General features: G+C 40.7%; 1 protein-coding gene across 2 annotated transcripts; it reads right to left on the reverse strand.

Moving 5' to 3' along the window:
- Positions 1 to 43429: 43429 nt before the first annotated feature.
- Positions 43430 to 78066, reverse strand: APCDD1 (APC down-regulated 1). Of its 2 annotated transcripts, none has more exons than XM_033087322.1 (5): positions 78046 to 78066; positions 63249 to 63432; positions 59448 to 59979; positions 47005 to 47326; positions 43430 to 45534 (listed from the first exon to the last, which is right to left on the reverse strand). In XM_033087322.1, exons 2-5 carry the CDS (start codon positions 63326 to 63328, stop codon positions 45083 to 45085), a joined length of 1386 nt encoding a protein of 461 aa, XP_032943213.1. In that variant the 5' UTR covers positions 63329 to 63432; positions 78046 to 78066; the 3' UTR covers positions 43430 to 45082. The 2 variants fall into 2 exon arrangements, with proteins under 2 accessions (XP_032943213.1, XP_032943212.1); XM_033087321.1 differs by lacking the exon at positions 78046 to 78066 and adding an exon at positions 76696 to 76965.
- Positions 78067 to 144179: the final 66113 nt, after the last annotated feature.

Below are 144179 nucleotides of genomic sequence, written 5' to 3' on the forward strand. Positions count from 1 at the left end.
TTTTCAAAATGATTTCTTTAGCTTGTCAGCTGCTTCTATTTGCTGTGCTTTTTCCACAGTTCCCTGGGTCTCTCTTGATTAACCTTCTACAGAATCATTGTTTTTAAATACTTCATATTTTCAAAAGAATTTCAAACACAGACCAAGAAAGTGAGTGTGTGAAAATGGAGAAAGAGCTTCAGGGCCACCCACACATGCCAGCCTTCTTCCCTCAGCACAGGACAGCACAGACCAGCATAACCTAAACCAAGGCTGAGTTTCCAGTGGAGCCGCAGTCCCACCAGAGTGTCTGCTTCAGCAGGGAGGAGGTGAGTGACGGTGGTGCTGGGAGTGGACTCAGCACCGTTCAGCTTGCCTGACCATCCAGCCTCCTGGGGGAGGCCAGAAGCTAAGACCCTGATCCTGGGGACCTTGGCAGTTGTGAGACAAACAGCTATTGAGCAATTATCATTTGTCAGACACTCTGCTAAGTGTATTATGGGCACCCCTTTAGATAGACTATTATTATCACATTTCACATATAAGGAGACTGAGGCTCAAAGAAGCCAAGTAACTTGCCTAAGTTCTCACAGCCAGTAAATGGGAAGACAGGACTTGAACCCAGAACCATTTGACTCCAAAATCTATACTTGAGCCACTATAATAGACAGAAAAATGGTCTCCGTTTTGTAGTAGTTTAATTACAACTCACACAACATCCTTACTTAGCTTCATGAACCAATGATAGATTTTCAAATATTTTTTAAAGAAAAAAATATCATAGTACACTTTACTATGCACAGTACACTATTACCATTTTGAAATTTCACTAATGATGAAAAAATTAGACTTGGGAATTTATTATGTATGGCTTAAATAAGTTACCAAATGGTTGAGAAAGAAACATCCCTAACAGATAATGATAAACATATACTGAGAATGCATTAGCCACTAAGGCATCTTTCTGGGGTTCATTTCTTTGCCTGTAGTCTTGTATTTCTCCCTAGCAAACACACAGTGGCACCACTTGCACGTGCTTTTACAGCCACAAGAGATCCAAACAGAACTGATTGCTACTTTGGATTACAGTCAGATTCTGGAAACATTTTGCCTTCGTAACTGAATTTTCCACATCAAAGTGATACCTCTCACTATTTTGTACACAAAGATAAGCATTTTTCCCCAAGAGTTCAGAGTACAGTAAAGTTAAAAAGATCTGCAGTATTAATATGCTTAATAACAGGTCTCTTTTATATCCACTTTAACCAACACAATCGTTTTGATGAATACTACTTTTAAGAAGAGAGGAGATGTAGAACTTACTCTGCTAGTTATCTTTAAATAAAAGTTGTACCCAATGAACTGAATTGGCTTAGTGGTGTCCTACTGTATATTTTATTAGACAACATGCAGATAACCTACTTCTATCCTATAAGTGTTCTCTTTTTAAAACTATATCCCACATATATACCTATGAAGAGGACATTAGTCTTACATGGTAATAATTTAATTTTCCTGCCAGGAGAATATATTCATGTGATTACATTTTGTGCAAATATAAATTATGCAAATTTTAAATAATACAACATAAACTATTCATAATGCCCGAGTTTATCAATGAAAATTTAAAAATAACATGTGTATTGCACATTAAAAATTCCTCAAGAATTGTATAATTTGAAGCTGTCAGGAATAATAATTTGTGAATTGGGCTTATTTACTCTTTACTATTCACTCTTTAGGCATTCATTCAACAAATATTTATGGATAGAAGGCACTATTCCAGGCCCTGGGGATAGTGGAGCTCGTGGAGCTTACATACTAGGACAGGGGATGGTGCGGGTGCGGGAGTGAGGAACAAGCAGGAAATAAGTCAGTGCAGATGGAATGCTAGATTGTACCCACGCTTCAGGGAAAATAAAGCAGGAAAAGGAGCTGGGCAGCGCATGTGTGAGGGTAGGGGTCATTACCTCACTGAGCAGGTGACAATTGAATGAAGACATGCAGAAGTGATGGCCTGAGCCACGGGCTATCTGGACAAGGAGCATTGTAGATAAAGCACAGCACATGTTGGTGAGGCAGAGTGCACCTGGGCTATTCCAGGGTGCACAAGGGGGCCAGTGGGTCCACAGTGGAGCGAAAGAGACCAGCTCAGCAAGTGTGCCAAACTCTTCAGGAACACATCTCTTGCTTAAATACAGCTTCGTTCTACTTCTGTGATTAGAAATTAATACATGTTAATAAAAAAGCTAAGAAAGTGCTTATAGTTCTATGATACAGAGCTTACTCAAAAATGAAAGTGTCAAGCCACAAAGTACACTGGGATTGCAAAAGCAGCCACAGTACCCTTTTGTCAAGATTCTCGTGTAGCTGAGGAGATAGATAACAACACTATGGCAGGACACGTGCTAGAAAAGAGATTGAGAAGATCCAGAGAGGAACTGTGATCACAGTAACCCAGTGGGGCCTCTGAAATCCCTAATGAAACACTGCGGCCAGCCCCAAGCCCCCCTTTGTCCTGGCCTTTCCCTTTCCCCCCACTGAGTGGAGTGGTTGGCCCACAGATATGCTGGAGGAGGGCGTGGATTCAGAATTGCAGTCTCAGATAAGAATTTAGTACTGCTCACATTCTAGAAGAGACTTTCCAGATTTGGAAAAAGGAAGAAAAAAACAAAACAAAACAAAACGAAAACCAAAAAATCTCTTTTCTCCTCAGCCCCCAACACAATCAGAGATGAAAGAAGACAGTTTTAGCCTGGCATACAAGAAAATAAACAAGTGCTTGAAATGGATAAGTTTTTCTTTTTTAAATTTGTTTTTGTAAAGGGTTTTTCTTCCCTGAAAAACAAAATACTAAAATAGCAAGTTATGTTTTCATTTATAACTCCTTCTCAAGAGGAAATCTAATAATAACAAGGGGTTCCCATTGGATTCCAGCTTATTTCATAAAGTAAATATATTTGTATCCTCTGGGGAAAGAAACCTACACTGAGCCAGGTAGTTCGCATTTAAATTGGTGATTTTATTCATTGGTATTTTTCCTCTTCTTTTGCCTTGAACAACCTCTCAAACTGAAGAGAAGCTTTAGATTCTACAGCTGTATGTTAGACTGGACCTCTTCAGCTAGTGATGCAAAGTATGGAAATATGTTGGCAAAATGATTTCCTATGCTTTATTCTAAATCCTGTCAGAAAAGCAGTTTGCCCCTCACCAAGTTTTATCTTACTTGTATTTATACTAAATGTTTATAAGTTGAGAGAGCAGGGTTGTGTACTGGAAAAAGAAAAAGCCTATAGTTACTTTCTAAACTCAGCTGTGCTTCTTATAGGACTTAAATTATTTGGCCTCAGTTTCCTCTTCTATAAAATAAGAGTAAGTAATCATAATGTGATGGATTAAAAATGACTGTTACATCTCTGACACTCCTTGCATTGAGAGGTGAAGTGTATGTTCCCTCTCTGGAACCCCCCAGGGTAGAGAAAGTTCAGTTTCTGTGACTACTTTGGTCAACAGAACATGGAGGAAGCTATGTTGTTCCAGGGACCAGGTGTCAGAGCAAGGAAGCTCCCACCTCCTGTCACTGTTGGATCCCTGAACAATCCAACCACCCTGAGGCTGCCATGATGTGAAGAAGCCTAAGTTCACCAGGAGAGGGTCCGTGTATGGCGGGAGCGATGCCCAGCCAGCCCCAGTGCTTCCAGCGCCCCCGCCATTAGAGACATCCCAGTTGAAGGTGCAGATATCATGAAGCAAATGTGAGCTCTTCTGACTGCACCTTATCACACTATTAGGGGACACAATAATAACAATCTGTTGTTTTAAGCCATTGAACTGTGGAATAGTTTGTTACGCAGCAGTACATAAGTGCAGTGAGTGCCTATCTTGTGGAGCTATTGTCAGTTTTACAAATAACCCTCCAAAGCACTGGGCCCAGAACTGACACATAGTGAGTGGTCAGTACATTGTGACCATCGTCATTACTGTCCTTTGTATTTTCTTTTGATAGAGCAGTTTTTTAGAAATGTGGGCAGAGAATCCTCTCCGAGCTCACAGAAGACATTGAAATCCCTCGCACCTGACTCACGTGGGAGTGCACAGGCTTTGGGGATTGCAAATCCTCCCTAGTCTAAGCAAGTCAGGTGCAGGGAGAGCCACTAAGTCCAGCCATTGCTGGCACTTCCATTAAACACGTACTCTCTCAGTGAGCAAAACATGCTGGCCCTGCATTCCAGAGACATCACAGGCACGTACAGGGCTGCTCCACACTTGCCTTTTTTTCCTTCTGTAAATCTCTTTGACTACTTAATCTCAATAGGCAGCTAAACACAACTGAGTTTAAAGAAGAGAGCTTCTTTGGGTGTTGATACCCAGGCTTTATGGAGGAGTTAAGAACTCGCTAGCCAGGCTGAGAACCTCTCAAGCACTCATGGTCCCCATAGCCCCCAAGGGACCTTATCTTTTGGTCACAGATATTTAGGGGACAGTTACAATGATGACCTCTTGGGACCATCTAGGCACTGGTAATGTTAGGAAACACAATATTCTTAAGGCAGTGAACTTACAGAACTCAGAATTCCAGAAAACTGTATGTGCTGATTCTTTAATCTATCCTGTGTAGGTTCATTACTCTCCATCCCTGTTGCCAGTGGCACCATCTCTTGCCTAGAGTACTGGTCAGTCTGCTCTTACTGATTAGTCATCTGCCACCACTCTAACCCGTGTAGACTCCATCATCCACTCTGCAGCATAGCCTTCTTAAATCACAAATGTCACTGTGTGATCGCACCATTCCCTCTTTCAATAGCTTCAGTAGTTCCCATGGATAGAAGAAAATGTAGCAACTCCAGAGAGTGGGGTGGGGGGTCCAGTTTTCCTGGCCCAGAACCTGCATCTGCCCCCATCTGTTGTACTGAAAGCGAGGGGCCAATGCTTTGCCCCTCCCCAGAGAGGAGGGGGAATTGGGAAGAGTGGGGGATGAGGGTTGATGGAAGCAGACAAACCCAGCTTGGAGGTGAAGTGAGGATCTTTTGCTTAAGGACTTCATATTTCTCATAATTCACCTCTGGGAATCCTAACCTGGGACTCTCTAGATCAGTTCAAGTTACCAAGACTGGGACAAATAACGTCGGATGATATGCTTTCCCCATTGGTTCTTTGGAACTGCTTGGAGAAAGGAAATGACTAGCTGAAAGCAAAATGTACCAAAGCAAAATCTAAGAGGGGAGAGGTTTCAGCCAACACTCATGTGTCCCCAACAAAGCTGGGACCTGTACTTTAATTCTTGTGCTGAGGCTTCCAGACGCCTCTGTTTTCCAAGGACTGCGGCTCTGCCTTAGAGCTCCCACATAGCCATTGTGGCCTACTCAATCCCCACTTAGAAACAAAACTTCTATTCCTTGCTCTGCTCCCCATGATTGTATTGTTTTCCATGGTTCAGTTTTTTCCTGTCACTTCAGCTCATGTTTTTAGTTCCTTCTTCAAGTCGTAGCACACATTTTCAACCCCACAGACCTGACCCTGGCTTCTCCTGTTGACCTGGCGTACAGGTGCCAGCTCACTTCCATTCTCCCCACTTGCCTCATTACCTTTGGAAGGATACTTCTTGTATGGCTCCATGTTGTCCTTGGTTGGCTTTCTGCCACTCACCAAGTATTGTTCTGGGGACAGAAAGACAAGTGATCTGGAAATTTCCATCTAGTGGGCTACACATGTGACAGTGAGAGCTTCACAGACAGATGGGATGGTTCTGAGGCTGTAATGTGTTTGTGGACGGTTCTAGGAAGGTTTCTACATTAGCAATGACTTACTCTCTCTCTACGTCCTAGGATTTCGCTGACCCCACAGACAGAGAGAGAAAGGTCCTATGCCTATGGTCAGTGTGAATAGATGGCAGCAATCCAGCTGAGCAAGTAGATCTCCTCAAAGTGCTTCTAAAACATCAGGTTTAGAGCCACTCTTCAAAAGCTGTAGTATTTTCCATTGAAGAACTTTAATTTTATGGTTCTCACTTGTAAACCCAAGACTGAATCTATAAGTTAGGTAAGCATCAACCAGCAGGTGGCTTACACTTTAAAATAAAGTGTTAAGTCTTTGATATTCAAAATTGGCTCTCAAGTAAATTCTGAATTATAATCTCTTATATATTATTTTTTAATACAAATTTATAAAAATGAAAAAAACTTAGCAGCATTAACTATCCCCGTATGAATTTATTACCTCTTTGGTTGTTGTTAGAAGCCCTACTGTAAGCATGGTTTCCCACCTTGGACTGGCTCTGTATCAAATTTGGCCAAGTTGAGGCTCTTGGTTCCCAGAGACCAGCTTTGGCTGCCCTGCTCTTCAGGAAATGAACAGAAAAGACAGAGATCTTCTCACTTGTCGCTGGGACTATTTGTGTGTAATTTTTCCAGACAAGATTTCTTTTTTCTGCCTCCAGAGTAAAGAATTCCCTTTCTGTTTCTTAGACAAGCATTGAATATCTTTGCATAGAGGAGCACTTACAATTAACTTTGCTCTTGACCATAGTTTTGGATAGAGAGTTAGAGTAACATAGCCAAACATTCCGAACTGAATCAAAAGATAGTTGTTTTGTTTTGTTTTTTAAGCTAGAGTTCTGCTGACTTTGTTGCCAGAGCTATGATGAAATCTGTTTACCCTATTTTAAATTTTGTAATATTCTATTACTTTGAATTCTGTTGGGGCTGTTTTTGTTTTTAATGAAACTAGGCTTTATGGTTGTTGGTGGTAATGAAGTAGCACATTCAATGTTTACTTACTCATCCAGAAGATATTTGCAAAGTACTGAGGTCCATGATGTGCACAGAGCATGGGCAAGTTATGCATGGCCCCTTCCCTTGAGGAGCTCACTCTGCAGCAAAAGTGACAGATATTAAATGACATTTTTAAAATTTACAAATATGGAAAGTGCTGCCAAGGAAGTGGAACCTGTCTAAGGGTGGGGGTGGGGTGAGTTAGGGAGGGATGAGCATGAGTGCAATCACAAACAGCTCAGGAAAAAGTTTGAGATATGAGATTCTAAGGAAGAGGATACATGGATTGTTAAGCCAGCTACTGAGACTGGCATCCTGGTGTCCATGAGCTCTACTTATAGTTTAGGTATGAATGAGGACTAATGAATGACCAGGCACTCAACACTTACCAACTTAATTAAGTAATGCTTCATCAGCGTGTTACAGATTTCAGCTCAAATCCTGAAAAGTTGGCAGAAAAGTTTAAGGAATAATAATATAAGAATTGAGGCAAAAAATATCAGGTAAACCTGGTATTTTTCACATTTGAAGGTTGTTCTTTAGAATGGTGTTTGAATGATCAGTGATTTGTATGTGGTTTTTGTAATTATATGAAGACGAACTGAGGAAACACTTTAATTGGGAGAAGGGAATGGAAGAAGAAAGATGACTGGAAATAGAAAAAGAGCCTAATTTGGGTTGACTCTTGACTTGTAAGCAATTCCAGAAAAGGGTTAAATGCTTCTTAATGCTACAGTAAAATAAATAAATAAATAAATAAATAAATAATAATAATAGTGCTTCCTTCCTGTGACGAAATCCACCCCAGCTCATGCTGGTGTGAAAGGTGAATATGATGTGTAGGACTCTCTTTTTAAGTTATTTCGAACTCATTTAAGGGCCACTGCCTTTCCCTCCTGTTTGGGAGCAGGCTGTGACCCAGCCAAGAAGGAACTTTCCATTAAAGTCCAGGACATAGCTTGTAAAACAAACGAAAAGCTTTGTGATGCAAAACACACACAGGCACATACACACACAGACACACATGCATGTAAAAACATAATTCTCTTAGGGAGAGCAGGGAATTCCAAGAGAAGAAGTTGCTTGGATTGAGGACTTAAAAAAAAAAAAAAGAAAAGAAAAGAAAAGAAAAGAAAAGAAAAGAAAAGAAAAGAAACCTTCCTGCAAGAAAATGGAGAAAGAAAGAGAAGTCAGGAGAGACAGCATGCATCTGAGGGACTCAGCTCTGGAAGGCCCATCACCTATGGGATAGTACAAGGGGATAATAATTTGTGATCTAGTAAAATAAGAATTCTATCCTCAGTATTTCTGATATTAGCCATGGCTCTGAGATCCAGTTGACTCTTCATGAAGAGATATCATCAAATTCTGATATAATTGATCAGGAGTAGACTATCAAGGCAGAGGGATACGGAGAAAAATAATTCTCCGATACCAACCATTTTGTGAGAGATCTGGGATAAAGGAGTATGACACTTTCATCCGTCAGTTAAATCTAATTAACAAAATCAACTGAAGGAATGACCCATAAAAGTAAGATGTTATTTTGTGTTAATGAAAGGCCGGTAGAGAAAGGAGACCCATGAGGCTGGCCACATCAAGACCTGCCTGTGGTGGGGACAGTGAGATGAACACTCTGATTGCCACCGCACTCTCACGCCTCCCTCCACAATAGTTTATCCAAGAACCTCCTCGGATATATATATATATATATCTCCATCCACACACATACATGCAAGGGGCCTTCTACCTGGAGGTTGCACAGTAAATGGTTTTACTATAAAGAAGTGGAGCAGTTTAGGGATTTAAACTTGGATAATCGATATTTAACAAAAACCATCATGTCAAATATTTGGTAGAATGTATTCTGCATGCAATCTGCATGTTTGGGCATTTATTGACACCTGAGAATAGTGTATCATTACTATGAGAACACTCTGGAGACAGATAATTAAGACACTTTGATGGGAATGCAATCTTGTGTTTATGACTTACGTAACTGGGAGACAACATGCCTTTCATTAACACATAATAATGTCTTATTTTTATGGGATGTTCCTTCAGTTGATTTTCTTAATTAGATTTAACTGAAGGATGAAAGTCAACTTTTGCTACACAAAGCCCTGGAAAGGAAGGCCACTGTGTTTAATATAGTAATTGAACATGGAAGCCACAAACATCAAAGGTACACACAAATAAGAGGATTATATTTTCTAAAGATCCCTGGACCAGTGAAGGCTAGTTTCAGATGGACCCAGGGTTTTAAATTTAAGTGAAAACTTTCATACTGGGAGTAAATGTGGGGCAGAACTAGAATATGCACACAGGTATCATTACTACATTTTCTAAAAAATGCACACATGGCATACAACTCAGTAGGTAGCATGCAAAGATTATTTAGTTCCATATGCCTGAATGGGAGTGTACTAGAATAAGAAATAAATAGGTGGGGTCTTCTTTATTAAATAATTCTCCCAAAGAAGAATCTCTCTCCGATGTCAGAAATAGTTTTTGGTTTTTTCCTAAGCAAATAATTTGTTCAAGTCATGTGAAATTTTAAGTCATATTACAACTTTGGCTTCTACAAAACCTGACTTTAAATATGGCTCCCCTCTAGCGAGGATCTAAGATTTGCCAGCACATCCTGAGAATACCCAGGTCACGTCTGGATTGTTTTTATTTTTGTAGACCTACATTCTGTTTGCCCAGAATCACTCAGGTATTTTTATAATCTACTTGATATTGCTGAATTGTAGGAATTTCCATAAGCTGCCTTGAATCATTTTTAGAATAAATTGGGATATAGATAAGTAAATAAACATTGATTGCAAACTAAAGAACTCAAACAATTTAGCCATATTAAACTAATGCAGGAAGATCTAAATTAATGCAGTAAGATCAAAAGCAAGCATACAGATCAACCATTCAAAAGCACAAACAATAAAGCACTAATACTGTGTTTCCCCAAAAACAAGACTGGGTCTTATATTAATTTTTGCTCCAAAAGATGCATTAGGGCTTATGTTCAGGGGATGTCATCCTGAAAAATCATGCTAGGGCTTATTTTACGGTTAGGTCTTATTTTCAGGGAAACATGGTATAAGCAAAAGTAGAAATTTATAACCACTGCTGTACTCCAACTATGGCCCCTTGCTATCAGATCAAGGTAATGTTCCCTATTTTATCTTTCCCTGAAAAGACATCAAACTCTTAAAACTTTTTGGTCTTTTATGGAAATGAAACCCAGTTGTCCTGCCTCCAGTGATTCCCAAACATGCTCTAATGACTTGCCCGGCAGACGGACCCTGTTCTTCCGTTGTAATTAAGTATCTTCTGTGGGCTTTGATAAACACTGAATTTTAACAACTATCTTTTTGCAGAATCTGTATTTTGTGGATTATATACGATACATACGTTAGATGCCAGACATGAGGGAGGTAAAGTTGATGTTACATAGGAATAGCTTCCAGACACAATAAATACATACATAAATTATTTATTTATAAAAACTCTGAATCTTCTCAAGGTCTTGAGAAGATTTATTTCTACATCATGCAACATAATTTATTTCTACATCATGCAACATAAAAGAAATAACTTTAGCTTCTAAATCTTTAAAGACACCAATGCCAAAAATCAACGTCTTGTTTTTAAAACTATAACTTATTGATTACAAAGAATGGACTAGAGTAAGGGAAGCAGTAGTACTAATACAGAACTGGGGCCATGGGTGGAAGCAGACTGATTTCATCCCAGTATCAGAAAGAATTTTTAAAAAATTATGAATACTCAGAAATGGAATGACATGCCTCGGAGATTTCAGCCATGTCTCTGGAAACGTTCAAGCTGACACTGGTCGTCCTCCTCACTTACAGCACTGAGGGGAACACCACTTCATTGGGTATGTGGCAGGGCTAGATATTCAAAGGTTCTTTGAATGTAAACTCCTCTATTTGTGGCAACATACTTCTTATTCCTTAATGATGGAAGGGCATAGCCTAATAATAGGTTTACTTAATGTTGTTCATGTAAAAATAAATAAATATAAATAAATAGTTGAGCCTCAGAATACTCGATTTAAGTCATGCCACGTAGGATGAGCTGACCCGCATGCAGCACTGTGTCATAGCATGACTCCTAGTAAAAAGTAGTGAGGCTTTGTAATTAATTAGCATGAAGGAAGATAATGGGACTTCACAGACCTAACAAAAACAGGCTGAATAACTGTTTTTAATCTTCTTTATTAACTGTTGGTCACATGTGTGGCAGAATTCTGCAGGAGAGCTCCTTTCATCTTACCACAGTGCCTGGTAATAAGATGGCAGAATCACACATTGTGGGCAAGATTGTGAATTCACAGGTCATCCAACTGTACCAAAAATAATCTGAAATTATAAAGAGCCAAGTCCCCATTCCCAACATCATTCTTGAGTCTTTTGTAAGAGACAGAACATGATAAAACAGTATTAGTCTCCACCTTGTTGTTCATAAACAGCACTGCTTTACAGAGCTAGATCCTAAAATTTATTAGAAGAAAGGAAGACAAGTTTTAAAGACATTGTCAAGAAATGAATAGATTTTGCTTTGAGGCAATCAAGGACATAATAGAATATGGAGTAGATCTTACTTCAGTGCTCATCAAGAAAATATTTAAAGAAAATCTGAATTGGAGATTTAGCAAGATCATGGACTTTCAGCACAGAGATCTTTCCTGGGATCAATATAAATTGTAGTATTAAATACAAAACATGAATAATAGTTGTAGAAAATTTTAGGTTAAAACATTATTATGTGACTGAAAACGGTACCATAGGGAACTCCAAAACTGCCTTCATCGCTAAAACAATCCTTAAGCTAGCAAAATCTGCCATGAATTAACTATTTTTGATTTCTGAAATCTAATTTTAAAACTTACAACAACCAAGAGAATGCTTAAAGCAGAAAGAAGCTGCTGAAATTTAGTAAGATATAATTGTGGAAGGTTGACTTCCCTACCCATGATAGGCCCCACCTCAGCGAGCAGGAGCCTGAGCCAGGGAGAGCAGTGTGGATCTTTTTCTCAGAGAATTGTGTTTGTGGGCATGAATCTGTCTGGTGTCTCCCTGATGGATGAGCCCAGGGGCATAACCTTGGTTTTCCCACCTTGGAGCTTTCTCAGGGCTGGACGGCCTACTGAGGAATATTTCCCAAATGCATCTAAAGTCAAATATACTAGCATTAGCCACCAAAGGGCAAGCAGCAGACAAATGAAACAGCCAGGGAAGAAACAAGTAGAGAAGGAGACCCGTGGGGGAACAAGGGCTTAAAAAAGCTCCCATATATACCAGGGACTCTAGAAGGTCATGCACATGTCCAGGGCTAAATATATGTTCAGAAAAGACCTAAGAAGAGCCTGAGTTTTCAACTCTGACTGACCTTAAATGCTTGGGATAAGCAGGAAGTGAAGGGAAAGACAAAATTGTTAAAAGCCTGGCTACACATGAAAGAGTGTCCCAACAGGAGCCAGTCTGTAAACTTGGAAACATACTTTTATTCCTTTATATCCAGACATTTAAGGAAATCTCTCTGTAATGACAAAGCTAACAGAACTGAGACATCAATGACCATGAGGGACAAATAATACAGTCTTCAAAATAATAACTTACATAAGTCACTCTCAGTAACAAGACCCAAGGCAGCAGGGTAAATCTGATTTCTAGAATTATTATATTATAAAATTAAGAATACCCCATTTGCACAAAAATATGAACCATGAAAAGGAAAAAAAAATTGGGACCATTCATGACAAAAATTGAATTTAATAAAACTGTCCTTAATAAAACACAAACATTAAACATACGAGAAAAAGACTTTGAATCAACTGCCTTAAATATGCTCAAATAGCTAAAGTAAATCTTGGGCAAAGAACTAAAAAACAAAACAAAACAAAACAAAACCAAAAAACATAACCATAAGCACAAAATAAAAACGATGAAGAAGCAGCTCCTTTCTCCGACCCTACCCACTCTCACCATCTTGAGAGTATACTGTCCTTCTTTAATAAAGTTACTGCTTGTTTGGGCTTATTCAGTTAAAAAAAAAGACTATAAATAAAAAGGTGAAAATTATAAAAAGGAAACAAATATTCTCAAATTTAAAAATATAATTATAAAAATGAAAACATCATGAGTAAAGTACAATATATTAAAAGAGTAAAAACAAATTGAAGATGTCAGTTGAAATTATCCAGTTTTAGGAAAAAAGGTAAAAAAGAAAAAATAGAATAGAACAGAGCTGACCGACATAGGGGACAACATTAAACACACCAATAAATACATTTAAAAAGTCTTTAAAAAACACAAAATAAACACACAGAGAGAATATTAGCCAAAAACTCCCATAATAAGATAAAGCCAGCTCGCTCAAGGATTACTGTTACGTAGACCAAACTAAGAAATTTAGACTCACACAATGCAAAAAGACAACCAACTTTCCAACTTCTAGAAAGCTGAGACATACAAAAGGGGAGAAAGAGAAAAGCCAGACAAGGTGCAGGAGAAGGTTTCTACCAGCCTCAAAGCTCCTAAATGGAATGTCAAACCTCTCTTGGGAGAAGAAGCCTGCAGGCTTCCTCCTAGAAGTGGAGGAGGCAGATACGGAGGAAGAGGAGGAATGCCAGCCGCCTACCGTGTCTTTTGAGGCATACCTCAACTACGACCAGTCCCCGAGGAAAAAAAAAAACTTATGAAGATGCCATCCACCGTTCTCTGGGTAAGGACTCAAGGAGAAAAGGGATCCCAAAGGTGCTAGGGACAACTTGAACGCCATGCAGGAATTACCTAAGGTGAAGATGAACAAGTCTGAAAAGCTGCAGCCATCCAGAGCCAGTGGGGACAAGCTGATAGAGGTCCCCGCAGACTCAGCACCAGGGTGGCCAGACCTCGGGTTTCCCGGGCTGCAGCCGGGTTGCTGTCCACCTCCTGCCTCTGAATGGATACCCTCCTTTCAAGCCAAGCCCAGAGCACTGTCCTCACCTCAGGAGGGCAGAGGAAGCTGGATTGAGCGGACGCAGAATGAACTCAAAGATGTGGGTCTTCACTGGTTCCAAGAGAGCCTGTCTCCCCAAAATGACGACCTTGCAGCAGCAGTGCATCCGTGTCCTTTGAAATAACTTCAGTTCACTCTTTCAGGTGGGAGGAGTTGCGTATTTTGTTGTGGAACCCGTTCTGAAGATATGTATGCCTGATCAGCTACATCGCATAGAGAAATGCAATGGTATGCCGGTGGAAGCAACCGATCAACGATGGAAAATGCACTGTCACCGCCACTTTCAGAAAGAAAGGCCGCAAGAGCTTGAGCCGTGGCATGAGATGTGCCAGCGGCTCCAAGATGCCCAAGAGCCGCGGCTACAACTAATGACGCTGAAGATCCGATCTTCACATGCCAACCCGCGCAAAGTCTAACAGGCCAAGATGATCCTTTTGGAGGCTTTGGAAAGAGAAGGAGCGTCAGTCCCAGTGAAAGTGGAGGTCAAGCCAAACCCACGGCCCATGGGGTACAGCTGTGCTCCCTGTGGCATTGCGGCCGGCTGGCGGCAGCTCTGACTCCGCCCCTCAGAAGCTGGCCTACCAAGGCTGCAGCCTCACCAGTGCCCGCTGGGCGAGACTGGTCAGCAGCACCAAGCCTGCAAAGCTGATTGCCCAGATAATGACCAAGACCGCTAAAGACCTCAAGACCAGATTCTTCCGCCCGATGATAAACCCGGGCTGGCCTTGGAATGAGAGGGTGGGAGACGAGGTATGTGGGGTGTGGGGTATGGGCGTGGAGAGGAACACAGGACAGTTTGGGGGTGGGATGGTATTTCCACAGGAGACTGCAGTCCTGGACTTTGTGGACTCTAACCCCTGTATTTGTACAGTGTTATATCTGTGACCCTCAGTGCCACAGCCGCTGTCTGCCTGCCTGCCTGGAAAATGTATGTGCCTGCGTGCATGTGTATGTGTATGCCCATGGAAATGGATCTGGGATAATACACGGATATAGGCGAAGGATCACCCTTAGTGTATCCGGCTGGTGGGGATGTGGGTTTTCCGCTGTGTTGACTCTGAGTGTTACCCGTCGTTAATTTCAACTGGATAAGGTGGTAACCCATCGTGGCGTACAGGGCCACCGAATGAATATACTCCTGAGAAGATTGATTGCAATCATGGCTGTCGGGGATTCCTTGATCTAATAAATGCCAAGCTTTGGGATGTCATCCCAACCCAGAACGAAGGGAACAATACTTATATGGTCTCCTCGATACATCAGGCGAAGATAACTGGCTCCCGCTTTCACCCAGTGTCGCCCCAATGAAACGTCACACAGCTACTGCCTCCTTGCTTGGACAGCGAGTGTGCCTGTGTGCGTGGATACACGCATAGACCCGGAGTGGGGCGTGGGGGCTGGGGCTGGGTAGCTGCAGGGATATGTGCTAAGGTTCACCGGGGGTGAACACCTTCACGTATGGGACGGGGTGTGTGGGGGGCGGTGAAGGGGACATGTGGGGTTTTTGACTTTCTCTGTTGGTTACCGGCCACTTCTGGAAGCTGGATTGGTGATGGTGACAGTCATCTGTAGGCAAATCCCTTTCTCTGTCTAGCGCAGCCCCTCAGCCCCTTCAGAGATGTGTGGGTGGGCAGAGCTCACAGAGAACCTAAACTCCTTAGATTCAAATGGCAGCTTGCCCTCTTCCTGTCAAGTGACCGCATGAAGGTCACTTGGATGCCCCTAGGCCTTGGGTCCCTCATTTGGGAAAACTGGGGACACTGTAGGGGACTCCATGTCCCGGTCCCGCCCGCGCGGGGACGGGGCAGGCCCTCCACGGCCCAGGGGTGTGCTTAGCTCTCCGCAGGGAGGCCAGTTTAGCACCAAGGGGCGCAGGGGCGGGGGGCTCTCCTGGCCCCAACCCCGACCCTTAACAGCTGGGTTATAGTTCAAGAGACTCTCCGTCTCGCCTGTCTCCGTGGCCCTTCCAGTGGAGAAGGGTGACACAATCGGTCGCCTGCCTAAATGCCAGCATGTCGGATGCCCAGCTAGGGACCCGATGGCCCCATGCAAGAGGTTGGCTCCTGTGAAAGGACACCCTGAGGCTGACAGAAGGGACTCTGGGAACAGCAATTCCCCCCGGCGCCCAGCAGCTCTTTTCAGAAGAAGGAGGAGACAGATCGGCAACAGCAAGCACCCTACAGAGCTTCCAGCGGTGGATCGCAGGGCCCACAGCGAAGGCAGAGAGAGCACAGAGCGTCCTCAGAGCTCCATCGGCCCCAGCCACTGCCCCACGGTCGTGAGTGGAGAGAGGGGAAGAGGCCCTGCTCCCAAGTTTCACCGGTTGGCTCTTTAGGGCGAGACACTTCTGGCATAGGCCAGGCCGCCCCTCTCCGCTGGTGGGTCTTCATCAAGTGTCCTGGGACCCATGGAGGAGCCCAGCCCAGGCCCACACGGCACACCGGCAGCCTGGGGAAGGCCTCTTTGATGCCTCTTGGGACCCACAGGGGCTCTGCCAGGAATAACACTGGCAGACACCCCATAAAAGGGGGGCCGTGAGTCCAAGTCAGCAACACCCCACAAGGACAAGTGCCCCGTGGGTAACAGAGGATCTGAGAAGTCTCCTGCTTTGACCCTCCGGAGACCGCAGCATGCTGTCTCCAGAAAAGAAGGCACCAAAATTGATTTTGTGTTTGGGTTCTCAGTCATATAAGCGGTTCTTTTCTTTGAAATTTTTTTGGTCTGTATGGCCTGCGGAACAATTTTCATCAAATGAACTTTGAGGCAAATGTACTATCATCATACATTAAAGAGACTGCAGCAGTTAGAACATGAAACCTAGGGAGGTTAAGTCAAGAACTTCACGTGAGGTTGAACAATCACCAGGAAATCTAGGAGCCCAAACTCATGCCAAAACATAGATATATGTTTATAGAAGCCCTGAGGAGACCCTAAGGTTTCACCTTTGATAGGCCGTTAGGCTTCCCATATGCTAGACATGAAAGTTAAGACATAATTGTCAACAGCCTGGCTGTGATAAGAGTGTCCCAAACTAAGCCAATCTGTGAACCCAGGAATGTTTTGTTTCTGTTTTTGTTTTTTTCTCTAGACCTTTAAAGAAATCTCTGACCAATGAGAAATTAATGAGACATCAGTGGCCATTTGTTACAATGAATACAGTCTTTACAACAATAATTTAGAAAAATCATTAAATAGGCTAGTCCAAGACACAACATGAAGAACAACAAACCCTGGGCAGGTGGATGAATCTGATTTACAGTGTAATGAGATTATAGCATTCAAATATCCAATTTGCAATGAAAATTCATGAGGTATGTAAAGGAACAACAGAATAAGGCTCATTTAAAAGAAAAACTGTTAAAAGCCAGAGACAAAGAAACAATATTTAAAGCAGTCAGAGAGAAGCGAATCTTCACATTCAGGTTAATCCTCAATAAGGTTAACAATTTACTTCTCATCAGAAACCATGTATGCCAGAAAGCAGTTAGATGATATGTTTAAATTCTGAAAGAAAAATGATCGTGTTTTGCCTGATAGGTGGTCTGAGCCAGACTCCTTACAGATGAGTCTGGGACATGGGGCTTCTGGCACCCAGAATACCCAGGTTTCTCTCATCCCAGGACTCCCCTGACAACTCCCCTAAACTCTTAAGATCCTGTGAGTTGGCCTTCCTCTGGGAAATGCCGTCATTGGTACAGCATCTGGGACCTGATTCTGCCATTGTCTGAGCCACTCCTGACACTCAGCCCATCTCATCCATTTTATTTCTGGCTTCCATCAGGACCCACACTTACTTCCCCATACACTCGAAGTCACATACCATACCCTGCAACTGCACCCTGTTGCTTTCTTGGGAAACCCAACCCTCCACCTACCTCGAGCTAAAAGAAAATTTGATAAAGAAAGGGTCAATCCATCAAGAAGATATTATCATCATATATATAGCCTCACTTAACAATAGGCCTTCATAATATCTGATGCAAACATTGATGGAAATGAAGAGAAAAATAGATGATTCTATTGGAGATTTTAATACCTCACTTTTAATAATGGATGGGACAATTACACAAAAGATCAACAAGGAAACAGAAGACTTGAACAACACTATAAATCAACTAGATCTAACAAACATTTATAGAACACTTTACCCAACAATAGCAGAATACACATTCTTCTCAAGTACAAAAAGGACATTCTCCAGGGTGGCCATATGTTTGGCCACAAATAGCTATCAATAAATTTTAAGATATTGAAATCATACAAATTATCGTCCATGACCACAATGGAATAAAAGTAGAAATCAATAATGGAAGTAAAACTAGAAAATGTACAAATATATGAAAATTAAACAACACACTCTTAAAATCCAATGGATCAAAGAAGAAATTGCAAGAGAAAATAAGAAAATACTTTGATACAAATGAAAACAGAAACACAACATACTAAAATTTATGAGGTGAAGTGAAAGCAGTGCTCAGGGGGAAATTTATACCTGTGAATGGCAACGTTAAAAACAAGGAAGATCTCAAACTGAAAGTTAACTATGCACCTTTAGGAACTAGAAAAAGAAGAGCAAACTAAAACCAAAGCTAACAGAGAAAAAAATTAGTGTAGAGCTAAATGAAATAGAAAAACAAATAGAGTGAAAGTTCTTTGAGAAGACCTGCAAAATTGAAAAGCTAAGAAAAAAAGAGAGAAGATTCAAATTACTGAAATCAGAAAGTACCAACCTTACATAAATAAAAAGGAGTATAAGACAATAATATGAAAACTTGTACATGACAAATTAGATAACCTAGATGAAATGAACAAATTCATAGAAACAACAAACTACCAAAGCTGACTGAAGAAGAAATAGAAAAATCTCATGACCTATAAATTAGTAAAAACCTTGAATTAGTAATCAAAAACCTGGCAGCAAAGAAAAGCCTAAGACCAGTTGACTTCACTGCTGAATTCAACCAAATAATAAAAAAATTGAAACTAAACTTTATTAAACTCTTTAAAAAAATAGAAGGGGATGGAATACTTCTTAACTCATTTTATGAGGCCAGCATTACCCAATACCAAAGTCAGAAAAGGGCATTATAAGAAAAAAAAAAAAATAGTCCAACATCCCTGATGAATATAGATACAGAAATCCTCAACAAAATACTATCAACTGAACCCAACAGTATGTTAAACATATTATACACCGTTATCAAGTGGAATTTATCCCAGAAATGTAAAATTGTAAAATAAAAAATTGTAAAGAAAAAAAACACACACACACACGATCATTTCAATTGATGGAGCAAAAGCATTTGACAAAATCTAACACGCTTTCATGATAAAAACACTTAGTGAGCTATAAGTAGAAGGATACTTCCTCTTAAGATAAAGGGTATTTATGAAAAAAACCCACAACTAACATCATACTGATGAAAAACTGAAAAATTTCCTCCTAATATCAGGAACAAGACAGGGATGCCTACTTTTGCCACTTATATCCAAAATTTTACTAACTGTTTTATCCAGAACAATTAAGAAATAAAATGAATCCAAATTGTAAAGAAAAAAATAAAACTATCTTTATTCAAAGATGACATGATCTTATATATAAAAAATGTTTAAAAATTCTCTTAGAAAGTATTAGAGCTAATAAATGAATTCAGCAAGTTGCAGGGCACTAGATCAACACACAAAACTTTAACTGTATTTCTATACACTAGCAATGAACAATATGAAAGTAAATTAAGAAATTAATTGCATTTACAATAGCTTTAAAAAGAATAAAATAGTACAGAATAAACTTAACTGAGACAGTGAAAGATTTATACACTAAAAACCAGAAGATATTGTTGAAAGAAATTAAAGACCTAAATAAATGGAAATGCATCCTTTCTTCACAGACCAAAATACTTAATATTGTTAAGATGGCAATACTCCCCTAAGCAAATTTACAGATTCAGTGCAAAGCTATTAAAATTCCAATAGGTTTTTTTTTGTTTTGTTTTGTTTTGTTTTTGTTTTTTTGTTTTTTGCAGAAATGGAAAAGCCAATCCTGCAGTTCACATGAAATTGCAGGGGACCCTAAATAGCCAAAACAATATTGAAAAGGAAGAGCAAAGTTGCAGTACTTATATTTCCCAATTGCAAAACTTACGAGGGGTTTCCAGTCAAGATGGCGCAGTAGGTAAACACTGTGCTTACTTTCTCTGATGACCACATCAAAATTTCAACTAAACTACAAAACAACCATCATTAAGAATTGCCAAAAATCTTGCTGAATCAAACCCTACAACTAAGGACATGCTGAAGCCACCTTGAGACTGGTAGGAGGGGCAGAGACACAGAATGGACTGGTCTCACAACCAAGAGTGACCATTAAAAATTGGGAGGGATATCTCAGCTACGGAGATCCCCTTGGAGGAGTGAGGGTCCCCAGCCCTTCCCCAGCCCAGGGTTCCAGTGCCGGGGAGAAAGTTCCCCATAATTTCTGGCTGTGAAAACCAGTGCAGAAAACCAGTGCAAACCAGTGACTGAGTGAGATGGAAGGCGATGCACACCGGGGAGCTCCTCTTGAAGGGACAATGTGCACATTTACCCACCGACAGAATCACTAGCTCTGAATCTAGCACTGGGGCAGCTGTTAGAGAAGAAGCAGGGGGAGGGGGTTAGGGGAAATGCAGGGTTAGGGGAACTGAGTTATCTGGCTTCAAGACAGGGGCTGGAGGGGTGTTCTCCTGGATGGAAGAGCTGTGGAAGCCATTGTTTCTTTGTTGAGCCCTTCCCCTTCCCTGTGTGCAGATGCAGGCAGATGCCATGTCTGAGTCTCCATCAAGCTCGTTAACACCAATGGTGATTTGGTCATGACCTGGTGATTTGAGACCCCACCCCACCCAACTTTCAGGCACACCCAAGCCACTTCCAGTGGCTTTTTGTACAAATGGCCTGCCTTGGCTCATGCTCAAACTTTCGTAAAGTCTCTCAAAGATTCGCGGAACCCAGACAGGCAGCATCTAGCTTGAACATGTCCTACACCTCTGGTTGAGTCGCCCTACACCCAGCACTAGTAGAAGCGGGCTTGATTTGTAGCTGGGCCTCTCAAGTCACTATTGAGCATGGCACAGGCAGTGGCCATCTTCAGATTTCTTTGTGGCTTCTGCTGGGTGGCCCTGGGTGGGACACAGGCTGCAGCTGAAGTTGACCTGCAATGGGTCCCCTCCCAGGCTTCAAAATAAGCTAGATCACCCAGTCACCTCCAAGTATAACACACCCAAGGGGCAGACTATACAGGCACCAAAGCATTGCTGAGCAGATGCTTCTCTGTAGAGTCAGCCCCTGCACCACAACTCCTTCACTGTAGTTAAGGCCAGTCATCACAACCGGTGAACCCAAGGGTCAGTCCTTCCCATTGATGTGCAAATAGCAACCAATGCTCAACTACAAGAGGAGGGCACACACAAACCACACAAGGGAAACACCTGGAGTGTGTGGCTCAAGTGACAAAGAAGACTGTGCCACTGAGCCCCACAGCATACCTACTACATAAGGCCACTCTACTAAGACCAGGACATATCAGCCCTACCTAATATGCAGAAAAAAACACAGGGAGGCAGCCAAAATGGGGAAAAAAGAAACATGTCCCAAATAAAAGAGTAGAACAAAGCTCCAGAAAAGGAACTAAACAAAATGTAAACAAGTAATCTACCAGACGCAGAGTTCCAAACACTGGTTATAAGGATGCTCAATGACCTCAGGGAGAACTTCAACAAAGAGACAGGAGACATAAAAATGGAGCTAGAGAACATAATTAAGAACCAGTAAGAAATAAAGAATACAATAACGGAAATGAAGAATACATTACAGGGAATAAGCAGATTATGTGAAACAGAATCAAAACAGTGATTTAGAAGATAAGGTAACAGAAAATACCCAATCAGAAGAGCAAAAAGAAAAAAGAACCCTCAAAACTGAGGAGAGTTCAAGGGGCCTTTGGGACAACCTCAAACATACCAACATTTGCATTATAGGGCTACCAGAAGGAGAAGAGAGAGAGCAAGGAATTAAAACTTATTTGAAGGAATAATGATGGGAAACTTCCCGAACCTGGTGAAGGAAATATATATACAAGCCCAGGATGCACAGAGAATCCCAAACAAGATGAACCCAAACAGGGCAACAGCAAGACATATCAAAATTAAAATGCCAAAGGTAAAAGACAAAGAGAAAATCTTAAAAGCAGCAAGAGAAAAGCAGTTAGTTACTTACAAGGGAGCGACCGTAAGACTATCAAATGATTTCTCAACAGAAACTTTTCAGGCCAGAAAGGATTGGCACAAAACATTCAATGTGATGAAAAGCAAGGATCTACCAGGTTGGATAATTAAGTTCGTGAACTCATCCTAGAAAAAGTGCTACATACTTCATTGCTGAATATCACTATGGTCACCTTTGAAGTACTCCCCTTGGGAATCTATGCACCAATGCCAGCACCTAGCCCACCCTTCAAAGCAATTTTGCAACTCTTTCTGGAATGGTCATCAGAATTGTCATCATATTCCACTTGATGTCCTGAATGTCATAAAAATTTCTTCCTTTGAACATTTCCTTTATCTTGGGGTAAGAAAAAAGTCATTTGGGGGCCAGATCAGGTGAGTAGGGAGGGTGTTCCAATACAGTTATTTGTTTACTGGCTAAAAACTCCCTCACAGACAGTGCCTTGTGAGCTGGTGCATTGCCGTGATGCAAGAGCCATGAATTGCTGGTGAAAAGTTCAGGTCGTCTAACTTTTTCACGCAGCCTTTTAAGCACTTCCAAATAAACTTGGTTAACTGTTTGTCCAGTTGGTACAAATTTGTAATGAATAATCCATCCAATATCAAAAAGCTTATCAACATTGTTGCAACAAATTTGCAAACTTAATTGTCAGACCTCATAAAACCAAGACTACACTACCCAGTAAGGCTATCATTTAAAATCAAAGGACAGATAAAGAGCTTCCCAGACAAGAAAAAACTAAAGGAGTTCATCACCACCAAACCAGTATTATAAGGAATCTTAGAGGGACTTCTAAAACAAAAAGTAATGATAATAATAGCAATAAAAATTTGAATAATAAAATAGCAATAACTACATACCTATCAACAATTACTTTCGGAGAGTGACATCATAGGAATGGCAGCAGCGAGGTGGTCTTCTTGAGTTCTCCTCCAGAACTTACCACAAATTGAACATCTATAACCCATCAAAGAACTGCTCATCACACAGAACAGCTAACAGACTCGTACAAGGATTACTTGATGGTGGGCAAACTGGGCGGAGCAGGGGAAGAGGGACGGGAGGAGAGTGGAGACGAGGCCGGCCTCTGTGGTTGCGGAGATGCAGCGGGTCCCAGGACAGAACAGCGATCACAAGAGCCAGGAGGTGGGCTCTTTCCCTGTGTCCCACAGCTGATCTCTCCTGCTGAGAGAGCAGCATATCCAGTGGTTAGAGGCAGTAACTTCAACTGAGACCTCCAAGTGGGCCCTAGGTCAGACAGAGGATGTAAACACATTACCTGGGCCCCTCCCCCCACTCTCCCAATTCTACCCTCACTCTTCCAGAGACTCAAGGAGAAGTAGTGTCAGATTACAGAGGAGCAGTAGTGCTCAGGGTCTGGGAAGATCCGGTTTGCAGCTGCTGTGACCCAGGGAAGAGGCTGGGAAGAGTGTGACATGGCTGGGCTGGGAGAGAGAAGACTTCTCCATCCCCAACCTCCACCCTTTTGACCTGCTTAGGGCAGGGCAATTACAACTTCAGAGACACACCCAGAGGTCAGCAGCAGGTGGTAGAGGCAGCTCGGGGCTTTCAGCAGCTCAGAAATCTCACGCCCTACACACACACACACACACACACACACACACACACACGGAAGAAATGCTCTAAGACTCAGGAGACCTGGGCACAGTGCTGGCTCTGGTACTCTCAGTGCAAATATGTGCAGGCAAGAACAGAAACTGCACTGACTTTGTAAAAACTACCATCCATACCCCATAGCTCCACTCATCTAGAACTCAGTCCCACGGTCACTCTGGGTACCAGGTGACCTGCTCTGCCTGCATAAAACACAGAGGACTCTTTGGTATAGCAGAGGACAGCCTGGAGATTACTTGGTGGGCTTAAGCCAAGACTGGTGCTGCTTTTTCTGTTTTGTTTTGTTTTTTGTATTTATGATATTTTTGCCTGTGTTGAGTGTGGGTTATTGGTTGTTTTTACATGTGAGTGTATTTGGTGTTTTATTTGTTGTTGTTGTTGTTGTTGTTGTTGTGCTTGGTGATTTGCTTTGTTCTGAAATTTCCCTACACCAGGGCCCAGCCCAAGAGGCACAAGATTTAACACACCTAGAGGCCAACTCCAGACCAAACCAGAGCATTACCAGGTTTGACCTACAAGTCAATTTCCAGAGGAAATTCTCTACAGGCACAAGAGCCCACAGCCAGATGGACCAGATGGCTTTACAGGTGAATTTTACAAAACATTCAAAAAAGAATTATCATCTATTCTCTTCAAACCATTCCAAAAAATCCAGAAGGAGGGAAGGCTCCCAAACACTTTTTATGAGGCCACTATCACCCTGATCCCAAAAATCAGACAAAGACATTGTAAAAAAAGAAAACTACAGACTGATATCCTTAATGAACATAGATGCAAAAATCCTCAACAAAATATTAGCAAACAGATTTCAGCAATACATTGAAAAGATGATACACGTGATCAAGTGTGATTCATTCCTGGTATACAAAGGTAGTTCAACATCTGCAAATCAATTAATGTGATACACTACATTAACAAAATCAAAAGTAAAATCATATGATTATATCAATAGATGCAGAAAAAGCATTTGAGAAAATCCAGCAGCCATTTATGATAAAAACTCTTAAGAAAGTGGGAATAGAGGGACCATATCTCAACATAATACAGGCCATATATGATAAACCCACAGCCAACGTCATACTCAATGTGGAAAAGCTAAAGCCATTCTCCTTGAGATGAGGAACAAGGCAAGGTTGCCCATTTTCTCCACTTCTATCCAACATAGTGCTGGAAGTTCTAGCCACAGCAATCAGACAAGAAAAATAAATAAAAGGCATCCAAATTGTTAACGAGGAAGTAAAACTGTCATTATATGCAGATGACATGGTACTATATGTAGAGAACCCTAAGGACTCCACCAAAAAACTATGAGAACTGATAAACGAATTTAGTAAAGTACCAGGATACAAAATTAATATTCAGAAATCAGTTGCATATGTATATACCAATAATAAAATATCAGAAGGAGAAATTAAGAAAACAATCTCATTTACAATTGCTTCCAAGACTATAAAATACCTGGAAATAAATTTAACCAAAGAAGTAAAAAATCTGTGCTCAGAAAATTATAAGTCACTGAAGAGAGAAATGAAAGAAGATACAAATAGATGGAAACACATACCATGCTCATGGATAGGAAGAATTAATATAGTTAAAATGTCCATATGGCCTAAGGCAATATACATGTTCAATGCAATTCCTATCAAACTACCAACGATGTTTTTCACAGAAATAGAACATACAATCCTAAAATTTATATGGAACAATAAAAGATCCCGGATAGCCTCTGCAATCTTGAGAAATAAGAACAAAGTGGGAGGGATAATGATACCTGACATCAAATTATACTACAAGGCTACAGTAATCAAAACAGCATGGTACTGGCATAAAATCAGACACATAGATCAATGGAACAGAATAGAGAGCCCAGAAATAAGTCCATGCCTATATGGTCATTTAATCTACGACAATGGAAGCAAGAATTTACAGTGGGATAAAGACAGTTTATTCAATAAATGGTGCTGGGAAACCTGGACAGACACATGCAAAAAAATAAAGCTGGACCACCTCCTTGCACCATATACAAGAATAAATTCAAAATGGATTAAAGCTTCAATGTAATATCTGAAACCATAAAACTCCTACAAGAAAATATAGGAAGAAAGTTTACAGACATTACCTGGAGTAAGATTTTTACTGATGTATTCCCTCGGGCAAGGGAAGTAAGAGAAAAAAATAAACCTGTGGGATTACATAAAACTAAAAAGTTTTTTCACAGCAAAGGAAACCATCCATAAAACAAAAAGGGATACTACTGAATGGGAAAAGATTATTTGCCAGTGATATATCTGATAAGGGATTAATATCTAAAATTTATAAAAAACTCACGCTACTCAACTCCAAAAAACAAACAACCCAATTAAAAAATGGGCAGAGGACATGAAGAGACATTTTTCTAAAGAAGACATACAGATGGCAAACAGACATATGAAAAAATGCTCAACCTCACTAATCATTAGAGAAATGCAAATAAAAACCACAGTGAGATACCACCTCACCCCAGTCAAAATGGCTATCATCAATAAATCAACAAACAAGTGCTGGCGAGGATGTGAAGAAAAGGGAACCCTTGTGCACTCTTGGTGGGATTGCAGATTGGTGCAACCACTATGGAAAACAGTATGGAGGTATCTCAAAATCTGAAAATGGAACTACCTTATGACCCAGCAGTTCCACTCCTAGGTATCTATCTGGAGAAATCCAAAACTCTAATTCAAAAAAAATTTATGCACCCTTATGTGTCTTGCAGCACTATACACAATAGCTAAGACATGGAGACAACCGAAATGCCCACGGGTAGACAACTAGTTTAAGAAACTGTGGTACATTTATACAATGGAGTATTACGCAGCTGTGAATAAGAAGAAAATCTTATCATTTGCAACAATATGGATGGACCTAGAGAACATTATGTTAAGTGAAATAAGTCAGTTAGACAAAGGCAAATACCATATGATCTCACTTATATGTGGAATCTAAAGAAAAGAATAAATGAATGAACTAGTCAAAAACAGTCTCAGAGATATAGAGGAAAAACTAGGGTTGCTAGAGGGAGGATGGGTGGGGACAACGGGAAGGCGAGGGGATTAGAAAGCACAGTCGGTAACCACAAGATTGCCATGGAGATACAAAAGTCAATTTGGGGAATGTAATCAATAATGTTGTAAAGATTTGTAGGGTACCCGATGGACACTTGTCTCATTAGGGAGACCACCTCAGGGATGATGTAGATGCCTGACCACTGCACTGTACACCTGAAGCTGAAGCTGAACAATAATGAATGTCAACTACAAGTTTGTATGTATGTGTGTGTGTGTGTGTGTGTGTGTGTATATATATATATATATATGTATATACATATATATATATATTTGCAAGAAGTAGAGTATAGCATTAGGAATAGAGGCAGTGGAAATGTAATGGCTATATGCAAAGTCAGTGGGGTAGTAGATGGGGGAAGGGGGTTATCTCTGTGTGAGGGATATAAATGATAAATGTCTATTACATTGTTTTGTACAGCTGAAACTATTTTTTTAAATGTTTAAAAAATACCTAAAAAAAAATATTACTCTCAATGTAAATGGACTTAATGCTTCAATCAAAAGATAGGGGAGCTGAATGGATAAGAAAACTAGACCCTTACATATATGCTGCTTACAAGATACTCACTTCAGATTGAAAGACACACACAGACTGAAAGTAAAGGGATAGAAAAAGATATTTCATGAAAATGGAAACAAACAAAGAAACAGCTCAGGCATCAATAGTTATATCAGACAAAACAGACTTTAAACAAAGACTGTAACAAGAGACAAAGAAGGACCTAGGAATCCTACTTCTGGGTATTTATCTGAACAAACCCAAAATGCTACTTCGAGAGGATATGCTCATCCATATGTTCATTGCAGCATTATTTACATAAGCCAAGATATGAAGGCAACCTGGGTGTCCCTGGATGGATGAATGGATAAAGTAGAGGTGGTACATATATACAGTGGAATATTATTCAGCCATGAAAAAAAATCTTGCCATTTGCAACAACATGGATGGACCTACAGAGTATTGTGCTGAGTGTAGTAAGTCAGACAGTGAAAGACAAATATCATATGATTTCATTTGTAAGTGTAATCTAGAGAACAAAATAAACAAACAAAACAGAAACAAACTCATAGATACAGAGAACATTTTAATGGTTGCCAGATGGGAGGGGGGTTGGGGTAGGTGAAAGGGAAAGGATTAAGAAGTCCAAATTGGTTGTTACACAGTAGTCATGGGGATGTAGAGTATAGCATAAGAAATATAGTCAATAATATTGTAATAATTATGTATGGTGTCAGATCGGTACTAGATCTATCAGGGTGATAGATGGGAATGGGGTTGGGAGCAGTGTGAAAAGGTGCAGGGATTAAGAAATACAAACTGGTAGTTACAAAATAGTCACGGAGATGTAAAGTATAGGGAATACGATCAATAATATGGTACTAACTATGTATAGTGCCAGGTAGGTACTAATCAGGGGGATCACTTCCTAAATTATATAAATGTCAAACCACAATGCTGTACACCTGAAACTAATATAAAATAATATTAAATGTCAACTCTAATTGAAAAATTAAAATGGGGAGGAAAAGATAAAGAAGAATAAGAGGTTCAAAGTTCCAGGTATAAAACAAGTCTTGGTGATGTAATATACAGCATAGAAATACAGTTAATAACATTGTGATAGCATGGTACAGTGTCAGATGGTTGCTGGACTTATCCTGGTGATCACTTCTTTCACATAGGGCACATAATCAATAAGGTGGTAATAACTCTGTATAGTGCCAGATGGGTATTATTGGATAACTATGATGTACACCTGAAACTAATATAACATTGTTTGTTAGCTATGTTTTAATAAAAATCTTTTAAAAATACTTATTACAAAGCGAAAGTAATCAAAATCAGATGATGTTGGCATAAAAATATACCACAAAGAAAGGTAGGTATATGTGAAATTGTATACATATAGATCATGGAAGAGAATTAGATTTTATAAATAAATCTATATATCTATAGTCACTTTATTTCAAGAAGTTTTTCAAGACCATTCAATAGGAAAGAATAGTCTCTTCAAAAAACAGTGCTGGGACAACTGGATATCCATATATGAAAGAAGAAAGTCAAAACTTTATCTCATACTAGATACAAAAATTAACTCAAAAAAGTCTGAAAACCTAAATGTAAGAGTTAAACTATAAAACTCTTTGAAGAAAAGATAGGAGTAAATCTTTATGTGCATGTGTTTGGCAATGGTTTCTTACATATAGTATCAAAATTACAAGCAAGAACAGAAAAGTACAGATAAATCAGACTTCATCAAAATTAAAAACTTGTGCATCAAATGACACAATCAAGAAGAAAAGAAAACCACAGAATCAGAGAAAATATTTGCAAATCATATACAGGCATACCTCATTTTATTGTGCTTCGCTTTATTGTGCTTGCCAAATACCATATTTTCATCAAAATTGAGGCAAGACCCTCTACTAACAAAAAGATTATGACTTGCTGAAGGCTTAAATGATGGTTAACACTTTTTGGCAAAAAGTATTTTTAAATTAAGGTATGTATATTGATTTTTAGATATAATGCTATTGTATACTCAATAGACTACAGTATGGTGTAAACATAACTTTTATATGCACTCGGAAACCAAAAAATTCATGTGACTAACTCTTTTGTGATATTGACTTCATGCAGTGTTCTAGAACTGAAAATCTTTAAGGTATGCCTATATTTGATAAGGGCCTAGGATCTAGAATGTATAAAGAAGTTTTATAATCCAACAACTAAAAGACTAAACAACCCAATTCAAAATTGGTGAAGGACTAGAATAGACATTTCTCTAAAGAATGATCATGAAGCACATGAAAAGGTGCTCAACATTGATAGTTCTTTAGGGAAATGCAAATCAAACTACAATGAGAAACAAATTCACAACCACTACGATAGCTATAACTCAAAAAAAAAAAAGGAAAATAATAAGTGTTGACAAGGATGTAGAGAAATTGGAACCCTCATACACTGCTGGTGGGAGTGTAAAATAATGCAGCTGTTTCTTAATAAGTTACTTTATGACCTAGCAACTCCACTGCTAGGTATATACCCCAAAGAATTGAAAAGAGATGTTCAAACAAAAACCTGTACGTGAACGTTAATAACAGCACCATTTGCAATACTCCCAAAATGAAAACAACCCAAATGTCCATAAGTTAGTGAATAAATAAACAAATGTGGTATACAGTAGAATATTATTCAACCATAAAAAGTAATAAAGTACTGATAAATGCTGCAACATGGATGAACCTAAAGAACATGCTAAGTGAAGAAGCCAGGCAGAAAAAGCAACATATTGCATGATTCCATTGAATGAAATATCCAGAATAAGCAAATCCATAGAGAACAAAAAGCAGAGCAGTGATTGCCTGGGACAGGGGGAAAGGGTTATGGGAGTGACTGCTTAAATGGTCTGTCCCCTTTGGGGGTGATGAAAATGTTCCAGAACCAGATAGAGGTGATGTTTACATAACACTGTGAAAGTACTAAATGCCACTGAACTGCACACTTTAAAAAGGTTAAAATGGTGAATTTTAGGTTATGTGGCTTTCAACAATAAAAATCATTATTCAAATGGCTGTTTATAGACATTATCTCTGTCTACACCTCACTGTGTGTCAAATATTTCTGAAAGTGACTATCAAAATGCACAGATAGCACCTTGTCTTAAACAATTATTATTTCTGTTACCTTGTCAATATTCAACTGCAAACCCTTGGAAGCCAAAGTCAGTGTACTAATCTCTTTGTATTGTCGCAGTGCCACTTTCAACATCTTACATATAATAGTCCTTAATGTATTGGTTGGTGCAAAAGTAATTGCGGTTTTGGACCATGAATTTTTAAATCATTATAACTAGGCTCAAATACATCTTTATTAATCAAAATTGGAACTATTACAATCAACACATTTTTGCTAATGAGAAATAAGTTTTTTTATTTCCGTAGCATAAAATTCCTTGCTTCGGGATTCAAGGAACTCTTGGAAAGCATTTTCTGCATCCTGCTGGTTGTGGAAGCATTTTCCCTGAAAAAAGTTGGCGAGAGGTCAGGTGAATATGGCGGATGAGACAAAACTTTGTAGCCCAATTCATTCAACTTTTGAAGCATTGGTTGTGCGATGTGTCATCGGGCATTGCCATGGAGAAGAATTGGGCCCTTTCTGTTGGCCAATGCCGGCTTCAGGTGTTGCAGTTTTCAGTGCATCGCATTGATTTGCTAAGCATGCTTCTCAGATGTAATGGTTTTGCCGGGATGCAGAAAGCTGTAGTGGATCAGACTGGCAGCAGATTACCAAACAGTCACCATGACCTTTTTTTGGTGCAAGTTTGGTTTAGAGAAGTGCTTTGGAGCTTCTCTTGGTCCACCACTGAGCTGGTCATTGCTGGTTGTGGTATAAAGTCACACGTCACAATCCGATTGAGAAATGATTCATTGTTGTTGTGTAGAATAAGAGAAGACGACATTTCAAAACAATTTTTTTGATTTTCAGTCAGCTCATGAGGCACCCACTTATCGAGAGTTTTCACCTTTCCAATTTGCTTCAAATGCCAAACGACCATAGAATGGTCAACGTTGAATTCTTTGGCAACTTCTTATATAGTTGTAAGAGGATCAGCTTCGCTGATTTCTCTCAATTGGTCATTGTCAACTTCTGATGGCTGGCCATTAAGCTCCTCATCTTCAAGGCCCTCGTCTCCTTTGCAAAACTTCTTGAACCACCACTGCACTGTACATTCGTTAGCAGTTCCTGGGCCAAATGCGTCGTTGATGTTGCGAGTTGTCTCAGCTGGTTTATGACCCATTTTGAACTCGAATAAGAAAATCACTTGAATTTGCTTTTTGTCTAACATCATTTCCATAGTCTAAAATAAATATAAAATAAACAGCAAGTAATAAGTCATTAGCAAAAAAACATAAAGCAAGAAATGCACATTAAAATGATGTATGACATAACCACATTTAAGAATGTATTCCAATATCAAACGGCAAATTTCAACAATGCAAAAACCTCAATTACTTTTGCACCAACCTAATGCCTCACAGGGAGGAGTTAAGCCCCCAAAATGTATCAAAGCCCCAAAGCTCTAAGATGCACAATAATAAGCAGCATAAACACCCTCTAATAACTTTCCTGGATCACCTATTCTGAACCATGCTCATTCATAATTTCTAATCTTTTCAACAATCCTGCAAGGTGAGTACCTCAAGGTACTATGTACCACAAGGACAGATAGCTGTTTAGCTAATACCAAGAATTAGTTAAAGTGAAAATATCATAGACAATAATTCAAATGAACTTTAAATAATTTATTTTAATTAAAAACATATAAACATCCATTTACTCATCAATCTTTTCTTAAGGAACCAGGGACTTTCTCTGCCCATTCGTTCACCAATATCACATGCAACTCACTTATAATGCATAGGCTACAATTTCCAGTTTTGGTTTCTTTACTGAGAAGGAAGAACTTAGAAATGTTTGTGAAATCATTAAAGCCCTGATTCCTTCTATATTTTTATGTCCCCTATCACAACCACTAACTTACAGTTCTCTTATTTATACCTCACTCAGCAGCAACATTTTTAGTCATGTTTTATATTGCCTCCCGAACACATTTAACTTGGGTTTCATGGAGACAACTCTCTTTTTAAATTTTTTAATAATTATTTTGTTTATTAATTTTTCTATATTTTTAAAAATCAACTTTGAAATTATTTATATAATTACAACAAAAAGAACAGCCAACATAAATAAGTTTGGGAATTAAAACAACTTACGGTTAATGGGTATACAACTCAGATGGTGGCAGCAGAAATGCTGGGAGTATAGGGAGTAGTCACACCTTTCAAAGTTTGGTGTGTACAAGAATCAGAGAGAGAGAGAGAGAGAGAGAGAGAGAGACCTTATTGAAATGCAGATTCTGATTCTGCAAGTCTGGAAATAGGGCCTGGGATTGCGCATTTCTAACAAACTCGCTTGGTGATGCAGTGCTGACGGTCTATGGTCCACATTCCTGGAGCAAGGAGCTAAAAGCAGGCCATGGGCATCAGCCAGTATATTTTCCTGAAGAAACAGGAGAGTCAATGAATCTAGGGCACTGGCAAATATGAAAGCTTCTATTCTACTAAGTTATGATTCTCATCACATCAGTGAGGAAGCTGAGCACAAAGAAGCTGAAGGACTTACCCAAAGAGGCGCAGAAGGGAGTGGGCAAGCAGGAATTCAAACACAGGTCTGTTTGGCTCCAAAGCCCATACTCTTTTTATTGTAGGTGTAAGACAAAACTAAAAGACAGAGCACAAGGCACCTATGGAAGGCTGTAGGAAATGATGGCAGCTCTGCTTAACCTGCTCGGAGAAAATACCAAAATGAAAAAGCAGTTTCCAGGGCAAGATCTGTGTCTTTCCGGATTTCTTACACATCAGTAGAAGGGTTAGCTAAAGTAAGAGACTTCACATTCTCTTTCTTAAATTTATGTATTGTCACAAGAACTTTGGGCTTCCAAAGTTCCAATCACTGTTTCTTTTTACCACCATCATTTCCTCCAACATCCTGGTGCTCTTCAAGTGAATTAAAACTGAAAAAGTAAACGTACTGGCTCTCTGTTGTCTGAAAAAATGATCAGAAACCAGGCACAAGTAAAGAATTGGGCACAATATAATACAGCACAGTACAGCCTACATCATTCCTTAGGAGAACGGTTGCTGCAGAAATAGAAAGTTGTTTTTTTATTTTTTAATCAGACTGCTCATTTGAATTCATATTCACTGCTTTATTATGCTGAAAATTGCACATGACTTTTTCAGATCTTTGGCTCAATAATCACTTTGATGTTTTATTTATTGATGCAAAAAAGGACTTGTCTTTCAAGTTTGTTATCTCTCATTTCAATGGAATTTTTCAAAGTATTTAGAAACTAGCTCCATAGTACTGTCTACTCAGTTTGAAATTGGCACAGGATTCTGAAGTATTATTGGTGCCCCTGGGTGTTTCCTGCCATTTAGTTTCAAGCTAATAAGGAAATGCAGAGGTTGGCTAGAGTTTGCTATGAATACTGTAGATAGACATTTGTGCTGGAACACACTCAAAGAAGATTCTTTAGAGAATGCATTTTATCATACCAGGGACTTTGTTTTCTTGGCTATTGAAATTATTTATATTTGGAAATCAGAGCTATTTCTCATCTTTGACCAACTCTTTTGTGAAATCTCAACTTCCATGTTTATGCAATCCATCTGTGACATCATCCAGTTGTTTCCATGGCAAAAAAAAAAGTAATATCCAAGGAAGAGACAATATAAAATGTAAATTTTTTCTTTTTTCTTTTTTTGAGAAAGGTCTATTCCATTCCTTTACCCATTTTTAAATCGAAGTTTGTTTGTTGGATATTGTATTTTCTATTGAGTTGTAAGAATTCCTTATATATACTTTGGATACTAACCCTTTACCAGATATGATTTGCAATATATCTTCTCATTCCATAGGCTGCTTTTTTATTTTATTGTTTCCTTTGCTGTGCAGAAGATTTTTGTTTTAATATAGTCCCACTTGTTTAGTTTTGCTTCTGTTGCCTGTGCTTTTGGAGTCTTATCCAAGAAATCATTGCCAAGACTAATGTCATGAAGCCTTTCTCCTGTGTTTTCTTCTTAGGAGTTTTACAGCTTCAGTTCTCCAAATATAAGCCTTTAACCCATTTTGATTTGATTTTTGTGTATACTGTAAGAGTCAGATTATACTTTTTTTTTTTTTATCTAGATATCCAGTTTTTGTTGAAGAGACTATCTTTGTGCATTTTGGCACTCTTGTGTGAACAGTTCACCATATAACTGTGGGTTTATTTCTGGTCTTTCTGTACTGTTCCATTGGTCTGTATGTCTGTCTTTATGCCAGACCATTATAACATACTGGTTTATAACATGCGATTTTAATTATTATGGCTTTGCAATATATTTTGAAATCAGAAAGTGTGATGCCTAAAGCTATCTTGGGATCTTTTGTGTTTCCATATAAATTTTGGGGTTATTTTTTCTTTTTCTGCAAAAAAAGCCATTGATATTTTGATTGAAATTACATTGACTCTTTATATCTCTCTGGTTAATATGGGCATTTTAATAATATTCTTCCAATACATGAACATGGGATGTCTTTCCATTTATTTGTGTCTTCTTTAATTTCTTTCATCAGTGTTTTATAGTCTTCAGTGTACAAAAATTTCACCTCCTTATTTAAGTTTACTCCTAGTGTGAAAAAGCAACCTATGGAATTGAATAAAATATTTGCAAACTGCATATCTGACAAGGGATTAATATTCAAAATATGTAAGGAACTTTCACAACTCAATAGAAAAAACAAACAGACAAATAATCTGATTAAAAATGAGCAAAGATAAAAAGAATTATACACCACGACTAAGTGAGATTTATTCCAGGTGTGCAAGACTGGTTCAACATTTAAAAAAATCAATTAATGCATCATCACATCAATAGGCTAAAAAAGAAAAATCACGTGATAATTTCAATGATGCAGAAAAAACAGTTGTCAAAATTCAACATCCATTCATGATTAAAAACTCTCAGTAAACTATGAATAGAAAACTTGACAAAGTCCTCAACTTGATAAAGACTACAAAAACTTTACAGCTAACATCACACTTAATGATGAGAAACTTGAAGATTTTCCACTAAAATCAAGTACAAGGCAAAGATACTGTCTCACTATTCCTTTTCAACATCATACTGGAAGTTCTAGCTAATGCAACAAGGTAAGAAAAAGAAATAAAATGTACATAGATTGTGAAGGAAGAAATAAAACTCCGTTTGTTCGCAGATTACATGATCACCTATGTAGAAAATCTGAAAGAATCAACAATAAAACCCCTGGAACTAATAAGCAATTATAGCAAGACTACTGGATGCAAGGTTAATATATAAGTCACTTACTTTCCTATATACTAACAATGAACAAATGGAATTTGAAATTAAAAGCACATGCCATTTACATCAGCACCCTAAAAATTAAATATTTAGCTCTAAATCTAAATATGTACAAGATCTATATAGGAAAACTACAAAATGAACTATTTTAAAAAAATGACCAAATAAACATTCCATATTCATGGATAGAAAGACTCAATATTGTTAATAGGGCAGTGCATACCTACTTAATCTATAGTTTCAGTGTAATCCCAATAAAAATCCCAGCAAGTTTGTTTTGCAGGTCTCAACAAACGGATTCTAAACTTATTTAGAGAGCCAAAGACCCAGAGTAGTCAACACAATATTGAAGGAGAACAAGGTTGTAGGACTGACACTACCCAACTTCAAGACTTACTTTAAAGCTACAGTAAAAAAGACAGTGTGGTATAGGAGAAATAATAGACAAATAGATAAATGGAAAAGAATAGAAATCCCAAAATACACACACACACAAATAAAGAGGGTGCCCACAAAATGTATACACATTTTAAGAAAGGAAAAAACTATTAAAACTGTAATAATATATATCGACAACAAAAGATGAACACAAGTCACGTCTGACTTCTGCAATTACAAGAGGTGCTCAAAGTGGTTACCATCAGCGTCCAGACACTTCTGATTATGGCGAACTACTGCTTGAGCAATGTTGACCAAAGTCTCTACTTGTATACATTTTTTTGGCACTCTCAGTATATATATTATACATATACTCAACTAATCTTTGACAGAGTAACAAGGGTTATACAATGGGGCAACAAATGGTGCTGGAAAAACTGGATATTCATGTGAAAAAAAAAATGAATCTAGACACTGACCTTTCACTCCTCACAAAAATTAACTCAGAATAGATCACAGACCTAAACGTAAATGTAAAACACAAAACTACAAAACTAGAAGATAACACAGGAAAAAACCCAGGTGAATTTGTGCATAGTGATATCTTTTTAGATACAAACCAAAGACATGATCTATAAAAGAAATAATTGATAAGTTGGAATTCACTAAAATTAAAAACTTCTGCTCTGTGAAAGACAATATCAAGAGAATGAGAAGACAAGCTGAAGACTGGGAGAAAATGTTTGCAAAAGACATTTTTATAAAGGACTGTCACCCAAAACATACAAATAACTCTTAAAACTCAACAATAAGAAAACAAACAGCCTAATTAAAAACAGGCCAAAGACCTTAACAGACATCTCATCAAAGATATACAGGTGGCAAGTAAGCATATGAAAAGATGCTCCACATCATATGTCATGAGGGAAATGTGAATTAAAACAATAATGAGATACCGCTAGGCACCAATTGGAATGGCCAACATCCAGAACTCTGACAACACCAAATGCTGGTGAGGATGTGGAGCAACAGGAACTCCCACTCATTGCTGGTGAAATGCAAAATTGTACAGCCATTGTGCGAGATAGTTTGGCAGTTTCTTACAAAACTAAACTTACTCTTACCATACGATCCAGCTATCCTAATCCTTGGTATTTACCCACAGGAGTTGAAAATGTATATCTACATAAAATCTGCCCATGGATGTTTATAACAGTTTTATTCATAATTGCCAAAAAATTGGAAACAACCAAGATGTTTTTCAGTAGGTGAATGGATAAATAACTATAGTATATCCAGTTCAGCATTAAAAAGAAATGATCTATCAAGCCACAGAAAACAATGGAACTTAAATGCATAGTACTAAGTGAAAGAAGCCAATCTGTATCGTTCCAACCATGTGACATTCTGGAAAAGGTAAAACTATGGAGACAGTAAAAAGATCAGTAGTTGCCATGTGTTGGCAGTGGGGAGAAGGAAAGGAAGGGAAGATAAATAGGCAGAGCGAAAGAATTTTTAGGGCAATGAAAATACTCTGTGTAATATCATAATTACGGATACATGTCCAAATTCATAGACTGTACACCGAGAGTGAACTGTAATGGACTTTGTGTGCTTATGTGTCAATGCAGTTTCATCATTTCTAAAAGATGCAGCACTCTGGTGAGGGAAATTGATAATGGGTGCATTATTCATGGGGGTGTAACCAGAGGCATATAGAAAATCTTTTTACCTTCCCCTCAATTTTGCTGTGAACCTTACTTAAACTGTTCTGAAAAAATAGTCTTAATTTTTAAATGGGTGAAAGACTCAAATAGACATTTATTCGAAGAAGATATACAAATGGCCAACAGGTATGCTAAAATCATCAGGGAAATGCAAATCAAGGCCACAATGAGGTATCACCTTATACATACTATATAGCTATTATTAAAAAACAAACGATAGCAAGTGTTGGAAAGGATATGGAGAAATTAGAACACTTACATACTTGTTGAGAATGTAAAATGGTGCAACCGAGATGGAAGATGATATGGTGGTGCCTCAAAAAATTGAAAATAGACCTACCATCTGATCCAGCAATCCCATTTCTGAGTATTTATCTGAAATAATTGAAATCAGTGTATTTCCACATTTATTTAAGCATTATTCCTAATAGCCAAGAAATAGAAACAACCTAAATGTTCGTTTGTGGATAAATGGGAAAACAAAATGTGGTATAAGCATACAATTGAATATTATTCACCCTTTAAAAATAAGGAAATCCTACAAAGTGCAACAATATGGATGAACCAGAAGGATATTTATTAAGTGAAATAAGCTTGTCACAGAAAGACAAATATTGTATGATTCCATTTATATGTGGTATCTAAAACAAACAAACTCATAGAACCAGAGAGTAGAATGGTGGTTGCCAGGGACTTCAGGGAGAGGGAAATGGCGAGCTATTCTTCAATGAGCATCAAGATTCAGTTATACAAGATGAGTAAGTCCTAGATATCTGCTGTACAACACCATGCCCATAGTTAACAATACTATATTGCACACTTAAAAATTTGTTAAAAGGGTAGACCTCATGTCAAATGTTCTTACTACAACAAAAAACATATAACATATTGGTTTAACACACTGCATGCCTTGGCACTGAACTTTTAATATTGAAATAAGAGTATTCATTGGTTCAAAGTCATAGTGACTAAGTCAGTCATCTATGGGAAGATTAATAGAGATTGGAGACAAATAGATAAGCCAGGGCCAAGATGAAAATTGAGTACTAGAATGATAATTCACTGAATTATCATTGGCAGCCAGAAAGAATGCAGACACCAGTGCACATACTTCCACCCAGAGGATCCCTCACACTGCATACCCGATAGGCTTCTTCTAAGGAGTTTTATTGAGTGCACCAAATCTCTCTCCTGCTTGACCTGAGTTGCTCAGATATCTGCCACTTGAACTTGAAGTGTGTGCTAATGTGTGCAAGAACCTATCTTGAAGGCATTCACTCACTGACCTGGAGAACTTGGACCAAAAAAGAATTGTGGAAGGAATCCTTTTTGGGCTGACTGAACTCAAGCCCAAGGATGTTTGGAAGTTGAAATTGTCCACATGTTGCAAAGAGGACACTTACTGTTCTGTCTGGGTGGTTCCTAAAGCCTTCTGGAAAAAAAAAGACGCTCCCTTGGCTTTCCTAAGCCTGATCAAGGGGGTAGGGATTGTGGGGTCCCACTGTAAAACTTAACAGCAGAAACCAATGCCTCATTAGTTTTTACTTTATCTCTCCTGAAGTTAACAATGAAACATATGCTTTGTAAGTTTTGCTCTGTCTACAGATGTTCTGGAAGGGTCAGTGATAAAGGTGTTTGTAGGGAATTAGAACGAGCACTCAGCAAACCATAACTAGATTTTTTTCAGTAAGAATTCAAAACTGTAACATACCATGGAAGATTGTTGTGAAGATTAAACAATACACTATATCTAAAGAACCAAGTGTGATGCCATATATTTTAGTGTCCATTCAAGAAATGGCTATTGTTGAGAAAGTCAGGCTGAAGTTCTGAAGCACAAAAAGGAGATCAGTTCAATAAAAACTCTTTGGTCCCCTAATCCTTAACCTCAGAGAGGTTTACTCTTACCATCTATAAAATCAGATTAATAATATCTTCTTGATCTTCTCTAGAGTTGGTTAAAATTTCCAAGGAATTTAATGCTCTATTCACTAACCTTATTTTAATGAACATTTAACCACTGATCAAATTTCTTGGGCAACGTAATCTGGAACATGTAGTGAGGAAGAATTGATTTGTACATGAGCAAAATATACATATAATTAAAAAACAATAAGATCACATTGATAAAGTGCTGAAAAAGTAATGAAAATGGATAAAGGTGTACACTGAAATTAGATACTGATTGCTTCTCTTTCTACATAAATGGCTGAGAACTCTATAAAGAATGTTATTGCTGTTTAATAGACCATAAGTACTTGCATTGCTATACTCTCCATTTGAATTAGGAAGAGAATTAATTTCAATAAAGCTTAGTACTGCAAAGAACTTTTAGGGCCAACCAGCCTTATGTGTTACTAAGGTGCTGTTTATTTCCAGGTATTGCAAGGCAGCAAGAGTGGAGGAGAGCTCTCTTCTTGTTATACTTCTCTTTCGCGGAATTGTTGCCTACCTGAGTTTACCCTAATATAACGCAATATACTCTCTTTTGCTTTGAGACTCATTGGAGACTGTAGCCTCTTTTCAGGAATGTATTTATAGTGCTCTTTTTAGGAGCTATGAGTTAAGGATGTTATGAGGCTATTTTCTTCCACATCAGCAATGCTAAAACCTAGATATAATATAGCTTCACTTCCCAAATAAGTTGGAGGATAAACCCACAACATGCAACACGTATCTGAATTTTTCAATCTATATAAACTGATTCTAGGGCATGTATATTACGCTGGGCCCAACCTGTGAGAACCTGGATTCTTTTATTTAGGGGACAAGAAGACATTCTGTTAAGGAGCTCTCTTAATACACAGTGGCCCTCACTTGTTTACAACAACCTTGATTTTCTGAAGGTCATAGCCTCTCAATTGTCTTACATATTTTGCCCCATCAAATATTTCTGCCCCAGCTTACATATTTCTGCCCCAGCTGCAGAAAGGACTGGGCTTCAAATGGCTGAAGTTCTTGGAAAATATAATTCCCAGCCTTTTGAGGATCTTTCTCAGCCTTTAATATCAACTGAGAAAAAGTGACTTCATGAGAAATAGAAAGGCTGGAGCAGTTCTTTAGAGGCTGACAAAAGTGCCAGTTGTTCTTCCAGCTTAGGAGGATGAAGACTGAGGTAGTATGGTGACCAACAGAGCTTTAGAGGCCCAAGGCTGCAAAGTGCAGCTCTCTGTGCTCACAAACTCTGCCCAAACTCTCATGTAATGGCTACATGAGATTCATTAAATAAAGGAGAAATGGAAATGGTGGTATTCAAGTATGGGGGTTAGGGAGGTGGTGGTACAACAGGTGTCAGAAACTCAGAGACCAAAATGAACCCATAGAAATCACAGCCTTGTTCTTAGAATGGGAGGCCACCAGTCAGACCCTGACCTGCTTTCTAGTGGGACACTGCATTTGAGTAAAGATGTGTGTTTGTCCAGTCTCACATCCGTGGTGGCATACAACTTGGTGTCAGGTCTCCCCTGAAGTGATGTGACCATGTTGTCAATGTCATCACATCTTAGCCAATGGGGAAGTTGAAGGCCTTAATTTCCTCAATATTTTTTTCTCATGACAGTGTTACTTATGCCAATTGAAACTCCAGGGAATTGAAGTTGTGATAAATAAAACAGGGGCCTTACTGTATATTCAGAGATTGTTTATCCTGCAAGCCAGAAACACTCTTGGATCATCACAGGGATTTGAAGAATTCAATTAGTATTTTAGGACATATGATTCTCTTATTGGTAAAAAAACGCGTACTTACCCATTTTTTCATGAATCTAAAAATCAGGAGGAAACATTTATCCAGGTTACCTTTATTTTTTCCTGATGCAGATGAATCTTATGCAAGATGTTTGAACTCATGAAAGTTCAGATGTCTCAAAAAGGCCAGAAAAGTCTGTGTGGGTTAGAGAAGTTCTCTCCATTAGAGTAGATCCAATCTCCCTCTATCTGCACCCACTACCCCTTCTTCCATTACCCCACTTCAGGAGGTTCAGCATTGTCCTTTGAGGACAGTGTCCTGAAATGCCTAATTAGATACTGTCTGTTGCTTTCTATATTCCATTGCCAGGTACCAATAACATTTTAAAATAAAACACTGCAGTATCTCCAGACTGCTATGAACATCATCTTTGTTTTCAGGATATATTTAAAGAGCTGGGGGAATAGAGAATGATGGTTTGATATATTATTCTTAAAACTTTCCCTTCAACCAGGACCCCCAGTCTTACAGTCCAGTCATTTCCATAAGGTGTGTGTGAGGTTCTATCGAGGAGGCCCTCGACTGCTAGCCTCTCTAACAGGGATCCTTTGTATAGGACGCTGAGAATTACCCTAGGGGGCTGCCGTAGCACTGGAACACTGTGAAGGGCTGTTTAGGATGATCATCACCCAGGTGTCATGGACACTGTGTATAATGAGTGTTGTTACTCTACAACACCTGACCCAACTTGTCGGATCTGAACAAACTACCTTTGGTCTGAATTGGGTAGACTTGGGACTCTAGGAAGCTCCTTTTTGAGTCCAGGGTCAACTTGGATTTTATAGTTTGAAGCCTAGATCACAACAAATTTTATAGCTGTCCAAGGAACAACTTTCTGACCCTGACTATTATCAGCCTGCTACCTAGGAAGAGAAGTCTAGTTCCAGCAGGCCATTGATGTCTACAAGAGTCATCCTTTATTTATTTACTACATTCCCTAAACCTGGTATTCACAAGTAGAACTATCTGCTCCTAACTTAAGAGTAGACTTGCCAACACCTGAGTGCATAATATGGAGTATTTTAAGCTTGTTACAGAATATTCCAGATTTAGTCACACCCTCCCCAGAGATATCATCTTGGTCTTAAGTTAAAATTTCTGACTTTCAGGGCCGGCCCAGTGGCTCAGGCATTGGAGCTCTGTGCTCCTAACTCTGAAGGCTGCCAGTTCGATTCCCACACGGGCCAGTGGGCTCTCAATCACAAGGTTGCTGGTTCGACTCCTTGACTCCTGCAGAGATGGTGGGCTGCGCCCTGTGCAACTAACAGCAACTGGACCTGGAGCTGAACTGTACCCTCCACAACTACGATTGAAAGGACAACAACTTGACTTGGAAAAAATCCTGGAAGTACACTGTTCCCCAGTGAAGTCCTGTTCCCCTTCCCCACCGCCAAAAAAAAAAAAAAGAAATTCTGACTCAAATCTGAATGACTCTTAAAGATAGATTGCTATGATTCTTCAAGGTAATGGGAAATCACTTGGACTGAAGATCTGCATGGGATACATGGGGCTTACTTTTACAGACACTTATAGTCAACATGACACAAGCAAGACAAGATGTGATATATGTGGGTGATAAAGCAAGCTACAGGCACACATCTAATTGTGTCACCAATTTATGAATAAAATATATTGGTCATTCTCTAAATTTCATGTCATCCCTAAGATTTTATATATATACATATCGTACATTGTGTACATGTTAATATCTAAATATTTAGGTTTACGTACATATGTGTGTTTATACTCTTATGTAGTATAATTTTTAAAAGTGTGAGAAGCTACGTTTAGGTGAGTGGCTATGACTTAAGTGACTATCAAGCTACTACTTTTACAGTAAATCACTGAGGGATTCTTTAGCAGTGAACATAGTTTTTCACATAATTTTATTATATCCTTTAAAGATAGCATTAGTATTAATTAAATAGATCCACAGGTAAAATGTTATTTTGCGGGAGTATTTTTGACATCTTTGTTTATTAAACTTGGCAGACATTAAGTTAGTATTTCCATTTGAATCACCCCCCTCAGTATGCACCACACTTAAAATATAATCTGAAATAAAGCACTTTGGTGCTGCACGCCATCCTTATAACTTAACACCACATCGAATGCTATAGCATTTCATAAATTTATTTCTTAAATACAAGTATGACTCTTGACCTTGATCTTGGTTTCCATGTTCACTTTTAGTTACATCTAAGATACTCACCATTTCCCTCCATCAGTCTCTACTGGCAGTAACACTTGGTGTTCAGATAGCACCATTTGTAATAATCCAAAGTAATGGGCAGACACGACTCATGCACCCTCCTGATGTCTGTGAGAAAGAAGTTCACTTGGTCTGCTTAAGGTGACCCTAAGACTGCAGCGACAGAGCCAATGCAATGGCAGGACAGAAACTGAGTCAGGCAGGCATGTCCAATGGTAAGGAGACTGTACACAAAGCCTGGGTTTCATGCAAGCTGAGGGCCAATGGAAGAACGTAGCTTGGTCGCCCCCACTGCACTCTTTGAGTAGCCAGGCCCTTACACACCAAAGGGTGGTCTCTGAGTATTCATCTGCGAAGGTGGCAGAACTGCCAGTGCTGCTCACCCCTGACCAGATACAGCTTAAGTTAGGACGAGAGTCCCATGGAGAGAAAACTAAGGCATCAAGGGCACTAAGGGGACTCTCATTCATGTGTAACACAGGTCATCATGCCATGTATCACTGCTCCTACCTATCTGGTAACAAGACTGCTTTTCATATTTGCTTGGCCACACTTGTCTCCAGAGCAGGTAGGAAAGCAGCAGGCATTCCCCAACCACCCAGAAACCAGCATCTAACCACCATCTCTTTTCCCAACAAGCTAAAACAACAAGTTTAAATTACTTTGAAACTTTAATTACAGGTACTATTCCACTCAACATTTGAAAGTTTGGATTCTCTCCTTTTTTGCATAAAGGCTGTTAAGGTGGTTATGCTAACCCGGGTGTCTTTTCCTATGTACATATCTATACCCAACTCTCTTCTTTATTAATAAACGGTGTCTTGATCACAGTTTCAAACCAACTCTGCACTGAATTCCAGGTTGTAAAACTCAGAGAACAAAACAGTTTCAAAGGAGGACAGGAAGCAACCACAGTAAAATGGCAGGAAAAGCTGTAGCTTGTTATTTGTTTCTTCTAAGTTCAACTCAGAAATATAATAATTAAGAGGAAGAAAAGAAGAGGACCTAACTCTCACCCTGCTCCCTCTACCAAACACACTAGACCAAAACACACTGTGGTCTTAAAGTGCAATTACTATTGTGAAGGTGCCCAGGCCAGGGATCTGACTGGACAGAGTTCAAGGCAGAAACTTCAAACAGAGCTGCCCATGACTCAGGCCGGGAGGGAGGGGCAAGGCAGAGAAGAAAAGGAACGACAGTTCTTGGGCACTCGAGTGCACCAAAAGAAGAAGTGTCCTTTCTTTTCGTAAGGAAAAATCTGTAAATTGTAAGGAATCCTGTTTTGGAAATATATAACTTTTAAAAAATTTCTATCTGAGGACATTCCAGTGCAGCAGAGTCAAAAGGCAGGTGAGTGCAGCAAGGAGCTGGGGACACGGGCTCCTCCCAGATGCCTGGCTCCCATATCGGTGAGCCCTGTGGTCCTCAGAGAAGTCCTCAGCTCGGGGCACAGAGGAGGCGCACTGGACTAAGGGCATCTGGTAGGATGTGGCTCTCTTCTCGGGCCTGTCCGGACTGGACCCATCACTGGGCCTCTGGCCATTGAACAGCAGATAGCGGCCACGGGCATCCTGTTCCATTTTGAAGATCTCATATTCTGTGTGAGGTAGTTTGATTCCCAGAGCCACGCAGCCATTGGTGTGTGTCACATCCTGCTGGACGCCCACCTGCCAGGAGCCCTCGGCCCCGCACTCGTTCCCATTGAAGACATTGAGGAGCGAGGCGGTGGCTGCATCCATGGGGGTGACCTTCATGTGATTCACTGCAAAGGAGAGAGGACAGAAGCATGACTGAGGGAGTGAGCGTGCAGTGCAGAAGGCCACAGGGCAACTGTTGGCAGCACTCCACCGCCACAAGGCTTTCGGTTCTAACAATAACCCTTCTACCCACGCCTCTGACTCCACCCTACGTAAACGCATTCTCAGGTGGAAAGATCAATGTGTTGCTCTGAATGACTATCACATGCCGGTGTGATAAGAATGAACCTACTACTTTGGCATCTAAATGCTGAGCCCAGATTGCAAGTGATTGCACTTGTTAGAATGAAATTAACCTTTCACACTAAGTGTCTCCAAGAAGGCACCTTTGGTGACACTCTTTGGGATGGACAAAATACTCAATAAAACTAGAATTTTGTGTTTATGAAAAGGTTTTGAGGTTTTTAAATAGATTTGGTGTCAAACACCTATACTAGTTAGAAATCTTATAAATTGATACTGGCCCATAAATCAGGCAACAAACATAAATTAGGATGCAAGCAAGAAACAGATGAGGAGATATATTAAGTGCAAATCCAAGCACTTGTAGGCCTTTTGAAGGCCCTCCCAGGGGACTGTGTTCTGTGTATACCACAAGAGCTTTGGGATTGAATCAGATAAATATGGCTGTTCTCTTGGCTACAGCTATCAAATTTCATTCTTCCTGGAGCAAATCTTCCTTCCTAAGAGGAGGACTAAGGTGCCTTAGGACTGATGTGGGTTAGCATAAATACTTTATATTCAATAGACTGAACCATGGAATGGTATCCTGGAAGCGATCACACCTCGTGTCCAGGCCGACCATCTTGGCCATGACAGGGCTGACACCACCTTATAAAGATGTACAAGTTTAAAAAAGAAAAAAAAGAAAACAAAGCATGACATAGATACCACAAGACCTCCCTTCCTGATAATAGCTCAGCAAATACTCATCCCTTACCTTCCTCGCTCATTGTGCATCCTAAACCTCCCACCTTCGAGCACCTGTCAACTTCTCAGTGCAGGACAACTTTGGCATGGGGAATGACAATTCTGAGGTATAATTAACACCGGCTCTTTATTGCCCGCTAAAGAAAGCACGGTGCATGCAGTACCTGTGATGTTACCACAGGGGTAGTTCAGAATCGACCAGGAGCTGTACACAAAAAGGAAACGTGTAGACTTGAGATTTCATTCCTAGGAACATAGTCCTGGACACATCTGACACTGTTCACAGCGGCGTGGGCTCTCTAGCACCACAGCCTGCAGGCTGAGCCGTCTACCCTGGCTGGCCCAGTTCTGAGCAGAGTGGACCTCAGAGGCTGTTGTCAATGACAACCCTGGGGTAGAAAGCGTTCCCAATACTCTTCCCCAACATCTCTAGCAGAAAAGAGGCCCTTTCCCTCAGGTTCTGCCTCAACAAAAAATGTCAAAAAACTGCTCGGTGTCCTTCACCCGTTGGGCTGCTATGTTAGGACCTGAGGCAGGAGCCCTACCTTTGAACACAAATTCCGTTCCTCCCAGGACTCTGGAGGAGTGCACGCCCCGGCTGTAGCGGCCCTTGGCATAGATGGTGAAGGTGGGATGCTTGCAGACAGGGTCGGAGTAGTGGTAGTAATGCCCTTCCCAGGTGTTATTGTTGTCGTGGAAGATGAAGTGGCGCGTGAGGAAGAGGACTTCGGGCCGGACCTCACAGCGCTGGCTCACCCACTCGCCATGCAGACCAACAGTCAGGTCAGCTTTGGGGGGCAGAAGGGGTGGGCGGTGCTCATCTGACCGGTGAATGATGCGACAGGCTATGCAGGCATGGTCGTGGTTCTGCAGTCCAGAAACAAACACAAGTGGAGTCCTGTTTTCATGGAAGAGCAGTGTATACACGCTTTCTGCAAACGGGGCTCACCACAGCAGGGCTCGGGGAGGACCCTGGGCACTATCACTTGTGACCTGGGGACCCAAGAGACACCTGGAGCCACACTAGGAGCCACAGATGGTGTGCATGCGTGTGCGTGCACGGGCACGCACTCACAAGTGCACACGTGTTTGGCTGACATTAGAAACTTGCCTAAGTATTTCAGCTACGATGTGGACTCTCTTTAGAATCCTATTACATTTTCAGATCACAAGTGCTGGACACTCTTTCAAAAAGAAGGGCTGGCATCAACTCATAGTAGTATGGCTACTGTAAAAACAAATCACAAAAAACCCAGAAACTAAGTTGTTGACAAGGATGTGGAGAACCCTTGAGCAGGCACTGCGGATGGGAATGCAAAATGGTGCAGCTGCTCTGGAAAAGAATTACTCTGTGGTCCAGCAACTTCACTTCTGATTTATACCCAAAAGAATTGCAACCAGGGTCTCAAAGAGGTATTTTTTCACCCATGTTCATAGCAGCATTATTTACAATAGCCAAAACATGGAAACAACCCAATGGATATAGACAAATGGATAAACAAAACGTGGTTTATCCATATAATGAAATATTATTCCATCTAAAAAGAAGGCAATTCTGACAGATACTACAACATGGATGACCCTAGAAGACATTAGGCTGAGTGAAAACCAGACACAAAGGGTCAAATACTGTGTGATACCACTTAGATGAGGGACTTAGAGTAGTCAAATTCATAGGGATAGGAAGTAGAATGGTTGTTGCCAAGGGCTGGGGGGAGGAGAAATGAGGAGTTAGTGTTTAATGAGTACAGAGTTTCAGTTTTGGATAAATGAAAGCGTTCTGTGGACGGATGACAGTAATGGTTTCACAAGAATATCGACGCACTCAATACCACTGAACTGTACACTTAAAAATAGTTAAGATGGTAAATTTTATGTTATATGTATTTTACCACAATTAGATTTTTTTCATTAAAAACAACATGAAACACATAAAATTAAAAAAAAAATAAAAAGACAGCATCCAATTGCTGTGGAAAGAAAGGGAGCTGTCTAGTAAAGGGGTCCTTTCAAAGGAGGAAGTGAAGGAGGAGACCCGAAATAAGGCAAGAGCAAAGCCTCTGAGAAGTGGGCAGACACACCTGTCTTCCATTTGTGGCTGCTGGCCTCAAGGTTTAGAAGGTTTATGGACTCTTAATATGCTTCCTGCTTTATAGCTTTAAGCCATTTAATGAGTGCAAGAAGCTGCGGCTGTGTCTTTCAGGAGCGCCTCTCTTGGTGAGACTGCTTTATAACACTAACACAGATGCTGGAACAAGGGCTGTCTAGGTTTGTGGCTCAGAAAACCTCCTAAGAGTAGGATGGCCAGAGGCTATTAGTCACATAAACGCGGGTGGCCTGGAAAGCTCAGCGCTCACAGAAAAAATAAATAAATAAAATAAAATAAATAAAGCTGAAGTCAAGAGGACAGGAGTGCGGGGTTCTTGGCCATACCTGTCATTGCCCAGCTGTTTGATCGAAGTCACAGGATACTTGGAGCCAGGGCCTGCCTTCCCTGGATGTGGGGACCATCGATCTCTCTGCTATTCTCCCTCTCACACAGAGGGCTGTCGAGCTGGCTGGGCTAACAGGCATTGGCCAGGCTAGAAACGTGACTCAAATCTGATCAGTGCTATCAGATTTGTAGCAATGACAGCTGAGGTAGCAATGACAGCTGAGGCTCAGTGTTCAGGTGGACAGCATTTGAACCCCAGTCCTGCGCTCCTCTGCCCAGGGGACCATATGGTGCAGCAGCTTGCTGGAGGGCAGGCACTCTGGGTTTGCATGCATTTGTTTTCTAAAGTCAGGAATCCAAACTTCCAGGGTCTTTTCATCTCTAGCATTGACTCAGTGTGATGTTGCTGTGGCCGCTGTTCAGTGAAATGTTTGACCATCTCTGAGAGCGGTGGAGTATCGGAGGTGAAGAGGGCCTTCCAGCTGCCAGCCCCCTACATTCTCCTCCAAGGAGAACTCAATGCTCACTCACTTGTTGCCATGTTCATTAGGTGAGTGGAGAGTCATAATTCATGAGAGAGAAGGCTTCCTTCCTAGCAATGTTTACAGCTTATAGACGATGAGATCAAATGGACAGCTGCAGAGTGAGATGAAGACAGAGGACTCACTGTCCTAGGTCCCAATGCATTTGTGGGCCTATGATTTCCTACAAAGGGCTCTGGGGGCACACAGGAGATACTGCCCAGCAGCCTGTGGTCAGCAGCAAGCTGCTGTCTGAAAGTTACAGTGAGAAAACGCAGAGGGAAGAACACCTGCACATTAGGGCTGTGCTTAACTGCACAGAAAGATGGTTCTGGCCAGGTCCTGAAAACCATGCTTTCAGACTTGACTGCCACTTATCAGCTGGTGACCTTGGGCAAGCTGTTAATCTCTATGTTTCAATGTGCTCATATATAAAACGGGGATTGTTACACTTGCATAACTATTGTAAGAAACGAGCAGCAGATAACGGTGGTTCCTGCTCAGTGCACCCAGAACCACTGTGGGGAGAGGTTTCTCAGTGAGGGAACAGGAAGTGGGATCAGATGTATGCACGACACTTGGAGGAAGACTAAATAAATGTCATGTCTCTCGGTATATGCGCCACTATCTTTCAAATGCACATTAGGGTAAATAAGATACCAATTTAGTTAAAAGAAAGCATTACTGAATTCAGTAATTTTACCTTTATGTATTTTCTTAGTAAACCACCAAGAGGTGAAGGTTCCAAACTTTTTACCGTAAAAGTGGGTTCTGACAGTCAAAATCTGGGATGGGACGTAAATACGATTTACGTATAACATCATAGACAAGAAACAGGCTTGGTGAGGGGAGGTGGGCACAGTTATCAGGCCCAGGCTGTTCCAGAAAGGTGCCACACCCAGCAAGGTAGCACCTGATGTTCACATGGTACTTCCCTTTAAGAACAACAGGGCAGGGGCCCTGAGCTCTAACATGAACTGTGGTTGCTTCAGGTGAATGACGGTCCTGAGCTGAAGTGTTTCTGTTCTTCAGCAGACAAAAGCAGGTCAGGTAATTCTGGGGGAGCTTGCAGTCCGTCAGTTGGGCAATGTGAGAATTTAGGTAGGGAGGAACCTAGCCATGAGGTATTGGTCTTTCCAAATTCCTACACTAGTTACGTTATTTTATTGCAGTAAAATATACATAATGTAAAACTTACCACCGTAACCATCTTAAGTGCATAGTTCAGTGGTACAAAGTACATTCACATTGCAAGAACCTCCACCATCCATCTCCAGAACTTTCTCATCTTCCCAAACTGAAATTCAGTACTCATTAAACACGAACTCCTCTCCCACCCCCGCCACCACCACTCAGGCCTTGCCAACCACCACTCTGCTTTCCGGCTCTATGACTTACGACTATGCTAGGTACCGTATGTAAGTGGGATCATACAATACTTGTCCTCTTTGTGACTGGCTTGTTTCACTGAGCATAATGTCCTTGAGGTTCATCCATTTTGTAGTCTGTTGCAGGATTTCCTTCCTTTTTAAGGCTGAATAATATTGTACTGCATGTATACACCACATTTTGTTTATTCATTCATCTGTTGATGGACACTTGGGTTGCTTCCACTTTTTGGCTATTGTGAACAATACTATGAGCATGGGTATACAATCTATTCTAAACCCAGCTTTCAATTCTTTTGGGTATATACCCAGAAGTGGAATTGCTGGATCAAATGGTGATTCTATGTTTAACTTTCTGAGGAACTGCCATACTGTTTTCCACAGGAGCTGCACCATTTTACAGTCCCACCAGCAATGCACAAGGGTTCCAACTTCTCTATGTTCTTGCCAACAACTGTTATTTTTCCTTCTAATAGCCATTAGTGGGTATAAGGTGGTATTTGTAGTTTTGATGTACATTTCCCTAATGCTGAGTGATGATGTTGAGCCTCTCTTCATGGGCTTCTGGGTTCTTTGTGTATCTTCTTTGGAGAAATGGCTATTCAAGTCCTTTGCCCATTGGTTAATGGGATTGTTGCTGTTGAGCTGACTAGACACTTTTTAAAACAACTCTTTAGCTGGCATTAAGAAACCAAAGATGTCATAAATCAGGGTGGGCTTTTGGCCCCCTAGATACTGTCAACAAGGGCATGCGTTAGCTATGGTTGGATAAGGGGAACGCCTCTCTGTTCCTCTCTGTTTTGCAGACATATTTTTTTTTAATTTAATTTATGCTCTAATTCCCACTATCCTTGGCTTGAATAAAACACAAAATACCTATAGGAACAACTATGGGAAGCAGAAATTAAAACCTATATACGGTATTGGCTCTAACGTTTCTCTTTTCCAAGATGCTTTTCTTAAATAGTAAGGAGCCTTTCAAGATTAATAAACGGGAAGTTTTTCAACATGAAGAGTGATTTATGCTATGAAATATCATCTGCTTTATGAAGTTACTCTCTCTTTTTTTTTTTTTTGGTCCCTGCTCTGACACATGATTGTCATCTGAGAAGCTGTCCGCTCCCAGGCTTTCCAATCAGGCTTCCACATCACTCCCTTCCCCTGACTCTCAGAAAGTGCTATTTTAAAGTCAGGGTTTCTGTACACGGAAGCTCTGAAGGTTAAAGCAGAGGGACCAAAATGTGTTTCCTTGTTGCTATTCTTTACACCAACTATAAAAAGCTTTAATTCCAAAGGGGGAGGGGAAGAGTAAAAGATCCTTAGACAATCTCTTGGGTGGAAAATCAAGCTTATTCTAAAAGTGAAAAAAAATCATCCTTAAACTTTATAAGTGAGCAATGTTCTAGGCAAAGAGTGGGGTTTTGCCCACTCTCCTTTCGGATTCCTGCCCAGAGCCCTGGCAACATGTTAAATAACCACAGCTTGCATGGACAGGGCATTTGATTCTGAGGAAGTTCAAGTACATCGTCTCCTTAAGCTTTACAGCCTCCAAAAGAGACCATATGTACACTTTACAGATGAGACCACCAAGGCACAGACTGAGAGAATAACGTGGCCCAGATTACTTTATAAGCCAAAAGTAGAAACTGGAAACATAATTTGGTTCTGAGGCTTGCTGAGTGCTACTTCCTGGCCCCAGGCTGCCTCTTAGGCTGAGGTCCTGCAAGGAACACAAGTATCCCTATGAAGGACTCCAGTCCCTGGAAAAGATCTTCTCTGGCTGATGACTGATAGGGATTCTCCAGGATTTCTCCTGTTCTCTGCCAACATTTATTTCTGGACAGTTGGTTTGTCAACAACATTTGCTGACAGTATCCACTTGTTTCCAGCATCTTCCCAGAATGGAAGAAATTACTTGATATAATCTTGTGAATAGATCAACTAGAGAAGAAGGCTGAATAAAACATTTCTTGGGCTAAAAGTTTGTTCAAGGAGGAGGAGAAACGGGAATAGATGATAGAAAGTTCCTTTCACAGTTTGTTCCATGGGATAAAGAACACATTAGTGTTTCTCAGGAAGAAAACTGCCACGACTAATGATAAACATTGAAAGCTTATTTTACAACTGTAATTCACCATGTGTTTAATGAAATTTCTATGAAGGAATTCCTACACATATATCCTTCCCGTATCTTCTCCATTTCATTGTAAGTTCTTTGAGGCCGAGACCAATGTGCTCTCTCTTTTTCATATTTCCCATGATATCTAGGAGAGTGCAATGTGTATAATAAAGGTTCTGAACCGACAGACTAATTGATAGAAACATGTCGTTGGATATTTAAAAATATGAACAGAGTAGGGCAGCATTTATCACAAATGATGAGAGTTGACCAGCCTAGTGGGAGGGGCCTCTTGGGGTGCTTTACAGATCTGGGAGCCTGAGAGTTTATGATCTCAGGCTCATTTTGACCACCTAAAGGGATTATGATGATTCCACATTCCGAAGAAGTAGGGTGAATAACCATGGCCATACATGTTGGGTCTCTTTGAACTATAGCTTGAAATAATGCAGCTAACTTTGGCCACCTCCAGAAACTGGTAGTCTGTCTGCCCTCAGGAGCAGCACTGCATTTCCAGAAATGGGCTTTCTAAGAAGTTTAGAACCTAAGAAGTTAGCTCACAAAGGCCTTTTTTGTTTTATGAGCATCAGCAAATCACACAAAAGATAAATTTGCCTCCACCTTGCCTGTATATACACACTATGTACAGACTCAACAGCTAGATAAAAAGATACATAACAAACTGGTTCTTTAATAGAAATGTCTTTAAAACGGTTCCAGAAGAAAAATTTTATTTATGTTTTTTACTTGTTTCTTTTCCTATTAGTTTAAAGTCATATAGTTAAAAATAGTCTCATTTTAATAACTAAATATGCTGTACATGCAGCAGACTCCACAGTTTGGCCTGTTTCTCCTCGTCCTCTCTCCATAGTGTGTAGCCAGTACTCCCACAGAATAGGGACTTAATATCGCCTTTTTAAATGCTTGACTTCCTGATTGCTCAGCTTTCACTCTGTCCTCTCAGCTTTCTCGCCTTTTAAGGGATGAAATGTTTACCACTTACATTGTCCCTGACAACAAGTATTTCCTGGTCTGCTAACTCCTTAAATAAAGCAACTTTGCATGTCTGTGTATTTACTGAAATACTCTGGAATCAAGAAATACAAAAACTTATTTCTGCACTAAAAGCGTATGCCAGCATCTGCGTAATGCAGCAATTGTGTGACACTGCATGCGCTGGCCCACATAAAATGCCCACACAAGCAAGCCTTTCAGAGTCAAGACCCCATCATACGACCCCAATTTCACGTAACAAGCAACATTTGCTGACATACAGTTAAAACACCCAGCCCCAGCGAACTCCTAAGGATGACCGTTTCCTTAGGAGTCATCCTTAACGTAAGATGGGCACCTGAAACCATTTTAGCTCAAGACTCCCTGAACTTCCTCGTCCTCTACCACCTCTTCCATCTCCCATCACCTCTGCAACCCCCTGTCCTTCCCCTACACTGGCAGAAAGAGAAGGGACACGAATTCTTCCATGATCACCTGGTTCCTTCCACTGTTACTCCTGCGACACCCACTTGCCCTCCCACCCAGGAGCCAAGCACATGCCTAAGAGGGGCCCCTTCCTGCTGCAAACTTGTCTGCTGGAGCTGGGCTGAAAAGTATCCTGCCCGTGGCCACCTGGTCCAAAGTCTTTCTGATGTCACAGATATCAGAAAGTCTCACAGTGTTTTTCATATACTCTGAAAAGACTTGGAAAGACAAGATCCCTCAGAAACCAGTGCTCGTTCGTTCACAGTCTAAGTTTCTACAGAATTCAAGAGAGAACACGCACAAGTACCGTGTTTCCCCAAAAATAAGACCTCGCCAGACCATCAGCTCTATTGTGGCTTTTAGAGCAAAAATTAATATAAGACGTGGTATTATATTATATTATATTACCCAGTCTTATATTATAGTAAAATAAGACTGGATCTTATATTAATTTTTCCTCCAAAAGACGTATTAGAGCTGATTGTCAGGCTAGGTCTTATTTTCGGGAAATACGGTAATTTCTTTTTCAGCTATAGTGCCCAGCTACTCCTAAAAATATTCGGTGCTTTTCTTCCTCCAAAGTGTAGCCCCACTGCTGTTAGCGTGCTGGGGGAGAATATTTAAGATACATGACTTGGGGAAAATTGTCTGGTTTTCTGACAAACCCTTTGATTTACGACCGTGTGGCTAACTCAGTGCAGGATTTTGGAGAAAGACCAATTCTATTTGCCTACAAGTCTGATCCTGAGGCTTTGGTGTTGCCAACGTTCCCAGCAATCATTCGCTTTTAATTACTATTTAATTCTACCACGGGAAAAAATGCGCCTCGCTAACCCTCCAACTGCACAAGAATCTAGGCAGAGGATAATGGTTGACCAAATGTTAAACTCAATTTAGGCAAAATGTCTTCTCTCAAGGTTATTTTAGGTGGCCTTGACTTTTTTAAAATGAAGAGTAGCCAATTTCATCCTGAGAGAATCCTCCCAGCACACCTGATTCCCTTCAAACATAATTTATTTGCCAAAGGACTCTGAACCTCACAGCAAAGCTGTATAAAGCTTAGAAAAACAAGATGATTTAAAGTTTCTATTTTTACATGGTGTCCCATTTCCAGAGGGGCTGAGACTGGTGGTTTCAAACTCAATTTAGCATTTAAACTAATTTTCAGCCAGGTCTCTATGGACTGGCAATTAGGGAAGGCAAGGAGTTCAAAGAGGAGGGTGGCGGGGCGTGTGGTCTTTCCGGAGGAGCTCCCAGCCCCCACTCCTTCCCATTGGCCCAGCAGGCAAGGAGCACCTGGGGCTTTGCATTGAGTGTCTGGAAAGACAACAAGGGCCAAGTCCATTTATTCCTTCTCATAGCTGTCCTACGGAAGGATCTAAAAAACTTCCTGAAGACTCTGCTGCACACTGCAGGCCAAGATGTACAATGCCAGGGACAACAAGAGAAGAACGGGCCCTTTCAGCTCCCACAGCCATGCAGACCTCAGGGCCTGGCCTTCGAAGGACCCCCTCAGCCACCCCAGCTGGCAGTCCAGGTGGTGGAGAGCACATGCCCAGCCTTGGACGCCTGCCTGTGTCCTCCTCCAGTCCCGCTGCCATCTTCATCTGTGGCCATAGCCCTCCTCTGAGCCTTAGAGCCCTAGCTTTCTAAAATTTATTTTAATTTCGTGTGGCGATTATATTTAGGTAACATAAGATCATGGCATAAATTGCAAAAGGTAGAAAAAGCTATACAGTGACAAGTCTCTGTCTGACTGTCCCCAAGCTACTCAGTCCCCTTCCTCAGAGGCAATCATCATGTTTCCTATGCACCCTTCCAGAAATACTGATTCCTTTGTAAGCTTATCTTCTTTTATGATTAGTTTTACACAATGGTAGCATACTTTTCATGTTATGCTATACCTTCCTTTTTTTTTGTTTAACAGTACATCTTAAATAATATCTAAGATTCAAGATTCTTCTTTCCACCATTGATATTTCTTGAATGAAGGAATCAGGCCTAGGGTTTAAAGAGTTTACTTCTTAAATGGGGTAAATCTTCCCACAACTGCCTTAGCAGAGGAAGGAGGAGAAAATGGGAGGAAAAGTTTTATAGCTAGGTATCAGTAAATACTTTGATGACCAGGAGGTCAACTGTCATTCTTATTCCTCTGGGAGCCATACGCCCAGAAGGGTTACTTACTCTAGGACAGGGGAAAAGGGAGCTCTGCGGAGGGACCCTTTCCAGACGCAGACAGTATTCTGCACATTAACCCAACCGATTCTTCTATTTTTATCAACTGATTCTTTTATTTTTACCATTTTATTGAAAAGAAAAACTAAGGGTTCAAGAGGTCAGATAACACTACCAATGGCCCACAGCTGACGACCACAGGAGAACTGGATTCCAGGACTGACCACCATCTCTAAGTCTATATTCTTGCCAATTTATGCAGACAGTGTTTAAAAAAACAAAAAAGAACCTCTTCAGCTTTTTTGTGTATAAAAATTCTAAGAAGGTCAGCCTTATAACTCTCATCCTTAATCCCCACGCCAATGTTAATAACTCACTTTCAAGACACTTTTCCTCCTGGAGCCACAACAGTATGCCTTTGCTCTCCCAACAGACAGGCTCTGTTTCGTGAGGGATGCTGACCAGAAGGAGAACTCCCTCCCACAGAAGCAGGGGAGAGAGTAAGAGAGAATCACCCGGAGCTACAAGTCTTAGGAATGTGCGTTTTGCCTTTCAGACTTTCTGAAGAGCCATACCACTAGAAGTACAGCAGTGAGTTTGAGGCAGAAGTGACAAAGGTGAGAAAATGGTTATAGTTAACAGGGTTTTTTTTAGAGCCCTCAAAAGAGCTTAAGAGATCAAAGAGCCTACGTGAGCATCTGCAGGTGAGGAAACATAATCGGCACTTGAGTGTGTGCAAACCACCAGCCCAAGGTCAGGTATGGAGCAGGCGAAAGGGCTCCTGACTACAGTCCAGGTTCCAGAGCTATACCCTGCGTCCTCCTGGAGCAACTTGGCCTCCTTTCTCCTTCTTCCTTCCTCAGCCCCTTGCCTCACTGTTTCGCTACTCATTAGTGTCTCCCCTGCAGGGTGAGCAGGAATAAAAAAGGACTCTGCTGGCTTAGCAGATCTTCATAAAGGTACAGGGTGAGACGGGTTGGTGATCTTGGCTCGCATGAGTTTTCTGGATTATCTGTGGACCATTTTTATTCATGACATTCTTAACTCCTATCACCAGAGATAATTTAAAAGTTGGCTAGACAGTACTCAGAGGAAGCCAAATGTACATATCAAAATCCCCTTTCCCCCGCTGCTATCACACACCAGAGATTTTAACAGAAGTGCTACTTAGCTGCAGCATTCAACACGGACTCTGGATAACACTACCAACTGGAAAGGTCCCACGATGGAACTAAAAACCCATTACTACTTTCAGTTTTTCCAGAAACTAGGCCCGTGCCCAGGAGCCACTCTGTGGAAGAGTCTCCTCTTGATGTCTTTGTGTCAATGTGTAGAACAGGCAGAGCTTTGGCTCCCCCACCTTGCCCGTCCTGAAAGCACATCCGGAAGCAGGCATAAACAGCGTCCTCTTGCTCACCTTTTCCTCCTCAGCACCTCTGAGCATAGTGGACCTGGCTCCTGTTCTCCACTAGAACTACACCCAGTAGCATTGGGAGCCGTGCTGGTGAGCCACCAGAGTGCAGGAGCCCAGGAGCACCTGGTCTAGGTCCCTCAACCCTCGGTCAGCCTCACCTCACACACAAGACCATCCCTGACCCGCCATGTCCAGAGGAAGCAGCCTCCGCCAAGCCGGCTTCCTCAGCAGATTTCCCACAATTATAGTGGGACAATTATAAGAGGGACTTTCATTACACGAGCTCACAATAACTCAGCTAAAAACAAGATAACACTGAGTGGTCTTTGGCAGGGGAAGTACTTTGTGATCTCTCCACCAGTCATGAATAAGCTCAAAGGACTAAGAAGGAAAAAAAGATTAAAAAAAATTAATAAACTGCCGAACAAAAGTCAAACAGGTCCTGGCTATTAGAATTGCTGTTCTAGAGAGAATTCCAGAAAAGCCAATCTGATATTGGGGAGCCACTCTAGAGAAAACTGCCTGCCACCCTGGCTCATCGTGCTCAGAGCCCTGTATGCCCTCCCTGCCTCGAGCTTCTCTAACTGCTGCAGTGGAAGCGACTGCGTTACATGTTGACACGAATTCTGAGCCTGTGGGAAGGAAATGCTTTGTGAATTCCAAATACAATTATTGGACTATCATTCAAGAAAAGAACATTATAAGGTTTTAATTGTTTCCTGCCCCCCTCTATCCTCCCTTCTGATCACAGTGACTTTACATTTCATTTAGTAGAAATGTGGGGTCCAGAATAACAGACTTGGGGACAAGTTCTGGCACTGAAACTAACCAGGTGACCTTGGGCAGGAGTAGCTTTGAACCTTAGCTGCCTCTTCTGCCTAAGAGGATGGTAATATCTGCCTCAGAAGGTCACTTTGAAGACTGAAAGCAGTAAGGTGGGTGGGAGATATTCATGGAGTCTACAGCCCCATGCGAACAGCACTGTCGCTTTCCCTTCCGGGGCCTCCCCACCTCCTCTAAGGCTGGGATCACTGCTCTGTTTGCATGTATTTCCCAAGTGTGGTTAGAACATTTTCATATTTTCTCATGCTTTCCTCATAGAATCACAGAAGAGGTTCCTAGAGCTTTAAAGCTGAAAGGAGCCTTAGGAATTTTCTAGGACAACCAACCACCCGAGCCCCTACTACACCACCCACTCCACTACCACCACCCATGTCATATAGGAAAGTCGGGGCCCCACACCACAGAGCAAACTGGTGGCCAACCCAGATCTCCCGACCCTGGCTATGTGTCCCTCCCCCAGAAGTCCTCTGGGACTCCTGTCACCTCCCAGCAACCCCTCCCTCTCACTCTCATGGGTTCCCTTTAACCCCATTGACACAACAGGTCTTTAGGTCCCTCATGTTATTTCATAAAGAGAAGGTCTCAGGGCCCTGAGGGCAGTCAGCGGCAGGGTACCTTGGCATTCTGCAGGGGAGGCTGGTAACTGGATGGCCGGTAGAAAGTCCTCTGGGAGGCATCAGTGTGGATATCACCAAGGAAGAGCTCCTCCACCAGGCGGTCCAGGTGGTGCTGCAGGTACTGCTTCTCCACCCGGAGGAGCTGCAGCTCATGCATGGCGAAGTTCACGGCCCTGGTGCACTCACAGCCATCCTCCTCCCGCCAGAGGTCGTAGGGCACATCCTGCACCCAGGCACCCCCGGCAGGGATGAAGCCAGGGCATGTGCGGTTTACCAGCTGGCTCAGCTTCTCGGCGACTGCCTCCGTGTGGCAGATGACCTGGACATTATGCAGCTGGTAGTCGGCTTCCGTGCCCCCACGGATGATCCAGGAGGCCTGGCGCAGGCGGATCTTGCCCCGGATGATGAGGGTGTAGGTGGGGCTTGTGCAGCGGTTGCCAGCATAATAGAACTGGTAGGCCTTGAAGGTATTATTGTGGTAGAATCTATAAGACCTTGTGATGAACTCTGGGCCTGACCTCACTTCACAGCTGAAGAAGAAAAGGTAAAGGAAGATTTTTTTAAGCCCAAAAGTATGGGAAAGAGATTCATTACAGTGTTAAGAAATTACAGTAATAATAATAAAATGCTTACATTGTTCTAAGTCCTCTATAGGTACCAGTTAATTGAATCTTCACAACAAGCTATGAGTCAGGTAGGTATTTTTATTGTCCATATTTTACAGATGGGGAAACAGAGGCACAAGAGATTAGAAAACACGGCTAAGGTCACAATCAGCCAGCATCAAAGCCAGACCATGAACCAGAACAGTGTGGCTCCAGAGCCTGTGAGCCTAATGGATTACACCACAAAGCCTTTCGTTCACTTTATGAACAAGCCAGGAGAGCAGACACCTGCCATCCTCAGTTTCATCCATGGGCATAACTCACAGAGAAACTTCTTCCTTTCTGGTAGGAAAAAGGAAGCAGAGTATATTTATGCTAGTTCAGAAATGGTTCATTTCCTGACCACTTCTGTTTTATGGACCTTGTCTAGAACAGGCACGTGCTCGATGTCCATCATCCTGAAATGGAATCTAGTATTGGGGAAACGTCACAGAGGCAATCAGAAATTCACCCTCCCATCCAGTCAAATTAATTTTCCCTCTCGCAGTAAAATAAAGAGGCAATTAGTGAAATAAAGCTAACATAACAACAGAAATACGCATTCTTTTCATTTTGTGCTGTTGACAATGACAAAGGTGTGTGTGTGTTTTTTGCTGTGGCATCAGATAAATACTGGATACCTAAGCCAGGAATACTTGGCCTAGGTCTACAGAGCACAAATGACTCCGTAGGTTTTAACTCAGGTATGTTCCTCACACTGCTTTAATTGTAATCAATTCACATACACGCAACACAATCTACAGGAGGCAAATGGTGGAGGTTTTCTTCAAAGGGTTGGCCAAAGAATTCGTCTTTTGGTATATATAGCCTTTCGCTACATAGATCCTAGTCTCAGTTACATCATGATTTTTATGTCATCAATTTTGGCCTTGTAACTCTGCTCATGTCTAATATATAAATAAATACATAAATAAATACACACGGTGCAAAAAAATGTATATATATTTTAAGAAAGGAAAAAACTATTAAAATTACGCTGATGGTAACTACTTTGAGCAACTCTTGTAACTGCAGAATTCAAACGTGACTTGTATTCATCTTTTGTTATTGGTACAATAATGAGTATTACAATTTTAATACAGTTTCTTCTTTCTTAAAATGTGTATGGAATCCTCTGTATATATAATTATATTATGTATATTATATATTGTATATACTCTGGTTTGGCCTTATAACTCTGCTCATCTCTATAATACAGATATTATATATTATATATGTTATGCATTATATTATATACGTATATATTATACACAATAATTGTGGTTGGAGCTGACTCAACTTTGCCAAATTAAACAATGGGGCTGAAATCCCAAAGTCCAGTGGTTTTCAAAAGTGCTAACATTTCCATTTTTTTAGTTAATAAACTGGTAAAAGATAAATAGTTTTGAAGTGGGTACCTTTCACTAAGTAAAGATTAGTCAATTGTTGTCAAATAACATCATATGAACATAAAACTCTCAGCAGTACTTCGAGCATCCATCATCTAGAGAAGACCCGAGATTTCTTCTCCATGGAAAGAAAAGTTTAATGTGAGCAGTGGTTCGTATCCCTTGAGGTTTAGCTAAGATGACCACTTCTTTTCAATATTTTATCTAAGTATTGATGATCTGCTGATTTGGCCTCCGGAGCTCAGCCTATCTCAAGTCGATTCACTTCTCTGTCAGCCCTGTTACCATCCTTGCCTGAGCCTCCTTCATCTCCAGTAGGAACTGTTGCAAGTCTTTTCATTGGTCATCCCCAGATCACTTTTTCTACCATCCATTTGCCACACAGCAGCCAGAATGCCAGAGTTGAATCATGTCTTAAGCATGGCCCTTGTTGAAAACTCTTCAAATGACTTCCCAGTTCTCTTAGATTAAAAAGCTAAACTCAAGAGAGGAGACCTGGCCTGCAAGGTGCCCTGGCAGCGGGCCCCACCTTCCTCAGCAGCCTCATTTGGGGCTGTTCTCCCTGGTTTACCACACCCAGGTTACGAGTGCTCTGAGTCAGTGCTTTCTCCAACCCAGCGTTTGTTAGTTCTTCCACATGGAAAGCGCTTCCCTCAGTCTTTGCATAGCCAACCACATCTCAACTCAAGTGTCCTGTTCTTTGCTAGCCTTTCTTGACCCCACCCCATCCTAAAATAGGGCCCATGCTATTCTCCTTTAGCACCTGTTGTTTTTTCCCTCATCATAGTACTTCTTTGTATATTTATTTGTAAAATTCCTGAAGATAGGGACCATGTCTATTTTGTTCACTGATATAAACACAAAATCTACAATAATGCTTGGCACACAGTAAATGTTTGTGCACTCAATAAATATTTATTAAATAAAATAATAAATTGTTTAAAAGTACATCACATTAAGAATGTGCAAATATTTATCATGTATTTATTTTGAGAAACGCTATTTTTACGGAAAAAACCCACAAAACCTCTGGGTCTTCATCATCTTATAAAATTCTTCTTTCTTCTTCTCTGTATTTATTTGATCCCTCCCCAAGGTACCCAGTGGCTGCAGGGGAGAAGCGATCAGATCCCAGAGTTAGCCTTGTTAATTCTCAACAATTTAATGGGTAGGAGAAAAATTGCAGGTCTGCCTCTAGGCTATTTTTAAAAGCTCTAATGGAAGATAAGCCAGAGCTCAAACTGGGATAAATCTCAGCTCCACAGCCTGGAAAAGAATCCAAGAACTACGCCCCAGCTAGTAGAGGTAGCATGAGTACCTTTTAACTTACTCTTAGAACCCTGAAGCCATATATTAAATTACCAGAATATGGCTGGAATATTTAGACCATCAGAAGCTTGCAAGTCATGTTTCACGGTTGGGGAAACACAGACTCCTAATTTCACTTGCTAATGGTTTCTTTTTATACACAAGTGGTCCCACAGAGGGACCTATTCACTCACACCCTGTGGTTAGCAGTGGTACAATATCATCTATACTTTAGCTAAGATTTCTACAGTACTTAGCTCTGTTTCTTTACCTATCAAGAGTTTCAAAACATTGTTTGGCTCTTAGTTAGAATTTAGACAACACCTAAATCATTCTACATTATATAAAGTCTCTATGTATCTGAGAAACCTTAAGGGCCTTCCATACAAGTGTGCTCCGGGGTCTCTCCCTGCACCCCTCCTGCCCTGGCCCTCTTACCCAGTGGACACCCAGTGGCCCTCGATCGCTGGTGGCATCTGCACAGTGATCCTTGCACCGTTGTGGAGATGTTTGAGCATGTGATGACATTGTGATTCCTTGAATGCCCTCCAGGCACTTTTTTCTAAGGACCTAGGATGTGATCTGCTGTCTGGATGAAGGAGGGCAGAACCCTCTCCCAGCCCTGAAAAAGAATAGTGGAAGTTAGAGGAAAGGAGGGCTAACAGCAGACATGAACCAGGCAGAAGACCCACCTCTGTGGCAGGGAGATCACTGCAAGTGGAAACGCACATCAGCCTCGACCCCACCAAGCGGTATCACTGCCTCTGCTCTCATAAATACAGATTCCAGAGTGTGAAGTGTCCTGGGAAATCATTTCCCAGGTGAGAAAACTGAGGGCCATGGAGATAACACACATGGACTTACATGAGGTCATTCGGCTAGTTCCCGGCAAAGCCTGAGCTCAAATCCATGCCTTCATGAAATGGCAATGCATCTAAATGCATCTAAAGCCATGCATCTAAATGAGCAGTTGTGCAGTGCACACAAATGAATGTCACAGGGGTTATAGAGGAGAGAAATGACATGAGCCACCAAAGAGAAGGATATGGAATTGAAGGGAGAGGTAGAGAAGGATCAACAGGAAAGGTGACATGTGCAGTGACACATTTACTTGAGGAAGGAAAGGAGCAAGGAGACCAGCCTCAGAGAAAAGAGAATTTTGATGGAATGGAGAAAGGCCCAGGGAACAGTTCCAAAGACTCCCAACTGTGATCTGTGGCGTGGCTCCCATCTGCTCACACACCAAGTCAAGCATCTTCTGGTTCTCTCAGTCTCCAATGGATGCCCTCTCGGTGGAGTGAAGTCATATGCCTGCCCTACAATGGAGTCAGGGCATGACATTTTTCTCCAATTATCTACCAAGGGGTCCCTCCTCACCCCCACAAAGTTAGTGACTAAATATACTATATAGAGTTTAAAATTAAGAGTAATTACAAGAAGATTGCACAGTTTTTATTTTCCATGGGTAAAGGAATACCAGGACTAAATTCATCTTCAGTACAAATAGTTTATCTTATAGACGGAAATAAACTTTCACCAGCTTAGTGTTCAGAATGAAGCAATGAAAACAGAATTATAACCTGAAAGCCCACTGTTTCTTTTGAGACTCACTCTTGAACTATCAAATCAATACGTCTTTATTGTGTACCTACTATGTTTTCTGACTATGTTAGAAAAGAAGATACTAGTTAGACAAATGTAGAAAAGTAAAAATATATGCAAAATAGATAAATGCACCTCTTAGAATGCTACCTGTGAGGAGGCAATTACATATTTTTAATCAATACCTGAAAAGCTTCATAAAGAAACTATGGTTTATCACAGATCATTTGAAAATAAAAGGTTAGACACAGAAAACAGCAACTTGCACCAACGTGATGAAAATCTACTGGAGAAACTCAGACCCATAGGTTGATAACATACACGTACAGACATTTGTAAAACATACAGATATTTTCCATGATTCCGAGGGTTGACCTATGTAATCTTCTATCGAAAGCCCTGAGAAGACAAATCTCCACATGGGAACTCTCAAGGTTTTCCTCTGAGTAGAATGCTTTCCTGGGATGGAACAACAGACTCAGATTGTTCTTGCAGATATTAAACAAAGTGAAAGGCAACGAGGCAAAGACACCTATTGGTATGATTCAACTAAATGAAAATTGTGAAAAGCAGTTGTAAAATAACGTGATGGTGTCCTGTTCAAATTAAATGCAACCTCACCACCAACCAATCCTGTTTGGCCAAACCAAGTGATTCAGACCTGAGCTAGAATGAGAGAAACACTAAAACTCAGAAATCTATGCCCAGTGGTGTTGATACTAGTGCTTGTGGCAATGAAAGGAGGACCTCCTTTCTTGTGGCCTCCTGCTTCCATCCAAGGGAAAGCATTTCCACTAGCGAGAACTCTTGGGTGGTCCTCCCTATCCCTCATTTAACCCTCCCCTAGTGACGTGGTGTGTGCGTGTGATGGAGGAGGAAACAAATGTGTTTTACTCAGTCATTTTCCTCTTTCTCTTTTCAAAATCAGCCTGTTTTCAAAATACCGTGTTTCCCCAAAAATAAGACCTAGCCGGACGATCAGCTCTAATGCATCTTTTGGAGCAAAACTTAATATAAGACCGGTCTTGTATTACATTATATTAAATAAGACTGGGTCTTATAGTAAAATAAGACCGGGTGTTATATTAATTTTTGCTCCAAAAGACGCGTTAGAGCTGATTGTCCGGCTAGGTCTTATTTTCGGGGAAACACGGTACACGCATGTTGATCAGCCACCCACCTTGTAGTAAGGCCCCCTCTTTCAGTTGTTGGGCTGTGGCCCTGTGCCAGGTGGAAAGTCTGAACAATCCGGGGATCAACTATCAGCAATCCTACCATGGACATGCTTCTATACTGTGTCTTCTGATCGAATGTTTATCATGATTCTAATGTTTTCATCCCCATTTGTCTGACGCCTGTGTTCATTTTTCAGTTAGCTTTGAACTAGAATAGGGAGAGGGGGACTAGTCGTTGTACCTCCACCCACCCCAATAGTTTTAATTATCCTGATGATAGGAAGCATTTCTTGAACTCCCTGTCGGGCATTCAAGGAATGAAACATAGTACAACTTGCTCTCTAGTTATCAGTTATGATGTAGCCAACTTAAAAGCGATTTGAATTCAAGTCATGAGGCATTGAGAGCTGGGAAAAATGCTACTTTAAATATGACATAAGCAGTCGGTAAAGACACCATCATCTCACTATCAATCAAGCTATGTTCTAAACATTGATTTGTAAACCCCTTTACATTCAGCAAAAACTTATTTTTTTTTCCTGTAAAGATAAAAAGCCTGGAGGGTAGTGGATATGGGTGAAATCTTTAGAGCTAGGCTGCTTGAATTTGAAACTGGATCTGCCACTTAAAGGATTTCATCGAATCCGAGACTTCAATGATTGTTAAGACGAATCATTATTTTATTACCAGTGGCAAAAACACTTGCATTTGAACAACGACACAATGCTTTAACAACAGTCCTGAGATACCTATGAATCATGCACAGCAGCCTCTGGTGACTTTATTTCTTTTATCTATTCAGAGATGTGGCAATGTCTTCTGCCTTTAGTTGCATTTTTTTCACGTGACAAGTAATCCCTTTACTCTGCATGTATCTCAGTAACAAAACACAAACACAATCTCATCTTTTTGTGTGGGTCTTTCTTTCCAAGCAATTGCTTTCCAAGCAATGTCTCTGTGAGAAAATATGGAATTGTAGTTATTCCTCCAGTCATCAATATTTGCTCCACTAATGTCAAACGACATTCCGTTACTGTCAAGAGGCCTGTCTGATTTTCACAGTCACTTTTCTTCTCTGCTGAGAGTGTACTTTATAAGTTATGGAGAAAAAAGCAAGCACACTTGGCTCAAATGTTTACTGTTTTAAAAACCAGCCTATTTGCAACTAAATTCAAGATACACAGTACCAAGGCTGCACATAAATGAAGTGAGTGATGTGAGGACAGTATGAGCAGCTGTGTCCAGGTTGACATGGGCAAAGACAGTGTCACCTCTTCCTAACTGCTGCCTGCAGGCTAACAGGGACTGGAACCCACATCACCCGGAAGATGCACATCCACTGCAAAGGTCTTAAAATATGAAACATACATGTACCTCACCATCAATGCAACACACTATTAGCATTATGACCTTCAATCACTTAACCTCTCCAAGCTTCAGGCTACTCATCTGTAAACAGGGAATATCATTACTCATCTCTTAAGGTTGATCTTAGAATTAACTGTTTTCTTTAATATAGGACCTGGCACATAGTTCATTATTAAATGTTAGCTGAGGTTATTTTAAATAATGATTAGGATCTTAGATGGCCTTCAAAAAGTCCTTCATAACTAATAATACAGTTAAAACAATGGCACTTCACCTAGAGACAGGCTCACTCTGAACTCTGAGAAGGACAGAATCCTCAGAGTAAACACACAGGGCTCCAGGCAGTTAGCTAGTGACTCTGATGTAGAAGAGGGTGGGACCCAAAGCGCCAGGCTCTGTAGTTGTTGGTAAGTTCCACACAGTTTAACAGACACCTATTCACTATTACTTTGTATATTTTGGAGGCCTGAAGCATGAAGGAGAATAAAGATAAGCTTTTCTGACCTTGAGGCTCTTAAGGTCCCACTGGCATGGATGTCAGAGAACAAGGGAAGAGATGATGAAGGAGGCTCTGAGAAGAAAGTTGGGAGTTCAAAGGCAGAGGAAGAGAGGGTGAGGTCAGGATTTGCATGGGTCATTCGTAAGGCTAGAGTCACACAGAAAGGGAGCCTACAATTATGCTTTTTAACCAAGGTTGGAAGAAATAAAATCCAAGATTGACCAATATGCAATCATTAGAAAGGCAAAAGAATAAATCACTCAGGGTTTCTAGGGTCAAATCTCCATTTCACTATCACTCTTATAGGACAATGAGCAAAGCTACGAATGTGGCAAGGCCATCAGGGCAGAAGAGTGCCAGAGTGAGCAGTCAGACGGCGAAGAACTCTACAGTTAGCACCGTCCCCTCAGGACACAATGATTTCGGGTTCACACTCTAGGGTGATATTGTATTTTTAGGGTGGAAAAAAGTGGGGTTGGTATTCTTCCCTTTTTATCTTTTCCCTTTGAAGTACCCACCACCTTGATTATTCTTAGGGAACAAAATTAAATGGGTCAAGTGAAAGCAGGAGTTGCTATAAGGTAGAAGAAACTGTCTCTTACGTCTGACAGTGGTCTCCAATAATTACTTGGCTCATCTGGTGTGGAAAATGTGGACAGCCTTTTTGTGAGTGCTACTTGTTTAAACAACTGGGAATTAAAAGGTCATCTGAAGCACCAAGTTCAGCTGCAAGAGAGGCCAAGGGGAATAGCTACATCTTTATACCCTAAGACTTCCTTCTCAGTATCAGCCCTGGTGTGCCCTCTAGAGAGACCAGCCTTCGTCTTCTGGTCAACCCAGAGAACTGTGTTCGTTGCGTGAGGCTGGAGTATGTCAACTACAATGTGGAACTGAAATTAGCAACTCACTCATTCATTCTAACAGTCAGAAAGGCTCGGAAGGGCCAGGCATTGAAAGCTCCACGGTACGCTCCACGGTAGTCTCAACTGGGCAAGAAACCAGGCCCCAGATGGGCTTGTAGAGGGACTCATAGGGACAGAGGGAGCAGGCTCTGAATTCGTCCTTGTGGGGGTTCATGGAGGGGCAGGACTTGAGGACTGAATAGAAGTGGTCTAGGTAGAGTATACAGCACAAACAAGGAGGCAGAGATTTGTGTCGAAGGAACTGGAGAAGGCTCAGGGAGGGGAGATCACAGGATGTCCCAGCACAGAGAAGCAGCAAAAGAGGGGCAAGGCCATAATCAAGATGCCATATGTGTCATCTTATGAGTGTGGATTTAACTGGAAAGGTGAAGAGAAACCGCCAAAAGATTTTAACCAATGTAATGGCATGTTATGAATTTAACTTGAAAAGATCACTTTTCCCTTTTTTGTAGGGGTGGGAAGCAGAATCATGAAGCTTCTACAATAGTTCAGTGTATCATTTTTGACTGAATAAATGAGAAAGAGAAGGGAACTACTTTCAACAAATAGAACTAAATACTTTATATAGACTTACCCGGAAAATAAGTCCTAGTATGATCTTTCAGGATGACAACCCCTGAACATAAGCCCTAATGTGTCTTCTGGAGCAAAAATTAATACAAGACCCGGTCTTATTTTCGGGGAAACACGATACTGATTATTTTTTGCATGTTGTGGGGAGAGGTATTACCAAAAAGTTATATTAAAAGAAAGGAAATAGGGAGGGAGGGAAAGAGGGAAGGAGGAAAGTAGGAACCAACTTCTACTAATTTGGCACTACATCTGAAGAGAAAATTGTGCAAAACATTTATATGTCCTACTGTAATACATTTTAAATTGTGTAAATCAGTCACACTGGTACTTAGCAATGCAGTACTCAAGTATGTCAACTATAATGATAGTTCCTGTCTGAGTACCTATTATTTATAATAAATGTGCTCATTACATGTAACTTTTTAAAACCTCTACTTCATTGGATTATTTGCTTAATTGGACATGTTGGCTAATCACAGTATTTGGTTGTTGAAAATTCTGCCATTGTATGTTGAATGCAGTTGACATTATGATCTTTCTCTAATAAGTCAGATTCTTAAAGTGGCTCAGGGTCATTATTAAGAACATTAGTGTCCATTGGATGGTACTTTACAGTGCAGTGAACAGGTAACAGCCCTGTGTAAGCCATGAAAGTTTCCTCCACCCCTTTATTTTTGTAGAATGATAAAGGGTGTGTGTGTGTGTGTGTGTGTGTGTGTGCGCGCGCGCACACACACACACACAAATAACATCAACATGTTCATTAACTGAGGGTTCTAGATATTTTGGTTAATTGAGAAAACTACTTAATTGGGTTCCCGTTCATTAAGATTTTGCTGTAAATTAATCCAAGGGAAAGATTATCTCAAAGGATTAAACAACTATAATTAAGAAAGTTTTCAGTCTTTAAGGTGGCTTTGGGTAAGTCATCTAATATGTGCCTTTTTTCCCCTGTATAAAGTAAAAATCATAATAATGGTGATAACTAAAGTTTGCATAACACTTGACAATCCACTTTATGCACATTTTATCTCATTTAGAAATGGCAGTCACTATACATGTATAGAAAGAAGTAAGTAGAGAACCACACTTTAATGTGAAGTATTATATAAACAGCCAGTCCATGAGACCAAATAAACTGGAAGTTGTCCACAGCACTGTTCCCAGTCCAGTGGAATTCTGAATAAGGACGTTATCAAAATGTCCTTATATGTCCACTATAAAATGTCTCCAACATCAGGGGTCCATGGCCAGGGCCCAGATAAAGTTATGACAAATAATAATATGACAAGTGTGGGAGAAAAAAAGTTGTCTGGAAGGAAACTGTTCACCTGTTAAAAACAAATTAATTCCTGAAGGCTATAGGATACAATTTCATAGATTACCACTTCCAGAGAACTAAATGAGATCCTGGAGCTCTGGAGGATTTATTCACGTGCACACACATGTGCACGTGTGTATATTTGTGTATGTGTATATGCATGAGTGATTTACTCCCAAGGAATAAATTACTCCACAACAGCAATCCTAAATGATGTAGAATGATCTTAATGACTACCACAATTGCAATAATTTACTGTTCAGAGAGTGAAAACTCCCAATGATATCAAATATAAAACCAGAATTCCCGAAATGAAGAGAAGCATAGGGTTGGTATTTACACAGAGATTTACACCCTAAATACATGTGTGACCAGGTGACTGTTTACATCACTGACTTCATCAGCTAATGCATTCAGAATGCAGTCCTTAGCAGTTTTCAAAGGGAACAAATACAGTACTTCTACTACAGTCATCCACAGCAAAGCTCATCCCTAAATCCATGGTGCCCTTAAAAAGCAAGCCAGTCTGTTGAAGAGACCAAACAGAAGGGTGAAGGGGATGGAACAGGGAGGAGGTGCAGTGACTGCTTTGCCTTTTGAAAGTCAATATTCCTTCATTCAAATAGTTGAGAGCCTACCATGTGTGAGGTTACCTCTTAGGCATGGACCTAAGAGGTATATATGAAGAAAAAAAAAAAAAATATATATATATATATATATGAAAAGTGAAAGGACAGTATATTCCATTGTTTATATATATGAAAAGTGAAAGGACAGTATATTGTTTATATATGTTTATATATATGAAAAGTGAAAGGACAGTATATTCCATGTCCAAGTCCCTGATTTTTTAAATAACATTTTAAAAATCTGAATTATCTAGATATATTCTGCAGTTTTTCACCTGCCTGTCTAGATTGAGAGTCAAAAGTGCCAAACCAGGTTACATGTAACAAAATGTAAAATTAGTCGGGAAGGAAACAATTTTCAAGCACACTTGGGACTGAACATTATCTTTGATTAGGTTAGTCTCTATATATGTACTTTAATGCTCCAAAAAACAATTTTTAAAAAGGCTAAATAACGTCAAAATATTAACAATGGTTGTCTCTATGTAGAGGGTTTTGAATGATTCTTTTCTTGCTCATTTTGCATATTTCTGTACTTTATCTAATGTGACATGTATTCCTTTGATAATCAGAGTGAGAAAGTATTCTCAAGTTAGAACTGGTGTGATACGTAAACTTGAAGCAGATAAAATGGGACTGATTAGATTAAATGCAGGTAATTACTTAGCCATGAAATTGCCCTGACCAATTAAATAAGCAGTCATTACTGTAAATGTGTGCTTTGAAGTGGAAACTGCTAGAAAAACTCTAGCAGTTTTTCATGTTTTAGAATAAAAGCATACTGGATTTTACTACCATACCTGGGCTTACCAAGCTGTTGTTTTTATTTCCAGTTTTTGTTTTTTGAGATAAAACCAAGAGAGCTGTTTTTCCCAATCTTTAAATCTTCATGTCTATAAGTATTTTTCCCTTTATGAGAAGTATAATGAATTCAAGATTTCAAATTCTTGGCTCCATTTGACTTTAGTTGAACATGAGGTAATTTTCTATGTCTTTTTTTCTTCTGCTGCCTCAGTCCCCAGGCTAGACATTGGGGTTGAAAGACAGCGTGCTAAATGTGCATGTTGGGTCTGTAGCTGACTACTGCTGCCACACCACACACGCCACTCTTCAGAAGGGTCGTGTGCATGTGTGGTGTGTGTGTACATAATTGTGTGCGTGTATGGTGTGCTGCAGGTTAAGGAAGGCAAAATGCTCCAGTCGACGACAGGGCACCATCCTCGAAGCTCTGGGGCTCTGCAATAAGCTTTTCTTCTTCACCCCTAGGTATTCTTCAGTACTCTTCAGGAAAGGGGGACTGGTCCTCCTCACAACCCCTGTCCCTAGCAAGCAGTGGCACTTGGTATGGAGTAGGCGCCCATAAATGTACTTGTTGAATGAATAGTTAGCTGAATGAATGAAACTGGAAAACCCTCATAGAACAGAATACCGTTAATATTTTGGGACGATACCATAGCCTTTTTCTAACCTAGGTAACTTATCATGTGACTTTCAGAATAATTTTATTAGCCAATTGGAGAGAACTAAATGAATTGTACACATAACATCTTGACACAGTAAGAAGTCACACTTGGACGATGATGGCAGGTTTTTATTGAAGTTTTCTCTGTAATCACATCAACTCTATATGCAGTCTATGGAAGACATGTCCTGCTATGGAAGGTTTCAGCAGATGTATACAATCAATAACCTATCTTTTTATATTTCTAGTCTTAAACTTTTTATGCTTTACTTTAATTGATTACAGGAAGTTGTTGTAAGTCTGTTCCTGAACAGTATATTATTACACAGTCATATCATCCACTTATGTTTAGTTCTTTTCTCATTTTGTGAGAAAAAGAATGAACGTGGCAATTATAGATCGGCTTAGCCATATGTTCGAAGCAAGTCAATTTATTTCACAAAATAGTATTTAACATCTGGCTAAGACCCTTGCCCCATTGTGTACAGATGAGTCATATTCCTTTTTTCACATTTCATTTTTTGACTAAGTGGGAAAAGGTGCAGGAAAGACAATGTTTCCTTGGTTACAAAAACTGTCTTCAGAAAAATGGTATTTAAAAATTCTTTTTTTACCCTATTTAAATGTTTCCTCGAGTTGTATTGGTTAAGCTATCATTTGGTAAACTACAGTTTTTAAACGTTTTGAAAGAATATGCTTGAATGAAAGGAAATAGCTCAAAAGTGGCTTCCTCTTTTAGAAAAGTAAAGGAATTCTACAATAGTTAACAGCATTGGAGAATGAGACCATCTCTCCCAACATCAGCTTCAAAACATAAAATCAAACGTTTCCATTAGCAAAGAGAATTAGCACTTTGCTGTGCATTAAAGCACCACTTATTCTGGAATACCTCATGCTAATCTGTGTTTTTGGAGCTGAATGATTTTTGTGGCTTTTCATCTAAGCAAAGAAAACAGTGATAATGGACAGCTTCCAGCTGCATACCTTCATGACATTCAATAGGTTTTATTTGGATTAAGAAATGCAATTGTTTTCAGAAGTTGAGGGAGAGGAAAGTAACACTGACATGTATACTTTTATGCCAACGACTTTTGAACTTGAGTCTTATACTACATTTACAGTTTTAAAAAACAGCAAAAGTAAACAACGGACTTGAGTCTTGCCAGAGCTTAATTTACTTACCAAGAGGATCTAAAGGTGATTTATAACTTGCAATGAGTTGAAATAAAAGTAACCAAAAAACTAATAAAGATTGGATGCCAAACATAATAGCATCCTCACACAGAATCTTCATGAAGGTCTTGTGCAGTTTTTAATCGTATTCATGTGACATATTAGTGTAACAAATAATCTATAAATGATGTCTGAAACTAGATCTGTTAATGTTTGTCACAAATATATTTATAATCACAGAAAATATGTTTTTACCTACTAATTGCCACCACAAATAGGCAAATGGTGTCCTATGGTTAGCAAACTAAAATGCTTATTTATCAGGAAAAATATCATTAATCCATTCTAAGGAGATTTCAGGTAATTTCCTTTAGACTTATAAAGTCTATTAAAATATATGATCATGTGCCATCTATTACTACAGAATTTTTAAACGCTTTCAAAACCCCTAACTATATATCTAGTACGACACAGCCATTCTCTTGGATTAGGTTGATTAATACCTATGTCCTATTAAAACTACGTCAATCAAGTAAATATCAGGCCGAAAAGGGGGAACTGGGGAATACCCCATTCTTTCCTGGTGTTTTACATTATCCTAATGAATTACGACAAGGCTTTCTTAAATCCCAAGGATTTATATATTGAACAACTATTCCCTGTTTATTTCCTTCACTAGAGTCCAACACGCCCTGCAGGATCTAAGTAGATCTTTGGGGGACTTCAGGGTTAATGACTTTGCCATTGTAGATTCACTTTGAAATTGGATAACTTTTTTAAATTAAATTTATTGGGGTGACATTGGTTAATAAAATTATATAGGTTTCAAGTGTACATTTCTATAATACATAAGCTCTATATTGACATCGTGTGTTCACCAACCAAAGTCAAATCTGTCACCATACACTGGATCCCATCTACCCTCTTCTACACCCCCCTTCCCCTCTGGTAAGCACTAAACTGTTGTCTGTATCTATGAGATTTTTGTTTGTTTGTTTGGATCTTGAGATTATCATGCTAAGCAAAATAAGTCAGACAGCAAAAGTCCAGAACCATATGATTTCACTCATATGTGGGATATAAAACTGAAAGCAAGAAACGAACAAGACAAATGAAATTGGATAACTTTTTGTAGGGTTATCCATGCCATCCAATTCAACTTTGCAAACTTTTTTATCTTTTATCCTTTGCCCTACACACACGTGCACACAGTGTGTGCCATGCACACACAAGCATTGGGTCTGGCCCCACCTTCCTCCTATTTACATTCAGATGGTCCCCTCCTTACTCTCTCCCTCCAGACTGTTCTCCTCCCAGCACAGCTGGATCTGAGTAATCCCTGATCCCAAGGAGTTTAGGTCAACTCAGATTCAAATTTGGAGATTTGGGGTTATACAGAACCTCACTAAGGATATATGTGGACTCTTGTTATCTGCCAGCTATTAGAATCCCAGCTTGTACCAGTGGGGTATGAAGTATAATTACAACACCCACCCCTCAGAGGAGGAAGAAAATTCTCAGTACAAACTGGCCCACGCTGCATCTCTGAGGATCGTTTTTTTCAGTCCGAAAGTCAATGGTTTTATCCAAAAAAAAAAAAAAGTTATGTTTGCCAAATGTCAACTAATTTTTCATTTTGAAGTGATTTGATCATACTATCTTTTCTCTTCAGAGATATTACAACAGATTTTTTTAAGGGGACAATTTTCTCTGTTTCATCTCTCTCGCCCTCTTTTTTTCTGGTGTGTGTGGCAGCTGCTGTTTGATCTGTTCATTGGCTCTGATTTGTTTCATGTTTCAGCCAAAGATTAAAACTGCTCTGTAATTCTAAGCAGATGGGCCTAGGAGTGCAACCCTATAATTATACCTTCTCTCTTTGGCCCTTGAATTTCAAGCCCTCCATCCTGACGTTTAAAGTCTGGGATCACTGGAGTTCAGAGCACACCTTGGCAATCAGGCAGGTCTGGCCCAGCCCAACATGTTTGCAAGGCCTATGGGGCTATGCTGCCTCAGCCCCCTGCCCCAAGCAGGACTACAAAGAAAACAGCCATGTACAGCTTGAAGGTTAACCTTCCTAGATCTTCTGGGGAGGTCACAGCCTGATTTCCAGTGCTGGCTACAATGCATTCTGAAACTCCATCCAGCCGCAGGTCCTGTTCAGAACTTAGAGCGTCCTTGAGGATGCTGATCTGATCTGCAGAGATTTGCGGTGGTGGTGGTGGGTTCTGAGGAAGGAGAGCCAAGCTCCTGGTGGAGACACTGCTGAAACCTCAGGTGTCCACCGTTAGGGAAAGTGCGCTCAGGACATCTGAATCTGCACAATGCATGCTGCCACTGTCTGTCCTGATGCTCAACACCAGTCTACCATAAAGTATGCCTTAGTGACCCGCAGGCAATTCCGTCTTATTTTTCTCAGTGCAATTCCTGGAACTTAGCAGTGATGTTCTCTGGGTAAGGGTTTACTAGAGCTCCTGAGAAAATGTGGCACATGAAGCCAGAAACAAAATGATCAAGAGCAAGCACGAGGGAAATAAGGTCAAGTTCCAGAGAACTCAGAAGACTGGTTTTAATTATTACACCTTGGCTGTCACAAGTCCCCTGCTCCTTGAAATAGCATCCAATCTACTTGCGAGACAACCCCATCACCAACCAGCCTTTCAACTAACACTACTCCAAGGAAGGGAACACAGAAACACCCGCAAGCTGTTTTTCCGCTTAAATGACCATAGTTTTTCTTTACGTCCCATAAAAACTTGGACCACATCAAGAGCCCTTCCTGAGCTCTGACACTTTGGAAACAGGATCGCAAAGCCTGCAATTTCCTGACAGTCTACGGTTTAAAAATCAACACTGGATAATACTTTTCCCTAGGGCCTGAGGCAATTGATTCAGGAGATAAAACGTGTCTCTGTGCGAGAGCTCTGCACCCTTCCAGAAAGAAAACTCGAGCCGCCAAAGGGCTCTGGGAGCCGCCAGGGGAGAGGGGCTCAGCGCCTAGGAAACGCCGAGTCCCTCTCCGGGGTGAGCGAGAGGAAGCATGGGCTCCACTAGGCTGGCGCGGAGACAGGGGGCTGCCCCGAAGGACACTGCTCCGCGGAGAGGTTTCTGCCGGCTCCGGGGTTTCCAGCACCCGCCTCCACCCCTCCCCCTCGGAACTCACCGAGAAGCAGGAGGGCCAGGAACAGGTAGGTGAGCTGGAGGCGGTACAGACAGGACATCTCCAGTCCTCCTCCGGGACCTCCCGTGCGCCCCGAACCGCTCGAGCCGCTCGCCGTCCTGGGCCCCTGCTCCGGGGACCAGCCGCGGCGCCGCGCGCACTCTACCCTCCCGCCTCCGGCCCGGGACAGCGCGACGAGGCGGCAGCGCCGAGCGGGGCGAGCACTCCCGCGCAGAGGCACCGGGGCCACTCCGCTTCTCGGCCCCAGCCCGCGTGCGGCCGGGCCAAGCCCGCGATCAGGCGGCCGCAGCGCGGGGCCCCATACCCGGGGAACGCAGCGCGGGGGCCGCGGGGCGCGCTTCCTCCGAGCCGCTGGGCACCGCGTGCCCGAGCCGGGCGTCTCCGCGCTCCGGTCCTTCCTGCGCCGGACCCCGCCGCCTCCCGCCCGGGCCGCCACCGCCTAGCGCGCCGCTCCGAGCTGTAGTGGCCGCCACCGCCGCCGCAGCTGCAGCGTCTCTTCATATTTCCCGAGCGCCGCCGGCGGGGCGGCCGGGCCGCGGGGCGGAGGAGGGGCCGGGGGAGGGGTCGGAGAGGCGACGGGGGAGGCGACGCCGCGCCACCGCCCCCTCTCACCCCACCCCGGGCCGCCTTGGGGGATGGAGGCGCGGAGACTTGAAAGGGCGCGTCCGGCAACGCCTCTCCCTCCTCCCGCCTCCCACTCCAACCTCCTCCCCTCCTCCCCTCCTCCCCACTTCCTCCTCTCTCTCTTCTCCCCTCGCCTCCCACTCCTTTCTCCCATCCCTCACGTACCCCTCTACCTCCCTTCCTTACCCTCATCATTCCCAACCCCCTCTCCGCCCGCAAGTGCCCTATCTCCTCCTCCCGGGCTCTGCGCACCCCTTTCCCTCCTCCTCCTCAGCTGCCTACTCCGTGGGAGCTTCCTCCTGCAAGGGGCTTAGAGCCCTCGGCACCGCCGGCAAGGAAAGAAAGTGTGCCCTTCACCTCCCTGCCCACACCGCGGGCATCTCGGGACCCTTTTTCTTCCCTCCACAGGGGTGGATGCACCCTTGTGAAAGGTGTTCCGAAAGGACTGGCGGGGGCGCGCTGCGAGGCTGGGTTCTCAAGTGGGGTCTGAGATGGCTTGCAAAGACAGGGGTGTGTGTGTGTGTGTGTGTGTGTGTGTGTGTGTGTCAGAGAGAGAGAGACAGAGAGACAGAGAGAGAGAGAGGAAAGAGGAGGGGAGGAGAGGACAGGAGCGAGGGAAAGAGGAGAGAAGAGGAGTGGAGTTTGGGAAAATTGCTCCGGTTGTGGGGATGCTGCAGTGCCCCACTCCCTCAGGAGTGCATGTCTTACCTGAAACTCTCCGCCATAGGTCAGTACCTGGGCTCCCCTGCTGAGCACGGGAGCCTTGTCACAGGCCCCAACCTGTGAAGGGAATGGTGTAGGCAGCAGGAACCCTTTTTGTTTTTCCTCCCCCATCCGGGAGGCAAAGGACTTGTTGAAACACAGGAGAAATCTCAGAGAAACACTCCCTGTGAGTCCCCAAGAAAATGCACCCAGACCCCTTATGGGATTCCTCCTCTCTTTCAGGCCAGGTCTTGATTTTTATTTACATTTTTGGGTCTGTAGAGGGTATATTCAATTTTACACTGGTTTTAAGACCCAAAGGCAGGAACAATTTTCACTCTATTCCCCAGGGCACTGGAAGGTACAAGCTGCTTTCTGTGTCTAGAAGTCTCTCCTCTGCAAAGATTCTCCAGGGGCCATTCTCTGGCCCCCAGGAGGAGGTTTATCCAATGTCTTAGACTGAATGTCACCTCCTCAAACTGGGCTAAGGAGCAGCTAGATGACTAGATGGAATCAAGAGAATGTTTCTTGACTCAACTCTGCTGGTGTTTTTCACAAATAAAAAAGAATGCCTGACTTCCCAAGAGAGTGTTCTGCCCCTTTGAACAATGTAATAATGAAACTCCTATACCTTTCAAACGAGTCATAGACTTTTAAAACTAGTCATGCCTTAGCTTTGGTGTGAAACTTAGTAAAATAGATGAGAGTATATTTGACAGTTTCCACTTTTCCTTTTTTTTTTTCCCTGAGAAAGCCATGAGTCTTTTGATGTGATGGAGCTGATACTGTTTGATGTGCTTTAATTTTTATTATCATCATTATCATGTTTCCATCTTTAATATGGGGGATCATAACAGGTACCACCTGCCTAGCTCATAAGGATGTTGTGAGGATTAAAGTGCCAGTGTTTGCAAATCTGGAAGATGAAAGACTCCCTGCATGTGAAAAAGGGAAGCTTGTCATAATAATGCCTGTGAGCAGGGGCGTTATTCTGAGTTGGGCTTGTTCTGCAAGCATCTCTCTGGGCCAGCTTTGTTCCTGACAGCTTGATTGTCCCTCTTGCTTATCCTGTTACTAGCTTTGGGCAGCCGATTATGATTTTGGGGATTTGAGTGTTGCCCAAAGGTCAATAGGGGTTAAAGGAGGAACTTGTTTTTCTCACAAATGTTGGGCAGTTGGAAATGATGTAAGCAGCATATTTGGCTGCTTAAAAGGGGAACGTTAGTCTTGTCATCAAGCACACATAGTAGGCAGTGTCTAGATATTCTAGGCCTTTTAGTCTATCAGAACATTTGAAATAATCAAACAACATAAGAGAGTTTTAGGGATGGTGTATTTATGTATAAACAACTTGGTTGGTAGTAATTTAAACATGTTAACGTGATTCATCACATGTTAGCAGAACAACTGGGTAATACATTTTCTTAAATAATTATTTGATTCTGGTATTTTTTTTTTAAAAAAAAAGAATAAAACCAGCAGACCAGCCATAATTTGTGTCATCTTGACAGTCAAGTTGATTCAACTTTTGTTTTCCCAACTTGTTTTACTGGTGTGGTATAAACATAGAGCCGGAATGATGTCATCAGTTTGAATTGGTTTTGCCAGTTTATTTTCCACAAGTAGTGTCACAGATTTAAATGTTCGACCCTCAGCACAACATACTGTCAGAGTTGCTACTCTTAGAAATGGCCTCATTGACTTTTGCCTGTCTACAAGTTCTAGACTATAGCTGTAGGGTTCACTTTCTGCATTGTTTTACTTTTGCTCTTAGTGTACTCACCTCTGGAGGAGAATAATGAAAAAAAAAACAAAAAACAAAAAACAGTGTACATTTGTCTTAGAGTGATTATATGTGGTTAAACGCTAAGAATAATAGAATTGGGAGGAGGGTATTTCCAGGAAGGTGGTTATGAGTTCCAACTAAGAATCTGGCCTCCTGAAACCAGCGTAAAGAAGCACCCAGCCTCGAGCAGGAGTGTGTGTAGCCAGGCTCTGGTTATAGCAGGAGTCCCTGGCCAGTGCAGCTGGACAGAATTCTGTTAACAGCATCAATAAGTATAGTAGAATATTCAGAGCTACTCATAAATAACTTTTGTCATGTTGATGCAGAAGAAACTCAAAGGGCTAAGTTCTCAGCTACACAGCACATCACGGGCACACTTGCAACTCCCATGATTGTTCGGTCACTAGCTCACGAGGCCTCTCACATGTTTACCAAGTGGTCTTTTCCCACGAGGACTGCTGGTCCTGAGAGCCTCTATAATTAATTGCCTCAGTGTTGAGTCAGAACCAACCTTTGCTCTTCCACCGTAACTCTGAATCATGAGCAAATGTTCTGGGATGTGCTGCACTGGGCACAGAACTTGAGTGAGCACCTTGGCTTGATTTTCTTCAGAAGGGTATGTCGATTTTCAGTGAACACAGAGTCGTGCAGAGCTCAATTGCATGTTATCCTGGGGCGCAAGCACCAATGTCTTTTAAAACCTGTGCTACATTTTGATTTCCTAATGAAGTCCTTGTGAAAACTGATTTAAAGGTGGGCTATTATGCAAGTCATTTGGAATTTCAGAGATTCCAGGTCTTTCAGTTCTTGAAGAAATGGCAATTTTAAGAAGGGTCAGAGGAATTAAAGCATTAATTCCAACTATGTGTATGTATTCCAACATTTTACTCTTCTGCATCCTCAGAGGATGGCAGATGTCACCGGGAATAAATAGGCTTTTCTAGTTGCTAGATGGCAGTGCTACGTCTGTGACTCTGGGGTAATTCCTCTAGATTCTAAACATCTGGAGGACAGGGATGGTATTTAGTCATTTCTATACCTCTTTCAGCAACTAAGGCAGTGTTTTCAGTGTTTTGCCCATAGCAGGATTTCAATAAATGGTAAAGAAAGACTTTAAACTTAAAAAATCTTATAGAGCTTCCTCAGAGGCAGGGCTAATAAAATTATCCTGAGAAGTCTTTAGAAAGGAGCATACTTCTAAGTCATATTTTTAAAACACGTTAATTAGAACAGACTCTTATTTTGAAAACAAAATGTAGTTTAGATGTATCTGAGTGGCATAGTCTTCGGAGCTTAATAAAGTATAGATTACATCCATTTTAAATTCATAGCAGCTATCAGAGAAAATCGATAAAATGTTTGTGACCTTAGCATTCATTTGTTAGTTCATTCATTCCTTCAGTCATCCATCCAGCGTGTATTGAAACTCCTGTCAGATATATACGTGCAGCCATCAGAAAATAAGGGTAGTTATGTATGAGAGTGATACAACTTAGTCAATCATTGACCCCTTGTCACAAATTTGTTTGGGAGGCTGATGAGAAGACTGAGGACCCTTACCACGTTATTGCAGAAGGCAATAAAGATCTTAGGAACATTTTTGTCTGTGTTTTCATGTGACTCTCATAATCTTGTAGTGCTGGTTTCCGTGTATGTCTAACTGCTTTATCTGCTAAACTGGATTACTTGGCTCTTTGAAGGCAGGAAGAAAATTGGGCATTGTGTTTGCATCACCCCCTCTCCAGCCCCTTCACAAGTCCTTCCATAATGGGCATTTGTTGGACTGGTAGATGAGGCAGGATAAGATCAGACCATCAAGAAAGACTCTTTATGAGGCCAACACCACCCGAAGCCACCGCAGCACACAAGTACAGATGCAGGAAGACACAAAAGCGCTGGTATTCAATCCAAGCACGCTCCGGGTTGTTACAGCACACATAGCAACATTCAAACATGTTGACAAGCGAGAGGCAGTATGCCACACTTGTTAAGGAGCCAGATGCACCAGGCTCAAATCTCTCAGCTGGTGGACCGTGGGCAAGTTACCTAACAAAGCTGTAAAATGGAGGGGGGCGGTAGAGGGTGTGGTCACAGCGTGTACCTACAGGTAGTCAAGTGCTATGTAAGTGTACCCTAAAGAGTAACTCACTGATGATAATGACTTTACACTAGACCATACATTCTCGACAATGGTGAAATTGCCCCCAATGAGGCCAAATTGATTCTTGGTGGGGGGGAGGATGTGAAAAAAATTAGTTCTCACAATAGTTTGTGGCCCTCCAAAGGGCCACAGTATAGTGCTTAAACAGGTATAATGTATATCCACATTGCCTACAATTTAATGGGGGGGAGGCTCCCTGCGGGGAAATAATAAAAACAAATTTGAAAAACTGTACTAGAGGAATAAAATGTAACATTATTTCTATTATAATTAATTATATGTTAAACATTTATAATAACTTCATTTCTTCAGTTCATTGGATATGTTTTGGTTATTCAAAGCCAAATGTATTTTACTTCAGTGACCATCTGGAGTGGCACTCTGCCATCTGATCACATCATCATAACATCACGTTCAATATTGTTTATCTTTGATTTAGATACGTCAGCTGTTACTAGTCTCTCTTTACAGATGGGAAAATTAAGGCCAAAGAGATTGAGTGGTTTGTCTAAAATCATAGGTTTCTTTCCTCCCAATTAGGTGCTTTAAGGTTGTAAAAAAAAGCCTTTTTCGTCTCAGAAATAGAAAATTGGTTTTGATGTATTTTGAGACATTCAAGCTAACAGGGGAATGCTGCATAGTTTTTTGGACATTTATTGCAGTTGGGATCTGAATGCTTGGTGCAACATTTCACTGTTTTATGTGTGAAATAGTGAAACAATTTAAGTTTTAGAACAGATTATAGCAATCCATAAAATATATGGGCCAACCAGATAGTCACTAAAATGCTGCCCGCGGCTGTGTCCCTGAACTCCTCAGTATAGGACTTGGCCAGCCCTCTCAGGATGTACACATTTGTGTTATCGTGTCTTAGGTTGTGCACATTCACAGCGATGAGCTGTGCAGATACGGCCATATGCAATCACATTTCATCTAGCTGAAGGTTAGGTCTCTGAAGCAGAGCTGGGAGTAAACAAACCAGTGCTCTGGGTCACCAGATTTTAGACCATGAAGTCCACAGTGATGTTTCATCTCCATATTTTTGTTAACACTTTGTAATTCTCAAAAGACTTCCAAATACCTGGTGTCTTTTGATCTTTATGCAATTTTGTGAAGGCCAGAGGACAGCCCGGGAAAACCAATAAAACGTTTATGAGCTTAGCATTCATTTGTTAGTTCCTTCATTCATCAATCCATCGTGTACTGACCAACTCCTGAATCTTAGATATATATGTGCCATCCAAAAATAGGGATAGATACTTGCATAGTGATTTGCATCTGATTTAGAGATGCAAACTCAAGGTTTGGAGAGGTTTACAATGTCTCCACTAAGATCTGCTCACAACACATAACATTTCACAGTTCTGCATCTCCAGGCACTAGCAATATGTACTTTATTCATATCAGGCCCTAACTTAGAATGTGTTTTATTTTCTTATACAGAAATGTGGTTTCTTTCTTGCCTCTATACTTAGGCAGACAGCAGGGATAGAAACTTTTATAAATAGACACAAGCACTCAGAAAGCACCAGAGTTCAGTTGAAAATAAATTAGCTATATAAATCTAGGAAAACTTTACATGCATATAATTTATTTTCTCACATTTTGTCTCTAAATTTTCTGTATGCTTTAGCGCAGTGCCTAAATTAGTAGCTATTCTTGGACTCTCAAGCTGAAACCAAATATTTACCTGCAATGGGCCCACTGAGTCAAATGAAAAACAGCAAATATGTTGTCCAAATTATGCTGAGAAAAAGGACATAAGAAACTGGGTCAAGTACACCAAGCAAGTTCATAGAACAAGAGGTCAACATGACAATAAGCTCCCCCAGAACGAAAGGGCCAGCTTATTTAGGGCGAAGAGCCTAATACGGACCAGTTGGCTGAGCCTGTGTCAGTGAGGACGGCCATACATCTGTGGGGCAGCATAGCACCACTGTGAGGGTGGCTCACAATCATCATCATATATGGTGTCTGTAGATGCTCCAGAGATGGAACAGATGGCCAAGCTGGACAGTTGGGTTCTCGGCATTTAGGCCAGACCTCCCTTCTTTCATCTTGGAATTTGAGAAGTGTTGAGCAACTCCAAAGCAGTCAGAAGTGAAACAACTGACCATAAAGTAGATGGGAGAAATGCCAAGCAGATATTTCTAGACTTGGGAAGGTGGAGACTCTCTGTGATGGGTGGCAAAGAGCCGTGGCTCACAGCCAGAGGGCTCAGAGCTACGAGGAGACCGAGGCCCCTTGAAGTCAGACTTTCCCAAAGTCATATGAGCTGGGGACAAGGTCTGGAGCTGGGGCCAGACATCATGTTCCCCATCTCATTTTAGAACATGTTCCACTTCCACAGATTCATGTTTTCTCTCTTGTAATTATTAAAAACTTGGAAAGCAGGACCTTATGAGGTATTATGTTTGCTAAATTAATTGTATTTTGGATTTCCTTTTAAATGTATATCTGCATCACTAATTCTTTCCTTCATTGAATCAATTCTGCTTTGCGGCTTCTGGAGATATGTTAGGGTCTTCTGTACTGGCACCCAAGTATTTTCTGCTTCACAATAAGCTCCTGGCTCATAGTCATTATATAAGATTTTAGCATTGTGAACTCAGCGATTGAACTTTATCTGTAGTACTCATGAGTTTTTGTGGGAGTCTCTGTCATAGTAGCTGTTTCCCTTGTGCCACCTTGTACAAGTTGGCCATTGTGGTTCTGTGACAGTGAGCCATGTGGAGAAGGACTCCTGAAGAATTCATTCCTGTTGCAGAGCAGGCCTGGGGAGAAACAGTCAAAGGACAAAAATTAGGTGCTACATTTTGATATACATTCTGCCATACTTCCCCAGATCATCTGACCCATCTTTCCAGTATTTTAGTGCAGAATGAAATACAGAGGCATTTCCCCTGCCATTGCATAGCTGGAAATGCTGAGGATGCAAAACTTAGCAGCTCCCTAAGAGCCTAACAGGTAGGGAGAGGGACAGCGGTTGGTTCCATTCTTCATGGAAGAGAGACGAAGGCATTCCCAGCACACGCTGAATTTAACACGGTGCTGTCTTGTCACCACCTCCACTGATGGATGCCACTGTAGCAGACAGACCTCACGAGACACGAAACTTATAGAGGTAGGACTGCTTGTTAGAAGAAGGTCATTTGAAGAGGGCTGACCCTGCATATTATAATGAATTGAGTAACTCAGGTTTAAAATCTGCACAAAACTTTGCATAGAAGACCTTCTCCTCTCCCTTCTCTTGTACTCACGCACCAAGCTGCCATAGAGAAATGTCCTTCCCATGGAGTCCGAGCATTTGTGCAGGGCTGAGCCTGGGTGTGAAAGGTGGGTACTGGAGCAGAAAACCCTAAAGCATTGTACACAGACAGAAGTACTTATTACATAGACCACCAGGGGACAAGTCCACAGGTGCATTAGTTGAGCTCCAACACTTTTTATATCGTCACCTTGGATAATGAGTGGTGTTGATGTAGACTCTCCATTGCTGGCCAGGTTAACTCAAAGAGATAAGTTGGTGGGTAAGGATGTATATGACCAGAGACTTCTGCACAAGCAATCACTGAAATCAGATTTTAGAAACATAATTTGAAAACAAATAGACACTGTCTCCGATAAGCCAAAGAACAGGAAAAGTCTAAGAACAAAAAAGAATAAGGAAACATAACGTTTCAGAGCAATCTTAGAATAAAGCTAACATATAGAAAGAGCCAACAGCAAAGAAAGGAAACAATTTAAAATCTTTCTTCTTTGTTCCACAAATATTTATTGAGAAACAAGTCTACTTTCTCCTCTTGCACATCCCTCGGATCTTAGTTTAGATGTCACTTCCTCCTGGAAGCCTTCCTGGGTCTCAGGCCTTGTGTCCATCTATTGCCCCCAGGGCAGCCCTGACCACACGGAGTGCTGGGGACTCACTTTACTGGATGACTGTGGGAAGACAGGGCCGCAAGCCAATATCCAGGACAGGGCAGGGCACAATTATGCATGAAATAAATGTTTCCTGAATAATTGAAAGAATAAATGCTATGTTCCAGACATCTGACTAGGTGCTAGAAATAAAAATTGAATCCCTGACCTTAGTAGCTCACAGCCAGTGTGAGAAGTGTGTTGAAAATCTTAACTTCTGGACACGTTCAGTTGATAACCTAAGACAGGGTAATATGAGACTGTAGGGTAAGCTGGGAGTCGATGAGAAGGTGGGTAAAAGTTTTATTTTCAACTCTGCTCCTCACAGTTCATGATCTCAGTTTCCCCATTTGGGAGAGGAAGGCTTCTTTAGTCTCCTCTCTGCCCTCGGTCCTGCCCCGAGGGAGAAGCAGAAGAATTTTACGTGGACTTGACTTTGCTGGGAGGAGAATATGGAGCCAGGAGCAATTTTAAAATCATCGGTTGGTTTCTCAGCACTCTGCTGTGTAGTGTTCAGAAGCCATTGAAGGTGTAACTCCTGATCTTAAGAAATGTGTTCTCTAAAGATGTTACTTTTGGCACAAGAGAATGATATTTTATATTTAACCTCTTTAAGTTCACAATCAAAGATATATGTAGCTAGGGCATATGAGATGTGTAAACTATATGACCAAATGTGACAGTGGCTAGATATCTGTCTAATACCTATCCTAGCCTTTCATTTTAGTATCAGCATCTTTTTATTTGGGGTGGGAATTTGACCTACTGAAGTACTGTATTTCCCAGTGTCCCTTGCAGACAGGAGTGTCGGTGAGATTTAAGTATACATCAGCTTAAGATCTGGAAGACCCATGTGTCCCTTGTCCTTCATGTTCCTCTGAATGCTGAGCTCTGGCTGCACCTGAATTAACTCATAACTGGTGAGTGATGAACTATTATCATCCCCATCTTACCCACAAAGAAACTCAATACCTGGTGTGTTAATTGCCCAAGGTTTCAAGGCTAAAAAGAGGCTGAACTAAGATTTGGATCCAAGCATTTCTGATTTCAGATTCTGGGCTCCTAACTACAGCACTGTACTGGGCTTAACTAGACATGGAGCTGGACTTTGGAGAGCTAGGGGCATTGGAACAGGAATGTGTGCTTCCCTGGGAGATGGAACAAACACATGTCTGTCTGCAGGGCAGGAGGACCGGCAGCACACACAGGAGAAGCCGTCCATAGAAACACATGGCTGCTGCAGAACAGGCCAGAGGGGAGCCAAAGATGGCCCCGGGTGAACATCCATGCACACTGTCTGTCCATCAGCCCATCCTAGTGCCCCGAGATCCTCTGATGTGCCTGTAAAAGTTCACCATAAAAGAGGTGATGTCAAAGATGAGACATGCAGGGTCCCCAAAGGCACAACCACATTTGCTCTCTCTATTCCTGCCTTCCCCTTTTCATATGCATATAGCAATCCACACATGCACGCACATACACATTTGCAAATATACTCATATGTAGCTTTGAGAATATTTTTGAAAATTAAAATCTCCGCAGCTACAAGTATGGTCAAATGTGTGTGCAAATTACTGCTGGCAGATACACTCCTGATTTGAAAACCATTGGTTTCCTAACAGTTCCCATGATGATCTACAAAATTATATCCAGGACCTTTCCAAACACTTGTGATACGAGTAAAAGGAAGCATCATGATATACATGGTAGCATATTTTCACTTTTTCAACTACAACAGTGGCACCATGGCCCTGTGGTTATCAGGGCAGGCCGTGGGTTCTGTCAGAACTGGATTAAAATTCTAATTCTACCACTTACTATCTGTGAGGCCTTGTGCACCCCAAGCCTCAAGCTGCTCCTCGGTGAAATGGTCGTGGGAGTGAAATAATTACCTCTTCTAAGCTGGTGGGTGGGAGAAGGAGGTGGATTATGCAAAACACCTAGCTCAGTGCCTGTCCACTGTAGCTTCCTGGATGTTAGGACACCAGGATCCTGGAGGGGTGGGCCTTCGGGGCTGCAGCGTCAGTGACCTCGCATGTTCTCCCACATTGTGGGCCTCCAATTATGACTATTGCTTGGAACAGAACCAACAGGCTAAGGGAGAACTTTAGTGTCTACGTTAAGTCATTTATTCATTCAGTACGCATTTATTTAGCATCCACTGGGTTTCAGATACTTTCTACATAAGTACACCACTATTTTTTACAAGAAAAACACAGAAGAGCATCAGGATTAGAGAAAGGACTCTCAAAAAGATACATTTTCAGTCTCTTTCTCCCTGGTGCTGTCCTGCCTGGGCCATGCTTCACTCTGCCATGCCCAGCACTCATCTGATGGGGCTTCCTTCCTTTGCCCAGCCCTCCCCCAAGATACTGGAGTGCCCTCCAGTCCTTAACAAGGAGTGCCCTTCTTCCTTAACGAAACAATTGATCTCATCAACTCATTCATACTAAAGTATAAATAGTAAGTCCAAAGTGTTAGCATTTAAACTGCAGATGAAACCCTGAGCTAGAATGAAACTGGGTAGGTGGAATTTCAGGGATTAGTTGGAAGTACACAGGGCACTGGTAAAAAGGTACTATCTGGAGTAACCACTCCGACCTGGGGGCATCTCACCTTTGCTAAGGCTTGCATTACCTGGAGCCTCTGTGCTTGTATTTCAGAGGCTGTTCACTCCCAGGAGGGGTGTGAGTAAGGGAGTGGTGGGGACTTGTCTTTGCTGTGTTTATTTTGAACTCGAGGGAAGCCAGATTTCTCTTCCATTTACATTATGGCTCTGATTGTTTTATTTATTATTTTTAGCTAGTGGTGGAGAATTTGGTAACTGTTGTCTTTTGGTTCTGTTCTAACTTGTAAATGTTATCTAGTTCTATTCTCTTTTCCATCTTATGCAATATAAATTCAGAATCTATATTATCTGAACCATTAATCAGATTGCAAAATCTTTCCTTTCCCATGTGAAAGCAAAAAAGAAGAGTGGGACTTAACTACAGATAATCACCATGCATATTTATTTAGATTTTTAGGATTGTTTACTTCTCACATCTGGTCCTCTCTGCTCCCCTCCCTGCCTCTCCCCAACCCTCTCCTCTTTGTCAGCCACTGTATTTTCTATAAGGTATTACTGAGAGAAGACTTGACCTTCACGGCAATAACCAAGAGCTCTACCTACTTTTCATTCCATGCTTTGCCCTGATAGCGATCTCTTCCATTTCCTGATGGTGATTTCTCCGTCATGTCATCGGCGAGTTGGGGATTTGAGATTCCTTGTCCCTGTTCCCTTATAGCCAGTGGCCTCACCGATGAGGTCTCCTACAATAGGTGGGAAATTGATGCATTTCAAGAGCTGGACCATGATCCCATAATTGAATATGCTGATGGTCCTTCATGTTGTCCAAGAACCTTTATGAAATAGGAAGATGCTGAAGACACCTGGAAGTAGCACTCTGTGCCATGATGGACTTTGCAGGCTCTAGGCAGATCCCCAGATGGGTCAAAGACCCTGAATGTGGTGACGTGGCTTGGGGTTGGGGAAAAATATTTCAGTATTACCAAAGGAAAAAATAAATGGTCTATTTTCACATCTGGAACTTGGGTATGTAGATGTCAGCTCACACAAACTTACTTATAGCTCATTACCAGAATTAGTGAGCCTGGCTTACATAAATCAACAGGACCGACTCTAACAGACCTTCTGATTGCTTCTTTTACTATGGAAAGAGGTTTGTTGTTATTGCAGGTGAAAGCAGAGATATGTTCTTACCAGAGATCTAAAGTAATTTTTTTCTCAATTTCTACTCATTTTGGATACAAAACTCTTCAAAGTTTAAATAAATAGAAATAAAAAGACAGAAAACAAACAGTAGAACTAAAATCATTTCCCTGGACTGCAGTAAGTCTTGTGACTCTTTAAGAGATAGGAAATACCAAAAAAAAGTTCCTTTCAGTCCTACTCACAGGTGGGCTGTTCATGTTTGTTTAAAATTTCCCCTTTGTTTATGTTCTTCTTTCAAAGTAGAACAACTTCTTCTAGTAATATGACGAGGCACATCTTCAACTTATTAAGTTCATTTCAAGTGAAGATAGAAGTCGTTAACAAAGGAGAAATGGAATAGTTCAGCTTTACTTTATTTGCTTTGTAGGGTGCAGTTTTACTTACAATCTATACAGTATACAGAATGCCTAAAAACCAGCCTGAAATTACAAACACAAAAATAATAATAGCATTAAATAACATTATATCTTACTACATAATGATGCTATCTTCGGGCAGCTGCTAAACAATCAAGCTGTGTGTGTGTGTGTCTGTCTGTCTGTGTGTCTGTGTGTGTACGCATGCAGTGTTTCACATTCATAGAATACACATGGTGTTATGAACAAACTTGAGAAAAACAAAACAAGACAAAGTCAATTCTGTCAGCCAGTTCACAATCTCCTTTGAGTATTTTAACACTAACATTCATACAAAGAGGGAAAATATTAAAACCATATAGTACCAAAAAAACCAACTCCTTTCATGAAGTGTATGAGTTGTAGATGGTGTCACTAGATTAGACAACATGGGTTGTAAAACTAAATTAAACCATCTGCTCAACACCAGTGCACAGGGAGGCGAGCTTGAGGCCTGTATCTGCATTGAATGAGCATTCAGTGCACTGATTTTCTATTGTCCCAATTCCTAGTGATGGCTGTGCCCAGCCTCAAGACAGATGACAAAAGAGATGCTTAATTATGTAGCACCAGTGTGGTTAGGACTAGCTGGGACAAGACAGGAAGGCAGTTGATCAGAGGCTTAAAACAATTCTGATGGTGTGTCCTGGTGAGTGTTGGATAAGATAAGACCGCTACACCACCTTATTCAGTGGTGGAGTATTTGGCCTCTGAAGCAGTGCGTTCCAGTGGGCTCCCAGGAGAGCATACCACAGACCACTGAATGGTGAAAATCAGATTTCTCTGCTGTTACTTAAGGCTATGGAGTCAACAATGGTTTAGGCAAATTTTTTCAGTTACCCCTAGGTTTACAACGACATATGCAGTGATTTGAATTGGCCATTTTGATAGCTGTTTCTCAAACTTGCATTTTGGCAGCAGAGTTCCAAACTGCTCCCCATTTTAAAATTAATTCATACTGGATCAATTTGTGAGACCCAGTCAGGGTCAGGAACTTGTTGCTGACATGCATGGCAATAAATGCGTGGGGTTGGAGGAGTACAGCTGGTAAGAGCATGGACTTTGTGGTGAGATGGGCTTGGTTTCAAATCATTAGCTATGTGACTTTATTCAATCTCTCAAAAACCTTGTTTTTTCGTTTGTGAAATGGTAACAACATCACTGCAGATCTCACAGGATTGTGAGGATTAGGTGAGATGACACATAAAGCTCTGTACATGGTGACTGGTGCCTAATGAGTGTCAATAAGTGAGTGTTTAGTGGTAATAGTTGAGCAGCCTTTGAGATAAGCAGACCAGACATGTTCCTATCAGTGCTAGCCTGTACCAGCACCCAGCGCTGAAAGCTGACCGCAGCTCTTCACATTTGCTTTGAAATCACTAATTGGACGAGCTAGTGTTGTGGGCTATAAAGCAATAGAGACCAACTTTAGCTAAATTCAAACAGAAAGCATAGCGCTGGTCTTGTAAAGACACACAGGTTGACTCGTGGACACCGTCGGCACTGGACCCTGGGAATGGCCGCTAGAACTGTAGCCCCTGTGCCCTGTGAAGGGCTGACTGGCTGCCCCTGCTGATCCCACTCACAACAGAATGGACTCCTAGAGGACTCTTCTTGTCACCACGAGCTTCAGCTACAAACCTGGGTGGGGAGATGAGTTGGTTTTGCATCCTTGGGACCCCTTGAAGTTACTCTGTGGGGAAGGACGAGCTGTTCTTACTTAAGCTGTCTGCACTGCTACCCTTTGGGGGCGGCCTGATTCTGCCACCGGAGTCACAGTTGATTCCAGTACCTGGCAACTATGCTCAAGGACTGAATGGTGTCTGGGCTCTGGGTAACCCACATGTTTTATTTTGGCTCACCTACCTGTAACAGCCTCAGTCTTCCCCGAAGCTCAAAAGGCGGAAACTGGAAGATCTCCTTGGAGAAAGCACCTAGGAGATTGAAAGAGGGAAAACAAACTGGGAATAGAAAGCAATGTGCAGGCATGTGAATATGGAAGAAGAGATCACTGGAAGTTGAGAAAAATGGTCATCTGAGAAAATTGACTCAAAACCACCAGCATGGCAGGCTTCTATTTCTGAGCTGGGGTGAGCACTTGAGTGGTGGCGAGGGCAGCTCAGAGCATTGGATTTCTTGTCATGTGGCTCTGGCATGAACTCTCTGAGCCCCAACCTGGTGTACTGAGGAGGGTCGAAGAAGCTCTCAGTGCTCCTACCAGGTGTTCATGGAACTTCTACTCCTAGTTAAGCAGAGCCATGAAAGTCCATGAAAGATCACCAACACTTCCCGGCCCCAGGTCCTTTATGTGGAGAGGAAAGAGTTACCAAGGTCAATTTTCCCGCGTATAACTGGCATGTGTTGACTTGACGTCATGCATTGTGGTTGTACTTTTGCTTATTCCCAGACTTTAAACTGGAGACAGGAGGACAGACCCACATGAACACAATGTTGGGGAAGCCAGTAAGACCGTGGTTTCCAACGTAGGCCCTTTGTACTTCCTGCCTCCTGGGGGGTGGTGGTGGTGAGTTGGGGGATGAAAAGAACAGCACTTCTACTCACTTTTATTCTCATATTAAAAATAAGAAAAACAATTAAGTTGTCCTAATTTTTCATACAGAGGCTGACTGGTCACCCTCATGTAGTCTGTGCATCAGGAGGTATCAAGTCACTTATGGGATGCACAGCCCCAGGGACCTTCACAGGTGGTAGAGGTTGCCTCTCCCCTGCTTCCCTTGCAACTTATTGCGGCCTGGCAGTTTGCATCCTAGGATGCTGCCAAATTTCTATTTTCATAAACCAAGAACTTCAGATGAGAAATATTTATAAAACTTGGTAATGAGATTTTGAGTTCACGTGAAAATCTTTGTACCACCTTGAGATTTACTGTAATCTTATGGTAAAGTTCTTAGGAGAGTTGTCTAATATAAAAATAAGTAGTTTTTTTTTTCATATTGGTAAAAGGCAAAATGTTTCAGGAATTTTCTCTTTTTCTGTGATAATAAGTCCGTGTCAATAGAAAGCTAGTTAGCAGGGGTTTTTTTTTTGTTTGTTTGTTTTTTGTTTGTTTTTTTGTGGGGCGCAGGGAAGCAATCTCTTGGATAAGCAAGGCTCAAAAATAAGTGATATCAGTTATTTATTATATTACTTTCAAAGCAAAGGTGACTTTAAAAAAACAATTAATGAGAAAGAAACTTGTTTTCAGAAGAGCCTCCTACTACTAAAAAAAAATTTGAAAATAGATGTTTGCAATTTTTTCAATCAGTATCTTATTTTGTTGCTAAAATAATATAAAAGCCCTCATATCTCTAATCATAAAACATTTGGAAAGAAAATTTTCTAAATGGTCCAATTTAATGCCCAAACAGTAAAGTGCAAAACTTTCTGTTTGCAGAGAAACAGGACAGTACAAAATTTTGGTTGACATAAGGAAATGGATATTGTTTAACCAATTTCAATGACAACCTTGATAAAATTGGTGGATAGGATTGAAAAATGAGTGTCATGATTTAGAGCACCCAACCAATATAAAATTTCTTTCATTTAGAGCTAGTTATTTTGAATATTGCCTTCTTCACCCATCATAGCTATCAGAGCCAAAAATCAAGGTAAACATTTAAATCTCTTTATCACAAAGTACTAAAGCAAGATTTCAAAGATTTTTAAAGAGGCATAGTCAATCACAAAGCAAAAAGCTTGTTATACCATTAATAATGTTTGTGATATTGTTTATTTTATCCTTATTCCATCCTTTTAATAATCATAGTCTTTATGTATGTTTTACTGAAGACACAGGAGAGTGATGCATTTTCTTTAAACTGATAATGGTATAGGATCAAACATGTTAAGAGACCTCAGCTCTAGATGTTTTGTAAAATTGGAAGAAATTGGATCCTTTCCTACAGACAAGGTAAATGGAAAATGATCTCTCCATTGGTTAGAGGCTGCTTTCATATACCGTGTAAAGCTAAATGAAAAACTTCAAGGGGATTACTGAACTTTGCAAATTTTGTGTCTCAAATAAAAAGTTAAGAACAAAGTTCAGAGTATTAACTTGAGAAAGTGTGTATAATTTTACATGTTGAATTATTTGTAAGTATATTGACTATTAAATATTTTTAAATATTACCTAAATAAGTGAGGCTCAAAAGTAACTGGTAGCAGTAGATGAAAAATTATTATAATAGAGAAGTTGTTAACCAATTGAATATAATAAAAAGAACTCTAGCCTGTTTAATATAATTTCTATTTATCTTAAAAAAACTCATTTCCAGCTTCTAATTTTGATACATTTTAAATAATGGTTTAGTGAATAATATCAAAGCTTTTTTTTTAATGGCTCCTATAAATAATATGCTCTAAAGTGGAAATTTAAGGAATGTTTATGCCACATCAACTTTATCACAAAGATTTATATAGTCTATATGTTCAGCTCTTTATGATTATTACAGAATCCTATGGATTTTAATTACAGAGCCTATGGATATCTAGTAATACAGCAGTGTTTGGATTTTCAGTGTATTTACCTGTTTGCTTTTGATCCGTCAATATAGTGTCAATACCAACTAGTTTCTCATTAATTACCACCCAATCTATATATCTCTGAATTTGGCTGAACAGGATAACCCTGAACTATTTGGTGTGTTCAACTCCTAGGCACAAAGTTGAGTGAAAAGACATTATCTGTTAGGAATTTACAATAGTTACTGAACAATTTAAAATATCCAATCTATTGAGCATTTATAGTGAACCAAACACTGTTTCAGTAATGAACAAATAAATAAATGAACAAATGACATTGCTAAATTGATCGATCATAAATACAGAACATTTTCTGCTGAGTTATATTATAGGTAAGTACATGATTGTATATGGGTTTATTTTGTGTTTATTCAGCAAAATGGGACGACTAAGTTACTTCAACAAATATGATCAATGAAGATGGTCAAACTGAACAAATTCCAAACAAAATCTCCAACTTTGATTTTAATGGCTTTAAGATCACTTTAAAATGAATTTACCGCCTTAAAAACTTTCTACTTAATCCAAATTTTGACCCTCAATTTTCCAATTCCTTCAGAAATCCAGGGCCCTGGCATAGGACTTGCTTTCTATTGCAAGTTGGGGAGATCTTGCCCCAATTGCTTCCAGACGTCTTCCTGACCCATACTAGCAACTCCAGGACATGTGCACTTGTTTGGGGGAGGGCTTAATCCTTTTGAATCAGAATCTGTCTTTTAATGTTCAGTATATGAAACTAGACTATTAAAACTTGAACATTTGATGTGGTCCAAAGCACATCTCTTCTTCTGTATTTGATGAATGTTAATTAGTTGTTTTAGGTTTCCTCCTAATGATTTACTTTAAGAAATCGTCCCAAATGTATACTCTTTCAAGACAATACCAGATAAAACATACATCTGAAATGTCACATGTGGTTTGCTGAAAATAGTTATGTTTCTTCCTGAAAAGATTTTCTTTTTTCTTTTTTTTTATATAGTTTCATTGACTCTTAAAATGTCAAATAAAAATGCTAGGAAAAAAAAGTTAAATTATATTCACACGAACAATAACAAGTTGCTTCAGAAAGCAAAACTATTTGTTTGACCACAACATATAAATATCAATATCAGTGTAAATACACACACGCATATACATATGTGTGTGTTTAGATCTATATCAGCAAACACCAAATGGCAATCACAAACTTTGAAAACTGACTGTTTTAAAAAACAAAAAGAAAAAAACTATAAAGGAGAAGGAAGCTTTGAAACATGTAAACCATGTGAAATACATTTAGGTTTTTCAAAGAGAATTGAAGGCTTTCAATTTCAACATAAGTAAATTGCTGTCATTATTAATAGCAGACATGTGGCAGTGTTTTAAATTGGGACCAAAAGTGTGGGTTCTTCCTAGTACAAAGATGGTGCAAACTCAGAGGCTGTGAAACATTCAACATCAATTTTCAGTCCCCCAGAATTTTTCTTTTAATACTTAAAAATTCAGTGTGCAGCCTTAGAACTCAAGGCATAAGATATTTTGAAAAGTAGTGATAATCCTTTGAGCAGGAAAAGAATGTTTATCATTACGATTAAATGAGAGCAGCCAAGACTGGTAGCTTTTAATTAGAATTAGGGTAAAATTCACTCATACAGACAATTCAAGGCAGCATGTGAAAACCTGACCCTTTGTCATTCTCTGACATTCTCTCTCCTAGGATTACACACTTCTCTGCAACATGGTTTGACTTAGGGAACTAAATATAATTTAATAAGTCTGTTCCATTAATAAAAGAGTTAATAAAACTGCCAAGGACTTATAAACGTAGACTGATATTACCTGGGAAGCAACAGAAAGTAATGACGCTGCCTTCAAAGAACTTGTGGTTGGATTGGGGTGGTAGATAAGGGAGCAGATAATCGCAACTTAGCGTAATGAGCCTCATGGTAATATGTAGCAGGGAACTGGTGAGGCTGCTCTGGGGAAGGGCCATTGTTCCGGGGAAGGTTTCCTGGAGCAGATGTTCTTATACTGCAGGAAGACTTGTCACAACACAGAGTTTGGGGTGGGGCCCAAGAATTTGCATTCCTGACAAGTTCACAGGGGATGCTGGACCTGCTGGTTGAAAACCACCCTTTGAGAACCACAGTTCCAGAGGATGAGATGCTCCTCTGGGTTTTATAGGAAGAGAATTCTAGACTTAGTTGAATGCCAAGGGTGAAGTCCCAACGTGGGAACCTTTTGGGGATTATAAATAGACGGTAGATTTGTAGACAGGGCCCTGGGAGGGAGTACAGTTGTCTTGGCTTGCCAGGGACTGGGAGGTCTCATAGAATGCAGGACAAAAACCAGCACACTCCTGGGCAAACCAGATGGTTGATCACCTGGAAACAACAAGGGATGAGGTGAGCATACATGCTGATCGTCCCTAAGACAAGGGGCTTTATCTCTAACTGGAAAGCCCCAGGCAGCCATAAAAGGGCTTTCGCAGAGTAAAATCATATTAAGGCTTATGTTAGGAAAATCATTTCAAAAGTCATGTAGATGATTGATTAAAAGAGGGTGAAACTCAGGCAGGCAGGAAGCTGCTGTGGTGAACTCGGTGAGAGATGGCACGACCTGAGGCAAAGTGTTTGCGGTGTGGTGGGGAGGCAGAAAAGGGGCAAAACATGCTAAGAGACAGACTCTACTAGCCTTGCTGACCTACTGGAGAATCCAGGCATTGAAGACTGTAGACGACTCCCATGTTCGTGGTTTGAGGCTGAGTGGATGGTGATAAACAGTGCATCTTTCACACATGAGGAAACTAGGACTTTGAAAAGTTAGATGATTGGCCAAAGCTAGACTGTTAACTAGTGAAGGAGCTGTAAATGAAACATTTCCTGACAGCACTCGTTTCCACCATACGGCTCTACCTCTTTCATTCACTAATAATATTTATATAGAGTTCTTTTTTACATCCTCATATCTGTTAGGTAGGGATAGTGTTTATATATGGTCTTTATAGGGACCATGAGGACATTAGCAACAATGAGAAGCTGTATTCAGCAGCTGTGCTCATAATATCTCTTTGTTTGTGGACGTCCTTTAAGGGAGGCATCTTGCCTCTTTTCAGAGGGTAAACATGGTTTATTACATTTCATTCATGGCTTTTTACTCCTAATCTGACCCTGTGCATGCCTTTTTTTTTCTAGTCTTTGTTACAAGTTTTTCATCAGCAAGGCATGGTGCATACATGGCCTTTGTCAGTCTCCGGGTGTACACTAAAGTGACTAATTTTTTTTTTTTTAAGATTTTATTGAGGAAGGGGAACAGGACTTTGTTGGGGAACAGTGTGTACTTCCAGGACTTTTTTCCAAGTCCAGTTGTTGTCCTTTCAGTCTTAGTTGTGGAGGGCGCAGCTCAGCTCCAGGTCCAGTTGTCGTTGCTAGTTGCAGGGGGCACAGCCCAACATCCCTTGCGGGAGTCGAACCAGCAACCTTGTGGTTGAGAGGATGCGCTCCAACCAACTGAGCCATCCGGGAGCTCAATGGCAGCTCAGCTCAAGGTGCCATGTTCAATCTTAGTTGCAGGGGGCGCTGCCCACCATCCCTCGTGGGACTCGAGGAATTGAACTGGCAACCTTGTGGTGAGAGCCCACTGGCCCATGTGGGAATCGAACCGGCAGCCTTCAGAGTTAGGAGCATGGATCTCCAACCACCTGAGCCACAGGGCCGGCCCTAATGTTGGTTTTTAAATGAATTTCTACTGCTCAAAATTAATCCCGTCTCCATTTTTGACCCATCACGTCATAATGCTTCCAAGCACAATCTCTGTGAACTGTGTTCACACCAGGTGATTGTTCCAAGGTGGCTTGAGGAGCACCTTCTTCTTAACATCACTGCTAGTTGTAACAAAATCCTAAATTTCAGTGTGAGTCAGCTAGCTTAATAGGAGCTCCGTGCAATTTCTCTACTTCTGCTGTGCAAACAGGGCCAACCAAGCTTTCTCCTTTGGCTAGGATCAACCAGTTTAAAAATTCAGAAACAAGTGAGGTCCTGGATATGACTGTGTGTGCAGTGGCCAGCATGGATATATCCCTTACTGATCAAAAGGAAGCCAACTGCTTGCTACCTGAACATACGTTTTCTAGTGGCTGTTAGGCATCTTTGCCTTGGCTTTGTACAAGGGGTGTGTCACACAGTTTCAACAGGGGCAAGACTAGCTGGAGATAGGCAAAGGAATGGAGACTGTGAAATTGATCTTTGGGGCTTCATTACACATTGCCTCTTTCCATACACACCCCTCCTTTCAAGCCTACACTGTGTCCCTCTCTCAGGGGAGACGTAGACATCTCTTGCTGCTTTCAGGCTATTTATGGGGCCCCATCCAAATTAGCTCATCTCAGACCAAGCCTAATGTATTGGCGTTTTCACTACATGTCTCAGGGGCCAAATTTGGCAAATTGAGCTTTTAATGTGAGCCTGGGACGTCCTAAAGAAGGGTTTGGCAAATAACTCTTGCCCAAAGGAAGTTACTCTTAGTGTCCCCTCTAAGCTTTATTCTTCCATCCTGTCAATCCCTTAGATTTTAATTGACTTCGGTTCTCAGTGTGACTTCTTTTTGTATTATAGTCAGTCTTAGGGAATCTCTAGATTGAAAATACCTGTTCCTTGGCCAACTTAGCTTCTATTCACCATCTTTGCTTTCTTCCATTCTCATTCTTCCAGGGTTCCAGGCCCCCAGGCACCTGCTAACCTAGGCTATTTTTTTCTTAGCTCAGTCCAGGCTGGCAGTGTACATCTTTGGATCTTTGTCTTTCAGCCACCAGCAGGTTGAAAGGAGATTTCATAATGGATGTAATAGTTGATAATTCAAAGGGATGATAATTTTGTATGGGCTGGTGTCTTTTTGCGTCCTACAAATCACACGATGTAGACAAGTGTCTTCCCTGCTTGCTTTTAATGTTAGTTCTGTGCCTGTGGGAACTCCTTTGAAACTGACTATTGGTGGATATACCATGTTTCCCTGAAAATAAGACCTAGCCGGACATCAGTTCTAATGCGTCTTTTGGAGCAAAAATTAATATAGGACCCGGTATGATATAATATGTTATGATATGATATGATATGATATGATATGATATGATATGATATGGTATGATATGATATTAAGACTCAGTCTTATATTATAGTAAAATAATACCGGGTCTTATATTAATTTTTGCCCCAAAAGACGCATCAGAGCTGATTATCTGGCTAGGTCTTATTTTGGGGGAAACACAGTAGCCCTTTCCTCCCTCCTCCACCAATTTTTCACCCAGTGAGGCCAATTTACTTTCCTTTAAGAATAACTACTTTGTACTTCTTGTAAAAGTGATTCATAATTGTTATGAATATTCAAGTAATTCAGAAAAATACAAAGAAAGGAAAAAATCACCCCAAACCTCATCAGAAAGAATTAAGTATCACTAGCATTATATAAACAAATTTCCATCTTTCTATGAACATATACAAATAAAAACATAGACTTACACCATCATCTTATAAACATGATACCATGCTGTGCATTAATTAATTTTTTTTTCTTAAATTCAGCGGAAACATATGTAAACGTGAAGGGGTTTCAGGAATTCAGATTGATGTTTTGTTTTTTTTTCTCCACGGAAGATTCTTTCCTTAAGAGACTCTTCCATGATTAATGAAAAAGATCATGAAAACAGTAAGTGGTAGGAGTCATTGGTTGTTTTAAAGTACATTTCATTGTTACATACGGTAGATTCACTCTTGCTGTGAAAAATGGGACATTTGAATACTTTTACTCTTCTTCCTGCCTCTCCTCTTATGTTCTATTATGATTTTTAGTTTTATAATATTTATATTTAATTTTCTAAGCATGGGTTGTTTAGCTCTTAGTTCTCTTTGTAAATGATTCTTTCTCACCATTAGTTCTTTTACTGGAGATATTCTATTCCTCATTTCTTTATTTTAAGTTTTCACTTTGTTGGCTGGATTTCATTCTTAAATGCTTGAAAGGAAAACTTGGCTGGATATCACACTCATGGATCACTTTCCCTTAGAATCTTGTAAACATTGCTTCACTATCTTCTGGCATTAAATATTAGCCCTCAGTTTCTCCATTTATCCCTTGATTACATCAATACATAGCTTTTCAAGAAGTACTCAAGGGTGATATATTTCTTGAGTTCTTTCATGTTTAGGACTTTTTGTACTTGAATGACATATTGGTTGGGTGTAACATTGTTGGATCATGCTTCCTTTCCTTTGTAACATTGCTCTAATGTGTTTTGGCTAGGCATATGGTTGTGGACAAGTCTGAGGCCCCCTAAATACTCCCTAGGAGCGTCTCTATTCGAATGACTTTAGAGTTCTTGGTTTTTGCCTGGAAGGTTAATAACAACCAGGATAAGTCTCAGTAGTCGTCATTTTGTATCAGTTCTCTGGAAAATGTTCCCTTTTATCCCAAGGTTTCCTTCTCCCTGCATTCTTTACTTGACCTGTCTTTGAATACTTTTAGCTTTGCACGTGATGACATTTTCCTTTAAGGACACTAACTTTTTATTACATACTCTTTGTTGTAACTGATTTGTCTTTTTCCTTTTGGTTTACTCTGATTACTTGAAGCAGTTCTTTTATGTTAGTAATTGATTTCTGACATTAACAATTTTGTTTCTTGCTGTTTCTAGTTCCTGGTTCTGTAATGGTATTATCTCCATGCTCAATTTATTTCTTTAGCTCTATAATTCTACAATCCTCAATATGTGTTTTTTTCCAAATCCTGTTTTGCCTGTTGTTTTTTGAAGTTCTTTTTAATGTTAGAACAGTAATTTTATGTACAGAAATGATTGTTTATGGGGTTTTTTTGGCTGAAAACAAATATTTGACTGGTTAAAATTATAAAGGTTAAAATCTAATTTCAAGACTTCAAATTTAACCCACAAATCTCATTGTTCTATTTATAAATATAAATTTGGCACAAGTAATTAGTCTTATAAGTTTAAATTACTTTATCTCTATATTTATTTTTCGAAGCCCCAAGTATTGACACATTTCTGTATTCAACAAAAAGGGGCAGTTTTACCTCCATAGGTGGATTGGGTTTCCGGGATCAAAAATTCTAGACAATAGTACATTTGCTCATCAACTGGGGATCTGAACCCAGGAAACAGGAGTTGGGGGTTACACCCTTGCAAGACGAAGCTATTCAAGTAAAGAAGTCAGGTACAGTGGTGCAGGTTGTGCCCTGAGCCCGAGTATCTGCAAGAGGGCATCATGAGAGCTGAAATCTAGCCTGCAAGGGTGTGCATCAGCCTGGAGGAAGGGTGCTCGTACAATTTTTTCCACTTGTAGTGGTTGCCTTTTTCTAACTCGTACAGCCAGAAGGGCATCTTTTTATTTATCAACATATTCTCCTAGAGCTGGTGACTTTTTCTAATTTGTACAAAGGCACTTTACATGGTCAAGGGCTTGTGGTGACCCCCAGCCACAGATGACTATGCTCAACCTTTCTCATAGTCAGAGTTAGGTCAGCAGAGAACCCAAACCTTCACTTTTAGGTGGGATTTAGTTTTACCACCAGCTCATCTTCTGCTCACTGTTTGTCTTTCCAGTTCTGCTCTTCTCTAGGTGTTAATCCCTGCCTCAGATCGGTGGAATTCTGCTCTGTGCTCATGTTACTGCCAATGTATTTTGTGACATGAGATTTAATTAACCTCTCTACTGCTTTGTGGGATTCGGTGTTAATTTACTTTTTTGGGGAGGAGGGGGACTAGATCACAGCCACATTTTATAGTCATTTATTAACATGTGTTTTGAAAATTCTGCAGTGTAAGGCATTTGGGGAATTTCTTCTTTTCCTTAAGTTATGTTTGAATTTCTTCCATTTGTTAAGTTATGCATTCTTCCTACTTGGGTCCTTTGTCATGTAATGCCTCTCTCTCTCTCTCTCAGATTTGTACACTAGCTAAGAGGAGGCTTTTTCTTAATTAAAAGACTTTCTTTTTCTTTTAGCAGTTTTAAGTTTACAGAAAAAATTGAGGGAAAAGTACAGAGTTCCCATATAACCGCACACCCCAGTTCCCCCCTGTTATTAACATCTTGCACTGGTATGGTACGTTTGTTACAATCATGAGCCAACATTGATACGTTATTATTAACTACATTCCATAGTTTACATTAGGGTTCACTCTTTGTGTTGTATATTCTCTAGATTTTGACACATGTATAATGACCTGTGCCCACCACGATAGCATTACAGTGTTTCACTGCCCTAGAAATGCCCTGTGCTCCACCTGTGCATCAAGGAGGCTTTTTCCATCGGGGCTGGTTTGGGTGGCGCAGTTGATTATAGCAGATGTTCACTGAGGTCCTATCTGTACTACAAATTGTAAAGAAGTCCTGACTCCTGGGTATTAATAATAATCTCCAAATATCAACCATTCTGCACTATGCTTTAGATAAAAGGGATGCCGATTGCTGTAGATGGAGGGATTGCCCAGGACCAAAACTGGGAGTTTCTTTACAATGGACCCTACTTAAATGTAAATGCCCCATGACTTAAATTTAAGTAATAGTAAAACCAAGTTGACAAAAGTGAAGTTGTCCTACACTTCCTGAGTAGAATTTTTAGTAAAATACGTTCAAAATTTTTTAACTGAAAAGAAATGTTTCATGCATGAGTACAGTTTACCTGCTATTTTTTATTGACGTGATGGAACGTGTATTAAAATCTACTAGAAATGTCTTAAATGCCTGAGGGAGAGGGAAATCTACCTCCGGAGCCCTCACCCCCCTTTTTTTCATGATTCTAATAATACTATTCATAAAACAAGAATTGAAAATAGGATTTTGACATCATTACTGATCATGTTACTGACAATATCCTGAAAAAAAGAAAACATGAGACAAAAAGAAAACATCTCCAAAAATTTGGAGATGTGAAAATGTCCTTAACTTGCAACAGGGAGAAAAGTTGATGGCAAAACTCTACAGCCAATTATTAATGAATTAGATTATGAGTATTTCTTAAACAAAGGCAGTAACAGTTTCATGGTATGTCATATATGTAGACTGGCAGGCAGTTCTGAGTATCCCATTTTGAGAGGTTTCTTAGCATTCTAAAGCATTTTCAGGAAGGAGCTATATCCTTGCTCTCCCAGCCTTTAAAGCCTCCTTCTCTTGACCTCAAGAGAAAGTTGACACTTTGTTATATGACCTACAAGTCCACAGAGGGACAACAGCTTATGTTACCTGTTTAGCTCTGATACCAGACAGACCTGTTTTGAATCCTGGCTGTGCCAGTTATCGGTGTGTGACCAGAGACAAGATAACTGGCATGTCTAACCCTCAGTTTTCTTGTCTACAAAATGGAGATATTAGTAGTTCCTATCTAGTAAGTTTGTTATGAAGGCAGTGAATATACTTAAGATGCATGACACCTAGTGCCCTCAACAAATGGAAGCTACTAATTTTTTAAAGCTTTTTAAATTTAATTTAAAATTTTTTCAGTTACAGTTAACATTCAATATTATTACTATATTACTTTCAAGTGTACAGCATAATCGTTAGACACTTACACAACTTACAAAGTGATCCCCTTGATGAGTCTAGTACCGACCTGACACCATGCATAGTTAGTGCAATATTATTGACTATGTTTCCTATGCTGTACTTTACATCCCTGTGACTATTTTGTAACTACCAATTTTTATTTCTTAATCCCTTCACCTTTTTTACCCAATGCCGCAAACCTCCTCCACTTGGCAACCATCAGTTTGTTCTCTGTATCTGAGTTTCTGTTTTGTTTGTTCGTTTATTTTGTTTTTCAGATTCCACATATAAGTGAAATCATATTGTATTTGTCTTTCTCTGTCTGACTTATTTCCCTTAGCATACTACCCTCTAGGTCCATCCATGTTGTCACAAATGGTAAGATCTCATTCTTTTTTATGACCAAGTAATATTCCATTGTATGTATGTACGTATTTTCTTTATTCAGTCTCTCTTGAGGGACACTTAGGTAGGAAGCTCCTAATTTTTTAAAAGCTCTTTATGGTCATGCCATGTATACCTTTTCAGCTGGAAAGCCCCTCATCCTTACAAAGGTTTTGTCATATTCTGCCAGGGATATTTCAGACAGAATCCCTGGGCTGACTGAATGTTGGGCCAGATGATCTAAAAATCTCTCCCAGCTTTAGTAATCCATAATTCTTTAGCTTTTACAAAACTGTTATATCCAGCTACAGTGGAAATGGTTTGGGCCACAGAACGACTCTTTATTTTTTATTCATTTGGGATATATTTGTGTTGCTGTGGATGCCTCATGTCTAGTTATCATTGCAACTCTTCTACACTAATGGGCAAATCTCTTTGGGGGACAAATAACTCTGGAAGCCCTGACTTCAGAGAGCCTTTTGTTGCCTTTTGTGAAAATGAAAGGAGAGAACTGGGCAGACTGGATCGCAAGGGCCTCACATGGAGGAGGAAGGACAGGGTCAGAGGGATAAGCTCTTTCTCCCAGGAATCTCTGAAAGTCGTTCCTGCTAAAGGCGTGCGGAGTTCCATCTTCTTCACGGGCTTCCACCTCTGTTCTCCCGGAGTGTACCTAGTATGCCATGCAACAGTAGGTGTTTGTAGAGTCAATCCTCCAGAGGACAGAAAGTTACCCATTGCAGCCTTAGTTCATGTATTAATTCGTCCAACAAAAATGTATGTGCGTATACCAGCTCACCTTCTTGGTCACTGCAAAAGAAAACCCTGAGGGATACATGACTGTCAATTATAATCATCCTTGTGAGCAAAGACACCCTGAAAGTTGTCTGCCCGAGTCGTCAGGCACAGTGGGTATTTGTGGCTTCAGTGAGTAGGGGTAAGTGGTGGTTGTGAGTTTTGGGACTGGCAAACACTGAGCAGATCTTCTATTTCCATTTCCCAATCTGGAAAATGCAATAGTCTGCATCACCATTTTTCAAAGTTGGGAAGAAATTGTGTCTAATAAAAGATATTCAATCCTTGAATTCTGAGAAGCTAACTGTTAGTCAGGGTTTTAGATAAGAAGAGGCAGGTCATCAGAAATGCAGTCAGGCTGCAAAGAGGGATGGGACAGTGGCTCTAGTTATGCATTTTGTTACCTTATGTGTTTATATATGTAGATTTTTAGCCAGAACAACCATTTTAGCAATTTAAGCTAGTGCTGGTTAGGTCTTCATATTCAACCCAAATTTCAAAAACAAAAGAGCTCAGAGAAGTTTCAAATGTAATCATTTGGTTGAGTGCCTCGACTCGGCTTCGCAGCATGTTTGAGAACATCATGGCTCAGTGTCAGGAGTTCTGGTAGAGGTCACCACTAAGAAAGGAAAAAATCAAAAGCAGCAGCATGGAGTGATCTGAATACAGAAATCCTGCCAAGATACATCTTTCCAGTGACATAAAACTGAAACAAGTCTGTAAATTTACTTAGTAATGAACTGCATACTACTTTTAAAGTGTGCTATATTTTCTAGAACTTCTATGAATTGTGAACTTGTATGTTCCATTGTGGTTTATCATTCGAGAATGTGTCCCTTAGCCAGTGTGGCTGTCCCTGTGCTTCCTGTGTATTTACTCATCTGTAGTAGAATTGACCGCCTAGTGGAGGTCAAAGGCTCCTATGTCTCACTGCCCACCGTCTGGCACCCTTGCTCTGCTTCATGGTGTCATCTCTGAGCAGCTTTTGGTTGAGAACCTTACTTTTACCTAAAACTGAACTTCAATTTGAAGTCTACCTAAAATCTGAGTTTCACATTCATCTTCTTCTAGAATTATTTTTATTTCACTGCTTAGGATAATTCCCTTATCACACACTGCTTTGGAGAAGATCAAAAATAAAACATAAGGGGCATTACTGGTGTCACCAAGTCTGTCTTTCTTCCAGAACATATTTATTGGTGACTGGCTGAGTGTCAGACACTCTGCTGGCACTATGGACACCATTTGAAGGAGGCCAGCACAGAGGAGGATTAAAGAAAGATTAGGCCAAGGTCAAGTGACCATCCCCGTCACCAGGCTGGCTTCAGGGTTTGCAGGGCTCTGGGCAAATATCTTTTGTAGGGCTCTTATCTCTACAACTTGATTTAAACATGTATTATAAAATTCATGGGTCCATGAGAAATATAGTGATTTATTGATAAAGATTTAGAATAATGGAGAGAGAAGAGGTACTTACTGGTCTATTGTCCTATCAGTGATTGTGCTTCACAGGGCCCAGGCATCACACGTGCTTTATTATCAAGTCATCAGTCCTGGCTAATGTCATAGCTCCCATCTGAGAAAAAGCAGCCACATGGGAGATGGAAGTGGGGGAGCATGGGCCAGGGGGCTGAGCACATTTTCTTCAGGCCAGACCAACTTAGAAAAGTGCCCTTTTAAGGTACAGAAGGTGATGCAGCTGACAAAGGCCCCTGACCTCTGAGACTCTGGGGAATGTTCTGCTAGGAAAACTTGGTCACTTAGGGACACGCTGTGAGCTGGAACTCATTCTGTGGAACTGTGTGCCTAAGCAACTTTCCAAGCATACTGCAGTGGATGACCAAAGCCCTTTTTCCTTAACCAAGACCCCCAGCAGAAGTTGCATTTTATATCATAACCCAGTATCTATACACATATACACATACATAATTGAAATGAATGTTTCACAGGACAATCCTTACCCCTGCTACATATAATATTATCTTATTCTAATTTGTCTTATCCTAGCTATTCTTTTCTATTCTTACTATCCTATCCTTCAGAAGAATGGCCTTGGATGTAGTCTCATGGCTCAAGGAACTCCTCCAGGTTTTACTCACATCTGATTCCCCTTGTACCTGGCTTCTTCGTCTGACTTCTCACTTAGAAGGACTGCCTTGCTCTTGATTTTGGTTTTTACATAAGGTGTTTTCTCTTACCTGGTTCCCTTGTCTCTAAGCATTAGAGCCCAGGGACAAGTCCTACCCAAACTGCCACACCCAGGCTTGGCATGCAGACCCCACCCACCCCAGCTCAGGTGCAGCGCCCCAGGTTCTGCTGTGTGGGAGGAAGCCTCAGACAGTGAGTGACATAGCTCGTGGGCTGGACAGTTAGGAGTCCAGTCCATGCTTTCTGAGTCAGGGCAAGTAGGCTCTGCAGCCCTGAGCATGATGGTTCCTTGTCTGGTCCCTGGGTGAAGCACAGCAGCCAAAGATAAAGGTGCAAAGGCACCTCTGAATGACCCTGGTGAACCAACCACCATGGTGGTCTGAGCCAAATTCACCCTATTAGTTGGTTTGGGATTTTCATGCAGCTTGTCTGTTCTGGCTGACTTTTCCTTTGGGAATGTTTTGATTCCCAGCTGCTTATGCATTTTATTTACTATTTGTATACTGTGTGCAAAGTTGCCACAGATGTAGGTACAGCTCTTACATAACTCAGGACATGCTTAGTAAATCAGGGGCAACGTCTTTCCTCCTGGGGATCTGAGTGCTCTTTCTCAAACCACCCACCAAGAGTATGCACATAAATCCGGGTATTTCTTGTTCTTCACTTAAACCTAGAATAAATATCAAATGCTATTGGTTAGGATTCCTTCTCGGAATGTTTAAAATATTCCTTTTTGAGTTCTAGGGTTTACCTCATATTAAGAAGTAATAAGTATATTAATTCTAGTGTGTATCTAGCCATTTAACTTTGATCTTGGAATTTTCTTCTGAGATAATCGTCTCATAAAATGCCTTTCCTCTTTGTATAAGATTTTAGATCTGTAGGTCATTGTCTTCGAGAAAAATGTAAGAAAACACACATTTGCAATGTAATTCGCCCTCTGGGGCACAATGCTCTATACATGTATACACACTCGACCAGGCTGAGGGTCTGCCTTTTAGGAGTGTCATTAACTCTGGGGGGACTTCGGAGTCAGCAAATAGACTGATCATGTTGGAGAGGAAATGACATCATATATCTGGTGTCAGCAACTGGGCCTTGTCTAGGAACTGTTAATTGTTAAGCACTGCTTAAATTTCATAGGCTCCAAGAGACAACACTTTAACTAATGGAATTCCTTCCCTGGTGATCAGGGTCACACTGGAGAGGTGAAGAAGGTGTTCAGATAGGAACTGTAAATCGGATGCTGGGCTCTATCCCAGTTCTGCACTAGCTATTGGACCCTGGGCAATTCACAGCTTCTGGGCTGTGCTTTCTTCTTTGCAAGAAAATGTGGTAGGACTCGAATAAATATTTTCAAACTGTAGATTATAAACCATTAGTGGATTGTGAAATCAACTTAGTGATTTAGGGCCAGCCTTTTGAAGAATACAATAGAATAGAATAGAACAGAACAAAAATATAGGAGAATATTGTATGCAGTAAGGGTACAGATTATTCTGTGAATCATTCATTTCAGATATATATATATACGTATATATATATACCAGATTATGATATAAAATGCAATTCTTACTGTGGGTCTTGCTGAAGGAAAAAGAGTTTAAAAAAACCTCTGAGCTCAATAGACAATCCCACATTTCCTTCTAGTTCTGATTATATGTTCAATAATAATTTAAGACCTGAAAATTACATTTTCCTTAGTTATCAATATACATAGGACCAAAATACCTTTTGGGTACCCAAAGATGAGTGACATATGGAATGAAACATATATTTTGTTATGGAAGCATGTTTTGTTTTTTAAATGTCAAAGGAATTGGAGATCCAGTAAGAGACCCTAAAGAATAGAATGATGGTGTTAAGACCTGAAGACAAAAACATTGTCCTTATGGTTGTGCTTTGGAACATATTTTCCATTTTGGGGTTCAAATGGTCATTTATATTATGCAATTGAATTTGAATGGTTAGCTCCCATGTGTGACCAGGACAGCATCACATTCCTACATGTTTGCTAATAAATAATTATGGCTATGTTGAGAGTTGTATGTGCACTAAAAAGTGTGTGTGGGGGGCTGGGGTGGAATATGCATAGTGTTCTTTATATTCATTCATTCTTCAGAAAAGAGGGACTGAGTTTATGCCCCCAGGACTGTCTTAGACTCTAAGGGCACAGTTGTCCTGTTTTCATGGAGCTTACATTCCAGTGAGAGAGAGACAATGATGAACAAAGAAAGAAAACAGCATGTAGTGTCCAGCACAAGGCAAGGAATGAAAATAGGGTGCTGTGACCGAATGGCTGGTTTCGTGTGGATGATCAAGAAAGACCTCTCTGATGGGTTAACCTAAAAGCTGAGATGTGAAAAGCAAGACGATCAACTATGTGAAGATCAGGGAAGATGAGTTAATATTTGTAAATTGTTGCCACAAATCCCTTGCTATATGAGTGTTGATGAAGTAAAATCAGGAGGAAGAGCATTGTTAGGCCATGGGAACAGAGAGTTAATGCTCTAAGGTGAGAATATGCTTGGCAAATTCAAAGAAACAAAAAAGAAGTCTTGTGTGCTGGGCCCTCCTGGGCAAGAGGAAGTTAACCCCAGAAAGATGGGAGATGTGCGGGTCACCTCCTGTAAGACTTTGTAAATCAGGGTGAAGGAGAGTATGACTTGTGTCCTGAAAGGGAGATGAAGCCTTTACAAGGTAAAGCGAGGGAGGGGCATGAGAAAAGGAGTGTTAAGAAAATGACTCTAGTTGGTGGGTTGAGAAAGGATGTAGAAGCCAAGCTGAAGCATGGAGACCAGACAGACCCCATGTTGCTGCTCAAGCAGCAGCGGAAGTGCTTGGAGCTACAGGGAAGGCAATTGCTCGCAACTCTAGGCGGTCAGAAACCAACCAGTCCTTTCTTGGCCGAGTGGTGAAATTATGCTTGTCTCCTCGCAGCCATCATTTGGATTCTTCTCTGCAGCTTTCATAGTGTTCCATTTTGGAAAGGAAAGCCAAAGCTCATTGCCTTAGGATAATTCAAACTACCTGATATTGGAAGAACAGCACCTCTGAGGGAAACTTGAGAATGTTGAGTACACCAGCTGCTTAAAAAACGGGACAGGAACATTTTCACATCAGGAGACATTCAAGTTGGAGCACAGAACGGCCACCATGTAGAAGCTTACAGAAGGCTAGCAGTAATGATTCATCTGTGCACAGCTGCTGATGGAGCCTGCATAGGTAACCCCCAAGATCAAAACAGCCATTTGTGCTTAAAATAATTGCTTTGGTGCCATTTCCAAGATGCTTCTGAGTGCTATTAACTTCAAAGAACCTACTTTCCGATTTGAAAAGTGGCATTTTAATGTCTGCCAAACCACAGTTCCATGAGACATGGTAGTGTACAGAATGCTCTGGAGATTTCTAATGAAACATCTCTCAGTACTGGAACCTATTGCATTCATGTTGGCCACCTCTGAAAGAAGCAAGGCTCAAAGATAAATAGCATCAAAAGAAAAGTGCTTTGGCATAAGATAACCCTTATCATTCAACTTTGCTCCAGCCATAGTCGTCGTTGGTAACTGAGGGGAAACTAAGACATTTTTGATTTGGTGAAGGAGAGCAGGACACTATAAACATATGGGCATGATTCTCCCCAGAATGGTGACAAGTGGAGGATCAACAGGAAGTTCTGAACTCAGGAACACCATGTGTTTTCACCAGCTGTGTGCAGGCAACCTCGCCTTTTTAGGTTTGGCAGATAATTTAAATGGTAATCCTACCACCAGCAAAATCTAACAATGACATCTTGAAAGAAAAGCAAAGAAAAGATTTCTCAGCCTTTTTTTTTTTTTTTAATTAGAGAGACAAATGTGATGTGGGATTTTCTGTGGTTGTGACTTAACTGAGAATTTTCCATCTCATAATTGTTTGCTTAGTTTCAACGGCCGCCTTTTATGTTAGCCCAGGGGCAAAGGGGCACCCACACGAATGAGAGATTCTGGATTTAGCCAAGATCATTAGCCAAGACTGCCCTTCCCACACAGCAATGCCTTGCAGGTACAAGGACGGGAAATTATGTGAGGAATGTGCTACCACCAAGTCTGAACAAAGAGAGGATGGGACATTGGCACAGGCCTGCTGGGTCTTGACTTTAGCCTGCAGAGGAGCTGCAGGAGGTTGGCAGACTTTCTGCCCCACGAATGGATTGCCAGGCTGCCAGTGGCTTTTCTTCCTTCTACCCACATAACACTGCTTTGCAGAGGACATATATACACAGCTTGGGATTTCAAATTTACCACATCAACAGGCAAGGTAGAGAAGAGTTGGGCTGAGCTATTGTTGGAAGAAATGGGAAAGGAGTAGTAATAGAAGGGTTGCAAAGCGACCCCTTGTGCAAGCAACTGGGTCTTCCATTTGGCTTGCTCTTCTTCTACTTCTGTGCACCGTGAGATGGAATCTGCATCATGGTTTTAGAAGGAGAAACTAAACCACATATATGAGAGAGGTAGAAAAGCTGCTTTGTATGAGGACCTGGCCATGTATTAGAGGAAACTGTTGGCAAATGTCAAAGACTGTTAAAGAGAAAGGGAATGAGAGTCTTTTTCATCTCTAAATAATAACTCGGGTGATAAGCAGAAACACCAGAGAAAAGGTTCCGTTTAATACACATAAGTGTTTTCTTTTTTTTCACAACACTTATACTATATATTTGGAGTAGAAAATCAAAAGAGCACAAATAAAATCAAAATCGCTCATGATCACATTAAATAGAGCCATCTATTGTTACACCATTTTAATAACTCTGACTACATATTAAGTCTTGAGCTCTTGTAGAGTGAGAACTCCCTTTCTCCACTCTATTCTTTTTCTTTTTTCCACACTCTATCTCCATGCAGCACTGTTTACAATAGCCAAAATATTGTAAACCCAAGTGCCTATTAATAGACGATTGGATAAAGAAAATGTGGTACATGTATACAATGGACTATTGCTCAACCATAAAAAAGAATATAATCTTACCATTTATGACAACATGGAAGGAACTAGAGGGTATTTTATTAAGTGAAATAAGTCAGACTGAGAAAGACAAATACCATATGATTTCATTTATGTGTGGAATCGAAAGAACAAAATAAATGAACAAACAACAGAAACAAACTCATTGATCCAGAGAACATTTTGAGGTTTGCCCGATGGGAGAGGTTTGGGAGGATGGGTAGTTACAAAATAGTCCTGGGGATGTAAAGTACAGCACAAAGAATATAGTCAATAATGGTGCAACAACTATGTATAGTGCCAGGTGGGTACTAGACTAATCAGGGGAACCGCTACATAAGTTATATAAATGTCTAACCACAATGTGGCACACATGAAAATAAGATAAAATAATATTGAATGTCAAATGTAAATGAAGAAAAATAATTTTTTTTAAAAAGAGCAAATGGCCAAGAATAGTTGCATAAGTGTTTTCTGATAATTAGAACAGGGAAAGGAAAGAAGACGGGGTTTCCGGGCAGGATGCCCAGAGTTCAAATCCCAGGTATGTGATTAACGAGCTCTGTGACCTCAGGTAAGTTAGAGGACTACTCTGAGTTTGTTTTCTCATCTGTAAAATAGGTATTTGTTCAAAGTTTCTTATTAAGAATTGATGCATTACATTATAATAATAAATATATTACATGCCATTTTCTGCATATGAGGAACATAAGAGCAGGGGAAAAAAGGAAAACAATTGTCATGGGGATGAAAGAGTAAAGAACCAAGTAAAATATACATGATACTAATTAGTGATAAATATTAATATAATGAGGATGATAAAGCAGAGAAAGGACATCAGGACAGGGTATTTGTGTATGTGTGTGCATGTTCTTAGTAAAAAATCTCTACCTTTTAAGGTTTTAAGACTGAATGAAAAAAAGTGCATCTGAGCCTTCAACAAACAGTAAACAGTAAACCCTAGTCCCTTCCCTGCCCTGCTCAGTCACTGTACAGAGAGCCGGTGACTCCCTGGCCCTCCAAATGCCATGACCACGGCAAGTTGCTCTCATCTTAAAAATGTAATGCTGAGGAATAATGAGCCAGCGTGTGAACAAGCTTAGAGCAGTGCCTGGCGCGTAGTGGGTGCTGTGTGATCGACCCCTGCTCCTGTAACTGCTAGCCCCGAGTGGAGGACTCCCATTGGCCCCCCTGTACCCCAATATTATCCTGATACCCTAAGGAGACTCCGGGGCAGTAGTAGGGCCTTCCCCCGGCAAAGGCTTGTTTTGTGGATGACCTGAGAGTGGACCTTTCAGTTCCTCTAAGAGCAGAGATGGTGACAGAGTGCGGTGTGGCTGGGAACACTGGAAAGCTATTCCCATGAAGACTGTCCCGGGGAGGGGACTTACTGTTCGGTGGGTGAGGACTGAGGGCTGAATAAGTGGGAGAAGGCTCCCACCAACTCGGAGGGGCTCCCTGACTGGGAATTCTGGTTTCTCTTTGCCCTGGTTAAAATAGTCACCCCCCCACCCCCCACCCCCCCACACAAAAAAAAAACAAAACAATCACCCAGATGCTTTTTGGCCTCTACCAGCTGCCTGTTTAATGTAAGTTTCAGTAAGAAACGGAGAACTGAGACAAGTGGCACTCCTGTTCTCTGTTCTGTGCTTTGTCATCTGCATCGTGAAGCCTGCGGGCTGCCCATGGCCTTTAAGCCCCTTCTCAGCTCAGACATTGTATAGCAGACTGGAGGAAGATGAGTGGCTGAGACAAGCTCTTGGCCAAGAGCTCTAGGATGAGGTTATACTGAGATGTCCCACTAGAGAAGAGGTTGTGCTTCACTTTGCAGATGCTCCCTAGAACGGCCATTGTAACCAGAGCTCAGTGATGCACCCCTGGGCCCGTGGGTCTTCGTCCATTGTACTTCTGCTACTAGCGGTCAGTGATAGTCATTAAGCACTCACTGCGCTCCAGACCTATGAGCACTTTACATTTTTGTCATTAACATTCACAATGACCCTATGAGGCCAGTATCATTAATTTCAGCATTTAGTGCAGCGGAAACTGAGACGTGACGACGATGAGCAGTTTGCCCAATGCAAGTAGTTATAAGCTGAGCAGCTGGGAGTTGAACCATTGAAATCTGATTCCAAAGCTGGATTTCATTAAATTTTGTAAATTATTTACTTTTTAAAATAAGTAGAGTGGAGTCATGGTTATCCCTAGATACTATATTCTCACTCGGTTGAATGGGAGGGAAGGGGCTGGGAATGGTGCATATCCCTGCCAGAGATGGTGCACGATACATGTGAAAAATAATTGCTGGGTGTCATGGGCCAGGGAAGGGCATGGTCACGAAGGGGAAAAGATTGAGACTCAGTCCTAGCTGTTCGTATCACCCAGAATCATAAGGATTCTCCTGTTTGCCTGATAGACACTTTGGGGATGAGAGAAAAATTCCTCAGAGGGCTGGGAAATTTTCCGGTGGCCAGGGATAGTGGAGTTGAATTCCTACACTGTCAAGGGATAGGAGCTCCCACCCTATGTCCAGGGGATGCCATACCAGCTTTACTTGTTTGGCTTTCAGCACTGGAATATGTCCTATAGCTCCAGAGCCGAGGCCCAGGAACGGTAGCCCCAGCTCTTAGTAGCACCGGCCAGTTACTCTCCTCATTATTTGAGCTCTGGAAATGTATACAAAGCTGTCAGGAGGCCTGCTGACTTCAGACAAGCTGCAGTAATTGGGCTAACATTATTCTGATGCTGTCTGAGTATACTTGCAAACTTCTTAGAAAAAGGAGAGCTAAAAAATCAAACTTTGCAGACCTCTTACCAGTTCACAAGGCTGGAGATGCAGTATATCTGTATTGACTTCACATTCATGACACTGAGTATGTATTACTGAGGCTCCCATTTACTGCCCAGGAAAAGGGAGCTCAGAGCTGGCTTTAAAAGATCACAACTGTTAAGAAGTAGACCTATCCTTGAATCCACATTTTATAGCCCAAAATCCATGTTTTTTAGTCACCCCTCAATGGGTTATAATGAGATACAGCATAGTGTATACATGTGAAATACCATTAATTAAAGAAGCAAAATTAACGTACAGTATGTAGCCAGATTGAAGTAAATAAAAATACATTACTGGGCATTGATAAAAGTGAAAAGTAAAATGGAATGATTATTTGTTCTTAATTCCTATTAAAATTTACATACGTTCATCTTAAATAAACGTTTGTGTAGAAACTTTGACCCAATGGACATGGGTTACAAAATGGTTCTATTATTGGGGGTTAGTTTCACTGGCTTTTCTTGTCGTTTTCCCCCCCACATTTCATTGGAATGAGAAATAGCAATTGATGTGATATTTGTAAAATCTCTCTTTTGTTGGAGAACTCTAATCATGCAAAGTCTTTGCACCTGCATGCTGGTAAACTTTCTATCCAAGAAAGAAAATAGTTGAGTGTGCATCTCATCATAGAGTGTCATCACTCTCTAGAGTTGTCTCCTTTCACCCTGTAAGGAAAAAAAAGCGGCCCTCAAAGGAACTCAGACGTCATATCTGTTCATGAGGCTGACTTCTTTTCCCCTTTGTATGAGTTATCTATTGCTGTGTGACAAATTACCAGAAACTCAGTGACTTAAAACAAAACCCATTTATTAGCTCACACTTCTGTAGACCAGCAACTGGGGCATGACTTGATTGGTCCTTCTGCTCAGGATGTTGAGAAACTGCAGTCAGAGTGTGAGCTGCACCATGATTCTCATTTGGAGCTCAAGGTCATCTTCCAAGCTCATTCATTTGATGACTGAATCTAGTTCCTTGCAGTTGTTGAACTGAGGTCTTTGCTTTGAGGCTAGCTATTGGCTGGCAACCACTTTCAGCTCCTAGAGGCTGCCCACAGGTCCTGACCAGCGAGGGGAAACTTGGAAAAGTCCAGCTTGTGTATCTTAATATTGCTTACTTATTACATGAACATTATTTAACAAGCACATAATATAAGCTTGCAAAATTTTTATGAGCTTCACAAGTATTTAATCCTCAAAAGACATTAGGAGATGGGCATTATTCTTGCTATTTTACAGATGAGATAAACTGAGGCGCAAAGAAGGTCAGTCATTGTCCATGGTCACACAACTGGCAAGTGGAACTTGATTTCAAAGCCAGCGGTGCTGACTCCCAAGTCCATGCTCTTCACCCCAGCCTGGCCCTGCCTGGACTCTCCACCTGGGTGGTGAGTCCTTCCCACCTCGGGCACTGAAAGGTTAGGTATTATTTCCAACTGTTTGAGGGGCCTGGTGGGGTAGGCCCAGCTCCTTTGGTAAATAGACATTTCCTCTGCTTTCGTTCATTATTTCACCTGGGCACACCATCATACAACCATGTCCTCATGCTTGAACTTCCATTCTCTCATTCTTCTGAAAGGTCTAAGATATTACCTTTAGATAATTCGGATGATATTTATACAGTTTGGAGGGTATTTTAGTTTATTTGAATTCTCCTCTAATTTTGCATAAGTCACTTAATTTTTTTAAGGTTATTCCTGTGGGGGTGGGTTATTTGGAAAGATAAGGGTGATATGATAATGAATGGTGAACTTACTCCCAATATATATATATAGCATGAGAAATATTGAAATGATTAACATCGCCCCGGGAAATTGAATGGCTTACTCAAATCCTACTGATACTAGGTTTTATCATTCTTAGATGATTTTTGGTTAGGAAAGGTAACACGGGCATGTTTTTTGAGAGCACTTACCGGTATATATGCTTGTTAATTGATTGACTTAATGAAGGTGCTTCCTTGCATAAGTTAAGTGCATAATAATTCCTCCTCACATGTGTTGAAAATGATACATCACATCACCCGTGACTGACTGAGGGAGGAGGAAAGCGGATAGAGGGCAGGTGGGAATGTTGAAATGGGAGTATTCGAGAACCACCAGAGTGCAGACGTGTTTGGAAAACTCCTCCTTTCCTCTGAGTGTTTAAATTTGGACTTTGGGTTTACTTTACAAACAATGGATCCCAGACTCATGTGCATCCTGGCTGAAAGTGCTGATGAGTCAGAAGAAAGCACCCAGCTGGGGTATTTCCAAGAAAAGTCCTTGATGTCAGGACTGAGAGGGGCATTCTACCCACCTCAGGGGAGGAGAAGACATGAGGCTGAAATCAGGCTCAGGTTGATGGGGAACTTCTGCTTGAACAAGGTTGAGGTGATTATGGGGTCAGTCACTCTAACTGCGGCAGTCATTTACACAGGTGCTAGAAGGCCAGCACTTCTGGGCTCCTTTGTCAGCTCCCAGCCAGCATTTCCTGGCCACATCAACAGATGGTTCTCTGAAGCTGGCTGGAAAGGAAAGACCTCTTAATAATGAGCTCAGTGCTCATGCAATCTCTCTCTCTCTTTCTCTCTCAATTTACATTTCTTGTCAAAAAAGGTGGAAGCACGGTTTTCTTGCCTTCCTGATTAGCTGTAGAGGGGAACATGCTGACTCGCTCTCCCTGCTCCGCCTCCCCAGGGCCCACATGTAATCATGTGCACACCTGTATGTTAATGCATGTAGAGGGTCAGAAATCTCAGGGCTAGTACCTTCCAATGGATGCACCCTCTGTTTGTGAGGTTTGATGTTGGGGCAGGGGCAGTCCTCCCAGCACAGAAACCAGTCTCACTGCCTGCCCCGTGTAGGACTACGCACTCCGAAAACCAATTTCTAAGGATTTTGGAAACCAGTTGTGGATTCACAGGAAGAACAGCTATCATGTGGAAAGTCCGTAGCTGTCCCAGGTTGGTGGATGGAACTGAGGGCAGGTCCTCTCTGTGAACCATGGTGTCTCAGGCCTTAGATCAACAGTCAGTAAGCGGGTTGGATGCCATGGGCAGTATCTGTGGGAAAAATTGTCCTTGAGAGCCCATACAGCTTTGGGGGTCCTATTCTCAGAGAGGTTGTTCTTGTTTAAGGTTTTCCTTTGTAGATAACAATATGCCAAAAATCTGGCTTTGTGTGTATGCCACAAACCTTCTGAGTGACGTTTAAGATATACATCAGTCTAGACCTTGATCTTGGTTCTTCTCACATACAATAGAGCCAAATTTCTTATCTTTTGCTGACTTAAAAAGTACAGCAAAAGCCATTGCAGTTAAGGGAACACACAGCACTTGTCTTCTTGTCACCATCACCAGAACTCAGCTTTCATTTTAGATCCCTTTCTTCATCGTTAATTATTTCCTCTTCATTTTGATTTCAAACATTCTTCGCCATCAGTAGATAATTGATAATGAATTTGAGAGGACATAATGGATCCACATAAAAGATGAGGCTATTTAATGTTTTCCAGATGCAGGCAGCTGTCAGAAGATCGGAGTGATCTGAGAGACGGAGGGCCCTGGAATCTTAGTTCTCACATGACCAGGGCTCTGGGTCCACACTCTGAATTCCACAATCCAAATTCAAACCACGAGAAGAGGTTGAAATGAATCAAATGATTGGGGGTGTTTGTCAAGTTATACTACTGTATTGTCAAGTTTTATTCAAGTCTCCTAGCTAAAAAATAATACCATGCACTGTTTCTATTACACTCTTGAAAGTTTCATTTTGATCAGAATTATAGTCACAAAATTGACAGATGAAAGAGAGTGTTTGCATATGTGAAGAATGGAAGGAAATAGCACACTTAATGATAACTACGTGGATGTGAATATCACAATACAAACTCAATCATCTTTATTTTCCAAATTCAGTTTTCTTTAATAAATGATAAATTGTTTTATAATTAAAATTTGTTTCTGAGCTAGGGAGTAGTGTGGAATGACCACTAATCCCAGGTATAAGCAGTTTTTCTTTAACCAATTCTAATTCTAATTGCAACTCCAATGCAATATTATGGAGTTTAATTTTATTTCAAGCCATAACAATGCTAATTTAAAAATTGATGGTACCTACAATTAAAATGATGTTTTAATGTACTTTTGAAGCCTGACATGTTTTTAAACCATTTTTCCTAGTTCTCACATCTGTGAGCAAAAGGAGTTAGCAGCCTCTGGTAACCGTGCACAATTTTAGAACTAGAGTTAAAACTCAGCACCTTCATTTTCCTAATTTGCCACTAGAATTAGAGGTAAGATAAAGTATAAAAATTTGCAACCTTCGAACTGTGAGTCCCTGTACTCTTTTCCTCTCTTCAGCTCTTGCTTTTGTTATTGTCATCTCTCCTCACTGGACGACTAATCCTCTTAGGGTCCCATTCTCTCTGGTTGCCCTGAACCTCTGGGAACAGAGGAAGGAATTGGCTCTGATCAAATCGATTGGCAGGAGGACCACACTGGGCTTGTTATTCTGCTCAGAACTTCTGTGCTCAGCAAAAAAGTCTGGAGAGATACCGATAGACTTTTAGACACCAAGCTGAGGGCAGAGAGATTTAGGATGGGTCTTCCTACTCCCTGCACGGATGAACCAGGCCAGCCCCAGCGTGGCTGAGTACAGAGTCAAAGAATTAGCGTGGAAGCTACTCTAAAGGCCAGAATAAGATGATAGTTTTAAAAGGCCTATCCAAAACTTTGATTTGAGGCAATGGGCTTTAGGGATAAGGATTTTTCTGAGTATTCCTTTTATTTTATTTTGTTTCTAATAAATAAAAGTGCTTTTAAGTTGTTTGGGTGAAAGGCCTCTAAGCATTTCAAGAGTAGGTAGTGTTATTATGATTTTGATGGGTGGAGTGCAACCCACTCCTTCAAAGCCTCAGGAAAGGAAACCCATGCAGTAAATTAGTCACAGACTCATTTAAGTGCCAGGCCTCAGCCCAGCTATTCACACTACTGCCTATGTCACGTGTGTCGGCTGCTCTTTTCTCTGCCCTCCATGTAATCCCTGAAAAAATAGAAGCCTTTTTGTGTGCAGGGGATGGGGTGGGGGTGGGGACTGGAGGCGCAAATCCCCCTGTGTGGATGCGAGGCAGAAGGAGAGTTGCCAGGGAGTTTCTTCAGCCTTTGCAGAAATTAAGGAGCTCATGGAAGGAGCTTATTCTTCATTTATGGTGAGTTCAAGTGGGACAATGGGTCTGTGTGGCAAAGGATTACTTAGCCAGTCACAAAAGCATCAAGACTTTTTAATCAGAAAATCAAAATTCTGCACCCAGTGACCCTGTCACCAGAAGGGGACGTAAGACTAAAATGAAGGAAATTTTTTTTTCTCATGATGGCAAAACTTTATCACTGTTAAGCTTCTGACATTTCAGCAGCCTTTTCAGAACTCAGGCTACACAATTACATTCCCTCAGGATCCTTCAGGGGTTAGCTCTCATTGAGAGGACTAGTAAGTGCTGTCCCCCCCCCGCCCCCCGCCTCCCCCCGCCAATGCCCAAGGCCTGTGATGCCAGAGGGGAGGGAGTTGAGTTCGTTTCAGAGGCAGGAAGGGTGCCAGGGACCCCAGGTGGGGCTAGTAACCGTCCATTCTCTACAGACACGTTGGTTCCTTTGAAGAATGTATGAGGGATAAGTTTTCTTCACCAGTTCACTTCCGGCCAGTTTTGTTTCTTTAAACTCAAGGCACTTATCTGCTGGGGAAGCCAACATATCAAAGCACAACTAGGAATAAAAATTATATATATATAATATATATATATATATTATATATATATTATATATGTATATATATTTATGAGATGGTTTCCGAAGCCAAGAGTAGATTCTTGCACACTTGTTGGTTAGGATTTAGTTGTTCCGACTCCCTTTTGTGTTTATGGATTAGAGTGCAGTTTTGTATGTCAGGAAGATGTTAAATTTTACCAATTGCATTCACTCTGGACAGACATTTAGAGAGCCTCAAACCTCTTTGGATAACCCTGCTTTAATGTATGTATCCTTTTGTGGTCATGATACAAGGATGCACCCCTCTACATGTTCGTCAACCTTGAAGTCTCCAAGACCATCTTGAGATGTTAGAGAAGTAGCACCAACAAGGTGGAAAGAAGCACGCGTGCCTGATCAAGGGTGTTTGGAAATTTGGTTTTAAAGGCTGTAAAGTAGCTGCTCTTGCTTTATGAATATGTATCTTCTGGAAAGACTAATGCTGATCTAAGTGCCACCCCTGAAACCCAGAGAAACATGGGGAATGAGTCTGTCTGTGTGAAGTCTACAGCGATGCCTTTTGGGGAGCAGATTTTCCTTTCCATCTTAGATGTGCATTGAGCTCCTGGCCCTAAATGTTATTGTAGATGTACTTTTGAAAGCACATCATCATCCCATTGTTTTGCTGTCCTCAATCTCCGGAAGACAGAAAGCTGATCATTGTCAGAAAGAGTAGGAAGCTGGTGCCTTCTGAGTCTGTCTGTGGCTCTGGGAGCCTCTGATGGCTACACCTGAGAAGTCCTGGGGGAGGGGAGGAAGGTGCAGAACAAGCACCTCTTTGCCAGGAAAGCTATGGCTCTGCTGGTTTGGGAGGTGACACCTGGATGACTGTGTTCTCCCAGCCCAGTGTCACATGGCATCTGACAACATGCTGGGAGGGAGAGGAAGACAGAAATGGCTGACTCCATTTTTTGTGAAAGGAACTAAAATCTCAGATGGTTTAAGTGATTTCCAACAGGACAGCAGGTCCCCACAGTTGTGCTGGAACTCGAATCTAGTCTTCTTCAAGAAGGGGGTGGGGGAAGGAAAATGTTACATGCTGCCTATATCTAACATAACAACATATCTTATAGATTTTCCCTCTCAGCACCTTTAGAGCTTCCTTATATTTTCTGCAGTTGTATCATTTTGCATTGTACGTGTGCACTGTAATATATTTAATACAATTAGTGAATGCACCAATCGCCTGCTAATGGACATCCAGGTTGCTTACACTCTTTTGCAGTTACAATGATGTATTAAATAAGTTTCTACATGTATTATTTCTGCATGTACCAGTATATATGTAAGATACATTCCTGGAAGTGGAATTTTGGGGTCAAAGGATGAAGATATTTCCAATTTACTAGATATTTCTAATTAGCTATCCCCAGTTGTTTTACATATTTACACACCTGCCAATTCTGTAGGACAGTGCCCTTTCCCCCATGGCCTAAACATAGTTGTTTTATCAAACTTTTAAAAATTTTTTGACAAACTACTAGATTAGAAATTGTATCTTAGTGCAGTTTTACCTGGCATTTCCTTTACTATGAGTGAGATTGAGCATTTCTTCTTATGTTTAAGATGCATTTTTCTTTTCTTGTTTGCATCATCTCCACTTTTTTACTCATGATGGATGATTAATAACGTACTGCTAAGGAGAAGTAGGATGTTTTGGGGTCACATCCTAATCACTTTGAAGTTGATATCAGGAGCATGTGCCTTCCTCGTGTTGTTACCAGGACTAGAGTACTCAGCAGTGTGGGTCATGAGTAAGCACGAGTCCCATCGACAGAAGGTGGGGAATGCCAGTCTTAGCTGAAGGAATAGCCAAGCAAAGACGCAGAGATTTGCTGGTCCATGGCTTGTTTGGAAATGAACCATGCCTATATGATAAGACCGCAGGTTACATGAGGTCCAAAATTCATTGATATCTTCCTATTTTCATAGATATTCAGGGCATGTCACTAAGAAATAGAAAGAGTGTCCTTCAATATATTTCAACCCTAAATGCAAACTTTTTGAATTGGCTATTGCTTTGAGTGATCTGCCCCTTATTGGCATGAATAGCCCAAGTTGAGAAATGTACATTGATGTCTTACTATGAACAGGACATGGGAGAAGGGAGAAAGTCCTTTGATAATCTTTTCTGAAGCCCAGATATGCCTCTGATAGAGGGGGGAAGAAACCTCTGGGCCCTGTTTCGGAGGATAGAAGTGAAAACATTTTATGAGCTTGACTTTCTCATATAAGAGACATTTACATGTGACATTTAAACCTGATCAGATTTTATTTATTAAGAATCTAGGATCCTAGAAGTTGATTTTATTGAACCAAATTATGAGAACAAATGCAGAAGCAGAAACACAGACAATTTGGATAATTCTGCATTACCTTTGAACAATCTAATGAATGTGAACCAGTGTGTATGTATGTGTGTATGTATGTGTGCATGTGTGAGAGTATGTGTCTGTCTGTGTCTGTGTGTCTGAAGAACCACATAACAGAAGCTGGCTGCTCTTACTCTCCATTCCAGGGTTGCGTCTTCTTCACTCAGCTTTCTTCATTACCCCCTCTCACCCAAAGAAGACAGATGGTGTTCACACTCCTGCTTTGCCAGAGATAATTACTTCAATTCTCAGCAATTCTCAGAGCTCCAAGTCCTCCTGGCTTTCATAGCCGATGGTGAAGACTCCCTGGGTGGATGATTCTGTGAGAAGTTGGCCTTCCATATCAAAATAATGAATAGGCTTTAATGTGATTCTAAAAAATCATTCAACCAGGAAAAGTTGGCTAATGTGAGAAGCAGTTGCAGTGAGTTCTCATTTACATAGATTTTCCAAATGCTTTTTCTTACGAACACAGAAATACCAGTGGCTTATTAAAAACTATTCTTTTGCTAATTTTAGGTTCTCTATACTAACCAAACAGAAACCAGTCTCCTGTGCTTTATAACTTTCTTCAAGGATATAACCTCAAATTATCAGATAAAAATGAAATCAGGGACTTGGCTATTCTATCACTGTATTTCTTGACTCTTAGCAATCACAGAGTAATACCCTGGACGTATATCAGGTTAGAGAATGCAAAAGAGTCTGTAAGTATGGCACTTGGTTCTCATATGACCCTACAAACTATCAATAATACTGTTTTCCAGATGACAAAACAATCTCAGAATGGTTATTGAGTTTCCCAAGTTTCCACAGTAGCAAATGCATTTTGCCTGAATCACAGTCTTTACTATAGTATGTGTTATACCTTGGTATGAAATTTTAAAGTAGACAAAACCCTGACTCTAAATTTTTCTTGCATACATTTTATTTCAATTGAACACAGTACTCTTTTGTACACAATACATAGTTATATTAATGTGCAGAGCAAAAAAAAGGGCAAATTTATGCCCATTTTTAGGTGAGAATCTGAAAGGCAATCTCCCAACTCTCATTGTTGCTGGGATCATCTTCCCATTAAACCTGGCACACCCTTTTCCCCAGCAGTGTGTAAGTGCCTGCTTGCTTTTATTCTGAAGTTTTCTTCCTTGTTTATTTATTTTTTTTAAAGCAGAAACATATACAAACACCCAAATACTCACTATAAAAGACCAAAAAAAAAAACCCACAAAAAAACTCAGCCTCATATTTTCAAAATCTATTTATTTTCATTCACATAATCAGCATGTAGCTGAATTTTAAAATTTAATCTCTTTTAACATTTGAGTTAAATTATAATTTATAGTTAATGTGATTATTAGATATTTGTACTTATTTCAATTGTGTATATGTTTTCCATTTGCTGTGCTTTTTTTGAGACTTGTTCCAACTTTTATTCATTACTTTCATTTAAAGCTGTAAGTTTATTTTTTTAAGCTGCAAGTTTATTAAAAGTGAATCCCTATGCATGTTTCATTTCGTCCTTGGAGCAACCATTCTAGGCATATTTTTTATCATCATCCTGAGACCCTAACTCGTTCTGTGATCCTAGGCAAGTTTCTCCACCCTCTACCTCATTTTCCTCATCCAGTTGTTCTAGTAACATGGCTAGGATTTTTTCCCATATGCTAGTCATCTCTAATAACATTAACCATAGCAGTAATGACAGATGTCATTTATTGAGAGACTACTATATTTTAGACAGCATTCCTAAAAAACATTAGACTCTTGATGAATATCAGGTTCTGAACCAATTGTAAAATAGACACAAAAGTCAGAGATTGCCCTCTCAGCTAGACTAAGATGCGTTGTGATCATCATCTGAAATGGGACTTCTCATCCTTTCCTTATAAGTTGAGGTGGGATACAAAAGCAAATATACAATCACACCAAGAATCTCTGGCCTATGAAATTGTGAGTACCCTTGAAACCCATCTCTCAGATAGAGGATAGAAATATTGTGGTAAAGATGTCTCACTCTTAATTCAGGTGCATCCTGTTGCTGTGATGAGTTCTTCTAGAATTAGTAACTTTCACATTCTATCATTGGCAGGGTTTAGTAGTGGATATAATACTGTAAGCTGATAACTCATTAAATGTTTAAATAAATCACCAAGCAGAAATCAATCATAGTCAATCTTCTCCTCTTTGTTTGCTTATAATCCAGAACATTCTGTTAAAACCAACCTATTGCTTGTTCAGCTGTGGTAAACCCTAAGGGAAACACTTCCTAAATTCAAACAAAGAATTTACTGAGCAGGATCATTTGCTAGAATAATATCTCTTGAATATCTGGGGCTTGAAAGAATGAGAAATCAACAAACTTGAAATACCAACTTGTGCTCGTTTTTGGAAGATATTCCAAAACTATTGGTGAATTGTTATTTTCTAATGTAAAAATTTAGTGCTATAAAATTCCCTCTTAGCACTGCATTAGCTGTGCCCCACAAATTTTGGTATGTTGTTTTTTTGTTTGTTTGTTCGCACTGAGTTCAACGTATTTTTAGAAGATTTTCCCTTGAGACTTCTTCTTTGACCAAGGATTGTTTAGAAGCATGTTATTTGGTTTCCAAGTGTTTGAAGATTTTCCTGTTATTTTTCTGTTATTAACTTGTAGTTTGATCCCACTGTGGTCAGAGAACACACTCTGTATTATTTTAATTTTTTTAAAAATATTTGTTGAGGTTTGTTTTATGGCCCACGATATGGTTTATATTGGTAAATGTTTTGTGAGCAGTTAAAAGTGTATTCTGAAATAGTGAAGTGTTCTACAAATGTTACAATCTGCTGATTAATAGAATTGCTGTGTTGGTCTATATTCTTTCTGATTTTCTGTCTAGTTATTCTAACAGTTGTTGAGAAAGAGCTAGTAAAGCCTCCAACTATAGTTGTAGATTTGCCTATTTCTCCTTTCGGTTCTATCAGTTTTCATTTCACATGTTTTGTGGCTGTCTTGTTTGGTGCGTAAACACTTAGGATTGCTATGTCTTCTTGGTGATTGGTCTTTTCATCATTACATAATGTTCTTCTCTCTACCTTGTACCTTGCTTTGCTCTAATGAGTGCTTTTTCTGAATTATAAGAAGAACGTCTACTTTATTTTAATTAAAGGTTGCATGGTATATCTTTTTCCATACTTTTATTTTCAACCTACCTATATTATATTTGAATAGAACTCCTTTTAGATAGCATATAGTTGGGACATTTTTTTTTAATTCACTCTGCCAATCTGTGTCTTTTCATTAGTATACTTAAACCATTTACATTTAATGTAATTATTAATCTGTTAATGTTTAAGCCTGCCATTTTTTTTGTTTTCTCTTTGTTTTTCTAGTTTTTTAATTCTTTTTCCTTTTTCTTGTCTCCCTGAGTGTTACTTGAACTTTTTTTAGAATCCTATATTGATATGCCTATAGTGTTTTTGAGCATATATCTTTTATTAAGCTCACATTTATTTAAATTATCTAATTTATTAGTTAATTAATTTTTAATTTTTTCAGGTGTATAAAACAATACGGTGATTAGACATTTATATACCTCACAAAGTGATAACCCCAATGAGTTATTACCCATCTGACACTGTACATAGTTATTACAATATTATTGACTGTATTCCTTATGCTGCACTATATATTCCCATGACTAATTTTTTTAAGTTATAGTTGGCATTCAATATTATTTTATATTAGTTTCAGGTAAACAGCATAGTGGTTATATATTTATATAATTTATAAGGTGATCCCCCCAATAAGTCTGATATCCATCTGACAACACACTGTGTTTCCCCTAGCTCCAAAAAACGCATTAGAGCTGATGGTCTGGCTAGGTCTTATTTTCAGGGAACACTGTATATATTTTTTATAATATTGACTGTGTTTCCCATACTGTACTTGACATCCCCATGACTCTTTTATAACTACCAATTTGTATTTCTTAATCCCTTCACCTTTCTCACCCAGCCTCCCAACACCACCCTGTCTAGTAACATTGTATCTCTGTCTACATGAGTCTGTTTCTGTATCTATGAGTCTGTTTGTTTTGTTCCCTGCATCTACCAGACTGTTTCTGTTTTGTTTGTTTGTTTATTTTGTTCTTTAGATCCCACATATAAGTGAGATCATATGGTATTTGTCTTTCTCAGTCTGACATTTCTTGAGTGTATATCTTTGAATAGATTTTTTTTTGTGGTTTCTCTAAGAATGATAGTAAACATATGTAACTTATCACAACCTATTGATGTTGACATTTTACCAATTTGAGAGAAGTATAGAAACTTTACTCCCTTGAAGTCCTTTTATCCTCCTATATTTATAGTAGAATTGATTTAAATATTTCTATGTACATCGAGAACCACATCAGAAAATGTTATGTCTACTTGAATATCAAACGTAATTTAGAAAAAGAAATTCTATTACCTGTGCTTTTGCTTTTCCGTGTTCTTTCATCCTTCATACTTTTCCCAAGATTCCACTTTTATCATTTCCTCTCAGTTTCAAGAACTTCCATTAGCCAGTCTTTTAGGAAAGGTCTACTAGTGACAAATTCTCTTAGTTTCCCTCCATCTGAGAATATGTTGGTTTCCCCTTCATTCCTGAAGGACATTTTGCTGAATACAGGATTCTGGGTTAACAGTTATTTTCTTTTAGCACTTGAAAAATCTTGTGACACTTCTTTCTGATTTCCAGCTTCAGATAAGAAATCCATTGACATTCAAATTGTTTCCCGTATAAGTAAGGTGTTATTTCTCTCTTGCTGCTTTCAAGATATTTTGTTTTTAGTTTCCAAAGTTTTACTGCATTTTTGCCTTGGCATGAATTTCTTTGGATTTTTATTGTTTGGAACTCACTCAGTTTCTTGAATCTTCAGATTTATGTCTTTTGTCAAATTGGGGGGATTTTAGTCATTGTTCCTTTGAATGCCTTTTAAGTCCCATTCATTCCCCTTCTGCTCTCCTTCTGAGACTCTTATGACACAAGTATTAGATTTTTTGGTTATGTACTACAAATCCCTGAGGCTCTGTTCATTTTATTTTTTAAAAACAACAGTGTTTTTCTCCATTGTTAAAATTGGGTAAATTTTATCACTCCATCTTCAAGTTCACTGATTCTTTTTTTTTTATTATTCAGGTTTATTGAGGTGACAACTGTTAGTAAAGTTACATAGATTTCAGGTGTACAATTCTGTATTACATCATCTATAAATCACATTGTGTGTTCACCACCCAGAGTCAGTTCTCCTCCCACACCATATATTTGATCCCCTTTACCTTCATCTACCACCCCCTTCCCTCCTTTCTTTTGTCCTCTCTATTCTTTTGCTGAACACACCCATAGAGTTTTTAATTTCAGTTATTAAATATCTAAGTTCTAAAATTTCTTTTGTTTCTTCTTTATTTCTTTGTATTTTTTTATATTTCTTTGCTCTAAGACTTTGTATTCTTTATTTGCTTCAAACATGTTCATAATAGCCTGTTGAAGCATTTTTGTGATAGCTGCTGTAAAATTCTTCAGATAATTTCAATATCTGTGTCACTTCAGTGTTCGCCTCTGTTAATTGTCTTTCTCATTTAATTTGAGATTTTCCTTGTTCATTATATGATAAATGACTTTCAGTTATATTCTGGACAGTTACTGTATATTCTGGACACAGAAATACTGTGTCCAGTATTTCTGGACACTATGTTATAAGATTTAGGATCTTATTTAAGTCTCTTATAGCAAACATATATGTGTGTACAATGTTATTGTTGTCTCTTAGTTTATTGCTACATATGTAATTAATATTTTGGCTTAGATATTCAATTATCTTCTAAAGATATTAAAAATAAAAAATATGTCTATCTAAGAATGTAAAAGAATACCTTATTGATCTTTGCATGGAAAAGAGTTTATCAAACATAACCTTAAAAGCAAAAAACACAAGGCACAACAATGATGAATGTGATTATATTAAAATTGTAGACTTATGTCAATGGAAGAAACCATGGACAAGGCTAGCAAGTATGATTGGACGATAGAAGATATTTTCAATAAATGAACTAAAAAGAGATTAATATGTATGCTAATTAGGAATATACCAAAAATAAGTAAGATTGGATTCAACAGAAAAAAAGGCAAGTAATGTATGTAAACAAATTATTCATGAGTAAATAGACCAAAAGGTTGACAAACATATGAAGTGATATTCAAAATCATTAGTGATTAGGAAAACATGAATTAAAATGATAATGGGATGTCACTTTGCACTTAAATGAGAGATATAAATAAAAAGTGGGAAATGCCAAATATTCATGGAAATGCATGAATACTCATTTTAAAATACCTATCAAGGTGTTTGACAGATGGTAGGTGATCAAATGATAGCTAAATTTCATTCTAATGTTTTTTAAATATAAAGGAGAGAGTAGATAATATGCATGTGACGTTATGCTATGAGTGTTGGAAGAAAGAAATAAGTGTTCACATGCCTGAAGACTGATCATTTGGCTCAGATGCAGATGGGACCTCAGTTGGACATTACAGGAGATTACCTGAGGAAATTTGTAGTTACAAAGACCCTGGATATTATATAGCGTGTGTTTATGCCATGATTCAGCTGTTAGGGATCATAGAGTGTAACCTTTGAGTGTTTGTCAATGAGGCCAATTATGACTTGCTTTAAAACAGCTTGTTGATTGAAACCTGCTGGCTGGAATTTCTAGTCCTGTCATTAAAAATAACAGTGATTGTGACCCCTGATGAATAACTCATACGTAAAACGCTTGCTAGGGATGAGATGATTGCAAGCTTGGTTTCAGATGATTGTCCTTCAGACAACATGGATAAAATGGAGAGAGACTGAAGAAATCACAGAGGAGGCCATTTATTTGTAGACTTCAAGATAGTGGCAATTATGGATGGAGAAAATGTGGAGAAAAAAGAAAAAATTTGCCCCCAGGAGAAAAAAAGGGAACGAATGTAAAGATATGTAATTATTAGAAAAGAGCATCTAAGGACATGGGATGTGAATCAGGGAAGGTGGGTCTATGTATTTCACCATCAACCTTGTCTTAAAAGTGAGTGATTCTGGGGAAAATGGTGACACTGTTCAAGGAGCGTTGGGTCTCCTGACTTCCTGTTTAGTGGTTTCTCTACAGCTCTCTCCTTCAGGAGGCAAGTCCTCCTGGGTTCTGGCTGTCTTTGTATTCTTCTTTCCCTTTCTACTTTCTACTCTTCCTCCTGCCCCCAACCCACCTCATACACGTTTTGAAAACTGCTCTGGGGACAGGAACTGTTTCTAAGTGATTTTGCATATATTTGACCTAACATGTTAGATTCTATTTGTCAGACTCAGAGTTTGGGAATTTTTTCAGAATAAGAGTGTTGTCTCTTCTATGTATCTTTGCTCTTTTGAGAGCAAAAGAGGGTGGTCTTTGCTCTCTAATTATGAACAATTCCCATTCTGAGAAATTCAGACCCCTGAAAGCATAAAGAGAATATAGACCTCTGCCAGTGCCTGAAAATGGCCTACTCAGAGTTCTAGCAGAAATGGTCTAGCAGAAAACCTGGACACACTGATTTAGACCGGAATATATAGAACGGCATGCAGTATTTGGTATCTGTTATAAACTGCATGTTTGTGTTCCCCCAAAATTTGTGTGTTGAAACTCTAACCCCCGTGGAATGGTATTAGGAGGGAAGCACTTTGGTAGTAATTAAATTACAAGCTGAGAGACCTCATGATGGGATTGGTGCCCTTCTAAGAAGAGATAGTAAAGGATGCGCTCTCTCTCTCTCTCTCTCTCTCTCTCTCTCTCTCTCCCTGTCTCTCTCTCTGCCTTCCTCCCTCTCCCTTCCTCCCTCTCTCCCTCCCTCCCTCCCTCTGCCTTGTGGGGGGCACAGCAAGAAGACAGCCATCCGCAAACCAGGAACAGAGTTCTAACCGGACACCAGATTACCCTGCACCTTGATCTTGGACTGTGAGAAATAAATGTTTGTTTAATCCACCCAGTTTGTGATAATTTGTTATAGCGGACTGAGCAGATGAGGACAGTATCCTTAAGAGAAAGGTGGAGAAAAGTGTGGCTTATGCAATTGGTTCCTTTAAACAGTTAGAGTAAAGAAAAGACTTACATGTGACAAGGAAGGTATACTTGAAGAACTGGGATTACCTTCCACATTTAGGGAAATATACAGGCATTTTTTATAGGTCTGTGACTGATAATGTGCTTGTGGGGGTGTATTAGAAAAAACATTTTTAAAAAGTAATAAATAAGAGAAAAAGGCACAACTACTCCCCTAAATATTAAAATTAGCAATATGAAGTTACCTATATTAAAATTTAACCATAGAAAATGAGTACCATGAACATCTTCATTTAAATTATGCCTTGCTCGGGGCGGCCGGATGGCTCAGTCGGTTAGAGCGCGAGCTCTGAACAACTGGGTTGCCGGTTCGATTCCCACATGGGCCAGTGAGCTGCACCCTCCACAACTAGATTAAAGGACAACAACTTGGAGCTGATGGGCCCTGGAGAAACACACTGTTCCCCAATAAAAATTAATTAATTAATTAATTAAGCCTTGCTCATTTAATTTATATTTACATGTATATTTATGGAAGGCAAGAAAAAGCTTTATGAGGGTATCTAGCTACCTGGAAGAATTTTCATGAAGGCTGATGCCTTAGGCAGGCATATAGAAGAATTCGCTGAAACAACTGGGGCCCAAATTTCCAAGCTCGTGGTCTTTGCTTTGATTGGCCACAATTTCACCCACTACCCGAGCCCACAGATTTAGGGTCAAGAGATGGCAGTAGGAAGACGAGGCATGTGGCTCCAGGCAGCCTGGGTTGGTGAGAACCTGAACCCTTCACAGCCAGAGGCTGAAAAGACCTGGGCAAAGGGCCTAGAGGACTGTAGTCTGCCCAGGGGCTCACTGATACTCCCAGAGACAAGATCGTGAGGCTGGGCTAGGCTACCCAAGGGTATAGGGCTGTGGCTGGTGACTGCTGAGTCCCCCACCACTAGCCTCCCCCCAAAATGACCACAGCAACTGCATTCCTACTATTGACCACATGTGTGACAAACGTTTTCAGAAGTATGATGAATTAGAATTAGTTACTTCCCCCTCCTCTTCTGTAATATATTTTATGCTTCTCCTCCCCCCAAGATTCTGGAAGATCTTAAGATGGCTGCCATGAAAGAAAAAAAGAGACGGCATGGTGGTAGATTCAGATAAAGGCTCCTTGTAGGCAGATCTTTGGTCTTTTTTTATATATATATATACAGGGCTTTAATGGGGAACGGTGTGTACTTCCAGGCCTTTTTTTCCAAGTCAAGTTGTCCTTTCAGTCTTAGTTGTGGAGGGCACAGCTCAGCTCCAGGTCCAGTTGCCATTTCTAGTTGCAGGGGGCACAGCCCACCATCCTTTGCAGGAGTTGAACCGGCAACCTTGTGGTTGAGAGGACGCACTCCAACCAACTGAGCCATCTGGGAGCTCAGTGCCAGCTCAACTCAAGGTGCCGTGTTCAATTTAGTTGGAGGGCGCTGCCCACCTCCCTTGCTGGACTCGAGGAATTGAACTGGCAACATGGTGGTTGAGAGCCCACTGGCCCATGTGGGAATCGAACCGGCAGCCTTTGGAGTTAGGAGCGTGGAGCTCTAACCGCCTGAGCCACCGGGCCGGCCCAGATCTTTGGTCTTTTTACTCCCTGTGTGTAAAAGCCGTTTCATAGCGCCAGCAGACAGCCACTCTCTGGCATAGGTGTAACTCTGATTTCTAATAATAGCTAACATTTACTGGGTGCTGCTTCATGCCAGAATCTGTTATAATTGTCCTATGAACAGTAACCCATTTAATACTCCAAATCCTTTGGGGTGAGTAATTTTATTGTTCCTATATAAGGAAGCTGAGGTGGAAGGGGTAACTCATCCAATCTTCTTATAATAAAGATTGAGCTGTAATTTGAACCCAGAGAGACTGCCCTGAGAGCTGCACCTGCACCACACCCAACACCATCTGTCATGCATTTGCCTTAGGACAAACCTACTCCATGCTTGCTTGTGACCTGAGCAAGTCACTTACTCCTCCTGTATCTTCACTTTTTCATCCCTAAAAGCAGTGGGCGTGACAGAAGAGAGAGTGGGGCATTATGGAAAGGGCACTGGCTGTTATTTGGAAGAATTACCATTCAACAGCTGGTGGCCTAGAAAACTTATTTTGTCTTTCTGAGCCACATCTCAATGAATCTACATAGACCCTGTGTGAGGTGCCGTTGGCGTCTATTTCCTTTACAAAAATCGTACGGCTGAGAGATAGGAGGGACAGCAAGCAAGATGAGGAACCCACAGTTATCTGAGTAATTCCAAACCTGGCTCTAAAACCCTAAATCACTTGGCCTCCCCTAATATTCTCCTGTGACTCTAATGTCTGTTAAATCTACTTTGCAGAGTTGGTAGGAAGATAAAACAAGGCAACACTACTGAAAAAGCTTTGTAAACTGAAAACCCCATGCAAAAGGAGGTATTGCTGTGGTAGAGAAGATGCATCATAGTTCTCTAATGTGTGATGAATTTACACGTTTCCCAGGAGTTGGAAGTACTCAGCTCTGGGTAGGAGAAGTAAAGGAAACAGATAGTCTGCTGAGATTCTCCTCCAAGTTTTGGGGACCTCCTACAGGAAAATAATACAAAATTATGAATACCAACTTGCTAGGGCTCTTCCTCAGGCCTTGAATGGGGCTTACTCTGAGTCTGCAATTTTGAAGCTGTGTGACCCAGGACAATCACTTAACCTCTCTGAGACTCAAGTTCCTAGCTACATAATGAAGATAATTCTATCTACCCTCAGGAAAGAGTTTCCTCAAAGCTAAATGTTTGACCTTACTTGGAATCAGGGTGAGATGGTCTATATCATTTAAAATAGAAATGATAAGAAATTGACAGTGGGAAATATATGAATAAAATAATAAATGCTGGTCTAAAGGGGCATCAAGATATGGAAACAAATACGTACTGAAATTAAGGATGGCTGAGAACAGACACACTGAAGGGAATATGAACAACGTGTAACAGAAATCTAAGTGAAAGCTACCAGTCAGTGGGACACGTAGGGAAAATACAGCAGTCAACTCGCAAATATCCACACTGCTCAAAGAAAATGCTTCTTGTCAGGGTTTGAAATGACTCGTGTCAAGAGACACAAATGGAAGGGGAGACAAGACACGGAGCCCCACAGGAGGAGTCGCTGAGAACATCGTGCAGAGAAAATAGGAGGCCCCAATGCTGAGGAATTTTATGTGTGATTTTTAAGAGAATAAATCAGGTTTTTGAAATCAAAATCACCGCCAGTCTTATGCTTATTCCAGCCATGCTTCTGTTGTTCAAAACTTGCATGTGGAGAAAACTTTAGGCCTGAAAGCAGGTTCTGTCAAATGCTTAAAGTGATGGCAAGTCTTTTTAAGAGTGTTTAGGTTTGTGGTATAAAACAAAATCACTCAGAGCTGAGTCTGGTGATAAAGGTAGTTGAGCAATCTGGGTAATAACATATTGGGCAAAAATACAAAAAATAAGAAGTATCAAGCAATAAGACAGAATTTCTGTGAGTGTGTCGTTAATATCCTAGCACTGATGATATTTCCCAAAAAGGAATGGAAGTAATCTGTTAGAATACATTCACTAGCTCCTCGAGTAGCTAGCCTCAGTTAGGGGGAGAATTTCTGGTGTGTTTCTTTAAAGAGCGAAATAACAGTGTGACATTTAACGGATTACAAAGCCATTCTAATACTTGACGTCCTCATATATGAGGTGGGGTTAATAATACTACCTACTCACAAGTTCATCATGGAAAGTCAATGGCAGAATGTATATAAAGCACTCAGTAAGGTACCAGGAATACATTATATTAAATGCTTAATGAATGTTAGCTAACATGTTGTCGCACTTTCATTTTCAAGTCACCCTGCTGGGCGCATCTAAAAATTATCATGTTTAAGCCTAAAAGGTAGGGATTATAGTCTTCATTTTTCAAACTGAAAAACCTAAGTCTCATTAAAAAGTATCAGGAGTGAGTCAGTGGCGAGCGGCAGGATTCCAGCCCAGGTTATTGTGGCTTCGTGTCCAGCACTCTTTCTGTTCACCACAAAGTCTCATGTGTGCTTTAAACTTACACACAGTGTTGATTCAGGCAGCTCTGCAGGTGTGGGTAAGCTAGATGTTGCTCGCTCACTTAGCAGACGAGGAAGTTGACTAGGTTCCCCTCACCCAGTAAACTGGGGAATCTAAACTTCAACCCACATTTACTGCCTTTCAGTGAAGAGTTCTTTCTAAACTGGTGTTCACACTCTCTCTAACACCAAGTCAACAAAGTTAATTTGTAGGTTTTCACTCTGAAAATCATAATTTGCAGCCCTCACTTATTCCCTGAAATGTGGCCCCAAAACATCATGCAATAAGAGAAGCTGCAGGGAAATATTATTTCCTGAGAAATCTTTGTGATGAGCAGGGAGGGATTTGGCAAGGTCACTTATCATCAGGATTTGTTGTAAACTGTTTGTGGAAAATGATTGAACTTCTCTGTAGGAAAGATCTGCCATTATCATCAGCTTGGTCTCGCTACAATTTCCCATTTTAAAGTTCCATTTTTCTGTATGAATCCAGAGTCTTATCAGCTCAGTAGGAAATGATCGTTTTTGGGTGAAATCCACGAGATCCTCACCACATGAAGCAGTCTTTGGTGGAGTCGCGCTGCTCTGTTATGATGCATTTCACCACGTTATAGCAAGGGTGTCATGACCGGTCATTTACAATCTGTGGATTATTTTGTCACCATGGGCCATGAACCATCATGGCACATTCTTCTTCCATTATTATGGTGGTGCAAACTTTAAAATTATTGCTCGTTTTTAAATCCCTGTAGAATGGTCCGAGTGTGTAAATGCTTCTGGTGTTTGGACTGTTGGGCAAATGGTCTTTCAGTCTATTTAATTTTGGAGACTGGAGTATCATTTGATAAAAATGACTCACATAACTACCGTTGGATCCCTGGTGACTGGTATACCTGTAGGATTAACAATGACCCAGCCCTCTAAGCAGTTTTGTGCTCCTTAGAGGGGCCGGTGGTGAGCCCTCCATGCTGACGCTGTGGGACTGTGGCACACGGGAGCTTTCCATTCAGTGCCGGCCTCCGTCTCCGCTGTGTGCCCATGAGACCCTGTCATGCTTCTGACTACATCTACCTCCTCGCTTACCTGGAAGGTGCTATGGCTTCGGATTTGTTATCAGTTATTTCTGTAGTTAAGAATTCAGACAAATGTGAACTCTTTATTTTTCATTAGTTAATGTTTAAAACAACAGGGCTTAGATATTTGGGTTGAAAAAGAGGTCTGTTTGGTTGTTCAGTGCTTGGGGCAAAGGCATTCATTGGTAAGCACAGGTTTACATTAGTTTCAGTAAAAACATATTTGTTTGCACAAAAGTGGAACAGAGTAGGAAAATGTTTACAGCATCCCCATTTGCCAACTCAGAAAGGACTCACCCTGCAGACAAACAGATGAATCAACCTCCTCTCGCCTCTCCCAGAAAGCCAGCAGGGCGAGCAGCGTAGGCTCCTCATGGCTAACTGCTAAACAATGAATTCACTTCTTAGGAGGAAGCTTGGCGGTCATCTGGTTCACCCTTCTGTCCCAAATCAGAGGACGGGGATGGCAGGGGTGGGAGGATCTCCTCCAGCATCCCTGACAGGTGCTTCTCCAGCTCTTCCTGAACAAGTTCAAAGACAGGATCCCTTCCTCCTTGGGGAATGATCATTGCTTTTCTAAACAACTCTGTTAGAATGTTCTCTTTATATTGATGAAAAGTCTGGATCCTTGTAACCTCTTCCTATCTGCTCTAATTCTAACTTCTGGAGCCAAGCAAAACAAAGCTTTTTCCTCCTCCAAATAATAGCGCTTCAAACATTTAAAGAAAACGCTGTTAGCCACCCTTTGTTTTTGCCTCCAGTAAATACCTAGTTCTTTAAGCATTCTGTTTAAGACCTGGTTTCTCGTTCTTTCACCATCTCAGGTGCCCGCCTTGCCCTTGGGTTTGGGCTGATCCAGAGCCAAGGATACCATCTCACCTTGCAGTCTCCTTCATCCTCTCATTGTTTTCTGGATTTCCTCTGATGGATTGTAAGTACCCAGCCATCAATTAAAGTAATTGTTTTTGAACATAGTAGTATTATGATAAGGTTATGATTTTCTGGTTATGATCAATCAGTAGTTGGGGTAGAGATGTGTATTTTGAAATTTTATATGATTTAGTCGCTATTATTTCTCCTTCTCCTGCACAAGTAGTGTAGATGTCTCCAGCTGGCTTTTCCCTGGGCAGAGGTTCTCAGGAAAGGCAGTGAGCAGGCCAGACCAACGGAGGAGAGAAGAGGTTTACAAAAGGCTTCCAGGTGACTTTAATACTCTCATGTTCTTTTCCAGGACTGAGAACCTCTGCCCCAAGGACTGTTCTACCCTTGGGTTCCACAGAAGAATTCTTACTCACCAGCCCAAGTGAACCCACTTTTATGTGCTGCTCCACTTCCTCAGAATCTTTAGGGGCGGGAAACGGTGTCTATGGGTTTTGAAACTGAGTCGTGACTCTGAGGTCCACACATAAACTGTTTGTTACGAATGTTGCATGCTGTGGGCACTCCAGGCACTGACCAGCTGCTTATGTTCCCACTCAGCACAACCCGTGTGTGTTCCCTCCAGGACCCCCTGCAAGTCTCCCTGGATGTTTTAGGGGGGGTCCAAATGATGTCCAGACCCAAGAGCAGAAGGGATTTCAGTCAGAGATCATTTTGAAGTTTAATGTCTTGGAACATTTTTCTTTCAAATTTGTTATTTTAAGCACACATTGTGATTTAATGACTCTTTTTGTGAGCACAGTTTGTGGTTGAGGTCCAAGCACTGAGGAATGCATGCTTAATTTTTTTCATCCTATAACCAGTATTTCATCTTAGACTAAATAGATGCACATTTTAGAATTCCCACAGAATCACTGAAACTCTGATGTTTATATAAATGTTTGCATGTTTGAGTGAATTTAATGAAAGGAAACAGAGCTGGTTCCAAAGGCTTTGTGGAACTTTGCTAAGTCCTTAGTTCTCCATCAGCATCAATCCCTCTCTCATCTGTGTCCTTACTTCGTGTATATGCGTAGCACTACAGGTTATTTATGGACACTCGGTCTCCCCACTGACTCTGATCTTTGCAACAACCCAGACCATGCCTTTGCATCCTGGACCCAGCACCTAGCTCAGGCTGGGCTGAGGCTGAACACTGGCTAAGTCCGGACATGTGGGTGGAATTTTCATCCCCTCTGAAGAAGCAATGAAGGGAACTAGAGGGATAAGCAGAGAGGGGGTGGGGGGAGACAGAGAGAGAGAGAGAGAGAGAAAGAGAGAGAGAGAGAGAGAGAGCGCGCGCGCTTTATGGTGGGACCTGTGATGACAAAAAGCTTCTGTCTTCCCCAGGAAACGAGAAGGGGTGGATCACGATTTCAGTTTCCTTACAATCCTGACGGAAGCAAGGCTATGGTTGCATTTGGATAAAAGTTTCTGAACACCAGAAAAGTGGATAACTGTTGGGTACATAGGAAAGAATTGTCTAAAAATGTCTCTTGTTGGCAGTGCTTTTTCGTTGGACTGTGTTTCTAGAGAACAAATACACGCCTTATTCATTTCTGGATCAATAGCACAGAACATGCTAAATATGCTAGTTGCCCAATAAAAGTGTACTGGATTTTAATGAACAAAAAAGTGAACGACTAAATGCTCAGGGTGAGATAGAAAACACACAAGAATAGTCCCAAGGGACTTCTCAGACACGTAAGTAAAAAAATTATTTAACATATGCACATGACTTCCCAGTCATATACACAGAATTTCTAGAACCAATTATTTCTGTTCCCACTACTGGACATGAATATGCAAAAGGTGGTAATATTACCCAAACAAATGCAGAATATGTACAGAAAATGAGACATTACAGATAAATAAATGAATCTTATCTTGAACACTGGCTCCCAAATCACAATACAGCCCCGCGAAGAGATCATTTTTAAAAGAATCGGTGAATTGAATGTCTGGAGAGTTTTCTATGAATTCTATGACAACTGGAAAACAAATGTAGTTTTTGGCAGAATTCTAATGTGGGAATAGGTGGGGACAGAGGGTCACTCCCAGGCCCACCAGCTGGCAAGGGAGCTCGAGCCATTTTCATGGTAGCAAGTGGAGCACTGTCAGGGTTTCCAAGAGATTTTAATAGTCGTGCGGTCAGAGTTCCCTGAGTAAATAGCTTCCATTTCCACTCCTGCTGCCAGCTGGCCAAGTGGGGGACCACCTAAGTTGTATGCCCCCAAAGGAAATGGGAAGGCAGGTTCTCTTCTCCCACAATTCCCCTACCAACTACTGCTCTTTGCGGCCTGAAATTCCACCGTTAGAGTGCTGTGCCTTTTACTCAAAATTTATTCCCAGTTAAAATATAAATACTACTAATAAGAATAGTATTTTAAACTTTTGTTACTCCTTTCAAACCTATTTTTCCTTATGAATGGGCTTTAGAACCTGTTTTGACAATAGGTATTGATTGGGGGAAGGGAAGAGAGCAGAAAAGCCCTAGGAGTGGTGGATGCCTTGTAGTGTTCCTCAGCCCTCCCTCTATTCACACTCTTTTCCATGTGACTTTGCAGCTTCTCCCATCCAGAAGTGGAGTCTATTTGCCAACCCCTGGTTTCTGAGCATGGCCTTGTGACTTGTCGTGGCCAGTGCGACAGATGAAATGCTTGAAAGGCACTTGGGTGATTCAGTTTGATTGCTCTTGTACCTTTGCAATTGTCATGAGAATACGCCCGTGCAGGCCTGCTGGAGGCTGAAAGACAGACACATCGATCAAAGCCGCATAGGACCAGCCAGTCCAGCTGAGGCCACCCCAGGCAGCCAAAAGTCAGCCAAGTCCCAGAAATGTGACGGAACCACCCAGATCCGTGGGATAGCTCAGGCTCAGGAGCTAAATAAATGTATGTTGTTCTGTGGCTCTGATGTTTTTGGGTTGTTTGTTGTGTGGGATCATTGTGGTAGTAGGTAGCTAATACACTCCAGAGAAAAGGGGCCAGGATGGAGAAGTCTGAGAACTACCAAGACCAAGTTTACTTTCCTCACAATTATGAATGCATGAGGCTGCTTCCACATTTGGGCTTCCAGAAGACAGCAGAACGTACAAACATGATCATAATGGCACTGTCAGCCTGCTCTTCGCTGGCATATCCTCCCATAAATATGGATATGTGGCATCTGTGTCTTAGTTGGAGAGGATGGGAGTGAGCAAGGAGGGAGGGACGAAGGTTCATTTCATGGTCATTAAGCACCAGTGACTGTATTATATGTTGCATATGATCTCATTGAATCCTCACTGTGGACCTGTGAGTTGGTAATCATGTTCTCCATTCTACAGAGGAGAAAACTAAGACCTGGAGGTATTAAATGACTTAACCACGAACGTCAGGGGCTGGCAAGCTTTTTCTGTTAAGGAGCAGATAGTAAATTTTGCAGGCTTATGGCAGTCTCTGTCACAATTCAACTATGCTGTTGTCATGTGAAAGTACCATAGATAATATCTAAATGAATGAGTGTGTACCCAAAACATCTATTTATGAACATGAAATTGAATTTCATATACTTTTCACATGTCACAATATAATACTCTTTTGATTTTTTTCCAACCATTTAAAAAAGTAAAAACCATTCTTATTCTTAGTTCATAGGCAGCAGGCCAAAGCTTGCCAACCCCTGATGTCAATAGCAGGGCTTACATTCAAACCTATACTATTTTGCAACTGACTGGGAGGCAAAAACATCTCTGTAGAGTTTAAATGTTTCTTTGGTCCTGTTACCTTCGTTACTGCCATTTAATGCTTTCTTATATGAAAAGAGATAAACATCAAGAAAATCTCCAACTCACTCTTGAAATGATAGTAGACATAGCATGTGAAACTACTCGTACTTTATTTGCATTTCTCTTGGAATCAACTAGATTGACAGAGTGTGCGTGCATTCATGTGTGTGTGTATGTGTGTACTTACGTGTGTGCATTTGTGTGTGTATGCATCTGTGGGTGTGCATTTGTGTGCGCATTTGTATGTGTGTGGATATGTTGAAGACAGACTTCAGTAAAGTAATGGCACATCACGGAAGACAATATATTTGAAGTAGGTACACAGTACTATTATTACCTCCACATTGCTGATAAGGAAACTGAGGCTTAGAGAGAATAAGCAACTTGTACAAATTTACTCCATAAGGGGCGCCAAAATTCAAGTGCTGGTTAGCCTGGCTCCAGAAACAGGGCCCTAAACATCTACCAGTGCTTTTTATCTCCTGGGAAAAGGCAGTCCCCTCTGGCCTTGGTCATCCCAAGAAGCCCTGGCCTGCCATCAGCTCCCTTTGAGTCACACTCTGCCTCAGGCTCTTCCACCAGAACAAAACAGAAAAATAAATAGTCATGACAAGATAAAAGCGACTGGCATGGACTGTTTAAAATCATGAGTGGAAAGCAAACTATTAGAAGACTGTTCTTTTCGTGAGCCTTTGTGCTATATTCATGAAGTTTTGATGCTTGGTGGGGTCTAATGTCATTCCATGATAATTTGATCACTGTCTGCGAAGCTGGTCGAGTGCAATTGTTTCGCATGCTGTCATGCCCCACAGCAGAGTTTCACCCATGAAACAAGCCAGGTGCCCTTTCTGACCATGGATGACATGTCAACAGCCTTCTCGGAAAAAAACACTGGTTTCTCCTACCTGGCTGTTCCAAAGAGTTCCCCACCTAGAAAAAGTCTACGTCTCCTCTAGGCCATTTCCACCCTGCCCACCTATGGGCTACCAGGGCCAGAACTGGCGGACTTGGGTATGCTGATCCTCCCCTTGGCCCTTTACTTCTCATTAACAAAGCATAAAACACACTTCAAATTGTTGATTTTCTAGATTCTTCTCTCCCACGTATGATACAGCTAAATCGGACATCTGCATGTGTTACAAAGTAGGATTCTGAAACCCTAGTTTCTGTTTCCTTGTGCATCCAGTTGTCAGCCTTGTGAATTTGGATAAGACATTTCAATTCCTGAGACTTGGTTTCCTTCCCTTCCCTGTGGAATAAGTGGTTGTAATCATATTTGTGAAAACATTTTTAAAAACTCTAAAAGCCCGTGTGTACTTAAGCAAAAATTATATTAAACCCACAAAGGGTCCATAGCTCAAATTGCAACAGCACTCACCAGTCAGGGAAGCTATTACCAGACTGAATGTGATTGGAGTGAACTCATGAAACGCAGTGGCTGGCCCTCCCTCCGATCTAGGAGATGGCTGGCTGTGCACCAGCCGGCAGCACCCCGCCACAGCATCCTGTTGCCACTGCTGCAGGGGCTCCCCCTCTTCCATTGCTTCCCTTTTCCAACCACTTTCAATGCTGATACATCAAATTTTTTCAAAACTGAAGCCACCACCACTTTATAGCACGATCCTGCAGCCTTACCTACTATGCCTGACCTACTGGAAACAAAAAGTGAAAGGAGTTTTAAAGTATAATATTGCAATCAACATATGAGGTTTAAGATACATTCTTGCTCTTTGTCGTTCAAGGTTTGATTAATCATAAAACATACAATTTTATCTCAACAAATGAAGTAATAATGAAATGTATATTCATCTTTTCTTTTGGGTCCTCTTCTCTCTTCGGGTCCTGGCAGCCACATTGGTTACCTATGCAGTTTACTCATGTTACACACTGTCTGCAATTTAGCACTAGCCATACAGAAAAGAGACTTCACAGGTTCCATGAAACAGCTTCGGTCTATTAAGTCGACCTGATGGAATATTCCCAACTTGCTGGTTAAGATGTCAATTTTGGACAGGTTGCATGGGGCCAGATAAAGAAAGATCTTATCCTCAGAAATGATATTGCAAGTCATGGAGGGTTATCAAAAGGCTTAATGCACTGGCTTAATGTGGACTTGTTTGCATTTTGCAAGGATTACTCAGGCACTGGAGTAGACGATAGTTTGAGAGGAATGACAAAGTTAGGAAGATCAGTTAGAAAGCTACTTAAATAATCCAGTGGAAGAAAGATGACTGCTTAAACCAAGGTAGTGGGGCTAGAGAAAGGGAACTAGATTTGATGGCTACTTCTGTAAAAACTGTTATGGGACTTGCATATCAGTTAGGTGAAGAGGGCAAAGAAGAGAGAAGACTCCCAGATTTCCGGAGTAGGTAAATTGGGGGACTCAATGATGTTATCTGTAAGAGTTCCAGAAAATGAATGGGAAGCCAGCTTGTGGAGGAAGAGGATGTGTTTCAAACATGTTTGGTTTGAAATGCTTCAGAGACATCCAAGAAGAGTTGCCAAGAAAGCACTGGGTAACACATGTCAAAGCCAGAAGAGAGGAACCAGCTTTCAGGTGGTAGCAGAAGCCATGGCATTGAATGAAATCACCCAAGAAGATTGGATGGTCTAAGAAAATAAGGTTGTAGATGAAGCCGTAATGAATTCCAATGTCTGTGATGTGGACACAGGAAGAGAAAACCAGGAAGTGGGCTGAGGAGCTGTGAGCAAGGAACAGGACTCCAGGCAAGAGCAATTCCATGGGAATCAAGAGAAGCCAGAATGTCAAGTTAGGAATATCCAGGAGTTATAGTGTAGAAGATGTTAAAAAATCAGGACCAAAAG

The sequence above is a fragment of the Rhinolophus ferrumequinum genome, chromosome 19 (assembly GCF_004115265.2).
Source record: "Rhinolophus ferrumequinum isolate MPI-CBG mRhiFer1 chromosome 19, mRhiFer1_v1.p, whole genome shotgun sequence".
Taxonomy (NCBI): domain Eukaryota; kingdom Metazoa; phylum Chordata; class Mammalia; order Chiroptera; family Rhinolophidae; genus Rhinolophus; species Rhinolophus ferrumequinum.

Excerpts from the sequence above, each read along its gene's own strand:
- APCDD1 (XM_033087321.1), bottom strand. The coding sequence starts at position 76,753 with ATGTCCTGTCTGTACCGCCTCCAGCTCACCTACCTGTTCCTGGCCCTC. Across the intron at positions 59,980-63,248 it reads GGCCACTGGGTGTCCACTGG|CTGTGAAGTGAGGTCAGGCC; the intron begins GTAAGAGGGCCA and ends TTTCTTCTTCAG. Across the intron at positions 45,535-47,004 it reads AACGGAATTTGTGTTCAAAG|TGAATCACATGAAGGTCACC; the intron begins GTAGGGCTCCTG and ends TCTCCTTTGCAG.